Source organism: Rhodamnia argentea, chromosome 10 (genome assembly GCF_020921035.1).
Source record: "Rhodamnia argentea isolate NSW1041297 chromosome 10, ASM2092103v1, whole genome shotgun sequence".
Classification (NCBI taxonomy): domain Eukaryota; kingdom Viridiplantae; phylum Streptophyta; class Magnoliopsida; order Myrtales; family Myrtaceae; genus Rhodamnia; species Rhodamnia argentea.
Window position 1 is genome coordinate 16,748,949 of NC_063159.1, and position 138,283 is coordinate 16,887,231.

The following is a 138,283-nucleotide window of genomic DNA, read 5'->3' on the forward strand; positions in this document are numbered from 1 at the left end:
ATAACAGCCATATATTATTAAACCACATACTAAATGATAATTCAGTACAAAGCCACTATAACAATCATACTTTCTGGTAAGTTCTACGAATAAATCAGGTCTTGCTCATCCTCTAAAATTTTGATTTTGCTTTCCCAAAGTACATCAAATCTCCTTTACAAAATTTTCCCCATTTTCCACGCACTTATAGAGCACGCGCTTTTTTCTTTGCTAGCGTTGCATAGAAGGTAACCGTTGACTATTGGCGGCATACATTACAAATACGTGTGTGTGTGTATATATATATATGCATATGGATTGGTTGGTTTATGTCTCTTTACTGATAACGTTAGGCATTTTTGTTGACAAAAAGGTTCTCCACAATGGATCTATTTACTTTTTCTAGATAAGACGGTGCAATAACCTGACCCGTTTCGCGAGGATCGAGCTCTTAAAATGTTGCTATCAGCAACAATACAAGGCGGTGACCATTTGAGGGTGGATGTTGACTTATAAACCTCTCTCGATTGATATGAACTTGGGATGTCGCAAATAGACCGATCAGAGATTTTGCATTAAGGGCGTTAACTTATAATTCCAAATCTGCAAAGATGTATTCAAACAAAATCATGCAGTCAAAATTTTTCTAATACCAAACGTCAGCCGTCTACTTTCTTGTGTGACCAAAGAATTAATTTAGCCGCCAGTTAACAGGCCATTGATTAGGCATCATAATTAAAGATTCATGCGGTTTGTGAAGCCTACATACATATAATCAATCGACTGATGAAGGCGATCAATTAATTTCCACGTCAACGAAGCATGATTATAAGAAGAGCATATAGCAATAACGCGGTCAATGAGATGATTAGTGCGGGAATAGCTTCATATGAAATGCGAGCTTCATTTGTGACCTTAAATTTTTCTATAAATTGTCTGAAACTATCCGTGTAAGGCTAATCTCTAACAACTTATTTGTTACTCAACGTTAATGCTGTTTATCCACAGCATTTTATCATATATATGCTTGTATATATCGAGTCAATAGTTATCTAGCCATCGGCAAATTTTCCGCCTGCTTTCACCCGAGTATGATTAGTGGGGCCTCAACATATTAAGGCATGATTAAGTGAAAAAACATATCTTATGAGTTGGATGATAGATGAAATAATCATTTCTTTCATATGACAGAGTACCCGGAAAAGCTATGTATGTCAATGGTAAAGAGAAGGCAGCCAATATATGCATGACAAAGATAATTCAAGAACAAGAAACGTCCGCCGCCTTCTTTCCCTCCTTTGGAAGAGAAGATACGACATTCCGCTTTGATCTCTACACCATCAGAAGCTGGTTTTTCACCATATCAAACACAGTTCAAGAACATATAACAATGGACTGCTTTACATAGGAATAATACGGGCACATTAGTATGTCAATAATATTGCAATACAATTACGAAGCAACATGAGATTAGGAGTCCTCAAATGTGGTCTCTTTGCGACTATGCGCTCCCAGCTCGCTACGAAAGAATATAGATTCTCAAGGAAGTCGGAATTGGAGTTCAGGGTCCAAGTTTTGGTAGATTTTGGACATCGGGTCTTCTTGGGGATTGTTTTCCATTTGGAGTAGCTGAGCCAATAACTCTTGCTGAAAGTAAGGTGGCTCCATTAGACATGTTGATCGCAAATTTGGAGGCATTAACATTCCGGCAAAGTTACTGGCCCGAAGAGTCGCGGGGCTATGATGAGTATGTTGGCCTTCGTATGTTGTGACCACAATCGTGGGGTCTTGGAATGATCTTTCGACTCGCTTCTTGACTGTGCATCCTTGGCTAGTGCACCGGTAGTAACTTCTGCAATTGTTGAAGAACTCAAAGAGATTATTGGGGGTCTCGATGAATCATGAAATCTATTGTAATAACTCATTCTAATCATATCCCAACAAACGATATAGTTTTAGGTTGTCTTGTGCTTAAGTACCTAGCTAGGTTACCTTAGTTCTCGTATAGTTTTTAGATTTAATTTCAATGAACGAGTCAATACAAAAGAGTACCAACAAAGAGACTCGTGCCGTCTCATATGTCGATGATTGATGATCAATCTTTAGGTTCCCTCACAAAAAAAATTATCGTTACTTCCAATCATAAAGCATTGGTTTCAATCAAAATAAAAGTTAGGTAATATCCAGTCAATAATCAGTTCGAATACTCCTCAATGACTTCAAAATGGCGATCAAGCATTGATCCAAAGAAAGCACTCATTATACAGATTACAGCTTTTTGAAAGAACGCGAGATGAAACAATGTAAACAAGACGTACACTAAGATATGATTTAATTAGCTTCGAGATCCCTACTCCTGAATGCCAAATTGAGGTCATGAATTGCCTAAAAAATGTTAGTAGATAGCTACATCCAAAAGATGGTTGTCGACCAAGAGACACGGAAGTAGCAAATTTATTAGAGATTACTAACTTGTCAAACCAATATCAGTTTTTGAAACTTAATTGCACTTCCCAGAAACTAAGTACTAAAGGAACGGTCGACTATGTACTGAAGGCAAAGAAGTCGGCTCCTTTTTTCCAAGAATAATGTTGGAGATACGAGTGTTCACGAAGATTTGTGTATAAATGTTTATCTAGAAATGTAACATTTATCATCTCCGCATAATGAAAGACGGCTAATGAACTGGACGGGAAATCATACCTTGGGTAAGGGCTATTTTTAACTGCTTTTTGTCCATATTTTCTCCACCTATATCCATCTTCAAGATTATCGATCTCGCTCTTTGTCAAGAAAGCAAACCGAGGCTGCCTCGGGCGCTTCTCTTTCTTCTTTAATTTGTCCCTGCAGAGTTAATCAAGCAAACTAGAAATGATCAGATCTACCAAGGGTTGCCCCTTGCTGAGTTCTATTGACCAAGTTATGAATTTCTCTTGATGGATCCTCATTTGAGTTTTCACAGTCATGAAACAGCAGCTTTAGCATACAAGCTAGGGTTTCTATTACGTCCATCCTTCTCCACCTTGAGATCCGCAGAAATTGATGGAGAGTCCGTACATTGGATTGATTCTTTCATTTTTTTTTAAGGAAATAGTCAATAAACAGATAAGACCAAGATCAGCCTTCAGCTTCGTTTCATTTGGATGTTGTGAACATGTATTACCGACCAAAACCAGTTGAAAGCACAAAAACGAAGAAAAAAAAATGAGTGGACAGCTAGTCTGACCCTGACAGAAGAATAAGGGATTTCTTGCTTTGAAAAATTGTGCAACTTCTCTCACACCCAGAATCAAATTTGGACTAGATCTGCTAAAGATGAACTAGTTTGAGATGGACCAGACTCGAAACTTACCCTTTTTTAGACTTCTCTTCTTGGTCATGATCTCCGTGACATCCTGTTGATTGCTCATCTTGGATGATCTTGCCCTTGTCTTTGTCTTCCGATCCAACCGCCGCCATCTCTTCAGACGATGAAGACAGGGCCGATGAGGAATTATTAGGGGTTGACTGGTTGTTACTCTCGCTCAAGATCGATGCACCCTTTCTCGAACCTTCGGTGCTGATTACTTCAGAGGATGAGCAACAAGACATGTCAAAGTCTCTCTCGAGAGTGCTGTAATCCATGGAACCATCTAAGAAGGCTCGGAATGTGGAGTTCGAGGGAGCTGATGGACGATCCTGTGTAGCTTGTAGCGGGTGTTGTTGCTGAGGATGATTATTGTGGAAGAAGGGATAGTTACTATCATTAGGGGTAAGGAAGGGGGAGAAACTGTAGTTGAAAGGATCAAAACTGTTGTAAGGATTGCTCTTGCCTTCAGACATGGCGGAAAGACAGGAGCTGCTGATTATGAGCTGAATTAGAAGAAAGAGTTAGAGGGAGAGAGGTGTGTGTCGAAGCTCCAATAGTGTTGAAAGAAGTTTCAGATGGGAGCTTTTGCTGAGGTTGCCTTCCTTCTAGCGAAAAGGATAGCACTGTGAGAGAGAGAGAGAGAGAGAGAGGTGGTGGGGAGTGCAAATAATTGGTCCAAAGCAAGTGATCGCTTGAATTATGTTGGAGAATTTCAAATTGATTGAAATAGTGATGAGCCCGACCATTATCAATGGTATGAATACAGCCCGCTTTTTTTGAATACACGACAATATTTCGTCACATGAAATTTTATAAGTTATTCCTCTATATAAACTTTTGTATTTCTAGCATTACCTTAGCGGCTCGAGCAAAAGGCGATGTAAAAGTAAATTTCTAACGGGTCATATGTCTCGATCACCCCCGGTCGGAGGAAACTTTTAGCCTTTGATCAGTAAGTATGCCAACTACATGCGAACCTAACTAGTACAAATATGGACGATACTCATATTTTTATAACCCAGCAATCAGAACACTGTCTAGAGAAACCTTTCACCATACCTAAGAGTCGTAATTTTAGCATTATTCCTGCGGTCCAAGCAAAAGAGCAACAAACACGTGCATTTTGCAATTTAGCATAGCCTTTTTAGGCAGCTCATGCAAGTATCTTTTTAAGCCTTGGAATCATGTACGAGGGTGCATTTACACGGGTTAGGGTTTCGTGGTTAATACAACAGTCAGAAAGATAAGGTCGCACGTTACCACCGGAGAGAGCGGAGCAAAGGGGGCCAAGTGGGATTCCAAGATTGCGGCTGGCGATAGCGACGGTCGGGTAGGCACCGTCATTTTGACCGCCCCAGTCACTCACGTGGCTCCGTCCCTGTTTCTCTCTCACGCCTTGTTCTTCGGCGCCCACATCGCCCCACCATGAATGAATCATGATCGATTCGGATCCGTGGGGAAGAGATGATTGATGATGCGTTTGTGCGATCAATCACCCCCCCACGGATACTCAGAGATTCTCGTGCCCCGTTCGAAGTGAGCAGAGGATCGCCGGTCGAAGCTACATGCAAATCCCTACCTTCTATTGTTTATCGTTAAAAGGTCCAACTTGAAGACTTAAAAGATAGCAATTTTGGCTTGAATACTGCTGTGATAGAATGTTCAATCCAAGGATTTAAACGGATAAGCGGAGAGAGAGAGAGAGAGGGTAGCATGTACATAAAATGCATATAAGTGAAAAGCATTAAAAAAAAAATACTAAACATATTACATTAGTGCTAATTCAGTCATGAACATTTGATCGTAAACCTTTTGAATTTGTGCCAATTGAATTTATCTGTTCAATTTTGACCAGAAATCGCCGACGTAAATGCCGATCGTCTTAAGTGATACGACCAACGTTAACAATACTTTTTTTTTTATAACGCCATCGCCTCGAGTTGAATGAGGCCACGATGCCCGGATCTGGCAAGGGCGCGTGGCCGATCGCCGATCGTCAACCCCCAATAAAAAATTTATTGAAAAGAATAAGGAAAGAAAAGGGAAAAAACTAAAAGGACTATTAAAAAATATTCACGTCGGTGCTGATTGCGTCGGGTAGTATAGTTGGGGTTCGCGTTAATGATTTCGAAATCAAAATTAGCTGGATGAATTCAATTGATATAAATATGAAATATTTAAAATTAAATTGATATAATTATAAAGTTCAAAATTGAAATGACGTCAATGTAATAAATTTGAAACTTTTTTGTTTTGATACTTTCGCCGTTTTGTAATCAATTCGTGCGAGTTAAAGCCATCCAAAGAGTACGGAGCAAATTTGTTTTGTGAGTATAGCCATCCTTGGACTGAGCCTGAGAAAAGACATGTATGTTGTCAAATCGGTCTGACGATTTTGAGGGGGAGTAATCATCGCTTGCATGACTTCGGTGTTATAACCTTTGACAAAAGAGACAAGGGCCAAACCGCATAACCACATGTATGTATGTATGTGATGTATGTAGGTACTTGTTCGTGGCTGTCGAACGTGGAAATGAATCTCCTAATATTATTAATTTAATTTTAGGAGTGACACCGATCAAATCGGATCTTCTAAATCAAAATGAACGATTTGATTTAATCCATGTCACCTCTTAAAAAGAGAGGAAAATTTTAGATGAGAATTTTTAAAAAATTTTAAAAGGTGAGATGGATCAAATCAAACCATCCATTTTGATTTGAATGGCCTCATTTTATCAATGTCACCCCCGATAATGTTAGGAGGTCCGGATCTGTCGGACGTTATAGCGGACTTGAGTGAAACTAAATCGTGAGTTGTGCTGACATCCTCGTCAATCAAATCCACTTTGTAATGACACAAAGTCAAATGGATTGCATCTTATTTTTCATGATTCAAGTGAACGATCGAAATTACATCCAATTTTATTACTTTGGCTACATATTATGAAACCATCTTGTGGGAAAAGGATCTTGAAGACAAAATCTTCCCGAAGAATGCATCCGTATATGCATATGTTCTGGCATTAATTATGTATTTTTTTTTCTCGTAATTAAGCAGTTCAATGCTTCACTCAACTTCTGACCTGCCTAACGTCCGAAAGTTAAGGTTAGGTCTTGGGACTCGAGTAGTATTCTTGAACTTATTCCTCAACACTACTACACTCGGGATAACTCAAGAATGACAGGAAGGAAGTGCACGTAACCGCTTGGGGCCCGACTGATTGAGGATTTTGGTTCCATGCATGAATGGTGCCAAAAGGGTTGTTGCAACTGGCAAAGTACTAGGTTTAACCTAATAACCTTGAAAAAAACGTGCGCCAAAAGTACAAACCTAGGTCCAATGTGCCGTACGATGTTTCTGCGAAGAGACGAAAGGATCGATACATTTGTTCGCTGGAAGAGATTAGGCTCTATAAACCATTCACGTCTCTTATCCTCCTTTTAATCTCAGAAAGGATTGAGTTTGCGATTGTCGTTGCGACGGTGCAGTTTAATGGCAACTTACAAATCAGATTCGTTATAACTTGGATGGACGTTTTACTGTTTTTGTTAAAGAATAATGATGTGTTTTTCGTTTCACGCCGATAGATTTTTGATAGAACCGACAAGAGTAAAAAAAGGAAAGAACCTATCAGTAGTACTCCAATTTGAGTTAGGAATTAGCAGAGCTTCTTTATAGATTGACCATAAGATTTCGCACATAGTATCATACGTTCGAATAGAAAGCAATAACTATTGTCGGCGTTGGTGGAGCCCTTCGGAATCGAGCCTCTTAACATACATTTGTCGGAGATGTTAGTCAAACATGACCCACTTTTAGTAGGAACTTTCTCACAAGTCCCATTTCGATTCCGAACCTGCAGTCACGGTGAACATCTGAGAGCTCGCGCCATAATTTCATCCACTAAGCTAATCGCCTCCCCCGGTTATAAGGAGGAATATCACTTTCCCTTGAAAAGTCTCTTGTAAGGAGTTATCTCTTCCCTCTGAAGCCTCACCAAGTCTTGAGCTAATACACGATCTTGACTAAAGTTCGCTTTTCCAAAAGAGATTGTTAGTGGCAATTCTAGACAAAAAGATCATTTTGATGGACGACTCCACTGGTTCTGTTGGAAAAAACAGATTTTTTTTTGTCCATTTTATTAGATTTGTAAAAGAGTTGGGTGAGTGTGAGAAAAACTGTTGGTAGCACTGCAACACATCTAAGGATTTGAGACATAGAGATTTGCCTCCGAAGCTTATAGACCTGGGAAAATTATTTAAAAAATTCTAAATTTATTGTAATTATGCCGATTTAATCTTAAACCTTTTTTTTTGTCAATTTAATCATAAACTTTTTACATTTGTGTCAATTCGGTTCGTTTGGCTGACTGACGCTAAGGTGACATAAATATTGTCAAAACACCGGTGAGTGCTTTTGGAATGGTCGATCCCCTTATGACACATGGGCAAGATGTTAGTCAAGCACTTCCAAACTCGAGGTCACAGGTGAATAACAAGGGGGTCAAGCCTTTCCCAGTCGGAAACTAATACGCGAGTTTCCCACACACCGCATGTTGTGTATTTTACAGTTAAACTGAAGAAACAACGAAAGATTGAAGTGTGAGTAAACGAAGTCCCGCATCGGATGGTCGGCTGGCCTTCGTCCAGCTAGTATGTTCGCCTGTATAGGCGCTCCGGTCATAAAAGGTGGAAGGAACTTCTCCTGTTTCTCTTATTTTGGGTTTGTTGGGCGGATCAATGATGGGGTTCTCCTAAAGATATTAGCTGCATTTCCAAGAGAAAAATCTCAACTTGCGAACCAAAACAAAGCAGAGGAAGATGATGCTGCAGTGGCCCATGGTCGTTGCCCGGAGGCCTTCATTGAGACCCATGTGTTTCGCTTCCACCCACGCCACTGACGCAGAACAACTACGCGCTCAGCTCAATCAGCTTCACGCAGAGGCAGAAACCACCAGAGCCAAAGGTATCTTTCTCTCTTCTCTCTCTCTCTCTCTCTCAGGAGCAAAAGGTGTCTGTAATGCCCGATTTCGACTGCGGACGGCTCTTAATTCGTCTTCATTGATTCCCTTGGAGTACATCTTTTCGGGGTTGCAATCGTGGTAGAATATAGAGTTCGTTTGATAGGAGTTTCTCCTCGATGTTGCGCCGTTCGCTGATAGCGATCGTGTTTGCTGGAAAAGTTCCACCTTTTTTTTTTTTTTGTGTATTGCTAATGGGGATAATTTAGGTAAGTACACTTAGTATGCTGTGGGGAATTAGGCGAAGGAGTTCGCTTATAGGCTGTTTCAAATTCTTCCTCGAGGAAATTTTGTTGCCCATCATGCGAAATTGGGTTCTTTTCTATTTCTTTCCAATGTCTTTGGCCAAATTGACGGTAAGAATTTGGTATGAGGGAAGCTTGATCGTCCAGGAGAGATGGTTCTCAGGTTGCTGTTGTTGTTTTTTGCCTTGTCAGTAGTCAGTGGACCAGAAGAATAATTGGAGGAACGTACTGAAATAATCCGCCAAAAGTGAAATGTAATGACGCACTTTAGGACAGAGTACGGCAAGGGTGTTTAGGCTCAACAATAGGGCATTGATAGTCCATTGAACATGCATATTGCCTTGTAGATCTAATCTGTCTGTTTTGCCATTGTAATATTTTACTTTTGGATTGAAGTGTTCGATGGAGTAGTAGGATGTGCTCCTACGTCATTCACTTTCTTGTCTTTCTATTTCCTTTCTTGTGACATCAACAGATGATCTCCATTCGTTGCTAAAATCATCTATACAATGTTTTAGTACTTTGGACGTCTTGAGTGATTTTGGCTTTTAATTCAGCAAATAATGCAAGATTGCGGCTGTTGCGGTTATCCGAGGCTGCAGAGAAGCTTCGGCGACAGGCATCCATCAACATCCAAACAGGGAAGGAAAATGATGCGAGGGAACTGCTGTTTCAGAAGAAGAAAATAATGCAGGCTCTGGAGAAGTCAAATAGCCGGATTCAGTTGCTGGATGATCTCTCTGCTAAGCTAAATGAGGTATGTTACTCTTATGCATACATAAGTCTGATCCTTATTTTTTACTAGAGCAGTCGCACTTTCTCTCATGGTACACTGCTCTTTGCACCTAATTTCTCGGTCTCTTGGTGTGTTCTCTTTGGAGTTGATATCAGACTCCGACACTCTTATACGTTGGTTTTTCTGGTTCATGACTTTTTAAAGTCATTGTTCCTTCATTTATGTTTTCCTTTTTCCTCAATTGGGTTAGTTGGTACATATTCTGGTACTTAACGCAAATCCTGTCTTGTGAATCGTGATTGTAAAACTGATTTTTTTCCAGGCAATATCTATTAAAGAGTCTCAGCTTATCGGAAATGTAGCTACAGATCTTGAAGTTGGCAGTGATAATATGTCCAATCCAGTTCATATAGTGTCTCCAAAGCGGGACATTTTGGAAGTTGTACACGAGAAAGAAAGTTCAGATCCTGACGATTCCGAAAATGGTGAAAGGACAGACTTGGGTGCTTCTCTTAGTCCTGAAGGAAATCTTTCTTTTGACAGTAATGCAGATCATTTCAAGGAGACTATCAGTGGCAGTAGAAATATTGAGAATCACGTGGTTGATAGTTTGAATAGATTTTCTTCTTTTGATGATTTTCTGGAGGGGCTTGATGAGCAACTAAAGAAGATCGAAGAAGAACTCGCGACCATCTCAAAGGTCTCTACTTTCATATTGGATATCAAGGAGAATCGACAAAATATTAGGATGCAACAAATAATTGAACTTGTTGAGAGCGTCAGGGAGATCAGGGAGAGGTACTTTCTACTATGCATGAAGCTATATCAATTAAATTTATCTAGTGTGTTCTCCTCTTCTTACTGCTTGTAGGTTATTGATCCCAGAGAGTATCTTATGTCTCGCTCTTTTTGGTCAACAGGATCTCATGTATGATACAGAAGGTGGGGACTACATAGTTTGCAAAATATTGTGTTTGATTATCTTCTAGCTGGGGGTAAGTGATTGTGTATTAGATATGTAAGTGTTAGTTATCTAGTCAGAGTTATTGACACATTATCATGTAGATTATCGACGGGAAGTAGTGAAGTAAATTAAGAGAGGGATGATGAAGCACAAGCTATGTTACTGTTTTGTAAATAGGGATGATGATGCCCCAATTCGGATTCTTGCTTTATGAAATTTATGCTACAGTTATTTTGGCATGAAATTGACTAGAAAATAGAATGGGATGATGAAGCACAAGTTATGTAACTGTTTTGAATAGGGATGATGATGCCCCAGTTCGGATTCTTGCTTTATGAAATTTATGCTACAGTTATTTTGGCATGAAATTGACTAGAAGATAGAATTCTTTATCCATGTTTTGCCGCCACTTTGCACCTCCTATCCAATAATCTTTTATGTTTCAAGCAATATGAAGTTGTAATCAGGATAGAGCTTTTTTCATGAAGTAGTGCCTTTTGTCATGCTAGACCGGATTCCATTGATCACTTGTTCTTTGGTTGTCCTACTACCGCTGCTTTAGTGCTTTTTTGGGCCACCAAATGCAATTTATCATGGCAAAATAGGCCGTGGCAAGATATGATGCAGTGGGCTATGCAAAAGTTTGGTGGTCGATCCTTTCCTCATTGCTTAGCTCGGTTTTCTTTGGGTGCCTTGTGCCATTTGATTTGGACGACGATAAATGATATCCTTTTCAGAAACAAGCCTCTATTTGTACCAGCCTTGATCAAGCATCTTGTCAAAGTGGTCCAGGATAAAGGGCTCACTTACCATCGCATTGAAGATAACCATCGGAATAGGAGGGTGCAACGTAATTGGGGCATCTCCGAGGACATTTTTGCAGAAAGTCTGGGCGCCCTTTAGGGTCTGGTTCTAGTTCTTTTGTTGCTCTTGGTTCGGAGCTGTTTTTCTAAATTTTGGCCGGTGTTTGGCCTTGTTGGTGCAAGTCCGGTTTAGTCATGTACCTAGTGCTGCTTCTTTCCTTTGTATTTTGTGTTGGCCTTACACCTTCATACCCCTGAGGACACGCCCATGTGTCCCCTTGGATTCAAGGTTTTTGTATTTGGCCTCTTCCTTTGTAACTAGCGCTTTGAAAAGTTTATATATACTTACTTTACCAAAAAAAAAAAAAGTAGTAATCAGGATAAATCAAATGGTGTTCAGACTACTCCCAAGAGAATGGGCAAGAATACATAATTCTGTGTTGCAGAAGAAAAAATGTTACTGCTAATTATTTTCACTTAATCTGGCCATATATGAGTTCTTTGTAGCTTCTGCTGGTATGCCTTGGGAATTGTTAAAAAATGGATCATGTATTCATCTTCTTGTTTCTTGCTTCTTCATGTAATTTCAAAGGTTGATGTCTAGTTAGATTATACGGCAACTTAAGGATCATTTATTAGAACCCTCCGTCTTGGTTACCATTGGGGGTGCTTTGAGGAACATATGACAGGCCTACTATTCATGGAAATCTGCCTTAAGACTGACAACTTCGATCTCATTTTTCTCTCAACGTTTCAGTTTGCAAGGCGTACCTCTGGGACTTAGCCTTCAGGAAATGTGAGTACGAAGATTGTTCATGAGTTTCGATCTCATATCTTTCAAAATGCAGTGACTAATAAATGATAAAGCACTTATTTAGGTAAAGCTATCCAACTATGCGCATATCTTGGAATTCTGAGAGGAGTGCACGGAACTTTTATTCTTACAACAATCCATGTCAGCGGATCATACTTATAGTAAACTTTGTAGAGTGACAAAGAGATGATAGGAATTCCATATTTACTTTGTTTCCATGTAATTAAAGTGAAGATCTTGTCCTCACTTAGTCCAACAGCAACGTGGAGATCTTACTGCAGTATAAGGAAAAATCATGTCTCTGCATTGTACTTCTCTGCTGCATCTAGTGAAGTGCTTCATGATTCTCAAGTGGAACTGGTGTTTCCTCTACGTGACACATCCTGGAGAGAGGGAGATAATCGTGTATTATATAGCACAAATCTCTTCAAAATCATTTCCCTCATAGTTCTGTTCTTTAAAAGTGACTAAAGGATTTATGAGTGGGTAACATGTCTTTGTACGCAGGACAGTTTCTCCTACATATCTGTCAAAACTGCACGTGCAGCTGATACTTCAGTGAGCATCGCATGAGAATCAAAATAGCAGTGATATTCTAGAATAGATCTTGTGTGTTTCCTTGTGTGAAAGAATAGCTAACAGTAGACATTGCTTCTGTGGTCTATTAATAGATCAGGTACTACGTTGTCTAAACTGATTGCATATACAACTAATTAACAATGAATTCAGTGTTCATCCTCCTCTATAGACTATCTACGCTGATCTTGAATCTGGTCCGGGAGCTGAGAGCTGACGCCATTGGAACAATCATCGAATAGCTAGGTCTCTGCTCATCTTTGTCTGAGAATGCGGGGAATATCTCCAATCATAATCCTCATCCAACTTCATCTGGTGTAGGACTTGATGTATAAAGTTCACCCAACCTTCAGTTCCATGCACTCTGGTTGACTGCTTTTGAGGACCGCGAAGGTAGAATTGCTATGGTGATTGTTAGTCAATGTGGGGTTCATTCACTTTCCATGAGATCGGCAAGTGTAATTTTGCCGCAATTGCTGTTGTCTATAATGTCAAATTGGTTGCAGATCGGGACGATGTCCTTTTCAGCTATTTTACCCATCTCTTTAAGCTTGTATACGACGTACTCAGCTTTGCTGCAGGAATCAAAGTCAACATAAGAATTTCTTCCTGGAAGCTGTTCTAGTTAGTGGTAGAAAAACTCAAAGAAGAAATCAAGGAATGTATTTCAACTCAGTGTATCATATGAAAATAATCCCAGTTTTGAAGACAAGCTACAAAATAAGCCTCTACTGTCCCTATGGTTGAGATATCCATTCTGCAGTTATCATATATTAGGATGAAATATGTACTTCAAGTTCCTGTTAGTTCAACTTTCCCATTCTGTCTTCTTCATTTCCCAAATTGGTTGGTGATCCATTTGAACCCATGATGCTGATCTGGTCTCCCAAGATTTTATGTCATGTTCCTCTTGCAAGAGCAGAAGTTGGAATTTAGACATCATAGTTCTCGACTTCGAGATAACCAGAATCAACTTTGTGCGAGCTCCTCTGGAACTCATGCTTTAAGCCATAAATGAGGACTATCAAAGACATGGTATCTACCTGAACTAGCAAGTGAAAGAACGATCCAGGAAGCTATCTTAGAATAAAATTTGCTGATGATAGTATATCCAAGCTAAACGGAGGCATATATTTTTATTTAGCTGTTAACATTCCCAAGGGAAAGACCTTGATTAGGTGAAACTTCCGGTTCTTCTTATGCCGATGGGTGAGGCAATTCATTTTGCTTATTTATGGACTTTACGTTCAAGATGATTGAGCAATCTGTACTAACAAATGAACTACGTAGGACGAAGCCACTTACGCTACTTCAGAAGGGCATTAGCGTCTGAATAGTGTACACTAGCGTACAGAGGAGGGACAGACATGAAGATATGTGCTCGAGGTCTTCCTTGGTATGTTAGTAATACGAACAGACAGGATCGCTTTCAGTCTTCCATAGTACTTGACGATGTACTGGTACTATTCCAACTAGGAATGAGAAATCTTGTGATCCAGCTATGACCGAACATTTTAGGCAGTTCGATTCCAATGCCTCACTTGTTGATAAATAATGCTTGATTTCAATAATAGCATCCGAGGTGGCATTTTTATTCTTAAGAGTTGAGAGGCCACAGGTTTGATCGCACCATTAATGTTGACTCTGTTTCTTAAAGTACTCTGTCTAATGTGATCTTAAAAGTGGCTCGATGTGTTGTCGGTCGTCTCCCTCTGCTATGCTTTGCCGGCTTTAACTTGGTGTTCTTGAGCATGTTTCCGTCAATTATCGGATTCCATTCTCTGATTTACTTTACATCTGCACTGGAAGTACCACAGGATTTCTTTCAGGCATTCATTACCCAGATTACGTTCTTTCTTTCATCTTTTTTCCCTTTCCAGCCACAATGCAACCATCTTTTTATGAGCATCAAGATTATCCGTCTCTATTTACAGTGCTTATTTCTCTGTGCTAAATATACAGCTCAAGTTATCTGTCATTTCCTATCCCTGAATCTAAGTGCTAGATTAACCGTACAGGCTATTTTGGATTCACTCCTAACAGGCTACCAGCTCTACTCCAACACATTCCATTCCTAAGATTATATGTTGATTCACAATTATAGTTCTTGACACTGCTTACTAGCAGTATTTGAAGTACATTGCTTCTGGCCTTCGAAGTCAGACACTAGTATGTCCTCATTCGATCGATGACAACGTCAAAATATATACTTGAACATCCATTAACCCAGAAACTTGCATTCTTCGGCCGAACAGAGCATCCTGAGCATGAACACCTATCAGATGATAACAGTGCATGCTTCCTTAACTTTAACAGGGCCAGGGACTTATCTTCCAAAATCTTTGGAAAGTTTCAACTCGTCAAGCTGATCAGAGTCCCCTCCTAAGGCATCAGTTCTGAAGTTTTTTAGTCTTTTTAATTGCAGATTAGGATGGTTTGGTTCCAGTGATGTCTACTGTTCTAAAGTTTATCCAAATAACGTAGTTGTCTAGATAATAACAGGAGTTCATAGTCAACTCAGCAAAGTTTTAGGGAGAAAAATTGAAATTGCACGAGACTAGCAGAAACTCACAGACCGAGCAAAAACAATTACCTGATAGATCCGTCGTTATCAAGGTCTGCAGCAACTAGATCCCCAAGGGTCATCTTCCTCTGCAGAACCCATTTCGCCATTCTGCGATTCCTCTTGTCGATCCTCAGCTCGGTCAGGTATAAAAATGCCCTGGCCACCGCCAATGTGCTTATCAGTAGCCAGATTATGGCGAAACATCTTCCTGCCAAAGTCGTGAATGCGTAGTCCCCATAACCGACCGTCGTGACCGACGTAACAGACAGATAAAAACTATCCACCCAGCTCAAATCCTCTATGAAATGCACGACGATGGTCCCTATAGCTATGCAACTAATCACAACCGCCAAAGCCACGCACACTTTCATCCTTATTCTCATCCTTCCCTTCTCTCTGTCGATCATGTAAGTCCTGACCATTGCATTGAACTGGTTTTGATCCACAGTGCTCAGCAAAACCGCCTCTTGCCGATCGCAGATGTAGGTGACCATGCCATGGAGCAGGATGTCGACAAATCCAAAGCCCACCAGTATGAAAGCACAAGTGAATAGCTTGGTGAATGTCGTGTCTGGGACGATATCGCCATAGCCAATCGTGCAAAGAGTGACCACGGTGAAGTACAGAGCGTCCACCGGCTTGAACGTGGTTGTGCCTTTGAAACTCCCGCTCGTCAAGTACACCACAATGCCGGCTATCACGTACAAGACGAAGCCAATGAAGGCTTGCCGAACAATCAGAGGGGCCGACCTAGGGGGCGGCCGGGGGTCCTCCCCGTCGATGATGGTCTCCTTGTGAAAGGTGAACACGGAAGGAGCCGAGTGCGAGCGGTGGGCGAGTTGTCTCTTCTTGGTCAAGTTGGCGATGAGATTCACAAAGGAAGAAGAGTGGGGCGTCGTGATTATAGGGATGATGGCATCGTTCGTTATGAGGTGCGTGGTGGATTGCCGCCTCGGCGTGCTGAGACTGCCGAGGTTGAGGTCGAGAAAACCCGAAGGGTAATCTCTCCGGACCGCCGGTCTGCTCGATGTCTCTGCAGGTCCCGGTGTGGAGAGGAGGGGTTCATCATCCATGGCGAATCTGCATCATAAAACTCCCATAATCTGTAGGAATTTTTAGAGGATTTTCTTGCTCCTCTCTTGGACCAAAAAAAACGATGATGAAAAAGCCAACCACAAGTCAATTTATATGCAGGGGAGAAGCATGGTTTTGAGAGGTAGTTGGGCCGAGAGTCAAATCCGGGGACTCCACAGAACGGATCACGCTTCGAACTTCCACACCTGTCACGTTGTCTTCTAGACATCTCCTGAAAGTTGCAGTTTTTCAACAGTAACCTCTTCAAGGAAAACAAAGAGTCAAAATGGGCAACCTCTGTTTTGGATGCAGATATGGACGATTCTACTACTGATTGACAAGGATGGTTCTTTGAGCCTTGGCAATTGTTTAGCAAATTCAGCGAGCCAATTGATGCATGAATGAGGGTGAGAAGTTCAGAACCAAAGTGTGCAAGTTGAAGCTGGTGGACATTGGACATGGGTCGATAGCGTATCATGTTTTTTCTCGTATCAAGAGTAGTAAGTTGGTTCGCATCATTGGTTCGCAGGTCGCGATTTGATAGGTAGAGCGATCGAGAGCGTGGAGTCGAAATTGTACAGAATGGATCTACATGTAAAGAAGGCTTGACCCAATTGGAAAAATCTTGGACAAACTACAGATACAGAAGCATGCAAATCTGGGGTTGGGTCCAAGTCTTCCTACTCATCTGTTGAAATGTTTTTCAGGAAAAAGCCAAAGAGCAAGCAAGGGAAAGGAAAGAGGGGCAAAAGGCTCAGACGCTTTCGTTTGACCAGCGGGAACTGTCAACGTTAAAGGTCCATTGTTGTTGGAGGACTCCGGCATCAACACTCAACCGTCTACACCGCTATTCCACCGTTTCGCGTGTTGCAAATTGCATGTCCAGCCTGATTTTTCAGCTCCATTGCTTCGTTTTCTTCCATAATGAGCAGCTTCCAAGTGACCACCTGCTGCTGCTTGACTGAATTAAACTTTATTTACTCTTCTTTTTTACATTTTTATTCCCCAAGTAACCAAGCTAAGTGAGACCCAACTACCAGTTTTCTTTTGGGATGATTGCCAAATTAGTCTTAGATCTTCCATAGAAATGTCAATTCCAAACTTTTCAATTTAGCCAATGTAGTCTTAAGCCTTTTCGTGAAATTACAATGTAGTCCTTCCGATCAATTGATACCGAAAATCGTTGACATGGTGGCATCTAAATGTCAATCATTTCTAGCGGCAATTGGGTGAAAGCACACTAAAATTTTCCCATAAAAATTTAGGATTGCATTGACAAAATTGAAAAGTTCATGATTGAATTGGTAATTACACCTTTTTATTTGGTTTTTTTTTTTCCAACGGGACCAGGTCCCAATTTAATGCTTGCTACCTCGAATTTGGACATTGGAGTGGAGAAGTGGAATGAGTTCATACTTAAGGATTGGACAATACGTGATCTTTTCCATATGCGCAGCGCAGCCCTGTTTGATGCCTAAAGTCCAGGCCATTTTATAGGAGATTTTATAGGAGGTTCCACATGTCAGCACGTGATCATAAACCAGTCAAACCAACGTAATTTACACGCTGGGATCATCCCCCCAAATCTCACTCCAATAGATTATTAATCCGAGATCCAACATCGTCCGTTTCATGTAATGACGACCGGTCGGGACACAGGAAGGAATAGTGCCGAGTGAGTTCGACGAGGTCCCAATTGATTGGCAAAGAAGTCATTTTCCTTGATGAATTTATATAGCTCGTCTATGTCGTGCGTGATAGATTGAGGTCCAAAGTGCGGTATGATACAAGGATGATTTCATCAAAATGTGTAAAGCTTTCGTACCCAAAAATGAAAAATTGTAAAAAGATTAAACGCTTTAGGCTTTAATCATAGTCTGCAATCGGCATCGTGCCAGCTTCGTTGATCTTAAGTCCGTGTATGATTGGAGGCTACAACCTTATTTCGTTATCGAGAAGTCATGGAAAGAATCCTGTCTGAGACAGTTGGATCACATTAAGAAATTGCCTGTCTTTTCACAAAACCAACACCGCCAAAAAGCGGCCACCACCAACCAGCTTGCTGTCGAGTTCTACATCGCCTCCGTCGATACAAGATATAGCCACCGCGACCATCCATTGTCAATGATTGATCCTCTCCACAATCAAATTCAGCTTCAAACTTTCTTATCAGAACCTATTAACAAGTATCTATAAGCATTGGCTAAACAGTATCAAATAAGGGAAACAAGATTCAATGCGATGTTAATAATAAGCGAGAATTTATTTAAAGGAAACTTCATTTAATTTGCTCAGCAAGTGCCTCAAAAGATTCATTGCCGGTTTATTATGATCCTATAGCATCAAATTTACCGTGGCCCTATACTGGAAATCGGATCACATACAGGAAAATCACCCCCATGTAGGCCACTTTGGCGGAAATGTTTTGGAGTTGAAAACCCCCACGGGGAAAAATTTATTAAAAAAAAACTTAACATCCTAAAGAGTCATAAGGCGGCGTAAGTTCAAGACACTTTCACTAGCTAGCCACAGATAATAGAAAACGCAACCTAATTCTGACAAATTTTTGTGATAAGAACCTTCACCTTAATAGATGGTTCATCAACGTAAGCCAAACCTTTGTTTTTTTTTTGGGTCGGGAAGCCGGGCCCTTGTTCAGTTGGCCCTTTCCTCGCAAACTTTTAGATCTAAGTTCATAAATCATAGTGACATATCATTCCTACACACAAACTTCCCTTTTGTTTCGCTTTCTTCAAGTGCTTTCTAACAGCTATAAAAACAAGACAATACCTCAAAGAGATAAAAAGCCGGATAAATTTCCAGACTCCTTCATAATCAGCATAATACCGGACCTTCGAAACAGTCTCGTACATAATTTGGTTATGGCTTGCTACCACTCTCTCCTGTCTACTCCTCTTGAAACGCTAAGTTGATGGGCAATTTCACAGAGGAAAATCGACTCTGAATGAAGGGAGGAGAATTGCAGGTTTTCAAGTAATGGCACTGGGAAAGACTACACTAAGAAGGTTAAAAATAGAACTCATGGCAATGACTTCCTTAATCCTTCTCAAGGTAATGCATCTGGGGTTTAGGCTAAAAGCTTCAGATAGAGAAGAGTTACCAGTAATAGGTCATGAATCTAAGATATATCTATGGCATATTTGTCCATTTGTGGGCGGTATCTTATCACGATACCTGCATAATAGAATAAGTCGAAGTTAAACTGTGAAGCAAAAACCTCTTCGTATAAAAACAGATGAAAATATGGTGAGCGGAAGGTGAAATATTATTGGAAGGGAATGATCAATTTGGAGTAAAATCATCGGATTCTTCGTAAGCTGTTTTAAAAGCTGGTTTGCTTAGCACCACAAGCAAGATGATGAAGCCATGGTGCACCAGACATCTATATTTCACTTGGAAGTGTCAAGAATGATCACTTTGTAAAAAATTTCTGCGCAACCAAGGAAATGGTCGTAACAGCATAGAGAAAGTTCACAGGTTCAATTGCTGGGATTGAAGAATTGTACTGTAACATACTCCTAACAGTTTAACCCTGCAATCCTGCATTGGATTCTGACTTAAGGAGTATAAGTCAGTATGTGCAGAAGAATAGATTGATCCTCCTCATAAAAACAAACTTTATGCACCTAAGAATGCTAGAGGCCACAGAGCTAATGCTGATTTCGTATAAGCAAAAGTGACCTTTGACATGTGATGATCATGTTCAACTGAGAACAAACTTCAGAGCAGAGATTTAGTTGATTGCTAAAAATTAGCACTATTAATTGTATGAATATATTTGGCAACTGATAGATCAGCAATAGATTATCGGTATATTGGGCATACTTTGGTGTTGTGTTTTCAGCTGAGGAGAGTATAACCCGCAACATTTGGGAGCAGATCTGCACCAGTAGGAGGTACATTCTTTCTGGTAATATTTGTGCGAACTTGGGCATGAGATTCTGCTTCATGCTGAAACATTCGAACTAGCTCCTGAAGCTCCAACTTTCTAACCTCAACATCCTCTTCAACAATGGGCTTCTTTAAGCCAAGGTAAAGGAGACCGATTGCAATCAGTGCAGCTCCCAGAAAGAGAAGGAAGCAAGAAAATAGACCAAATGCATAAGGCGACTCATCTGATCCTGGAATTCCATCTACATTGATTCCAAAAAGTCCAGTGATGATAGATAGGACAAGGCCACAACCTCCAAAAACTCCTAAATTGTGTGTGACAGTGAGGCTCTTATCCTAGAAATAAATATAGGAACATGTGAGCAAACGCCTGACATATAAGAATTGAGAACAAGGAACATATCACACTTTCACAACACTTCCACAGCAGTAAGCAACATATAATTGGTTTCATATAAAGGTACACCAATGGCATGATAATGCTAGTCAACATGAAGGATTCTAGAAGAGTCAGTCAGGACTCTAAGTTTGTTGTTGCAATTTCAAATGTCACTACTACCAATTGTACTCACAGATCTACTACAAAACTAATGCTAACTTGTAAATAACCAGAAACAGAGACCTTATCAGCGGCATAGCACATTATATGCTCGACACCTGCATGTAATAGCTCATAAAATTGAGAAAAAGCTAAAAGAATACTGCAACTGTGGGAATACCTGTAACCATGCACGAACTGTACTCTGCATGACATCCTGAATAGTAAATAGCCGACCACGGACTGCTTCTTGTTCTTCAATCATTTCCCTCGTGCTCTTTCGTATGCTTTCTAGCAAGGCCATTGCAGCATTCCCTCTCAAGTGTAGAAGAAGCTCAAATACTATTTCCTCTCTCGCATGAAGTGACCATTTCACTCTAATAACCTAAAAGGGCAACAAGCAAAGCACACTTATAGATAATGATCATTCAGCTGGGAATTGTTCCACTAGAAGAATAGAAGTGTACCTGGGTTGATAACCTTTGGATCTCTTGATTTAAAATTATGGTAAATAAATGCATGTCTTCAAGGGTTCTCCTATCCATGAGGAGAAAAGGGAATGTTTAGTGTATGTCTCATGCATATAACATGCATTAAATTACTTTTGCTTCTAACAATAGATGGTAGCATAAGGAGCACCTGTTCATAAACATCAATTCCATTTCATCAGCTGCACCGAAGATGTTTTTGCGGAATAATCTAGAAAAGCAACCGGAAAAATGAATCAGTGAAAAACCAAGAAAATGACAACAAATGCAATGTAATAAGTTTTCTATTAACTAAAGTAAAGCCGTGTGAAAGTATAAGAATTTAATTCAATTACAGTGCTGCCTGACACCCATTTAACATATGCTAATTCCAACATTAAAAGGGTAAAATATCAAATAGGAATGAAATCATCAGGTGCAAAACTCAATGTATCTCAAGTTTTGGGACTCGAAAATAAATAATAGGAGGATCTGCAGAACTATAACCAGCACCTATGGAACCAAAAAACTGTGTGCTCTGTTGTATGAATAGCCAAAGCAGAAAGGTCATGCATACACTGCATGCTCGATTTAACTCTCTTCCCTTTTTATGAGGAAGTTCCCAGTATCAATGAGAAGCCACATCGTACATTCATTTTTAAAGAATAGAGATGAACTTGGTACTCCCAATACATAAAATGTTTGAAGTTTGACTTCAAACATCACAAGTAACATCGAGTGTCACCCATGCCCACAAGCTAAAAGTCAATGGCCACATTCTTTTCAAGGTAGATGGAGATCACACCTTCTTAAGGCGGGCATCAAGATTCGCCTTATTTGTTCACAGCAAACACTGCTGTCAGTCAATAGGGCATTTGCAAGTTTAGATCAGACAGAAAGTGTACACACCTGTCATCCCACCGTGCTAGGCGACAGGCAAGATGTGCCACAACCTCGTGGATGCTATGTGGAATGTTAGAACCTCCAGCAGCAAGCAGTTCCTACATAAAGATTGACAAGAAAATGAGTGGTGCATTTGGAAATAGGAAATCGCATAAAGGGAGATATATTCGAAGGGAAAACCAGAAACCGTAAATCTGACAGACAAACCTGAACCTCCGAAATACCCAAGATGTTAATAATGGAGGCAGACCCTTTGATGTGCAGTGACGTAATTAAAAAATTTTGAGCCTGCCATGATCGCAAAACAATGGGAATGTCATCTTCATCAGTGCATGGATCACCAGCCGACTGCCCCAACAGCTCAAATAGAAGGCCACCAGCAACTCTAACTGGAACCTGCTAGGAAATGAAGTCAAAATTGCATTACATACATTTGAGGCTTAACAAATTATGCAGCAGAGAGGGGGAAAGAAACAGCAAGTCTGTATATAATTATCCCCATGACGCTATAGTCTTTGTGATCTATCGTTTACTACCTCGTCAATCTTGAACCCTGACCTATTATTCTTTAAATCTTTAGTGATACATGAATCTCATTGAGAATTTGACTACCCCACCTGGACTGTACTCTAGCTTGATTAGGTCAGAATTTCCAGTCTCTTGCGGCTGTGATATAAGGTTTGCCTTAACATGTTTGAATGTTCACATTACCAAGGCAAGACTGACCCAGATTGTAATCCTGGCAGCCTAACTACCAAACTTCTGCTACATTATACCAAGACAGGGCTGAAAATTCAGTAACACCCCCAATTTTTTTGTACTTGCTTATTCTGCAAGGGTCTAATAGAAATGAAAAAAATAGGGATACAAACCTCTTGTGGCATTGTATTGTCTCTTTAGTTACTATAGTACACTGGCATCTACTGAGCTATGATTTTGCTGCCTATACTCACAGCAGTGTAAGCAGCAAACTTAGCACCTCAAAAACATACTAAGACAAAGAAAAGAATGCTTGAACAGAAAAGAAAGTTTACTGGCTCAGAAGTTTAGTCACGAGTGTATCACAGACCTAAGAAAGATGTCCATGCAGTCACTGTTTGTCAAGCAGTTAAAAGGCAGCAAAACCAAGAGTATGAAAGCCATTGAACCAAGTCAAATACAAGCAAATGACATCTTAAATAAATCTAATATGAAACACAAATGTAAATCAGACATCTAAGTACAAGGAAATGACATCTTAAATCAATCTAATATGAGACACAAATGTAAATCAGACATCTAAGTATCTCCGCATTTTCACACAGAAAAATAATCTCTTATACGACATTTAAAGAACTGGCCAAGAAAGGGTATGTCAACCATTAACACTTCCTTGTTTACCTCATAGAGAAGGTGCCTCATTCGTTCACTTATCAGCCTACTTTCATCGGGCAGAGCAGTACTTATGGCGGGATGTAGCCACTGCGCATTGCTCAACCATGATTTGACGAATGGGTGGTCTGCGACTACATGGCACCACCAGGTGGGGCCCACCGGCCTCTCCCAGTATGGGGTTGCCATGTCCGCAACCGTGACATCATCTTCGTTATCCCCAAAGTCAAGGGGCTGTGATACCCAGCCAGAATCAGCTTGCACGGTCTGGACGAGTTCATGTATTCTAACCCAGCCAATCGGCACCCAATGACTCCCTCGAAATTCTTCTAAAGCATGGCAATGGCCCGATTCAAGGTCACTTAGCATATCATTTCTGCTCACCGGAAAGGACCTGGCATTATTGCCGTCATCCTGGCCGCGGAATGCAACAACATCCGGTCGACATCTAGACTCGCGCTTCTCTGCCATCTGCCTCCCGGCTTGCGACGCCGTCTGCAACTTCGAACTGGATGGGAAATGGCTCATTCTCCTTCTGCCCCGTATAAACTCGAAAGCACAGATGAGTCCATCAGTCCAAAGATCCTCACCCAGCATGCTGCCTTTACTAGCACAAATTCGCACCGGGGCGATCCCTCAACTCGACGCTTGAACATCAGTTCTCACCAGCCACATCGAGCGCCTTGTTGATTTCTCCGCGTGTCGCCTAAAAGAAAAGAAAAAGATCATCTAAAATCACGACAAGTTCAACTTGAACTAGACAAGAATTTAACTTCCGTATGCAGACTAATCTCAATTTCCTTAATATGGGCACATCGGAACAGTTTCTACTCTACTGCGATAGACACGACGCAACCTTCCGCGAGCGAACAGACTATCTTGCAGGCGTCCGAGAAAGGCGTTCGCGCCAGACTGGGTTTCCTAGAGTTCATAGCGCATTCCTTCCAAATCAAGGTAAAGTAGAACCAGAAATCACAACAATGTTGCGGCCAAAGGGAAGTCCAAGCTTCGCTGCTCGAGCCAAGCAGAGGTCGATACCGACATGGTGGAAAAATACGAAAGTAAAAAAGGCGCCATGTGAAATCTCCGGCATCCGTCAATGTCAGCAAGGTCGAGTTCATGGAGAATCTTACGACGAGAGGATCGGAGAATTACCTGTAGAGAGGGAGAGGGAGGGAGAGCGAGGGGACAGAGTGAAGCCGAGGGGAGAGTGGGAGGCCATGAAGAAGAAAGAGAGTCGCCTCACGTAGCAACACGGTGCCGTTTGGGAGTAGCATCGTGGAGGGAGAGAACGGATCGGTTCGGTTCGGGTCGGCTTGGCGCGGGCGATGACGTGGAGGATCGGTGGGCTGTGCGCGTGGACACCACCGCTCCCCATTTGAAGTGCCTGAATTGAATTTTTTAGGCGCCTTCTCGTGCCGGCGAGTCGAGCCCTTTTGCCTACCGCGAAACGCCCTTCCGGAATGGCGACCGGTTATTTCGACTTTCTTTCCATTTGGTGGGGACTCGATTTGCTGATCCATTCGTCGCAGTTTAACTTGGATTAAGAAGAATGCAAAGAATCGAGGATTTTGTCCTTAGCGATTCATTGATTCAGGGACTTGAGCGTGGATTGTGGGTTTGGCAGCCCGCCAAGCCTAAACCCGAAGATGCAATTGGCGGCCCTAGGCAAGCCGTTTCTCTCTTGAGCCCAACCCCCAATCCCTTATAAGCCGAATCAAAGATGTAAAGAAAATGGAAAAATAGCACAAATAATCCCCGAACTTTAGTCAGATATGTAATATGGCCTCCTAAACTCTTAACTCATCCAGTGTGGTCATTGAATTGTGGCCCAACATGCAATATCGTTCCTAAACTTCTAATTTCTAAACACTTGTGAGAATGTTCAATATAGTCCCTAGACTATTTAAAAATATTGAAAATTTTGTGAACCATATTGAACATTGGGCCTAAGTTCATAATTTAAAAATTTAGAAACGATATTGTACATTGGACAAAAAATCATGAATCATTATGAATATTGGACCAAAGTTCATAGACCATATTAAACAAATTAAAGGTTTAGGGAACGACATTATACATTGGACCAAAATTTTATGGATTATATTGAACATTGGACCAAAAAAAAGTTCATGAACTACATTGAACAAATTAAAAATTCATGGACGACATTGTATATTGACCAAAATTCATAGATCATTTATGTTATTTTCTCTAAAGAAAACCGAGAATCCCTTTGTTTGAAAAAAAAAAACACACACTTCCAATAATTTATTTTCAGACCTTTCGAAATTTGGATAACAGAAAACTAAATGATTTAGAGAAAATGTTTTGCCAACTAAAAAAAAATAAACTTGGATTGGGGAAAAATGATTTCCCTAGAAAGAAATCACTTCTCCTAAATCACCAAACAAATAAAAATTAATCTTTTTTACTTAAATGATTTTCATTAAAAATATGTTACTTTATCACGGTGCGTAAAAATGTAATAGTCACTGCGTTGGCCACAAAGCTTTTACCACCACAAATTTTGTGTCCAGTTGTCTGGGTCCATGATTCTACTTTTCTTGTTCCTAGAATCACTGTCACTGGTTTTGCTACATTGTTGACTTCCGAATTTATTAGCTGCCCACCACACAGGTGAAGATCTAAAGAAGACCCTCTCAGAATCCTAGGCAGCTTAAGGCAGTCATTAGCAAAAATAGCAATTCCTTGCTGTTATCCATTCTTTAGAGTTGTGGAGCACGCCGAAAGCAACTCTGTTTAGGCATTGTCGCAGGCTGATCTTCTATGAACTACCGCATCTATGCCCAGAGATCAGTCTCCTTGGCAAGCATATCACAATTTCATGGTGACTGACAAGGGATCACCACATATGTATCCACGTCTTTAAACCGGTCCATATTAAGCAAGGTCAGGTCACAGCATCAGGGACTTCAATCATGTACACTGCAAGTCTGCAATTAAAATGGGAGAAATTTATGACTAACACAGAGATTGCAGCAGGAGCAGGTTGAAAAGACTTTCTCTCTCCATAAAGAATCTGATCACAGTCAAAAAATGGCCAAGACCTGTATCTCCTCTAGGGGAATTATCTGTAGAAGACCAAAGGTGCCTGTTTGAGTACATTGAAGGGCACTCTTCAATGTGTAGCTGAGCTGCTGAGGTCTCCTAGTGAGCTTCCGCTCACAATTTGTAACCCTACAAAATTTTTGCGAACGGCGTCTCCTCTGCTTGGTTGCATTGTCGCGATTTCTAGATCTGTTGCTATAACTGAATAGTAAAGTAGTTCCAGCTTATGACATTAATCATGTAAAATTCGATCCATGACATTGATGCTGTCCACTTCTTCTAGATCAGGACTGAGGAATCCTGCTTATGCTCAACATATATAAACATCTTCCTCTTCATGATGTCTACATGCCATAACTTCCCTGAGAACCTCTTAAAACATTATGCCGATTAATTTTGGAATCATCCAACATCTTGCAATATCTGCCTTAATTCAGCTAACAAGCAGTATATCTCTTCAACTCTTGGATGTAGTCTTCCTCCGGCTACAAATTCATGAACTTCCCCATCAACCTCAATCATACTAGCTCCTGGTTCTTTCTCTATCTTCCTCGTCTTCATAGAAAACCTTGGTTCCAGTGCTTCTTCATACTGATTTGAGCCAGCTAGAACATTGGACATGAGTACATAAGCACAGCTCTCACTGGAGTCCAGCTCGATCATATTTTTCGCTGCCCGCTCGGCCACATCAGCCCTTCCATGATTCACACTGCCTGATAACAAAGACCCCCATATAATAGCATCCGGGTCCATAGGCATGCTTCTTATCAGCTCTTCTGCTTCTTCAAGGAAACCAGCACGTCCCAGCAGATCAACCATGCAACTATAATGTTTTATTGATGGTTTAACTTCAGGTCTTTCCTTCATAAGCAGGAAATACTTTGTGGCTTCATCAATAAAGCCAGCGTGATTACAAGCTGTCAGAACACCAAGGAAAGTGACTTCATCCGGCTTAAAATTGGACGACCCCAGCTGAGAGAACAAGCTAATTGCTTCTTCTGCATAACCATTCCTGGCGAGGCCTAGGATCATGGAGTTCCAACATGATAGCCCTTTCTTTCGTGCTACCTGAAACACTTGATATGCCTTCCCAATGCTCCCACACCTGCAATACATGTCTATTATTGCGGTGGTAACAATCGCATTTAGCTGAGTCCCACTTTTCTTTATGTACTCGTGAACCCACTGCCCTTGTTTCAGAGCCCCTAAGCGGGCAGAAGCATTCAACAGACTAACCAAAGTAAATTCGTTCGGCTCAATTCCACTGTCCTGCATTTCCTCGAACAGATTCATTGCATCCACAAACTTCCCATTTCTAACATATCCAGTAGCCATCGAACTCCAAGTGATCGCATTCCTCTTCGGTGCCTTGTCAAACAACCTCCGAGACTTATCGATTTCCCCACACTTGGCAAGGCCCATGATCATAGAATTCCAAGCAACCACATCACAATCCGTACTTTCGTCAAACACCAGGCGAGCTTCCTCCAAGAACCCACAATTGGCATACATGTGAATGACGGTGTTTCGTATAAACGGGTCATCTTGCAGACCCAGCTTCATAATCCTCCCGTGCAGCTGAGATCCGAAGCGAGCTAACCCCAGCTGGGAATAAGCCTTAAAAACCGAAGGATAAGTCAGTCTCTGCGGCTCGATTGGCGAACATACGAGCATGTCGATGAACAAAATGATGGCATCTTGCGGAGTCGAGCTCTGGGAAAGTCCTCTGATCATGGTGTTCCAAATGAAAAGATTGGGTCTCCGGATTCGGCTGAAGAGCCTCCAAGCGTAGTCGATGTCGCCGGACGGGGAGGCGCAGAAGGCCAGCGCGCGGCTCGCGGGGAGCGTGCGGCTCGAGAGGCCGGTCTTGATGAGCTGAGCGTGGAGGATTTGGAGGTCCTTCATGGTGGTGCAGTGCTTCTCCAGCAGAGTGAGGAAGTGGTGCGGGTCTGGGACTAGAGCAGGCATGGAGGGTGAAGCGAAGTGACAGGTCTTGCATAGTGTCATTTGGATTTGCTCTTTGGTTCTGGTTCTGTGTGGCGTCACAGTCTGTGATCCTCCATGGATGAGGAGAGCCGCGACGTGGAAGAGAAGACTCGATGACTCGACGGTTTACCGGTATTTCTTCTCCGGAAGTCTGGGAACCACCGGCCTGCGCGGTTTCATTTTCGGGTCGAACCAGCGATTTCTGAGTCTCTGACGAGTGACGGTCGAACTGGGCCGGCCCCTCATTTGGAACCGAACCAGACCGGAACAGGTCTGGAACCGGTCGAGTAAGGCCGACTCCGTCCGATAATCGCCCCTCGCTCTTAACGAGGGAAAAAAAAATTCCCCATTTATAGTAAAGATAAAAATGGTTAATTACAATTTTGAACCTCTAAATTTTATTGTCCGTACAATTTTGTATTTCATTATTCTCTTTTCTTTTCTCCATTGGCTATCAAATCAATTAACGTGAAACAGAGTACAAATTTCTAAGGAGATCTTTCCCCTTTAATTAGCTTAAGCAAGCTAAGGTGCCGCTTACTTTCGGATTAATTAAGGCACTAACTTCGTGCTTCACCATATAATTTCTTTTCTCGACATCCTCAAAGCTAGGCTTTGTCGTTATGTAATTTGCCTCTTCGGACATCAAATGGCCCAAGATAACATAAACAACTCCTGTTTCGCTCTACCAACACGTGAAGATAAGGACCCATCATAGATTTCGGTACATCAGATCCAATATATCCTCCAAAAGAGAAAGTGAAAAAAAAAAAAAAAAACAGTACAATCCAATTATTGTCATAGGATACCCTCTTCTCGAAATACAATACTCGGTCACCATCAATAAATCCCTTTAGCCTGAAAAAAAAAAATACAAAAAATGGAAAATGTGAGCAACAATTAAGCAGGGCCTTTAGCTAAAGCTACAAAAGAGGGTCTAGGGGGAATATTAAAATACACGTAGGTATATTTTTCTTGTCCTGTTGGTCAAAAGCTAAAGCTTCAATTGGGATTAGGGTTTCGGACCGTCCGCTTTAAGGACCATATGTCCACTAATCCGTTTCTTTATGTCTGACCACATGCTTGTCGTATTTATAACGGTGATTCATAATTTATATAAGCATGCTAATGCTTCGCTAATGATGGCTTTTCTTGACTTGCACCCCCATCCCTCGTCAGCAAGGTCCTAGCAGTTCGAGTACATGTTTTCGATTTGTGGCACTATTGAGTTTGCAATTATTGCGGTCGATCGGTATTCCGATGTCACCTCGTACTAATTTTCAAGCTAATTGCATTCTCGGACTTATACAAATATGTACAAAAAAAAAGAGTAAATGAAATGATCGACGGATGAACGATTATAAACGACCACATTGTGCTTTTAATATACGGTCTCACCGTGCAAATTGCTCTATATGGGTTTGAGACCAACGGCCCCTAACCTTCTAACGACAAAACGTGTAATGTGTGAATTGATTCTTGAAAAGTATAATTCACTTACTGTTTCACGGCAAGTTTAGTTCTTCTCGTTCATATTTTGTCAAGTTTAGCCTGAAATGCGGAGATTGGCATGTAATGTTACATGGCGGTATAGATCGGGGTGTTGGAGATCTAGTTTAGGAAGAGGGGAGCAGGACGATCCGTGACCGTGCTTAGGTCTGTCTCCCAGTCAACCGGGCGACACAATTAGCGGGACTTGGTCTCGACCCTCGTGGCCGGGACAGAGCAATCTCTGCATACATCAAATCAAGTCGCAGTGTCCCTTGTGGAAAAAAAGGTGGAAAAAGACCCCGGGAGACTGTGGATCTTTGCAAAGCGCAAAGCAAAAGAAAAGGGCGGAGAGGAGGAGGGCGATGGCCGATGGGGTCTGGAGCCAAAGAAGGAAAAAGCCTGATGCAACTCTCCTATGAAGCGTTGCTTGATTAACACCAGGACAAAGGCTTTGAGAGAAAAAGCCATTTCAGGCGCACATGATGGGTGCCCCAAGATTGGAATATCATTGAAGTGACCGAGGCCGGTTGGAACAGTTGCTCTGGTAGGCATCACTCCGTATCTCCCCGGTATGGTCGCACGTTCTCTTGAATATATAAAGCCGCACGATCTCAGGCTTTAGTTACCTCAGAATAGGTCTCGATACTTATTAACTCCCCTGGAGACTTGGCATTGGCGAGTGTGGTGAGAAGTCGAATCGGGGAAGCGATGATCGTGGCAATGGCGGCGAAGCGAGGTGGCGTGATGACGCGGAAGGTGCCGGCGGCAACCGAATACATCTCAGCACAGAAAATGCGAGTCTTGATCTAGCCGAAATAACAAAATATCAAACCTTTTAAAAGAAAAAATCAGAAATGAAAGAAAAATGAAAAGTGGTGGGGGGGGCGCGATGAACGCAAAACAAACATCATCACCATCATTACAATCAGCCACTCCCATCCCCGCACCCAAACACAAGACTTAAATCCATCTCCCTATTTCCTTCCCCTTTTTTTCAACTCCCCCCTCTTCCTTCCCACACCTTTTTTCCCTCCTTTTTGCACCTTCGTCCCCTTCCCTCCCCCCGAGTCCCCCCCTCTCTCTCTCTCTCTCCTGATGTCTCTCTTCTCCTGCTTTGTCTCTCACCCTCCTTCTCTTCAAGTTGTCGTCTTTACGCCAAAGGGTATAAAACCCCCCATTCCCTTTCGACCCGGACCGCCCGCCGATTCTCCCGTCTGAGGTTTTGTGAAGCTTTTGTCCCCCTTTTGCACAAGAAGAAGAAGGAGGAGGAGGAGGAGGGAGGCTGGCGAGATTGGAAGACCATATATGGGTGGAAAGCGTGTTCGCTTCGCGATAATCCTGCTATGCCTTCTCTTCCTGCGTTCAGGTAAAAACACTTCCGCATCTCTCTCATGCTTAAGATTTTGATCTGAGTTAACACCGCAAGTGCTCGAACCGGTTCGTACCGTAGTTCCCACTGTCCCAGCTCCGTGCGTTTCGCTGGTTGTCTTTCCTTACCGGGTAAATTGAGCGGTTCGATTTTTAGGCTTTCTGGGACCAAATAGATCGAGCTGTGGAATGGAATTGTGGGCTTGGGAGGTCTGATTGTTTCATCGGTTCAGTTCAGGGTGGTCTCCCGTGCATTTTGGGATATGCGAAAACAGTTTGATGCTCATAGAAATCTGGAATTTCTGCGCTGATGGTTCCCTGCACACCCTTTTGTAGGCTGGAAAAAGAAATATTTTTTTTCCCTGCGCCGTTTGATTGTTTGACCTTTTAGCCCAATCGCAGCAGTATTCAATTCATGGACCCTCCTTTATTTTTTCCTTTGTCCCCACTTTACCCACTTCTAAGTGACTGTTGATCATGTTCCTACTAGAACAGTAATTCCATAGTTGGGTGTAACCCCGTCATTCCCTGTGGGAAAATTTAGGAGATATACCAGAGGATCAATTGAAGATTTTACAGACAGAAAAAGGGTGTGTGTGAGAAAAGGAAAAAGAGGGATTTGGCTGGGGGTGTGCTTCAGGATTCAGTTACAGTACCTAATCTTCAGTAGGTGCAGTAGAAGACAAGTATTGCTTTCTTTCTTGCTGTTAAAGAATGGTTATGTATAAAAGAGAAATAAAGTATAGAGCCCTGCTTTAACTTTTGTTGACCGCTTCAGGTTCGGGGTCGATTGTGATAAGGAAGGAAGCAGTTGGATACGCCAATGAAGTAGCCCAGGTAAAGAAGTACCAACCCTCCTCGCCTTCTGGCCAAAAGGACATCACAAATCCGGTCACGACTGTCCCCACTATAATTCCAGCCCCTTTCGCTTCTGCCGAGCCGGTAGTTAACCCAACGTCAAACCCCGAATCGGCCCCACCGACCGTGATGACCCCCACCGCATACCCGCCCACCATGACTTCGCCCCCATCTTTGAGCTCCAGCTGGTGCATTGCAAGCCAGAGTGTGTCGCAGACTGCCCTGCAAGTCGCTCTGGACTATGCCTGCGGGTACGGCGGGGCCGACTGCTCGGCAATTCAGCCCGGTGGGAGCTGTTATAACCCAAACACGGTGCGCGACCATGCCTCTTACGCGTTCAATAAGTATTATCAGAAGAATCCTGTTCCCACAAGCTGCAGCTTCGGAGGAACAGCTGTTGTTACCAGCACTGACCCAAGTGAGCCCTTACTTCTACTTTTTACCCTTGCATACGTAATTCTGTATCTCAGGCAATGTTGATTTGTTCATACGGAGTGTGATTTAATAACTAGTCTTGGTGAGAAAAGGTTCAAGCCCTCCTAGAGTTTCACATTACATTACTCCTCGTTGTCCTCTAGGAGGGGCCTTATCGCTTATCATGTTTAGCCTGGGCCTGCCTATCCGTCAACAGTTTTAGCCCTCTCTTGCCCCATCAGCAAAAGTAGAGCAGATGATTTAGCCTTAGGCCCAAGCCCAAAAGATGCTGCTTGGGCTGCCAACTTCAGCATTAAGCATTGACCTTCTTGCCTGATAAAGATACCCATTTCCTTCTAAGGAAAAAAGTTTTGGCAGTTGGGTACAGAGCCAATCTGAATTAGATAGTTGCCTGCCAACCAACTGATGAAATGTAATAACAGCAACAATTCATGCATTCTTTAAAGAAACACAGCCTGTTGTCTTGTTTACCGAAAAGAAAAATAGCATGTTGCTCTGGCACTGGCAACAATTCTCCCAGACAGGAAAGAAAATGGAAGTGATGACAACTCTGTGATAGTGAAAACTAGGTGGATTGAGGAAAAACCATCAGACAAATCTGTGGGAGCATAAAACATTTCGTATGAACCATAAGTTTTCCATTTGATCTTCTTAATCCATTTGAAATCTCACCTTTGCTGATTTTTCTCTGTTCATCCTCATGATTCCAGGTACTTCTACATGTCAATATCAATCCATCAGGTGAATTTTCCCAACGTTATTGTCTGAACTTCCTTTGTATGATTTTATCACAAAAAATTGAGGGGATCTTTCCTATCAATAATATGTCACGTATATGTATGAAATCTGCAGCACAGCTTCATCAATCTTGAACACCACAAACTCTAGTGGGGCCACGGTTTTCGGCGCCGTGCCTTCAGGCCCTTCCACTTCGTCAGCTTCCCAATTGACTCGCATCACCTCTATTGTCATGGCGCTGAGTTGGCTGAGTTTTGCTTCCAGAATCCATTAACCAAGCCACACATGTACAGCAATGAGCTTGCAGATTTCTACAAGATATATACATGATGATCTTGCGGGCGTGCCTGACATTATACTTCTCACGACTTGTACTGTTTCCGTGACTACTGAATCCCTGATCAGAACAGGGGATTATGTAGGGTGAGATGAGATGATGATCGGATTTGTTATCAGCTGTAGAAGCTTCAGATTGTTCCTGGTGCGAGGAAAGAAAAATAAGTTTGTCAATATCGGGAATGACTCTAAGACGAGGTTATTACTGGAGAGCGGAATTAGCACATGCGATTCACCTCGATATTTCTTCTAGTTCACATTATCATGTATTGATTTTTGTCTAGCAGTTTGGAGAACACTCTATTCGCCGATACATATTTGTTAAGAGACTTGCATGGTTATAGACTGATCTCTGTGAAATGTTTGACTTAAAGGGTTGAAGCCAACTTGTATGATCTCGTCATGGACTTAGATTAGTTCCGTAGGCACCTCTCTGTGAAATGTTCTTGATATGTCCTTTTTCACCATGGAATGCGATGGTGGCTAGGGTTGCTCCTCATCACGGGTTTCGGAATGGGTATTAGTGGTGGGACACAATAGAGGATATGCTCGCGATCATTTTTCTGTCCAAATGATTATGCACATGCACACCAATGAATTTTAATGAAAAGTACAAAAACAGTTTTAAATTTATTACATTAGAACTGATTCAATTCTAAATCTTTTAATTGGACCAATTCAGTCCTAAAGCATTTTTGCATTTATTCCAATTGAATCCATTCGATTAACTTTTCTTGAAAATCACCGACAATGACATTTTTAATAATATTTTATTAATTTTTTGAAAATATCTTATGATTTTTTGGTTGTCTTGTCTTTTCTATGCTTTATTTCTTTCTCTCTTTTTTGTTGTGGGTCGGCAAGGGCAGCCGATTGACCCTTGCCCACCACAGGCAAAGGCCACAAAACCCTTGCCCTCGATATGGACATCGCGACCTCACCCTGGGCTAGCGGCCAACAAAAAAGGAAAAGGAAGAAAAAGAAGTAAAGCACAGAAAAGAAAAAATGAAGAAAGAACCAAAACAATTATTAGAATATGTATTAAAAATGTCCACGTCATCATCGGCCATGTCATGTAGGACGGCAAGCATCTTGTTAGCAATTTCTAGCCAAAATTGGCGGGAATGACTCAATTGGTACTCATGCAAAAAGATTTAGATTGAATTGGCTCAATTAAAATGTTTAAAATTAAATCGGCATCAATGTAATAAGTTTAGGACTTTTTTTATACTTTTCCCATGTATTTTGTGGTGCACACAATTGAATATCAATAGAGACAAAAAAAAAAAAAAGGAAAATTACACAAATAATCCTAGCTTTTGGTCCAATGTGCAAATATCATTCTTGAACTTTTACTTAGTTCAATGTAGTCATTGAAGTGTTTCCAAATGTTCATTCTAATCCCTAAACTATCAATTTGTTCAATCTAGTCCCTCAACTTTTCATAACAATATCAAATCAGTCATTCGATTAAGTTCACAAGTTTTCAAATGCTATCTTTTTAATACTTTTTTTTTTTTACGTTTTGTGTCTATATAAATACTATAGTTCCATTAAGTGTATCTTAACTATAGTTCCATTACGGTTTGTGTCATTATGATACTACATATATGACCTCATTTAGCTATATCAAATTCATAATTTTTTAACTTATACATAAGCGTTTGGAAAATTTTCAAAAAGGGCGTGAAATGCCATTATTTTCTCAAATAGAGGTCTGAAGTGCTCAAATTATTTCAAAGAAGGGTCTAGCCAAAGGGCATTTTTGTCCTTTACATTGTTATTTTTTTCTTTTTCTATTTTATTTTTTTTATTTTTATCTTTTCTTTTCTTTTCTTCCCCCTCCCTAAGCCATTCCCGGCCTTGGCGACCCTTGCCTAAGCCGGCGTTGGGCTTAGACATGGCCATGGGTCGGTTTGGGCTTGGAACCGGCCCGTGGAATAACCGAAACCGGCCCATTGATCGGGAACCTGCGGTTCCAAACCGCCCAAAAAAATAATAATAATGGGGAAGAGCCAATGCAATGGCCATTATTATAGCCATTGCAATTATCCCCCCCCCCCTTTTTTTTCCTTCTTAAATTGTCTATAAATACCATTTCTCCCATTTCATTTTTTCTCACAATTTGTCTCAAATTCTCTCAATTCTCAATTTTCTCAAATTCTCTTAAGCCACTCAATCCCGGCTCAATTCTGTCAATTTTCTGAATCGACTTTCCACTCAATTTTCTAACAAAAATAGCAAGTGGAAGCGAGCTGGTGCTAGGGGAAAAAGCCCGATGCCGATGGAAGATGGGGAAATCCGATTATCCTCAACCTCATAATCAATATGATTTCTCGTGAGTTTACATGTTGGGTAGACAATGATGATAATATCAACTATGTTCCCAACATCGAGCACGTCCCAACACAAGAAATTTTTCATCCTCCTACTAGCGTCGAAGAAACGTCGACAGCAAAGAAGCCGGAACGGTAGGCTCGGGAGAGTACATCCAACTTATGGCAACACTTCAACAAGATATATGTAAGCGGAGACAAGTACAAGATAAATTGTAAATATTGTACGAAATCATACAATTTTAATAAAAGAGATGGCTATGGAAACATACCGTCGGCATCTTACGCAAAAACATACAACACAAGTGAGGATCGACACCAGACAACAACAAATTTCTAGATACGTCAATCCTAACACTTATCCTTTATTTTGTTATAGTGATGAACTTTATAAAGAAATATTAGCTCAATATATTGTCATTGAACATTTACCTTTTACTATTGGTGAAAATTTTGATTTGAATTTTTTATCAACACTGCATGTATTCCTCATGCAAAATTTGTTCCAAGAACTACTCTTAAAAGCGAACTTTTTAGAGTTTATAAAATAAAAAAAAGGGCTTTGCAAAACTATTTTACGAATTTCAATGGACGTGTGCATATAGGTAGCAATATTTAGAGTGATCTTTAACAAATTCATTATTATATAGGTATCACATGTCATTGGAACGGTGACGATTAGAACATTCAAAAAAGAGTACTTGCATTTCGAGTGTTTGATGAAAGGCATACGGCCAATAATATTTATAGAATAATTATGCAAGTTTTAAGAAGAATATAATTTGATTAATAAATTTTTTTCATTTGGTTTTGATAATGCCGCATCAAATACCGCATCCATTCCCGATTTAGAAAATATTTGTAAACCCTCTTTTAGCGGACAATTTTTTCACATTAGATGTGCTTGCCATGTTTTAAATTTATGTGTACAAGATGATTTACGAACTCTTGAGACTTTTCTCAACCCAATAAAGAGAGCAATTAAATTTTTATGGAGTCATCCCCAAGTTATGAAAGAATGGGACAGATTTTGTAAATCACATGCACAAAAACCAAAATGATTTTTAAAAGATATTCAAACTCGTTGGAATTTAACCTACGAGTTGCTTCATCAATCTTTTACTTATAAAGATTTATTATCTACGTTTATTTCAAATAATATTTCCGAAATTAGTTTACTTCCGCAAGATTAGGTTGTTTGCAAAAAAAAAATTAGATTTTTTGAAACTTTTTAATTATGCAACTTATACTTTATGTGATATTTATTATCCTCCTACGCATTTTTTTTTAATAGAGTGTGTTAATATTGCTGGTTTTTTTTTTGTGAATATGAAAAAGATACTCAATTAGCTTCGACTATTATAGCAATGAAAGCAAAATGGCTACATTATAATGCCTGCATTTCTCTTATTTATTCGGTTCCTATTTTTTGGATTCCGTACTTATTTAGATGGTTTGTATGTTATCTGAATGATTTTATTTGATTTTTACATTTCAATAACCACGAGATATTAAAACTATAGATGGTTTGTATGATTATACGAATGATTATTATTATGATTGTTTACATTTGAATGAAATAGTAGATATTAAAACTATACAAGTAGAAGTTAAAGACGTTATAGTAGCATTATATAATGAATTTTGTAGTAGATATGGTTTGGGTGATATTAGATCTTCTTAACCTAGTGTCTCACAAAGGGAGGAGAGTGGTAAACTTAGTAGAGGGTACAATCTGCTCATTAGTAGGCAAAAAAGACAAAAGAGAGTAACAAGTAATATTTCCGAATTAGAAAATTATTTAATCTTTGTTTTTGAGTTTCATGATTCCGAACACAACACAGATTTCAAAATTCTAGAGTGGTGAAAGACTCATTCAACCCAATTCACAATCCTCGCTCTCATCGCAAGATAGATGTTAGCAAACCCTTTCTTCAACAATTGTAGTTGAACAAGCATTTAGCGCCGAATGATTAATTTTGGACGATCATTATTCAAGATTAAATTCGGATGCTATGGAGGCTCAAACTTATGTCCATGATTGGACAAAGGCTAAATTTCAACAACAAGAGCTGGATCGAGACGACAAATTCTTCAATGATGATAGTGGAGATACCTCCACCACCGGTACTACAATAGATAGCAACGATTAACGATGAGGTAAGTTGGGGTTATCAAAGGTAAAAGAACTATATGATCTTTGATTCTTCTATCCTCAAGAAGATATGTAGATGCTTAATGATAATTCATTAAGTTCAAAGCCCCTTCCCTCTCCCTTTTTTTTCCCTAAATTTGATTACAATATATAATTTGATTATAATTTATAATTAATAATTTTTTATTTTTTATTTCATAATTTATTATTTAAAATTTAAATTTTAATTTTAGAACCGAAATCGGCCCTTGAACTGCCGAACCAAGATCACCCCTTCAAGTGCCGGTTCGGTTCCGGTTCAATCATGGCAACGAACCGGAACCGACGGTTCATAGCCCGTGGTCATGTCTAGTTGGGCTACCCTCGCCGGCTTCGAGTGAGAGCAGCCCTGGCGTTGCCTGGGGGGGCTAGGATAACCCTCGCGGGCGTGAGGGCAGCCCTCGCCCGCTCAAGCGAGGTAGCCTCTCCCGATGCCGACCCAAGCAAGGGTAGCTTGACGCCGCGTGAACGAGGGTGGCATGAGGCCAACATTGGCCTAGGGAGGGGAGAAAAAGAAAAGAAAGGAAAAAAAAAGAAATAGAAAAAAGAAAAAAAAAATCCAAAATATAAAGGACGAAAATGTCTTTCACCTAGGCCCTTCTTGGAAGTAATTTGAGCACGTCATGCCATTATTTAAAACAAAGTTCACTTTATGCCCTTATTTGAGAAAATGATGGCACTTCGAGCCATTATTTGAAAATTTTCCCTAAGTGTTTTCATAAATATACATTATAATGACACTAATTTATATATATTCTTTGTACTTTTCTTAATCTAAATCTTGTTCCTAATTTTTAAGATAAATAATTTTCAAGTTTTTGCATTTCGTGTTTTCTTTAATTAAATTTAGTTAAATCTATTAGTTAGGAAAACATAATAGCAATAATATTGATCCGATACAATTCTAAATGAGGTTTTATTTTTACTATTATGAAGATCATAAGCTGAAATATACATAAATGGAACAAACATAAAATTTATAAAAATCAAAAATGTAAAAAAGTGATAAAAGGATAGACATACTTTTTGTTGAGATAGGAAATATATTGGTCTGAAAAATATTTTTAAAATCCGGATAATAATGTCATTATGAAAACTTTTGACCTTGTTGATGGACTCAACCGAACAAATTGAAAGTTCAAGAACCAGATTGAACAGTTCGGAATAATTCAAAGATCACATAGAATAAATTAAGAGTTCAAGAATGGACACTACACATGAAATCAAAGTTCAAGGACATACTATGTCATTTTTTCGAAAAGAAGATGACACCCACCATAAGAAGTCAAAATAATCTCTCTATAACTCCATACTCTGTCGACTTCATCTCATCAATTTCATGAAATTGGTGGAGATAGCTTCTGGATTCAAGCATAATAATAATAATAATAAAAAACACAACCGGAAAGAGAAGAGAGAATTGTTCCGGAGCCATTACTTGAGAAATGAAGAAGAAACTAGGGACAAAGCCATTGAATTATGTGGTTGCAAGCACCTGTCTTCTTTCTCCTTCTACTTTATTAATTTTTTTTTTTTTTTGGCAGGTAAAACATCACATTTTCCCATCGAAGGGCTGGTGTCGAGATTTTGATCTGCCTGAATTGCTAATATCCATTAAATTCCATCATGAGAACCACTGGCATTTATCGTATCATTCATTGCCATTGCCCCGGAAGACTCGACACTGCCAGTCTGCCACACCAACCACCCGATCGATTCCCACATTTGCATGCACGCATCTCAATTTGGTATAGGAACTTGGGAGCCTCCGAAGACTTAAATATTAACCGCCACCAAAACCTTAATAAAACATAGAGAAAAGTCAAAGCTTGCGATTCTGTGGATGAAAGGAGATTGATGGTGTTGGGAAATATCGATTGGAATAAGATGAAATCAAATCAAATTTTGAGGCATAGTAACACTCTCTTTAAAATTTTATTTGTCCCATAATGTTGTTAATGATTTCCAGCAAATATCCTCCAAGATACAATGAAGTCTCTATGAAAATAGCATATAGCTATTATGATATTTCTCTAAAATGTCTCAAGAGAAACAAGTGAAAACAATGGCTATGTATCTTTAGAAAAAAATGAAAAATAAAAGTTAAGATTCCGAAAATCAGCACAGTCAGTCAATTTATATTAGTTGAAAGAAAACAACTATTCATGTCTCAAAAGAGTCATTCAATCATAACTATTCGTGTTCAAAGAATAGTTAATTTCGAACACACCACTTTGTGTCCGAAGAATAGTTAATTCAAACACAACTCTTCGTTGTCCGAAACACAACTCTTAATTGTCTTAAAACTATCTCGTTTGAAAAATTGCAACTCTCAAGTAGAACCAATTAATTAAAATTCGAAAGATAAATTTAATAAAATAATTGCAACTCCTATGTGAACAGTCTTTCATTAGAAGTCAACAATTTATTTTTACTATAATTTCAAAAAATAAAAAATGAAAAGTAAATATCATTGGTTAGTGCCAATAATTATCCACGACCATCTAATAATTGTGCAATCACATGCGGGTATGGTGGGGTCTAGCCCACTTGTCTATTTTTCTTATTTTAGAATACTGTAATAGCATTCTAATTTATAAACCGACTTGCATTCTCCCATCTCTCCTATGTGGGCCACAATAGGAGGCACTTATGTTTGTTTTTCAAACAAGCTTCAACAAATGGTCCCCGTGAATGATCATGGGAAGAGAAGTTTCTTCATGTTACTATCAGGGATAAGTTTTTTTTTTTTTTTTTTGGGTTGAATATCGGGGATAAGTTAAAGTTCTCAAATTATGGTTTGCACACGCAACTATGGATGGTTATTGTCATGTTTATTATGATGCATGGTCATCGCATCGAGTCATTGCGGATGAAGTTTTCTACTACCAACTCGGGTGACATTAAGTTCGCGCCGAAACAACTCGATTCGATCCAATGGATTGGCCAAAGTATACATTGTTGTTCAGTTGCATGCAACTTTTCAATCTAGGATGCCATGTGATTTTATCTGTGCAGAACATGTGGGGGTTGAACGTTGATCTCTCCTTGACTGCGCATAATAAATGTTGGCAAACTAGATTGCGGCCTTTTAAAGTTAGTCAACCTAACAAACCCTCCATCCTAGGCAAAGAAAAATATGAATTCCCAACGCACCCCTTCGACTTTCAACTAGAGACAAAAAAAAAGTTGACTTCGAAAAGCAAACGTCAAAGGCAAAAATGCAGAGAAAATGGATCGCCCACTGCATGCGAAAGCTAGCAGAACTGGGGACTGATGATGGGAACGACCCGACAGACAATCAATTAATACATGGAACGATGACGATGACGATGCCACGGTCCACAATTCTAACGCCACGTAAATGAATATATCTTCACGTCCAAAGTACTTACCGTGATATCAAAACCCACATATAATGGTAGTTACTACAAAGAAAGAGAGGAGGGTTAAAAAAAAAAAAAAAAATCAAGTAACCATTAATAATCTCGAGCTGACTAGAATGTCCTCTTCTTCTTCTTCTCCTTGACGATCCCTTCATTGCCTGCGAGCATCATGTACTTGTCCCTCCGGGTGAGGCTAGTGCACTCGAACCCCAGAGCGTGGGCGAGTTGCTTCTGGATGTTGTTAGCGACCTCGTGGCTCGACAGACCGCCGGCGCACGTGAGCTCTGGGGGAACTTTCTCCAGGACCCGGACGTGATAACAAGGCCTAGGGTTCATGAGGAAGAAGATGGGGTCCAGGCACTTGAGCCCGCTCGCGGTCGTCCCGTAGAACATGCTCACATGCGCATCCATCGCCACCGGGACGATCTCATCCGCCAGCTCGGCGAACAGCGAGCTGAACCTGAGCAAGTACGGCTCTCTGCAAGTAGTTCCCTCGGGACACACCACCAAGTCGCCTTCACTCAGCAGCTTCTGCATGGTCTCTCCATCTTTGGCTCGGTCTCGGGTCAGCCGCACCGTCCTTATCGGGGCTATGATCTCGGACATCTTGCTGAGGCTGTAGGTGACTGCGGTCAGAGGTTGTCCGAGGGATGTGCTGAGGAAGACCGGGTCAAGGAGGGTCCGGTGGGTGCACACGTAGAGGACCCCCTTCCTCGGGCCTGACCTCGCGGGTCTCGACCCGCTGATGTTGAACTTCACGCCACTCAGCGTTCCTAAGAAGATGGCCAGCTTGTAAGGGAGATAGATGCCCACCAAGAGCCTGAAGATGGCCAGGACGATTCCGAGCGGAAGCCACAGGAACATGGAGAGGGTAGCGAGCGGGGTGGGCAAGAACGCAAGCCTCCCATCGTGGAACACCAGCGGCTTCGGGTACTTGCTCCTGGGCAAGACCGCCGAGCCTGTGCTGCCCTTGGCCTCTTCCTGGGTCACCAAATAACCCTCCTGTCAATTTGCAAACGGTTAAGGAATAAGGACATGCACAACAAATGTAGCAGCTACAGAGCAGCAAATGTGCTTTCCCTGAGGAATGAATATGGTACATTCTGGTGCATCGGATTTTCCTTGAAGAGGAAGAAGGTACAACTGTCATGCACTTTCAGACTTCCCCAAAATGACACGCAAATTGTTGGTAGAATGCATTGAAGACCAAGGAAAAGTCTGTACCTTGCAGAGGGAGATGAAGAGATGGTCATGGAAGCTCGGACCTCCGAGCCCAATCTCGGGCTTCCTCTCTCCAAAGTAGGCCTTCAGTGCCCTGTGCTTCACCAGCAGACCCGACCCGGAAACGAGCCCGGTGAAGTAACCCCCGAGCGTCTGCAACTCAGTCCCCACCACATCGTCAACACTCAAGTACTCCCTCAGGAAGCCCTCGACCATGACCCTAGGGACGCTGGTGAACACCACCTTGCGACCAGCCGAGGCCAGGACCTCGTAGGCGTGAGCGTTTAGTCCCTCAAGGTAGAACTTGGGCAGCACAGCCCTGCTCACGCTCTCCATGTCCCTGACCCTGAGCCCACAGAAGGAGATGAAGATCATGGCCCTGAGCTTGAGCTCATGGTCCAGGACCCACAAGACGGGACACGACAGCAGCAAGAGCAACGCCCTGAAAATGCTACCCCCTTCGAAAGCCACAAGCATGAAGTAAGGGAAGAAGGACTGGGGTCTCAGGAGGGCGCCATGGATGTCGCAGACCAAGGCCTCGGACTCTCTGCCTTGCAAGGAGCACTTGGTCACAGGAGGGAAGGGACTTTGCGGGGGTTGTTGTTGGGCTTGTGACGATGGCGATGATCGGTGGGATGGGTTCTTGGTGTTGGTGATGAGGAAGCCGCAGTTCTTCATTCTCATGGCGGCTCTGTAGCATGAGTCGGCCAGAAGCTGGCACAGGAGCCACTCTGCTAGCTTGAGGAGCACCGTTGGGAACACCATGGCCTATTGACTTCCTTGAGCTTCAATATGAAAGAGAAAGAGAGAGAGAGAGAGAGAGAGTTGATGGAGAAGGGGCATATATGGAGAAGTGGGAGACATGAAGATGGTATTTATAGTGAGAAGCCATTAAATTGGGGTCGAGTGGGGAGGTTGACCAGAGCAAAATTTGGTTAGCCACACCGCTAGCATTTAATTCCTTATCCTAATTTTTTTTTTTTTAAAATGAAGCATGCATTGGGGCAAATTTTATCGAACCGCTTTATCCGCCTTTGATTCGAGAACGACTTTGCTTGGGTGACAATACCGCCACTCAATGGTGTAACTTGAACCGATTAAATATTGACTTTTGGCTGACAAGCATATCATGCCGCATGATATGTGATGCACGTGAATCCATTACGTACTCTTACAGATTGTCATCTTAGCTTTTCTCATTTGACAATTGCTGAATTGCATTTACTAATTCGTTTGGATTGACCGTGAAGTGTTCACACTGTTATCTGCCTTGAATAACAAGCTCTCTCCCCTCACCGCTTTCCCTTCCGCGGATATATGTCAAAGAGAGATAGTAGGTCGGCTTGTTGGTGACCACCTTTGCAAGTTCTATGTCATGTTTGAATCTCTCTCCCCCCCTTTCCCTCCCTCCCGAAGTTCGCAACATGCTCAATGATCAACAGGAACGTGTGGAGACTTTTAAAGAAACTATTGGAACATGAAAACGGTTGACCGATAATGCCATATCCCATTTTCGATTGCAAAAAAGACTAATGCCTCGATGTCCAATTGCAACAACAGTATGAAAGGAATATGTTCATCTTGTTGCAAATGCACTCGGTAATTTATGTGAGAAAAGCTACTCGATTTTTACCGAATGATGTGTCGGGATGCGTGATGACATACGATCAGTCGTTCAAAAGAACTAGAAGTCAGGATAAACCGAATGGTTTTGATCTTTATTTTTACCAATGATGCTAAAGGTGGTATCCGAAGACTCGGTACTAAAGGGTAGCAAGGAATATCGAAGTGTCTCTTACGTTGTTCTTCATTTAATTCGCCGATAATTGCACGCCCTCGTGCATCTGTACCATTTCTCGCGATGATTATGTGTACGAAAACCATAGATATATGCATCTTTGCTCCATGTTTGTGATTTCAAGCGTGAGTTTGGTTGTTGAGATCTCAACTGCATTTCACCAAAAAAGCACGAGACCTCTATACAAATCTCTTCTTGGATTTTTTTTCCAATCGACCCAACTGTGATAGTCGGGTAGGTGAAGGCAACAGCGAAATTGTTTGCGGATTTCATGTTCATTACCAGACCTGGAGAGAAAATCCGATTGGACTTCTTTTTCTTCCCAACTTTTTCTTAGACTCTCTTAGGATTGGTTTCGTTAAGCTTATGATTCCTCCCTCGCTTGTTTTGATGAGGTTTTCAATCATTCGCCGAGCATGTTATCTTGGCCATGCATATCTCCGTCTTGACTTCAGCGGATTTGAAAGATTTTATGCAATCACCCTCAACTTAAGTCATATGATGATGGCGCGGTTATGATATTTAAATATTCCAACATTCCCCCTTACTCGTAAGTTGGGTTTTGACTTAAATCTAAGCGTAAAAATATATAGAATGAGAGGCAAATAAAGGGTCTCAAATGATTTGAGCAACTTCCTACTCGATACCATATGGGAGCATTGTCAATTAATCTGAAAGTTTAAGTCGAATGCGTGATTTGATGTCGATATATTGTTACCTTTTTTTTTTTTTTTCCTTAGCAGATCTGGAAACAAAATTTGATTGGACATTTGTACCCTCAACACTTTTTTAATCTCTCCTTTGTAGCGGGCAGTTAAGCTCATGCTTCCTTGGTTACCTGTTTTGGTAAAGGTTCTCAATCATTCCAGAAGTATGCTATCCTCATCATCCATGCCTTCTTCTTCTCGTTGACGTTAGAATCATTCATTGATTGGACATCGTTGCAGATTTCATGCTCATTAGCTCATCTATCTAGACAGAAAAAATTTGTTTGGACCCTTTTTTTCTTCCCTAACACTTCTTAAACTCTCTTTCGAATAGGGGCAACTAAGCTCATGCTTTTCTTTCATCGGCTTGTTCTGGTGAGGCTTATACCAATCATTCGCCAAGTATGTCGTTCTTCATCACGCGTGTTTTCTCCTTTTGCCAACGTTCGGTTCAACTCGAAATTCTTAACCCCGGGCACCCGATTCGCGTTCCTTTGACTTTTCAAAGGCGCGAGAGCGAAAGAGAAAGAAAAGAGAATGACAGTCATGCGGTAAGGAACTGTTCATGCAAATGGGGATCCATGGGGGATAGGAGACTAAATATATACTTCGTTCACGGCTTCCCCATGCGTAACGCAGGCTTGGTTTTCCACCAATAGCCAGAGTTCTTTCGAGGTGTGTGACAAATGCGGTGCATGTGATTAGGGTTTCTTATTCTTTCTTGCCGCCCTTTGTTGTTGAACTTACCGTTTGATGAGCATCGTGGTTGTAACGCACGTCACGCAACATTGCATATCTTTCTTGATTTTCTTCTGATATGGCATGAACTCTCCTCATCCATTTGAAGCCTACTAGTTTCTTCCTCCATGTATCGCAGCGTCCGTTTAAAGCTTGAGAAGAGTTACCAAAAAAAGAAAGGTTCTAAAACGTATTGTACGAATATTAATTCAATATCATAAATTTTTTAATCTGATTAATTTAATTATAAGCCATTCAATGATTTGTCTATGTAGTTCTTCTGGCCAATTTTAACTGGAAATTATTAATGTATATGCCGGCCGTTTTACATGACACGATCCGAGCCAGTATGGACAATTTTTGCAATTTTTTAATGATTAATAGGAATTTTCTAATTTTTTCCCTTCTTTCCTTTCCTTTTTTTTTTTTTTCTCTTATTTTTCTTCACCCGTCCATGGCCTCAGTAGTGGTCGGCGGATCGCTGGCTATGCACCCTTGTGCCGAGCCCAAATTTGGTGAGGGCATCGTAACCCTCGCCCAGGGATCGACAAGGGTCTAGCAAAGGTCGCTGGCCACAATTATAAAAAAAAAACAAACAAAAATGAAAAAACTTCAAAAACTCATTGAAAATTTATAAAAATAGTCAATGTACGTGCGGTCGTGTCACATAAGATGGTCGACGTCTATGCCGGTGATTTTCAACTAAAATTTGACTGAAGTACTACGTTGACAAATCATTAAAAAGTTTTACGATTGAATTGATCAAATTAAAAGGTTTACTAAATAGACATACATATAATAAATTTAGGTCTTTTTTTGGTAATTATTCCTTTTAGCCTATGCACCCACATTATGTAGATTCTACACTCCTGCATGCACAATGCTTTGCATATAACTTGTAGCGATTTATTAATGACATGTGAAGTGTCATTCCCACTAATTTTTGTTTAAAATCACTAACGTAGACATCGGTTTTCCTATATGACATGATCAATGCTTATATGGATAATTTTTTCATAATTTTTTTGAATTTTTATATTTATATTTTGTTTTGTTTTAATTTTTTCGTTACTTTCATTTTCCCATTGTGGCCAGCGAGGCCCCGAGGAACTTACCCGGCCACTAGGTGAGGGCTCGAAGCCCTCATCAGCCATGGGGGAGGCCGCCCAAGCCTCGTCGACCACAATGGGGGAAAATAGAGAAAAATAAATATATAAAAATTGTCACGTTAACACTAGTCATGTCACATTGGATGGCTAGCATACATGTCGGCGTTCCTCATATAGTTGTTCCATAGAATACTTAGGCGAATAGCTTTTCCATATTGGATCATACCACGCCCGGTTTAGCTCGGGCATCCATCATATCAAGCAAGACGAGTGGAACACTTTAGGCACAACAACTGGTTTTGGCAGCCCATGGCCTCATCGGGGAATAGCATCGGCTCCCGACTAGTTTGTACACGGAAGGCCAACCCCGCCTTCAAAGCTCCTAAGGGTATGTTCTATTTAACCTAGAACTCATAGTACAAACCGTCCTGACACCACCACTAGGGACCCAGTTGTCTCTTCCCCTCTATAACGCTTACTCGCCATGATGATACCACAAGCTCCACCCACAAAAGGACACGAGTACGGAAGAACTTACCCACCTGGGATACGGAACAACCGGCCCCGTGTCACACACATGAGACTAAGCTTATGGGACTGGTGGTATTATTTAAGACCATTCACAGTGGGCTTTTGGCCCATATCCAGAGAAATTGTTGTTGAACCTGCTGCAGTGGCACTACTTCTATCAGATAGACGGGAATGACAATTTTGAAATATATCGCGTGTTGGAAGGTTTCAAAATGGTAGTAAAAATTGAAAACAAAAAATTGTCTTTTTGGCTAACATAATATTACAATTTGCACTTTGCAGGGCCACTCTTTTCATGTGGATGGGCATCATTGATCGCAATGGGACAAAGACCCCGCATAAGAAACCGTCCATCTTCATTCCCAAAACATCATGAGTCCCGGTGCCACCAACGTGCACCACCCTTTACTCTTGTTAAATTTATGGCTTATTCTGAAACCTGCCATTGACTTTCTCCATACCTTTTTGTTTTTTTTTCACCCTTACTTTTAGGCTTTGTCTGTTTAGTAAAAAACATGGCTACGTTTGGTAATATTTATGTTCCCGGAACAACTTTTGGAACAAAAATACTTTTTTTTATTTATGTTTCCAGACAATAATTTTTTAGAATAGAAACACATTTGGTAATTACAAAAAAATTTATGTTTCTTGAAAAAAAAAAAGAACATAAATGCATTTGGTACCTAAATAAAGTTTATGTTCCTGGAACACAAAAAAAAAAAGAAAGAAAAGAACTGTGTTTGATAACCGCAAAAAAATTATTCCTAATTTTTTCATTTAATTAAGGGGACTATATATATTAAAATTAAGGTGTTTTTATCTTTTTAACTTACTAAATCAAATTAAATCTCATTTGTTCAATTTACTAAATCAAATTAGACCAATATATGTACAAGTAATTTGTGCATGATTTATCAAATTACAATATGGACGAGATCAACTATAGAAAAAAAAACGAAAGAGAAGACGAATTGGAATTGGACAACGAGAACATCAAATATGTTTTCTATAGATAGAAAAATTTACAATTATGAGTCACACATAAATATTTTCAACTAGTTAAAAATATGAGTACCTTTAAATGGGGACCCTTAAAAAATATTAATTGCACTTTGAGTGAAACCAGAGACTAAAATAAAAAAATATTTATGCATTTAGGTCCTTTTAGTCCAATTGACCAATTTTTCCAAACATGAGGACTGAAATGAGATGCAGGGTATCAAAGTCTCATGTTATGACTCTAAAAGTAAAAAATTTTGGCTAAAATGATTTAAAATGAAATTTTTTAGTCAATATAGGGTTATGTTCAATGAATAGGCATGTGGTCCCAAACTGAATTTTTAAAACTTTAAGAGGCCAAAATGAAAAGAGAGTTAAAATAAAAATATGGACTATTTTTGTGCATTTTTCTAACCACGAATAATATTTTTCCTTATTTTTGGCTATTTTTATAATTAAAATAAATCCGAAAAATGTCAAAAATTATGAAAAATGTTTTTGCTCAAAATTGGTTCCTAAGGCTAGGCCAAAGTTTCCAAGGTTGATTTTGTAATTTTATGAATTATTTTCATATTTTTTTAATTAATTTTCCAAAATAAAATGATAAAAAAAAATAAGGTATCAACATCGTACATGAACAAAAAAGAAGAGAGTGTATTTGAAAACAAAATTGTTCTCAATTGTTTCTAAAAAATGTTCCAAATGTATTTCTAAAAATATTCTAGAAACACAAAAGCAAGTTTTTTTTTTTTGTTTCTTATTTCTGCTCCAAAAGTATTTTTGTTTCTCAAAAGTGTTCCCGGAACCTTTGGGAACACTTTTTTACCATACCCCGTTTTTGGAAAGTTACCATACATAGCCTACTTTCCAGGAAAAAAATTCAAATTTTTTGGATGTTCGATTCACAAAAAAAAAAAAAACTAGTCAAAGAAAATATTTTTTACTCATGAAAATACACCTTCGAAAGTGAGGAACATAATTCTTTTTTTCTTTTTCCTTATCTTTCTTCCCTGCACTCCTTTACCTTCCCTTTTTTTAAATTTCTTTTAATTTTTATTTTTATTTAATTTTTTAATTTAAATTTAAATTTTTTTATATTTTGTCTTTTCTTTCTTCCTTTGCCGATCGCTAGCCACAAGCTAGCTAGTAAGCTTGAGCCTCACTAGCCTCGGGCAGGCTCATCCACGGCAACCGACGGAAGGAAAAGAAAGAAGAGAAAAAAATAAAAAATTATTAAATTTTTGGATTTTATTTTAAATTACAAGAAATTGTCCACATTAGCGTTAATTTTGCCACGAGGACTCCAAGTCCTCGTCAGCAATTTTCAACCAAATGGCTACATAGAAAATCGAATGAGACTATCATTATCAAACAACGGAAAATATTTTTCAGTTCATTTTCGGGTCTCGGCTAAGCACCGAAAAATGTTGGAAGAAAATTACTTTCCAAAAACGTCTCATTTTTCGCAAAACAAACGGAACCCTAAAGTCCTAGGGTCTTCCCAATTAGAGTTCTTTCTCGATTGTTAAACAGGGTTGCTGAATTTGGAATTAAATTGAAACATCATCCTTTGTGTTCCAAAATTAAGTTGACCCATCTTTGCTTTGCTTTGCTGAATGACATATTAATCTTTACAGATGTATCTGTTTGGAGCATTGTAGGGAAGTCTTGTATATCTTCAGCAGTTCTACCGTATGTCTGGTTTAAAGCGAAATCCCTTAGAGACCGTAATGTACTTCTGCTGCTGTCTGTAATACTCATCTTCAAGAATGGTGCAGCTTAGTGGATTTAAGAAGATTGGTTCTTCTAAATTGGCTCCCCACTGAAGTTTTATAAGCTGGTTAGCTGTTCCTGGTCAGCCCTGGAATCGGCTCCAAATCGACGAGTGAATGTATCAATATAGAATCTTGAAAGTAAGTTCCACTCTCGCTCAAGTGGTACCCTGTGAGACATGGTACGTCTTCCGAGAGTTTTAAGAGCTCAATCCGCTAAGCGCGGGTTGGATCTTTCGTTTAGCGACTACAAAAATCGGTTTTCAGGTCGAATTAGGACCAATTCTCACCCCTACCGCTACTCATGTGATGATTCGCGACGTACTAACCATGCTCAATTTGATCAGTTTGACAAAACCGGGATAAAACTCAACGCTCATCTTGATCTCCTATGTTGGGTTTCATGTTTAAACCGTGAAGAAGCCGATGATAGATTAGGCATTCTTTCCTATACCACGACCATAGAGTACTCTTTTCCTAGTATATAACTTACGGAATGATTTCTACTTTCACTTTTTTAAGTTTTTGGAAGAACAATTAAACGAAAAAATTCGCAGACATTTGGAATCACTTTTGCAATAATTTGTTGTCCTAAGCAATCTTTTCCATTGTCTCTTTATTCGTCGTCTTAAAACTCTCTTCGACTCTCTACTTTTCTTTTCCTCCTTCCATTGTCTGTCAACTTGCAAAAGCCTAGACAACATTAGCACTCACGCCTCTTGCTTGTCCAGGAAAGTCGTCGTACAATTATGCAAAGGAGACGACGCTTACTCACATTCTGTTCATACCCTCCTTTTGATTAGGCAAAACCTAATACCAGAGAGATGAAAATAGAAGTGGATGTGACCGAGTTTGTTTGGGGGTGGGGTGTAAGGGATAGAGATCTAACCACAATCCAAAAAACGCGATTATCCGACTTGAACCTCATCTTGATTGGTGAGATCCTAGAAATCCAAAAAATGTCGTTCTCGTCCTACTTCCTTACCATTGCCCGACTGATCGAGCTCGAGCCCACTCGGGGTCCATATCCTCGCTCGCCTCTTTATTTCCAAGTCTGTGCCCGCCCTCTGTAACTCCATCCACTCTATCCGCTCAATGTTCGCGAAGTTGGAGCTTGTCACCGTGTGTCGAGCTCTAGGTCATCCACGGCATGTCAGCGCAAGAGTCAAAGCGTGTTGGAGAAAGAAGAAACGAGAAATTATAGGGCATTTGGGTCATTGCCTAATATAGTGAATGTTCTTTAGCTAGATTGGGGGGTAGAAAAATTGCAAAGAGCCTAACCCCTTTTTATTTTATAAACTAACACTACTTTTTAACGAATATTTTCTCTATATAGTCACTAATAAAATCCTAAAGGAAAACCTCAAAAGAATTCTTAAAGAAAAGCAAAACCATTAAAACGAAAGCAGCCAGAAAAGCGCCGCGTACTCTCTTTCTCTCTCTCTCTAGCTCTCTCTGCCCTCCTGTGCGTTCCCAGAGTCCAGAGGACCAGAGCAGAGCAAAAGTCTTCTCTCTCTCTCTCTCTCTGCGCGCTGGTGGGTGTGTTTGGAATGGAGAAGAAGGAGGAGACAGGGAAGAAACAAGTGCTGCTCTTCCACTGCGTGGAGTCCGAAGAGCTCGCCCGCAAAGTCGCCGCTCACTCCGGCCTCATCCAGCTCCAGTCCATCAAATGGAGGTCTCTCTCTCTCTCTCTCTCTCGCGCGCGCGCGCACACACGTGTTCTCGAGCTACATACAGTTTTGTGAAACCTGAAACGGGCTAATATGTACGCGGTCGATTACTCCAAAGAGCTCCATTGTTTGTCAAAGCGGGAGACTTGCGCTCTATCTGGTGTGCGCGGTTGTGTGGATGGATCCATGTTTCGTGCTTTTGATATGATCTTTGCCCTGCCGTACTTAGTACGACGCAGTGCTTTATACTCTTTCATGTTCTGTTCTGTTTGCTGTTGTGTTTCCACCCTAAGGAACTGAAATTCCTCGTCATGTGATCTAAAGGCGAGCAAGTCTTCATTTTTCGTGACATGGGCGAGCTTTGAATTTGATATGCTGGCACTTATTTTAGAGCAAGATTGGGAGAAATTCACTGTTCTTTCTCTTAGGGGATGTGTCTTCGGATGACGGCAATCAGTTGGACTATGAAATTATCAGCTAGGAATCAAAAGTTGCAACCTTTAATCCTCAAAAGGAGACCAAGTTGCAACTTTTTTATTAGCTTCTCATGAACTATCGAGTCTCATCCCTAGTCGTGGCTCATACATGATATGAAGGGAATTAGCATTGCAATATTCAATTTTTAAAAGGAGAGAACATCGATAAATATCTGCAGTAAGTTAGATCCCCTGGTGATTTTATTGACTCTGCAATAAATCGATTTAGGATTGTTTGGAAAGCAACTGGAGAAGTGAGTCTGCACCCTCTTCTCTGATCCATATATGGAAATCTTGTCCAGTCTCAACTTCTCGTTTGTTTTCAGCATTTGGGCACAGTGCACGATGTAATTTGCGGTAGATACAGTTAGACTGCGGACTTGCTAAACATGTTTCCACAATATATTCTTTGTTTAAGTGCTAGAAATGACAAATTTGACGTACATGCAGGAGTTTTGATGATGGGTTCCCGAACCTTTTCATAAACAATGCACAAGAAATTCGTGGTCAACATGTGGCTTTTCTTGCATCCTTCAGTTCTCCATCAGTAATCTTTGAGCAGCTTTCAGTCATTTATGCACTGCCACGGCTTTTTGTTGCTTCCTTTACACTGGTGTTGGCATATTTCCCTACTGGCTCCTTTGAACGAATGGAAGAGGAAGGAGATGTGGCTACAGCGTTCACCATGGCAAGAATTTTGTCAAACATTCCCATCTCAAGAGGGGGCCCAACAAGCTTAGTTATCTATGACATACATGCTTTGCAGGTATGGTTCATGGGCACCAATTGAACTCAATATATATCTTGAATTCTTGTTATAGTAAAAAGGTTTTGGCTTATTCCTTTACAATTCTGCCGTAATTTCTAAAAAAACAGCATGAGATTGATATGGAAAAGATGTCAATAGTAGTTTCTCCCTTTGGCACTTACGATCCTGCTATATTATTGTTTTGCGAGAGTGACACCATGAGAACATGATCCATGCTGGTACTGACAAAATGTATTGATTGACCTCCCTGTGATCATTGGTTAAATGTACTCGCTTTTCTGTGTTGGGAAGTTTACTAGTGTGTAGAAACACAACTGATGCACTGGAACTCTGCATATCGCACTTGTCATATCCGTGCCTACGGTGGTCCAAAGTGACAAAGGCATCATCAGATAGGATGCGTCTTAGAAAAGAAATATTACTGTCATCTCTTTTAAGAGGTTGATTCATGTGTCGAAAGGACTAAGAGTAGTTGATAACAGAGACATTATACATCTTATAACAATCTATGTTTTTAGGCCCTTACTAGAGTGCTTCCAATCAAAAGTATTTGTCACTTTGGCTTTGCTTGTGTGGCAAACTGTAGATGTGTGCCAGTTTGGTTTAGGCCCACTGTAATTGTATGATTGAAGAAACAAACAAGTTCCATTTTGAGCCAGCAACTTATCTAGTTGGTATATCTGCAAATTATTGATGAGTAAGTTTGTCATTGAGAATGCTGTTCCATCTTTTCTTTTTGCTTTATTTATTTAGGGGCGAGTTCCATCTCTCCTGTTTTTTTTTTTTTTTTTGCCATATTGCTCACTTTTATAGTGAAAGCATGGCTTATTGCATGTCTGCAAGTGCAATTTTTCAGTAGCTTTGTTGTATTAATTGGACCCTAAGGCTTTTCTCTTACCACAGGAAAGGTTTTATTTTGGGGACCATGTTTTGCCTTTATTTGAGACAGGGATTCCTCTGTTAAAGAGGCGCCTTTGCGAGCTTCCTGAGTCTGAGAAAGTAAGTAGATAGCCCTGGTTCCATTTTTGTAAGATCTGTTAATTGTCATTTGTGAGTGTTGTTGCTATCCCCTGTTGATGATCTGTGTTGCAGACCTCTTTTAAATCTCCTGTTAATTTTCAGATTGTTGTTGCATTTCCTGATGATGGAGCCTGGAAGAGATTTCACAAGCTCCTGGATAATTTTCCTGCGGTCAGTCCTGGTCTTACAGTTTAATCTAGTTACGGGAATTTTTACCACATTGGGTACTTAATATCTTTGTACAACAGGTGGTGTGCACAAAGGTTCGTGAAGGTGACAAGAGGATAGTGCGGATTAAGGAGGGAAATCCTTCTGGCTGTCATGTAGTTATTGTTGATGATCTAGTGCAGTCTGGGGGAACCCTAATTGAGTGCCAGGTACTTTCGCAACTCATCTTTCCCATGTTCCAAATACAGATTTCTCATATACATGACACCATATGCTTCAGAATTCCAGAACTCCAACAATGATGGAGCTCGTTTTGTCATATCTTTTAGCTGATGCTAGTCAACCATCATAAACCGTGCAGTTCGTAATTTCACATTGTCGACTACTGTCTATTAAAGTCATTTATTTCGATCCTTGAGTCATATGCCATAACTCTACATATTGATGGTTGAGGAACAAAAGTTTCTTATCTATAAGAAATGCTTGTCTGTTGATATTAAGACATATTATCTGATGAGAGATGCACAGGAATGGGAGAACTTCAACACAAGGTTAGTAAAAAAAAGAGCAGTAGTAGAAGGCCTATCTATATATGCATGCTTGGGGTCCGTTACACTAAACCATTAAAATTATAGTGCAGACAGATGATAAAAAGAGGCTGCATATGGCTCGATTGAGTTTTCATCTAGTAAAGGTGTCCCCTATAAGTCTCGCAACTTATGATTGATACGAATGTATCTCACTAAATCATGTGGTGCCATAGTAATAGTTTTCCCCCATATCATTGCTAGACGAAGATACAAGTATCTTGCAATCAATTAGCAACTAGCATTTTAGTTTACTGGAGAAAAATGTCAAAATGCCTCTGTAAGCCATTGTTTTCAATATCTGTTTTGTTATGCGAGTGCTGGATGTCCCTGTCTTGGTCCGATGGTTGAATCTGGGGCAATCTAGCCCCAGTATATTGTATATCAAATGTAAACTGCAATTATCATATATGCTGGACCTTATATCTATCTCCTTTACTCTGCCAGAAAGTTTTGGCAGCTCACGGTGCCGCCAAGGTGAGCGCATACGTTACTCACGCGGTATTTCCGAAACGATCTTGGGAGAGGTTCACTTGCAATAATGGCGGTATGCTACTTAAATTCCGTGCTTTCAAAACGTTAAAATTATCAAATTCACCTTGAGCATCTTACAGTTATTTTCACATCATTTTTAGAAGGCTCCGACAAGGGATTCGCCTACTTCTGGATAACTGATTCTTGCCCACACACGGTTAAAGCCATAGGAAATCAAGCTCCTTTCGAAGTTTTGAGTCTTGCTGGATCCATTGCCGACGCCTTACAGATTTAAGTAAGCTTCTTAAAGGAACCAAATCGTCAGAGTTCTGAAGTGCAGGGAATGAATTACACTATTTCTGCAAGGCCTACTCCAATGAGGCCTCAGGTTGTAGTTTCGGAATAATTCAGTTCAGAAACCTTGGTTTATTTGTGTTTGGAACCGGGGGGGTTCATGTGACACCCCACTACATAAGGTTGTACTACTCAATTTATGGAAACTAAGGCATTCCCAATTTTAGCAATCACTTACGATGATTCTTCTTGGCATTGAAGTTCCATTGAAATAGGATCCACGCAAGGAAGATACACTTGCCAATTCGATGACGTTTGTGAAACTATTATCTAGTTCTTTTGGGAATACAATACAAAGGTTACAACTTTTTGTTGCTTCTATTTCATGAGGTTGAAAAATTTTAAAATTTTGCTTGGGCAGTCCACTTGAACATTTGACCAAATTGTTGACTCAATATGGTTCACAGAGATTAATGCAGTGTCTTCTCTACCTTGGAACTTTTCTTAACTGCACGAATGGAGAAACCAGAGCGGCATGCACGAGTCCACGCTCACACCCCTCGAAAAACATGTCACAACTGGTATTTGGAAGAATCCCATGCAATATCTCATCTTATGACATAATATGAGCCAGTTTCATTATAGTTAGATTTCAAAACTGAAGCTTTACTCATCATTCATTGCCTCCGCAAGTGCCACAAGACACTCATCAATGTCGCCATGCATTAACATCGTATCAGTTTGCTAACCGAGATGGAGTAAACCGGATGATAATATTAATAAGTTTTGCTCGATGAACATCTTTCTATTCATCTACTGGGGTCTGGAAACAAGGGGTTTGGCTGAAAACTAACAAGTCATGACAATAGACATGGATGCTCTTCAAGACTTCTTCACTGGATTCTGCAGATGCATCATGCATCAGAAAGCTACACTTTGTGCACAACGAAATACGAAAAAGCATTTGATCATCCAAAGATGGAATACACATTTTTTCCAAGTGCATGCCAATGACAGAAGACAAATAGATAGTACAGAGGGCATGTTCTCTCTTCTGTACATTTGCTAAAACAGTACCGCTCGCTCATCCTACGAGTATGTACCAACAAGAGCAGGTAATCATCCTCAAAAAATGGCTGAAGATGATAAATAGATTAGAAAAGAGAACCAGAAGAAGAGACAAATTAGCATGGTGGTAACAATAGCATTTCCCCATTCGGTGGCAAATACACTCTTCAAGCAGCATGCTTCACTATGCCTTTGAATAGTGATTATGCCGCTCTCCACTTCGTATCTAACGAAGTCCCTCATAGATAGTTACAAGCATCAAGCGACACCTGAAACTCCGGGTCATGTCATATATACAGTTATGTTACCTTGTCCCTTTTCTGCTCCGATTTTGTACAGTTATGTACCTATACAGGAGTTAGCTTTCAAGCCACTGTTTACCATAGCTAAAGGAGGGAGCGCACTGCTAAATCCTGTCGGGCTTCTCATCTAGACTGCCCTTTGGACTCTCCAGTAAATCCCCAGCATAAGAACCATCCGCTTGACGAATATACACATTCAAATTTCCTGTGAGTAAAGATTCCTGGAGGAATGACAAGTGCAGAAGGCAAAGTCAGTCCTAACATTTAGCAGGGTTTCTGATTTAAGGAAGGAAAAGCTATAATATCAGAAGAAACCACTAATATCTAGACCAGTGCTCCATTTATTTAGAAAATGTGAGGACTAGCTAGTCAACTGACGTGTATAACCATAGGTACAGCTCCAACCTAACACAAATAGTAACTGAAATAATAAGGCAAAGCTAAGGAACTTTCAACAACTCCCCTCGCTTGACTTGGTGTTTTACAGTTTAATAATAACGAAGCAGCATATTCTAACTTTACAAAAGAAACAAATTAGTTATACTTATGCCAAGACAGTTCCAAAGAAAGAAAATTCTAAATCCTACCTGATCCTCAGTCTCTTGACCCTCTGAGTGAAAGAGAATTGGACGGCACCGCTTATCTTCGTTCATCAAACTAGAATTCTGAAAGTGAGAGACAAGTGCAACCTTGCCCTGGATTCGTGCATATGCCAGTGAAGCAACCTTCTCGCTGTTAAACTTTTCCCACTTCTTCCCATTAAATGTCTGCACAAAAATTCAAAAATCTTAGCGCCAAAGCAATAACTCTACAACTACTCACAGTAACATGACAAACAGTCAGAAGTCCCATTCCAAATGGAACATGCATAGTACATCTCTCAACCAATAGATCATGCATGAAAAGGAAAAACAATTTAGCCATGAGGAGTTCCAGATAAGTAAGGAATCAAAATAGACCTTAAAGAAAGGAATAATGTGTGAGGGCGAAACCATATTAATGAAGGCGTAACCCACATTGCATTTATTCTGCAGAGAGAGAACCTCAGCATCAGCAGCAAATCAGCAGACTTACAGTACCTACCGCTTCTTTTTGGATTCCAGAGTACAGTTACCTTGAAATCAATAGGCAAGTACAGGAAATCATATGTCCCTTTGTGATTTTCATCAATCGCGGCAAGCAGCATTTTTGAAGTGTACCTGCAAAGTAGATAAGCAGTAGACACATCGAGAAATTTCACACGTCAATGATTTTGCAAAGATCACGCAAGCTTATGCATTCTCCTTACTTGTTAGGGATGTTCTTGATCATCAATGTAGTTCTAATGTCTTCGCCATTCATAATTTTTTCTAGATCCAGTTGATACTGCTTCTTGTTGTCCATCTGGTTTACACCAGTCTGCCGACTACGACTGCGTTCAGCTAATACTTCAATGCTGGTTTCTCCTAGCCCAGGATAGGAACCATTTCCATAGAACGAAGGAGCATGCCTAGGCAATGGCACCATTCCAAAATTAGGAGAACCATTTTCAGTTATGTTTCCAGGAAGGCCTATACCAGCATTTATATTGCCATGAGAACCCATATTCATCATGTAATTTCCATTTGCTCGGCCCAGCCTTCCAAAGGCTACTGAGCTCATGAATGATGATTCTGGTGAATCAGAGAAGAATCCAAAATGCCTGTCCATAGGTGCACCAGTTGGAGCGGATCCCACATGATGTAAATGTTGGGTACTCGGGAATGCATTATTGAGACTGGCATATGAAAATCCCTGTCCCTGTCCCTGTCCCTGTCTGCTGGCGACGAATGAACGCCCCACTGAAGATGTGGGCCAGGCAGATGAATTGGATCTCTCGGTATATGGAGTGGGAGAACCCCAGAGAAACTGAGGACCAGATAAAGTTCCAACAGAAGATGTATTTGGACTTGACTCACCCAGAGGAAAAACAGGTCCAGGACTTGTACTGAGACTATGCTCAGGAAAAGAATTAGAATGAGGGAAGGCCATTCCTTTTGTAGAATCAGCGTTTGTATAAATCGGGTTGACATGATTAATTCTTCCTTGATCCTTTCCAATGGCTGCAAAATTTGGGGAAGTAGATGAGTGAGATGGGAGAATTGAAGCTAACCCAGGCAGATGGTTGCTCTGTAGAGAATTAGGAGATCCCACTCCGGGGGATTTACTGAAAGTATGCAAAGGACTCTGCTCAATCGGACTCGCAAACTGTATCCAGTTACCTATAAAGGGGTTTCACATGTTTTAATTGATTAAGAAGCAAATTCTAGCAACGTAATGAGAGTAGCTGACTTTTGGAATACTAACCAGGAGGAGAGCTGGCAATCGGCGAACCTACTTGGTGCCGGAAAGCTCGAGATTCATCCTGCTCCAGCTCTAGGCTTAGTTGCTGCATCAAGCTAGACAAGAGAGGTAGAGCCAAAACTTAACTAGAAGAAGAGAAATCACAGTCTGACAAGATATTCAGCATCCAGAAAAATTGCATCAACATCTCTGGATGCTGACGGGTCTAAGGAATATCACTAATATGTGAATTGGTTAAATACCCTCCAGTATGTCTATTTCCGCTAATTGGAGGTTGGAGCCAGTTTCATGCAAGGTTGCTACATAACAATGCTTAATGAAAAGAGCCTAAGATGGAACTCCATTAACTGTTTCTCGGTGTCTTCCGCATGACAGTTTTATTTTCATGATAAGTATAGCAAAATCTCATAAGGTTGGCACGTTAGGAAGTCAAAATATAAATTTACGGAGCAAACTGAGTATCCTATCAACCACAATCTAAATGACACCAATTAGATAAAAACCCACTTAACAAACTAAAATCACTGGAATTATTCTCCCAATTCTTATTCCACAAAACTACACTAGGTTTAAAGTTTGTCTGAAAACACTTCATCAAAGATGACAGTAAAAGAATAGACCTAATCGCAATAAAAATCCTCACTTTTGCTCCACTTTTCAATTTTATCCGCACCTTTTAGGTTACCAAAACAAATTCTCATCATTTGAACTCAAATCAAATCTATCCCAAGATTGGATTCCCTATAGAAATTATAGTAGCCTTCACCGTTTTTGCATTATGTATTTACAGGATCTCCATTAAGGACATATTTCCTTCAAGGAAACCGAGTTTTTCATAGTATAGTAAATGAAAAATAGGATATGCAGCTATATAAATATTATCCAATTTCAACGATAAAGATGAACGGTAAGGGGTGGGAGGATATCAAAGAAGAAACCAAACATAAAAATCGAGGCAAAATTGGAACGTGAGACTTAATCTAACAGAATATTCCCTCTCAGCTTCGGTGTTAAAGGATCTCAGAAACAGTTGAAACAGATTTGAAAGGTTGGGTATTTTTCTGATAGGATTAAAAGGTTGGGATAAGATTCAAAACCTTTCAAAAGGTTGGGGATTTTTTTGTCAATTGGACAAAAGAATATTCCAACAGCTCTATTTACTTTAAGGAAGTTCAGCGGCTACACCCATGTTTTTATGCAAGGCTGTCTCAAGAGCAAAATGGAACAACAAACAAAACAAAAAGGCCTCTCCTGATATTCCATGCCTGTACCTCATGCTTCTGTACGAGACATATAGCATTTGAAATCAAAGTCACAGGTACCTAGAATCGAACTTTCACAAGTATGTATTAAGATAACGCAAATAATACTTACTTCCGACGTGCACCACCGGGTCTGCTAGGTTCGAGTTTTATGCGTTTCCCAGCAATTTCACTCCTGTTTAATGCTCTAAGAGCTGCCTCTGCAGCTCTCACATCGTAAAATTCTACAAACTTATGATGTCTCTTGTGTGGAGTTTCCCTGATCTGTATTTGTGGACAATGAAATCCAAATTCAAATTTCAGAATGAGGTGCAGAAGAAAGTATACTACTCCTTACAAATTGAGAGTAAAACAATGACCTCTTTGACTTCCCCATAAGCACCAAATATTTGATGAAGCTCATCATTTGATACAGAAGCATCCAAATTGAAAACTACAAGAGTTCCTTGATTTATATCCTTCTCTGACGGATTATCCTATATGCACAGGAGTATAGTGAATAATCAACAGCAGTCTACTCAACAGTTCAATTAGAAGCTAGAAATTAATGGTACCTTGGGTATGGAGAAATGAATATCAAGTTTTCTTCGTCTCAAGGGTTTATTTTGCAATGCACGCATTGCAGTGCGAGCAGATCGAATGTCATAGTATGAAATCATCACAAATCCACGATGCTTACATGCAGTATATAGGGTTCTTATATCTCCATATTGCTACCAGAAAAGGGAAAAAGTAAGAAAATTAGTGATCAGCAAATGATAAGTAGTAGGCATTTCCATATAATTGAAACCCACATAAAAAGACTTAAGATGAAAGGGTAAATCGAACCTTCTATAAATAGATTAATGTTACAAAAAAAAAAAAAAACAAGTGACTAAGAAAGAACAGATTAGCACGAGTTACAGTACTACTGTTTCACTTTTTGGTGAAAACAGATTTCCCTTGAAAACCTATCACCCGACCACCTAAGACCATAGAAAAAAGACTGCATTGATATATCCATCTTCAGTGAAAATAGCTCATGCTGAAACTTATTATACCACAGAAATGAAAGAAAAACAAGCAAACTTTTGCTACTAATAATCCGATGACAAAAAGGAACAGTATGACTTAAAACTGAGTGGCATGGCTATGCAATTACCTCAAACAGAGATCTCAATTCAGAGTCTTCAATATTGCTATTGATATTCCGAACAAACAGTGTCCTCGAAGGATGCTCACCATATGGATGTTCCCCAGCCACTGTCCCAGAACCATTTGTGAGAGCATAGTGACCAAACCCATTTGTAAAGCCATCAGATATGCTTATCTTTGACATGCCAATAGTTGAATTCTCCTGAGGATCATAGTCCATTTCCATTCCTCCTCCACAACTAAAAAAATCATATTCTTCTGTATCATCCAGCTGAATGGGCAATCCGCCTAAGTCAAGACTATCCATTATGCCGGCTAGAAGCTCATCTTCATCGTCAGGAAGCAAATTTCCAATTGCAATTTTTTCAAGATCTTCAAGTGGATCAGTCTCTTCAAGTTGCTGGCTCAGCTTACTTAGCTTCGGGAAGTTATCGTCAACAGAATGGCCAAAATTCCCGGACTCAGGGAAATTCCCGGACTCAGGGAAGTTCACTGCACATACAAGGTAACATCCTCATGAAGCGCTCTATAGGAATAGTGTCTTGTTTAATTGCAAGGGTGCATACTCACATTTTTCATGAGGAAGGACAGGTAATGAGCTAGAAAACAAGCTAGTATCATTTGAGGCATGTGGATCACGCGGCATCCCCCATGCACCAAATCCTACTTTTCTTGGAATGTTTGCTGAAGGAACCTTGGAGGGACCTACAAAGAAAGCACCTAGTCTTATGAATAGGACAGATTAGGTCATGTAGTATTAAAGAGGTATTCTTTGCTGGATAAAAGTCCTGAGACAATAATTGGAACACGCAAATACCACAAACATGCCTAGAAAAGCTAGTACGTTCCGTTGTTCTGGAAGGAATTATGAAAAGTTGATATTAAGATTCTATATGTAAATATTGATATATTTGAAAGGTTTTAGGTGTTTCGCATTGTACAAAAGTCGAATTTTGAGAACCGCCAAATATTTTCTATAAAAATGAAAAATATAAAAATAAAGATCGCTTCAAACAAACCATGCATCATCAGTTTGGAGACATTTTCAGGCAAATGACCAACAAAAAAAGGTCCTTCTAGAAGAGAGATGAGTTGGATTTGAATTAGCAAAAAGCTAGAGGAGACATTGAGGTTTCAAATGTTAGCTAAAAAGTAACTTGTCATGTTTGCATCTAAAGGGAGTCAAAATGTGAATCCCTTGACTGATAATTTCAGAACATGAGGAAAGGTTCACAATGTCTGATCCTACCAGTCAGGTCAGAAATAGAAAAACTATCTCCTTTTTGCTTCATAAGTGACTGTTCCTATTCATGATGCAGGCAAGTCGCCTACAGTAGCCAGACATAAGAGGGCCATCCTCAAAAGGGTCTAACCAAAACAATGTTTGCATATGTATATAACCCGTATCATGTGCTTCAATACAGAAGAGCTCCTAATAATATCCATTATGTCATTTCCTTTCTTCCGGAAAGAGAATGACATTGGTCCACATAATACATGACTTGCAATGAGATAAATACCGAGAGAAGATTATGCATAGTTTAGATTTAGTACATACCCTTCTAAAGAAACATTCAACCTCTTTTTCATGATTCACCATTTAATCAATCCACGGCTGCCCAAGGAGGAGAGAGAACCCCAAAACAAGAATCAAGTTTGGATCCATACCCACTTAACTTTGAATCAAAGGATCAGTCTACCATGAGTTAGCAGCATTTATTGCTTCTACACTCTCACAAAAATTACCAGGAAAGAAAAGAGGAGAATAAAAATTCCGCATCAATATAAGTGGAAACACACTCGATGGAACCGAAATTGAAGTTCTCATGCAATGTTCAATTTAACCCAATAATCACACCTTCAAAATTTCCAGAAGACAAATCCTTCGAGTTCCACTCCATTTAGCCACTGGCTGCTGTCATGAAACAATTATATGAGACTTGAACATAGTATGTTGACTAGCACGATGCAGCCTAAACTCAATTGACATTTAATCAAAGAAAAGAAGCACAGAACCGAAGACAAACAAACTATTCAAACTATACGAAAACAGAAGTGGGAAAGCAATGGAACAAACTGCTGTTAAGAAACTTTTCAAAGACAATTAAACTGCTTCCACTCATGACGGTCAACAAGAACATTCTCACAGGTGATGGAGTGCCTACGCACTAAAAGATATCGACCTAGTTTCTAACTCTGTATCCTTTCTCTACTTTCAACAGTCATATCATCGACACCTGAAGCAAGCAACTAAAACCTACAATAGCACTCAGAGCTAAGCCTTTCCCCTTTTCACTACTACGCTACTTTCAAGAGCATGAGACTTCAGGTTTCAGTATGATCAATGAGTTAGATACAGCAAAAAAAAATTTAAAAATAAAATAAAATTGACCTACTGCAGATTTCAGGGTCAACATGAAACTCAAAAAAAAGAGGGGGGGAGGGAAATAGAATTAACTCTACGATTTTCCAGGGTTAAAGAGCCCCCGCTTAGTTTGAAATAAAAACAGATAGGAACATAGTTACAGTAAAAGGAACCGAGAAGCCATATTCGTCTCCGAGCCGATTTTTGCTAATGTCTAGAATGAATTCGATCAAACGATACAAAAACAAAGGAGACGGCTTGAGAGTAGTGGAGAGACGAAACGTTTCCAAGTTCGCAAGATTTCACAACCAAGACCAAAACAAGTTCAATTATCGCAATAAACGCAGACAGTCTCCTTATCACGACCGACCGACCTCCAAAGTCGTGAACTTTCGGACCAGCGATCGAAACCACAAATCAGCATTACAATGGAAATTTCGCATGCCTGCTTCAGCTCAATCCGAACGCAATCGCCAGGATCGCAAACGAAAATCACGCAAAATCAAAACTTTGCACCCAAAAAAGTGGGGCAAAGAAAGAGAAAAAGCGAACCCACCTCGAATTATTCAAGCGGATAATTACGCGGGAGAGATTAACCTAATGAAGACACCATCAAAATACACCTCACTCGAGCCCCGACAAGCAGCAGTTATAATAGAGCCCTTCGGCGATTGAACGAAGAACCGTCCCGGATCAAAACACTGACTGAGGCGAGAGAGAGAGAGAGAGAGAGTTCCGTGCAAGCCCAGATGATTTCTGTATTCAAACACTTCCCAGCTGCCGCTCTCTCTGGCTCTGGCGAAGAAGAATTCACTGAAGAAGCGAGCTCTTGGAGAGAGAGAGAGAGAGAGAGACGGAGAGGAAGGACGGAAAATTTTTAGAGAGAGAAAATGGGGGAACCGAGACGAGTATATGATTGGAGGGAAGCAGCCCCAGCACCCAAAATCATCCCAAGGAGAATTTGCGCAAATGCAACGGCAGCACAATAAAGATTTCCGGATATGTTCTTTTTTAATTTTTTATTTATTTTTTATTTTTCCTCAGCACGTTAGGATTTTTGTGGAACCTATATATGATTTTCGAACAAGAATATTCCGCCCCCCTTTCCCTTCGGTTATGGTAATAAAACATAGCGATGCAGTCGTATTATCCATCTAAGATAATGTACAGTCATATTATCCGTTTAAGATAAAGGTGGCTATCTATGGAAAATGTACTTTTAGGACATGTCAATTGCCCACAAAAAAAAAAGATCTGCTTGTGCAAATTTTGGATAGGTCTATTTATGGAATTGGCGGAAAGAAAACGGGGCGGCGCATCCTTTGGTTATGATAATTAAAAGTACGGGGTTTTAAATTTACAAACGTGTGATAAGGTGTTTTATGATTTTATCTATTGAAACCGTGATTTTGCAGCCATGTAAATTTATTCCGTGCAAATCTCGAATCGACATGGTCGGTCGACTAATGGAATTGGCTCAAGCCTCAATCATTTGTCCAGTTGTCGGGATTCCGAAAGAAATGGGTTTCAGAGTTCGGTCGTGACGAGACGTATTCGTTTCTTTGCTTCAAACAAAGTATTTATCATAGTGGCGTCGACCGTCTTTCTTTCAAGACAAATTGGGCAGACAAACTCAAGAAATATGAAACGGCACTTTGCTTCCGATACCGGAGGTTAAAGTCCTAAATTCATCTCCTAATCATACTTCAAGTAAAAAGGCTTACCTTTTTTCAACAGCATACTTGGAGTAAAACTTTGTTTGGTTTTTTTTTTTGCTTGCTGAAGAAGCCACACTTAAGACACTGAAATCAATCCAAATACATGTGAATTTGGCGTAATTACAGCTCTATTTTCAATTAAGAGTGTAGTACATGCACTTTGACAAATACGTGCAACGAAATTATAAATCATCGATACCGGGTGAAACAACTTCTTGAAAGCAATGAATGTCGTAATATCAAAACATCGGCATTTTTTAAAGGGCAAAAGTACCCGTGTCATCTACAGAATTTGCAATCGCGCAAAAATGACGTAAAAATGTATTTTTTTTCCTTCTCCAACTAAGAAATAAAAAAAAATTGAAAAATATAAAAGCTGGAGCCTTTTCGGCCACGGTGTAATTATTTTCCCCTTGAAAAAAAAAATCCATAAAGTGGGAATTTTTATTTTTTTTTTTTGGTTACTCCAAAAAACCGAAAAGAAAAGGCAAAAGGAGAAGGAACATTCCGCTGTATTTGAATCCACCTTTGGCGTCCGTTGACGCCAAACCCACGCTCCCGAGTGCCGAAAAGACTAAAATACCTTCAATCGGGGATATTATCAAATTCCCAAAATGCCATTGAAATTGTCCCGAAATTACCATCTCTCGGCCAATCGGCGATGACGTGTACGACAACTCCGTGGGGTCGAACGCAGGCCATCGTCTTCTCTTCGCCGGGGTGCCGGTGGGACTCCGTGACGTGGCTTCGCGTCAGCACGGGCTAAGTTTGAAGTTAGTCTCCCATTAATGAGATGCGGCATACCCACATAATTCCAACCAACCAATCAAATGCCGCCAAGTTAGCAGGAGAGACCATTACTCACTTGTCGGCACATGCCAAAAATTGTTGGGTTGAACATGGCCCTAAAAACCGACAGCTAAAAAACTTCATAAAACCAACGTAACATAGATCATTCGAAGTGCTAATCAATGAGAAGAATTATTAAATCAATGTGAAAAAAAAAAATCATGCACGGAAAAAGAGATTCACGACATTTTGGAATTAATATACGCGAAAAGTAAAATAAACTTAGGTTTATTAGAATTTTCTTAACAAATGTTTCTGTTCGTTCCACTCCCTACCTTCTTATTCATCAAATCTACCATTATTTGAGGATTATTCCGATCGAAAGTCATTTATCCTCGTAAATATTAATGTTCTTTCCATCGCCCACCAACCATCTAACCTCAGGGCAAATCACTCCTCCCACTAATCAGGCTTCGCCAACCCACGAAGGATGAGACTCGTTACTTGCATCTGGAAAATCTCCTTTAGAGTAGTAAATGCTTTTAAATAGCTAATTCTATAAAGCCATCGTGATAGTCTCCGTGCTTGTTTACTCGACATAACTACATATATTAAAGGTAGCGAGGCCTCCGGAACCAAGTCCTCCACAATCTTTCCGTACGAGCTTTCTTCTCGACGAGCAATGATTATCGGCCGAGATTAACTTAATCCCCACTACTTGATGGCACTGCCTCGTCACCCTCGGGTCAATGAGAATGATTATTCCCCCCTCTGTTCATAAAAAGGGAAAGTGTCCTGCCCTGTCTTATGTGCGCAAACGAGGGTAAATCGGATTCTTACAAGAATTGATCATTTTCCGGCGAGTGCTCAATTCGTTCCCGTGGTGCGTTTTTACAGTCAAAACAATGGAAAGTGGGGGTCGATGCGGACCATGGTGGGGGACATAATTAAGGACAGTCCACGGGGTGTTTGGACAAAATCTCTCAACCGACGGACGTGGACGAATTGATTTGGTTTCGTACCGTTTTACGTTCCTTTCATGAGCAGGAACCTTCCCCATAATGGGTCCGAAGAATTATTGTAAAATTTGGCAAATGATTGGAGCTCTGTGGGACGATGATAATGTCATGAATAAATCAATTTTTTATACGGTGGATGCTCGTAAAAAGTGGACTCGATGATGAGACCCGTGTAGAAAGTGAGGCGCTTTGATCCACGGTTCTCGCGCGCCGGTCAAAGCGGCCATGGTAAAACTTCGTTAACGCACGTCAACGATATTGAACACATTAACGTAACTGAATTTGAATAGCTCAATAGCGTTTACCGAATTTAATCCCATGTATTTAAAAAGTACAGACACCGATAAGCATTCGGAAATTTAAAAGATGGGTACGAGGCTCGAGGTAGGTACTTAAATTGAAGTCCCGATAGAAAGGATGTCGATAGAGAGTTTAACCTATTTTATATGCGAAGATTCTCCATTTCAGAAAGGATTCAATCGAGCAAGCCGTTGAGGATTCTAAAGGGTATCAAATTTCTGGTCAAACCCAAATGGAAGTCAACCGTCGCCCTTAATTTGTTGTTTACTCGACAAAATTAAATAAAGGTGAGAGATTATTAAGCACGATACCGGCGACCCAAGACTCGGTAGGTGAAGCAATTGCCTGAGTTCGACGGTGCCGTGCCCGTACGGTTAGGCGTGTGGCGGATCGAGCCTCGCTGGATTCTTTGATAACACGGCAGATGCCTCTATTGACTTAACGTGTTGGGCCAGTGATTTGGGCCCAGGCCCAATTGACAACCCTGAGTTCTAATCGCTCTGCCTGGGGACTCTCTTATTCGATCAATGCAAAAACGACACTTTAAAGTTTTTTTTTTTTTGTCAAAAACACTTTAAAGTTGAAAAAAGTAAAAAAAAAAAAAAAAAAACCCCCTACTACTTCCTATAATAAGGTTTTCCGAATTTTACGGCGATGAGATCAGTCTTAATTTTGGCGGATTTTCGATAGCAAAGAGACAAAATAAATCATTTTTCTCGTCTTTTATGGGTATAGCTAGATCTCGCATATATAACTTGTTATTATCTCGTCGAAGGTTAATGGGAACACACATCGTTTACCAAGATTGAGAAATTGGAATTTCGTAACCTGTTCCTAATCGGGACACGAAAGTGGTACCTAAGTGTCGTAAACGACGTGGAGAAAGACGGGAGTTTCCACGTGCATTTTCTAAATCGCATATTTCGCTCGACCTTCCTTACTCGTCGATTTTTTTTTTAATGTGGTGATTACGTGGCGCGTGCTCAGAGGCCCAAGCGGTGAAGTGGATAAGAAAAGAAACCAGCGTGAAGGTTACGTACGATGATTAAAATCCAACTAATCATACTGTTGCGATGACGACATGTCGTGTTTTACGTGAAAGCTTTCTCTTGTTTCTAGTTTCTACATGTGCACGATTTCGTACAGAGCCAGGCACGGTCATTCTCATATTTAAATTCTGCTATGCATTGCACATATTAAGTCACGTGCCGCTCCTGTCGAATTAAATAAATATCGTTTATGGTTAGATTTCGGATTCGTAGCTACCCGCGTCGCTCGTACCGACCCAATTAGATCCCTTAGGTCCTTTGCATTCTCTCAAAAAAATGTGCAGCGAAACATGCGAATCCAAATCAATTGAAATTCACATTGGGGTTGACCCACTGGCCATCCTTCTCACTTGGGAAATGGGAAGGTGGGGAGTTCGATTCCCCACGTTCTCGAAGGGCTGGGGGTGGACACGTTTGAGTAAAGGAGCACGGTTTCGTAACTTGCGTATAGCATGTAGCACACATAATATAGAACTAGAGGAGAAAAAAAAAGAAGAGATCGATGGAAGTTGTACGTCACTAATTTTGAGCAAAAGAACATGAAGGGGCCTCTCAAATGTGGCCATTTAAATTAAATCCATATGTTGATCGTCAAAATATTTAGAACTAAATCGGCAAGTTTTCGAAAGATTTATGACTAAATTTGCATAATTGAAAGGTTTCATATTAAATTTGTAAAATCGTCAAAAGATTTAAGATTTAAGATTTAAGATCGAATTGGCTTCTGTACAGCAAATTTATGAGTTTTGGATAATTTTCCTCGTGCTCATCAAACTCATGCCATTTAATTCCATTGTAAGGTAGGGTTAGGAGCGACCGACTGCTTATTAATTTTTTAGCATATAGTTTTATTTAATTTGGTGGGGCGGACCACGTCGGACACGTACCGTAGCGCGAGGTTGGACCCCTCTCCGTTGGAAGTGGGGGGACACTGGCTGGCTAAGCTGGGGATGACTTCACGTGGTCATCACATGGAGGGAAGAGTTTCGGACCGTAGAGATGCTGGCGATGCTTGGTCGAGCAGATTCTTATTCTCTCCCAATTTCGGTACTTTCGATCAGTGGACATTATTGTGCACCCTTCACCTCGTGGGGCACGCATCATCGGTACTAGATGCGTACGATGCCCCGTGCGGAGTCATTCGGCGGAGCTGGCGAACGAGCGGGGGTCGGCCCTTCGGGCAACATCCCCGATGCAAAAATGAGGGCGGACGGTTGCCACCAGCCCCGACTCCGGCCCGTTAGCCTCGGGTCACAGATTGCAGATGCGAGAGAGGTCGGATCCTATGGATTCGCTTGTACTTCCGCTCGATGAATTTTGCTTTTTTTTTTTTTGTTTTTCGGGAGGGTGGATGGCATGGAATAAGCGGGTTCGAATGCCGAATTCCGATAGGATTTAGGCGTCCGAGCACGACCGGCCCGTTCGTTGGAATGCCGATTTCCTGTCAATTAGGGTCGCTCGGTATTTTCATGGTTGCGGATGGATCTTAGTACATCTGGTATTACTCTTTCCGTCGAAGCTCGACTTGAAGGTGGGAATAGATTTTTGCACGTGATGTGACCAGACCAATGTGCGATTCGTGGTTGGAGTGAAGCCTTTGATCATAGCCCCCACCAATTATAGAGGGCTTGGGTCCGGCTGAACTTCATTTCGAGGGGCACCCCACTTGAAAGACTATAGCTTTTATAACCAATAGATTGTATAATGCACTTTATATTTATTTATATTTTTCTCCTTTTATGAGACTATAATTGCTGAGAAGACTATGCAAAATTTTAAGACTCGATTGCGAGCTAAGCGAGACATTGTATTTTGATGTACAAAATTATAGCTCTCTTCTTTTTTTTTTTCTTCTTTTCGGATACGTCCTTTTGATATAATTAGAAAATTCTCCATATCTCCTTTAATCACGCATGTTTCTCAATCGATCGTGCTTATCCTTGATTGATCGTGATTGATGGTAATTGATATTACATTATCTTGTTACCTATATAATCATTTGTTAAAACCCCATAAGTATCGCATGTGTCATTTGTTATGAAATAAATTGAAATTATGCAATTCTCTTGTCTTCGTAAGGGATAATTAGGGGATTCTTCGTAATCGATTACAATCAATTAAGGATACGCGGGGTAAGTTGTGATAGTGAAGTCTCATATCGTATAATTAATGTGGGTGTGGAGCGGTTAATATATTCTAATTGCTCATAACTCATTGGCTTACGCTTTTAAGTGAAGGTGAATCAAATTGGATATGTTGATGGAGTCGAGATTCGGATTTGAGCTCTCTTTTTACTTTCTTTTCAAGTGAAAGTATCAAATTCCTATATACGCCCCTCTTGACTTATCTTTGATCTCCGAGCGATGAGGAGGGAACATGTGAGCCTAGCATCAACGGAAGGGGTTGTAATAAAGCTAATTATACGTGGATACACATATATGGCAGCACGGGCGGAGCGTGCAGTTTCGACGCCTGTCCTTTCGCGGTAATCGAAATAAAAGGAACCGAGAAATGATTGAATGATAGGGACAAAGGAGCTCTGCCCTTTTTATTCTGCGCTAAAGCTATGGTGGGGTTTTGGCTCTCTTGCGACTGGAGTGTGATTTGAAATTTGAAAGGGACGTCCTTTTTTGCTTAATCGTTTGATAAAGCACTAATCCCTCTCTCTTTTAATCACGACCCCAAGCTAAAATATCAATCTAAATTACTAATTAACTATTTTAACTCTGGCTTCCACAAAGCACTTTACAGGTTTTTTTGGCATCGTGTGGTGGTGAATGGGGAAAAAAGACATTATTCGGCTGAAATCGACGGAGCCCACTCTCGCAAAATTGATCGCTGACCACATTCCCCCGCATGTCGATCGCTCTTGAATTGCCTGATATCGAGTTTTGCGTGTGGTTGAAAACAAGTTTCGAGCACGATGTTGTCGGTGTCGGTGAAACTTGTTTTTACCCTAACGCTGAAGGAGCTAAGAAAAAAAGATACGCGGAGGCTAAGGAGCCACATAAGTACGTGTTACAATTGAAAGTTAGTCATCTAGATTCACACTTGATGATGCCCAAAAATACTCGTAACTTAAATCATAGATATCTCTCTCTTTCTATGTGATGCCTGCGAGCCTACTTGATCTCTTTGTGCCTCTCGTCGATCGTACCCATCGTGGAGAGGTCGACTTTGTATCGGAACAAGTTCAGCCGGCTCATACCCGTCCCTTCCGAACTCGTTTTGACCGGATCTCCAAAGTTCGAGTTTTTATCATTTGCTTGAATTGCACGCAACACGAAACATGCGACGATACAGTACATTCCACATCCTAATACCTCGGTGATTATGCATACGAGGGAAAAGATGGAAGTGAAATCCATGCATAATTCAACATGCCGTAGGAAAGTTTAGACGACTCTCACAAACTATATGGTACTCCTTTCATGAGGGCAGTGATAACTACAGCATTTCCTTAGAGAGGATCTTCGAAAATAAATCAACACATTTTCATATATATCACGAAATATCTTAATCTACTTTTTGACTTTCTGTTTTTTATGAGAATAAATTCTCTCCTATCAATCTTTTATGGTAGATTGCATACTTAAAAGTAACCTTAAAAGTAACCGAGGTGTAACTTCCAAATGTAAAACACGTAAACAAAAGAAAAGAAAAATCAACACTAATCCCGGCACAGATTTTCCCTCTTTCTCTGCTGTTTCTTTCCTTCTCCCCTTTCACTACTTCTAAACAAAGACAATCGCGCCGCCGCCGTTCCATGGCCATTCAACCATAAAAGCCGGCGGTCGGTCCCTTCGCCGCCTATTGCCATCGGATCATTATCCACCACCACTCCACCATCTCCCCGGATATCTCTCTCTCTCTCTCCCATGTGTGCTATGCCTTGCATTAAATTGAAAGATGAGGTCATCGGACATCCGCGGCCTCATATCGACCTCGATGTGATGTCACGGTCTCCTAGTGAAACACACGACGACACGAGAGTGGCGCTAGGAAGTTTATATTACACTTGCGTAGAAGCTAATGATAACAAAGTTCATTACTTATGCTTGCAATCAGGACTACTTGATTGATCCCAAGATATCTTTATCTCTCTCTCTACTCGATCTATACTCGAACCGCATAATGCGTGTCTGGGTAGTGCATTTTTCCTATTGAACTTAGAAAAAAATTCAACGTCGATTAGATACTAAACAAAGCAAATTAAGGATCTGTTCGAAAAGGATTTGCTTCGCATAAGGAAAACGAGATAGAGCGATTCTTTCTTCTGACTTTGAAAGATGGAGAGAGCCATTTCAAGACACGTGAAAATCAGATGGGTCCACGACTTAACCCTTGTTCATGTTTTCCATATTTTTGTTCCCTTTTTGCCCCGCCAATGGACAGTGGAGAGTCTTAACAACAAGCAACCGCTAGCAACACAAGAGGCTAAGGCGAGATCTGGTTTTATGCACGTGCTTTTTTTTTTTCAGGTCGCGCCTTTGCAATTATATAGTAATTAGCAAAGTTAACTCTGAGGTGGGTGATATGTCCCCCAAGTGTTTGGTGAGATGTGTTGGGTCCGCCTAATTCTATTTCTAGTGTGTTATATCTAATCTATAATGGAGATGTTTCTCCTTCTCTTAGGGAGGGGTTGGGTTTGGCTTGCAGTCTCTTGCAGCTAATAATCTTAATTTAATCGACGCCACTTGAGATTCTGTCCAGTTACGTTAATGCCCGTTTCATTTCGAGCTGTATGGGTACTTGGTCTGTTGGTCAACTGGTTTTATTGCGAAGTTGACCCCACATCCACTTTTGGCCATGTGCACCACGTGTTGCACTTCGGTTTTTTTTTTTTTTTTAAGGGAGCTAATAATGACTATTCTGTTTCTCTCTCTCTCTTTCGAAAATAGGTTTGGAAAAAAAATCTATTTTCGGGACAAATTTTTAGCCAAAAAATAGGTGTGGAACAGAAACAAGAATTACAAATTTTCTACTTTTCTATTTTCGGAACAAAATCAGATATAAGAATTATTCTCATCCCTCGCTCCGTCTTTCTCGTGTGCAACTCGGGAACCGATGAAAATTTTATACTGTTAGTTTCGAGAATTGAAATTTTGTATCGTTACTAGATATGTTTCTCTGCTCAGAAACTCATTCGGATAATAGAAACTATATTTCTGGGAACTTGATGATTACCATTCATGCCATTAGATTAAGGAAAACGAAAACCGTAAAGACAAAGAGGAAAAAGGATGATAACATATATAAATCCCAATTGAACAAGCCTTTGCTACTTGCTTGCACGGGGTTTGATTAAGTTGTCCGTAGTTACATATTGTCAAACACACTTGATGGCATTGAGTGGTGAAGTCATTTGATTTTTTAGCGTTTAACGGGGTTCATAGACACCTGTAAAGATTGGCAACATTGTCCATTTTCTTGACTTTTACTTAGTGCGTGGTGTCAGTGTCTACATACCTATGATCTTCGACGAAAGAGTACTTGTACTAGAAATTGGCATAGATGTGTAGGTAGAGAATACTTGAGGGTGCATGACAAAACTCAGCAAATTATCCCCGTAATTTCAGGAGAATGGGTGCCTCCTCACAAATGAGGTCACAAGTGACCAAGTTTGGGCAAGGATAGACCGTTGAAGTGAGAGATCAACCTACGTTAAATGGAGTCTCTGTTGCCCTGCTTCGCTTCGTGTGTAGCACCAAGCATCATAGGCTTCATTGGAGCTGTGATCGAATCGAGACAATCAAATAATTCATGCACATCGATCACATTAGCCAATGACATATTAATCCATGAGAATAATTAGCTCGTAGCTCGATGATTTCGCTCGTCTAACCAAATCTCAGTTGCAACTTTAAACGGTACTCTAAAGCGAAAGAGGCCGTGACTCGAATAAACCTTCCTATTGCTGCATGTCCAGTGGGGTGACAAATTCTAAGCATTGCCAACTTTTTTCTTCTTTTTCGTATCGATAATCACTGGAAATCGCAAACCGTTCTCAAGGACAATGATCATCCGAACCGAGTCATCTTCGTTGCATCAATCCATTAACCCTATTCCTCGTTGTTTTCTTCACCTGCCCGAGTGATAAGCAGGCAGAGAAGAGAACGAATGAAAGTTGGGGCCGCGGACATTCTGTACCAGCAAAGGAAACAATTGCGGAAGCCGTGTGCCTGGGACAACATTGGGAACACAAACGTAATACGGTCGTTGAACCAGCTACATCCCCCGCCTTGTTACTGCCCAACCGTCTCGTACAACGACATCCAATCCAATCGGCACGTGCCGCCCATCTTTCTTCCGCTCCCGTCTTTTTCTTTTTCTTCTCCTTTTCCCCACTGCCCGTACCCCTTCCCAAGGGTTCCAGACATCAGTGATCTAGCTGAACAAAGTAACTAGGTGAAAGAGGTGACATATGGTACCAGTGATGCTTCATATGTCGTCGTAGTCTTGAATTTGAAAAATAGGTGTCGCCTAATGGAATGCGGAAGATAAATTTTTGTCATTTTGTCCCCTCCCGTGGAAAGAGAAATTTGGTGATTGCATTTAATGGTGCGTTCGAATTCATTTCAACCCGTTCGACCAGACCAACTCTACGTGTAGATTTGATGTGATCGATGGACATGCTCGAGCCGAACGCAACCGGACGGAGTCGAGCTTTACACTAAAGCGGCCTTATCCAAGCTTTTGCCTTAGATTGGCCTTCAGGCCATTGTGCTCTGGCCAGGGCCATCAGGGTTATTAGGCACATGATCATGTCTAATCACAGTGGCACATGAGAGTCAGTTAAAAGAAATGAGGAGTTGGTTGAAATGACGTCAATCGTACGCTTGATGCATTGCCCTTCAAAAGCGAGCTTTGTTGACAAATGTATTTGATGCATGTCCTAATAACTGTATACACAAGAATTTTCGGGAGCTTTACTCTTATTAACCTCAAATCTAGTCAGTAACATTTAACCACATTCGTTGATCATGCAGGTTTTACATGGACCCAATACCCCAAAAAAAAAAAATATCCAACTTTAGCCTTCATCCCAATTATATTCAAAACTTTTTTTTTGTTTCATAAAAAACCTCAAACTTTAGCATTTGTCCCAATTTTACTAGTGTAATACAAAAAAAAAAACTTCAACTTTAGCATTTGTCTTGATTATATCCAAAAATTTTTTTACCTCATAATAAACCCTAAACTTGTACTTTTGTCCCAATTTTACCACAGTTAGCCTTCCTTCCATAATTATAATTAGTTAATCATACATGACATTTCCAAGTCATCAATGAATTATACCTCAATAAAATTGATATGAAAAAATTCATAACTTCTCTTTTGTCGTCTGTTTTCCCTACATATTATCAAGAGATATAAAATCACTCAAGAAGGTGTGTTTCGGATTCTCCCCGGCACTTAACAGCTCAAAGAATAGCTAGACATGAAGATTTTATTATTTGGATGAATGATCTCAAATCCCGTCGTCCACGACTAGATATGGAGATCCGATTATTTTGAGGAATGATCTTAGAACTTATCGTCCATGAAACTTATTATTTTCGAATTTCGAAGATTCATTGATAAGTTCGGTGAGAAAATTCGAGCCATGTGGGATTAACTAACGATGATTATGAACAAAATATTGATGGTGGTAGAATTGAGACAATAATAAAAGTTATGAGTTTTTTTTATGAGATAAATTTTTTTTATATAGTTGGGACATAAGCTAAAGTGGGGAGTTTTCGGATATTATGCCGGTAGAATTGGAATAAAAGTAAAAATTTGAAATTTTTACGAGATAAAAAAGAATTTTAGAAATAATTGAGATAAAAGCTAAAGTTGAACGTTTTTTTGCAATACTAGGGCGTTTTACGGGGACCAAGCCGTGCCCGGCCAAGGTTGCCGTCCGCTAGGGGCAGTAATTTTCCCGAAGACTCCTCCTCCACTTGCGGGGCCCGCCATCGGCCGCTTCCACCACCAGAACCGCACACGTAAAGCGGTGAGTTGTCCACAACACCTTTCCATGATACGGATGCCAACGGCACAGCTGTACCTAACTCGGGAGCGCACGGAGTGGGGCAGTAATTCTAGAAACGGAATCACGAAAGCGGAGCTGCCGCGGCCGGAGCCACCAGAGGCAGCGACCCACCTCCCCGAGACACCCCTCCATTTCCCGCATAATTACGATCCGGTCACCACTTCAGCGTATCCGGATTCGTATCCGTATACAGTGAAAGTGCGTCATTCATGCCCGAGGGCCAAGACCTCTCATTTATATGCTTTCGTCCCTCTTAGCTGATAAATTTCTCACTCTCTCTCTCTCTCTCTACCCCCCCTCGCCCAGCCTGTCTTTTGTCGGTGTTGTTTCAGATCTTTCTTGCTGTTTCTACACACTTGCTCAAGCCTCTTTTGGTCACCACCCCTTTTCGTCATTCGCCATATATAAGCAGCAAGATATATTACTGGGAAAAAGATCGAACCTTGTGTTTCAAGGCTTGGATCAGAGGAAAAGAGAGAAAGGGAAAAGTTGGTTGATGCATCAAGTTCCGTGGGCAGAAAAAACGGGGCGGTGGTGTTTGGGGGTTCTTTCTGTAGTGGCGATCGGCTCGGGATTTTGGATCCGGTAGCTATGCGAGAGCTGGTGCTGTTGTTGCTTGGTCGTAATCGGAGAAATATATGATAGCCAGAAAAGGGGTGTTCTGTTGGGTGGTTGAGGCTTTTTTGGAGAGGGAGTGCATGAGGGACTGTTCAGGGAGGAGAATAAGGTGGGACTCTGGTCTTGTGATTCGGAGCAGAGGCAGATGGGGCAAATGCGGCTGACGGTGGATTTGTCTTGTCTCTGTGTGCTCGTTTTGAGCTTGTGAAGAGGGTAAAAGACATCTGGGTTTTGCTTGTTTTGGTCTCGAGTTTCCGAATTCTTGGTTGTTTTGGGGAGCTAAAGGTCAAGGCTTTGTTTTTTTAGGGAATTGGAAAAAAGATGCAGCAGGATCAGAGGAAGAAGGTGATTATTGCTTTGGACGGTCTCTTGATTTTGTGCTCAATTCTTTTTTCTTTTGAGAGTTCATTTCTTGGTTTTTGATGAATTATTATTATAATGAAGCTGGTGAGTTTCGCTGATTGAATGCATCTAATTGTGTTAAGATGAGAGAGGAAGAGGCTTTATTTGCAATGTGGTTTGACATGGTAATCATGATGCCTTTGGAGCTTTGGAGTTTGATTTCGCGGTGCACGTTCATGTGCTTCTCCGTTTCTGGATAAAGTTTGACTTTTTTTTTTTTTGGGCGCAAATTTAGTGATAGGTCAACTTATTTGGCAGTTCGGTGGGGATATTTCGGGGGCTCATACCAGGATAATAATACTGGCTTTTTAATTTTATTTTTGCTTTTGGTTTCTCTCCCTCATTTTAAGCGGGTGGTTCTCGTCATAATACATTGATGAAGTGCTTTGCCTCTTTAATTATGGGGTTTCTGTTACATTCTCACTTTGAAACAGCATAAATAAACGGGAGTTAGTTTTGATGGTGGTGGTGGGTTTCATTCTTATTCTGATATCGATATTACAGATTGAAACATGTGCTTACATCTCTTTCTGATCTCACTTGATTCCATTTATTTGTTCCATCTGTCATTGGAATCTATTCTTAGTCTCAAGTTCTTTCTCTTTTTGCACGCTCCACCTCTTCCATCTCGAATCCGAGTTCTTTTTTTCGGATCGCCGTGATCTTGGATGTTTCTTAGCTGGAAATAGGACATAGTAAGTTGGATTTCAGCTGTTGGATATCTGTCTACTTTTCTGTAACTAAAAAATACTGCAGGGATGCTATGTTAATTCTTTGCATGTTTTTAGTCTATGAACTACCCTGTAATCTGTCATCAAATCTAGATATAAGATTGTTTCATTATGCATTTTTGGTCTTTGGGGAGCTTGGGAGCTATCCGATTTAGAAAAATTTTGCACGGGCGAAGCCCTGGGCATCATATGTTGATTGCCTTTGCTTTTACATTGCAAGGTACCTGTTTTTGCATATGTTGCTTAAAGTGTAAATAAACTGTTCTGACTGTATAGAATTGTTGACACTTTTATCTGCCTTTGCTTGCGTCATTTGTTATTCTGCGGTTTGGAGATAAGCCTGTAGGCCCTGTACATGAATGAAAATTTTTCATACTCTATAGTCTAGACTTGTCTGTACAGGAGCTTCCTTTTCCTTATAACTTGGGCTGACAAATTTTTTTTTGAGCCACTTGAAATATATGATCAAACGGTATGAGGAGTTGGAAACTTTTGACTCGAATTTCACGTAAGTGAAGGATTCTCTTGAAATCTTAAAAGGCTTTGTTTGGCATCTTACAACTGCAGGATTATGTTTTTGTTAATTATTCAAAGTCAAAAGGAGTAGCAGAAGCATCATTGGTGATCCTTTTGTTGTTGTTGTTGTGGACAAGTCATTTGAGATATTTGATTGACATCTTTTGAGCATATAGAGCATTTCATTGCTTAGGGCATCTATCTCATCATCAGAGTCTTACTAATTCTCGGCATTGCCTGCTGAGGAGTGCTGGGCACCATTTCTTCTGCATTTTTATATCCTTAATGATCAATTTAAGATTCCCTGTTGTTTTGCATTGGGAATTTCTGTCCTGCTGTGTGCGATTCTGCATTCGCAGGTCTAACTTTGGTGCTCTCTCATTCTCATGTTTTTGAAATTTTGAACTTTTTTTTCGAGTTATCTATACCACGAACATTTTTGTAGTGTTTCCATGCTGAAAGAAATCTCTATGCCTCAGAGTTCTGCAGAAATGGACTTCTTCTCTGAATATGGAGATGCGAATCGATATAAAATTCAAGAAGTCATTGGGAAAGGGAGTTATGGGGTTGTCTGCTCAGCAATTGACACTCACACTGGTGAAAAAGTCGCAATAAAGAAGATACATGATATATTTGAGCACATATCTGATGCGGCTAGAATACTTCGTGAAATTAAGTTGTTGAGGCTTCTACGGCATCCTGACATTGTTGAAATAAAGCACATAATGTTGCCACCTTCCAGAAGAGATTTTAAAGATATTTATGTTGTTTTCGAGCTGATGGAGTCAGATCTTCACCAAGTCATCAAAGCTAATGATGACTTAACAAAGGAGCATTACCAGTTTTTTCTCTACCAGCTACTTCGTGCGTTGAAGTATATTCATACGGGTATACCTCACTCTTAGCTTTGTCGTCACTTCATTCACTGTAGGTAACCAAATCGTTTTTCTTTTGCACCTACTAATTATGACATTTAAAACACCCTGTTCATCATAAATGTATTTTAATCAGGCTTTTTCTGACGCTTCTTATGTCCATCGTGGATGCTCACTTCTGTAAAAGAGTAAACTATATCTTTCATGGCTCTGATCCGCTGATTATCTATAACGTTAGAGCATGATAATCTTTTGGTGATGAATACTCTTCTTTTCAAGTGGATACAGACTGTTTCTGATATTGATGTACATGATTGCAGCAAATGTCTACCATCGAGATTTGAAACCAAAGAACATTTTGGCAAATGCAAATTGTAAGCTCAAAATCTGTGATTTTGGTTTAGCAAGGGTTGCGTTCAATGATACACCTTCCACTGTATTCTGGACTGTATGTATCTTCTTACTTTGCCGTTAACTTTTAATTCTTTCACATTGGTCGAAAATGGTCACTAAATGCTCCGCCCTTTACTTGATATAGGATTATGTTGCTACAAGATGGTATAGAGCTCCAGAACTGTGTGGATCATTTTTCTCCAAGGTAATGGTGGTCATGCATCCTATTTCTCCTGTTAGAACCGTTAACAGCATAAGCTCATCATCATGCGTTTGAAGTTCAGAGACTTCTGTTGTGTCTTGTACCTATTTGCACCAACTTAGCTATAGCTCCTTTTGCGAGGCTTGTTAAAGCATTTCCTTTAAATTAAAGCTGGGACATTCCGTTTGTTGTTTTTATTTGGTGGTTTATTATGGGTATTGCTTTCATTATGAGCAGAACATTTTAAACAACTGGTTTTGTTTGCTTACTTTGCTTCCGCACTTCATATGTTGAAAATTCGAGGCTTGATTTACTTTAGTATCTCCTATTTGACTATTTTACAGAGCAAGATGAACCTATTACATTGTTCTGTTTTCTCTTTATATCTTTATGAAGTTCTCAAGTTCTTAGATATTTTTCTCTGTGGGGGATGTGGAGCTCCATGTAGAATACCAGAGTCAGTCTGGTTATATGGTTTCAAATAGAGCATGACTTAAGTCATTTGCTTGAAGTCTGGATGAGAGATGAGACTGCTTTGGTAAATTAAGCATTCCGTGGCTGTGGGAACATACAAAAGTTCCCAGCGTCGTGGAACCTTTCTTTTTTTTTTAATGAGCTTAACTTAGTCATAAAGGAAAATTCTGCGATTCTAGGAACTTTTGTATGTCCTGAAATTTGTCGAGCTAGAAGTTGAGGAGTTTTTCTAAAGGCGGTGATCACCTTAATCATCACATTTCCATTTCTTGGAGAGGAGGGATAAATCAGTTGTAACAACATTAATATGGGAATTTGACTTGATACAATCATGCATGCGGGGAGAAATCTGTGATAATTGGCTTGGTGATTCTTTTGTTGGGTGAGATATGCAGCTATAAAATCTTGTAAGCATCAGGAGATATACTTTGTTTGTTTCTTTGGGATAGAATTAGTAATGTGAGATATGCAGCTATAAAATCTTGTAAGCATCAGGAGATATACTTTTTTGTTTCTCTGGGATAGAATTAGTAAACAGGCAAGTAAGTAATTGCTTGGATATTAATGAGAGATTGTTCCAATTTTGATGGAGAGCTTATGTTGAAGGAAACTGAAAGATATTGGAACCATTAAATAACATGTCGGAAGGGCCATGACTAAGATGACACTAGCAAATAGGCTACTTGAATCCGAAATAGCTAAGTGGCTTTAATGCTTTCATAGAGATGCTGAGCTATAGGATGTGCTTCGCACTTTTATTACCTTCTGTTTCTCAAGTAGAGATATCAGAGTTGGATGTTTTCTGAATGTAAGAAAGTACATCAGCAACTTAAAATGTACCTCAAATTCTCTTTGATATTGAGCTTTTTCTGTCAAACTTACAATCTTATGTTATTGCAACGCAGTATACTCCTGCAATTGACATATGGAGTATAGGCTGCATCTTTGCTGAAGTACTGACTGGGAAGCCACTGTTTCCTGGAAAAAATGTTGTCCATCAGCTGGATCTAATGACCGATCTCCTTGGAACGCCTTCACTAGATACCATTACAAGGGTATGAAATTGTTTGTTTATGAAGCTCCTGATAAGTACGTGGAAAGCAGATCCTTATATTTTGTTGACACGTGCAGGTCCGAAATGACAAGGCAAGAAGATACTTAACTTGCATGAGGAAAAAGCAGCCTATGCCATTTGAGCTGAAATTCCCAAATGCAGACCCTTTAGCGCTGCGGCTATTGGAAAGGCTTCTTGCCTTTGATCCAAAAGATCGCCCTACTGCTGAAGAGGTTGAGATCGTATCTGTCTTCATTTTATCTGATCATTCTAGTATGCTTCTCCTTTAGGATAGAGATACTAGATGGCTATTATCTTTCAGTATTTTCCTTGGTTTTTGTGTAGTCATGTACTAAAGAGTATGACTTTTATGTAGGCATTAGCTGATCCATATTTCAAAGGACTAGCCAAAATTGAAAGGGAACCTTCATGCCAGCCCATTACAAAGATGGAATTCGAGTTTGAGAGACGAAGGGTAACCAAGGAGGATATACGGGAGCTAATTTTCCGAGAAATCCTTGAATATCACCCTCAACTGCTTAAGGACTACATGAATGGAACTGAGAGGACTAATTTTCTATATCCGAGGTTGGTACCAATTTTATTGAGTGTAGTCAACCCGTCTCTTAGTTCTCTCTGTTGCTCGAAGAACATCGTCAACACCAATACTGATTGCTCCAACTTTATCTGTCTGTTGTTTCTTCAATTGACTCATCAGTTGCTCCACCTTGATCTTCCCTTTGTCTATGTTGTGTACAGTGCCGTTGATCAATTTAGGAAGCAGTTTGCGCAGCTGGAGGAAAATGGTGGTAAAAGTGGTGCTTCAGCCCCTCCAGAAAGAAAGCACGTGTCTTTGCCAAGGTACGTATGTGTTTCGTGCCACACCTTTTTGCCCGCTTTTCAATTTTCAGTTGTATGTCTCGTGTTTGTAGCTGAGTTTTGAACCATTTTTAGTGGATGACATTGCGTGCCTTGCACAATTACAGGTCGACCATAGTACATTCGAATTCAGTTCTGCCAAAGGAGCAACCAAAAATAAACAGCTATAAGGATCAGCCTACTCAGGCTGAGGAAGCTTCCATAAACCCATCCAGGAACTTCCAAGCAACCCAGAGACTTCCAATCGGTAGATAAACTTCTTCCACGCTTGTTTGCTTTTATCAGTGAATGGTAACTCTCGTGCTGATATTGTCGCTGCTCAGCCAAACCAGGAAGAGTTGTGGGCCCAGTCGTTCCATATGAGAACAGGAACATTGCCAAAGATGTGTATGATCCTCGAACAATGATCCGAGGTACCGTCTTCCCCTCACCGGCAGTGCCCCCTGCATATTGCTACAATAAAGCGAGCATGGGAAAGCAAGAACGGCATGGGACTGAAGCCGAGAGAGAAATGGCTGCTGCGCATGCCAAGCAGATTCCGCACTGTGGGATTGCAGCGAAGTTAGCGCCAGACGTTGCCATAAACATAGACACGAATCCGTTCTTTATGACTAGGATAGGAGGGGGCAAAATGGATAACAGCGAGGAGCGGGCTGCAATAGATGCCAACTTTTTAGCGGCAAAGACGCAGTACGGCAGCATTGGCACTGCAGCAGCAGCTGCTGCCAATGCGGCTGCTCACCGGAAGGTTGGGTCTGTACAGTTTGGCATGACAAGAATGTATTAAAGAAAGGGTGTTAGCATAGTGTTGGCTTGTCTGAATACAGTGACCCGTGACTGGCTCTTCTTTCGGTACAGAGATGACCCATATTCCGCACGTTGGGTTCGCTGCCTAAAAATGATCGCAGGTGTCGTGCACATCTCGCAGAGGAGGCAGCTTCGTGGTGGGCACTCGGCAAGTACAATTGTTCGAAAACTATACTGTTCGCAAAATACTGCTGATTCGATACCCTCTCTCCCTCCCTCTCTCTCTCTGAGTTGAAGCCTTTGTACGTGTTCTGGAGAAATGGTATGTAGAATAAATAAACCAATCTCCGAAGACGCAATTAATCACGAGTTGGATCATATCCTCCGAAATGATCTTAGTGAAAGGAGTGATCGTTACATTTGCCATGGTGGCGGTACCCATGGCCGCTGCTATTACTCGAACAACGAACTCTGCTTTTAAGAAAGCCAGAAGAAGAACAATTGCAACAGAAAGTACGCAGCTTTTTACTATTCCCGACACGAGACACGTTGGATAACCAAAGGGGCAAACAAGGGGCGGAGTTCTGTGAGACTGCTTCCTATCATGGTATACGAGGCTTCGATGTTCCTCACTTGTCAAATACCTGCCATTGGGATCGATCCTGTGAATTGAATTATGGGTGAGTGGATGGATGGGCATCAAGGTGAGGGAAGAACAGAGAGGCTCTGTTTCCCGCCATTTTTCCCAAGCTGCCAAAGGTTTAAGAAGATTCACGTAAATTATCGTTACCCGCCCCTCGTGTTCGTACTTTAGCTCAGGAACCAACCAACCCCGCCTGGCCAAAAAAAAAAAGTCAAACGTCAACACTCATCGTCTTCGAAAAGTCGCTCTCGGAATCTTCCAATCCTTCGATTCTAGCTTTGCTGACTTCTTGCCCACCTCCACACCCCCGACGTATGAAAACAAAGAGAAAAAAGATAAAGATGATTTCATCAGCGATCTATGGCGGATTACTAGATCGTTTCTCGTTGTCACATGTGGTCTTTCGGATTTTCTTAGTTCAAAGATAATATAGGCGACGACCCTTATTTCTTGCCTTCTTGGTCGTTGCTTCTTTTTGGGTTCCAGCTTGCGCAGAGGACTGATCGGTCCAGAAGATGGTTTTCAAGTTCGTGACCTTTGTTCCCAACGATGACCTTCTCAATGTTTATCCAGGCTCGCCGGTGTGCCTCACTGCTTTGTCTTCTGCCTCGTCATCTCCTCGAGCCTGCAGCAATTGCCTTGGCTGGATCGGTTCCTCCGTCCATTGGTCAAATGCACCTGCTGCTCCGCGAGCAGACGAGTCACGACAGACTGAGGATCGTGCTAGGTTTTTTCTTGAACTTATGTCAGGAGCTCACTGGAAATTATGTTGGGGTTGCTGGCTTCCTATAGTTAGGTTTGGATGTTGGAGCTCAAGCTGAATTCTGACTGCTGTTTCATCTGTTTCAGAGTTGGAGCGACGGAGGCAAGTAGTGGCCAGGATTCAGGTGAGAAGACACATTTCGAAGGAACAGGAAGTGGGTCTGCGGACATTCAGGTCAGGATTGTAAGTGAATCCGGCGCTGATTAAGACACAGAAAACCAAAATATTTCCAGTTTCAAGAGCATTCGTGTTCGGTTTATGCATTTATGAGTGTTGATTTAAAACCGAAGAGGAGAAAAGAAAATAGGGGCCGATTGAGCTTCTGTTTACTAAGGATCACCATGCCATTTTAAGTTGACGATCATATCTGTTGAGAGTTCGAGCTAGGTTGTGTGTATCTAAAAGTTGAAGCCCTCACAAATACCAAATGGATTAATTGGAAACTGTTGACTGGTACTTCGCGTAAGTGAAGGATTCTCTTGAAATCTTAAAATGCTTTCTTTGGAGTCTCACAAGTAAGGGGTTCTGTCTTTGTTGATTAGCCAAAGTCGAAAGGTGAAGCAGAAGCACCATGGGGAATCTTTTCGTCACCGCCGCCGTTGTAGACAAGCCATTTGAGATATTTAATTGACAGCTTTTGAGCATATCGAGCATTTCATTGACTAGGGATCTATATCATCATCAGAGAGTCTTATCTTGGCACTGCCTGCTCGAGAGGTTTTTTTTTTTTTTGGTCGGTGCCTGCTTGGGAGTTTTGGACACCATTTGTTGTGCATTTTCAAATCTGAAATGATCAATTCAAGATTTCCTCTTGTTTTGCATTGAGAATTCCTGTCCTGTTGGTGCGTGATTTTGCATTCAGTGGAACTTTGGTGCTTCCTCCTTGTCATTGTTTTGAAACTTTGAACTTTTCTAGAAACTATACCATGGACATTTTATAGTGTGTTATGTTGAGAAAAATCTCTATGCCTCAGGATTCTGCAGAAATGGACTTCTTCTCTGACTATGGAGATGTGAGTCGCTATAAAATTGCAGAAGTCATTGGGAAAGGGGGTCATGGGGTTATCTGCTCAGCAATCGACACAAATACTGGTGAAAAAGTAGCAATAAAGAAGATACCCAATATATTTGAGAATGAATCTGATGCAGCTAGAGTCCTTCCTGAGATTATGCTGTTGAGGCTTCTACAGCATCCTGACATTGTTGAAACAAAGCACATAAATGTTGCCACTTTCCAGAAGAGATTTTAACGATGTTTATGTTGTTTTTAAGCTGATGGAGTCGGATCTTCACCAAGTCATTAAAGCAAATGATGACTTAACAAAGGAGCATCACCAGTTTTTCCTTTACCAGCTACTTCGCGCTTTGAAGTATATTCATATGGGTATCCGCTCATTCTTAGCTTTCTCGTCACTTCATTCACTGTAGGTAATGTTAATCTCTTTTCTTTTGCCCCTATCTACTAATTATAACATGTAAAACAGTGTGTTAATCTTATATGTACTTTAGTCAGTCTTTTTTTTTTACGCTTCACTTTGGATGTCACTTCGTAAGAATAAACTACTTTGGTCTGTATTTTTGAAAATTCACCTCCGGTTAATTTTTGTCATCTTCACCGAGGCATTAAAGCTAAGGACGACTTTAAGAATCATTACCAGTTTTTTTTTTTTTAACAGCTACTTTGCGCTTTGAACTATATTCATTCGGGTATCCCTCACTCTTAGCTTTCTCGTCACTTCATTTGCTATAGGTAATGTTTAATCTTATGTCGTTTGCACCTATCTACTAATTGTCACATCTAAACCGGTGTTCATCATATATATGCTTTAATCTGTCCATTTTCTACGCGTCATTTGTCCATTGTGGATGATGCTCACTTCTGCCGGAAAAAAAAGAAGCTATATCTTTCATGGCTTCGATCCGCTGATTATCTTTCTTGTTAGAGTATGATAGTCTTCTGGTGGTGAATTATCTTCTTTTCAAGTGGATACAGATCGTTTCTGATATTTATGCGTGTGATTGCAGCAAATGTCTTCCACCGAGATTTGAAACCAAAGAACATATTGGCAAATGAAGATTGTAAGCTCAAAATCTGTGGTTTTTGTTTAACAAGGGTTGTGTTCAATGACACACCTCTCGACGTATTCTGGGCTGTATGTAACTTCTTAACCAGTCGTTAACATTCAAGTCTCTGACATCGGTGGAAGATGGTCCCTAACGCTCCACCCTTTACTTCATACGGGATTACTTTGCTGCAAGACGGTATAGAGCTCCAGAACTGTGCGGATCATTTTTCTCCAAGGCAATGGTGGTCAAGCATCTTATCTCTCCTGTTAGAATCTTTAACGGCATGAGTTTGTCATCATGCATTTTAAGAACCGAGACTCCTAATGTTTCTTGGTACCTATCTGCACCAACGTAGCTACATCTCCTTTTGCAAGGCTTGTCAAAGCATTTCCTTTGAGTTCAAGCTATCACATTTTGTGACGTCCTGAAATTTCGACTTCTATAAGGAAATTATAAATTCCAACATGGAAAATAAATTTGGATTTTGAGGATTTCAGAGACGATGAGTGTTCAACGTCCGTCAAAGTCAGTTTGAATAGTCAACTTTGATTCGTAATACCACGCTGTCGCGCAAATTCAATTATTTGAACCCTAAATGCCAAATTATCATTTTTGGCCTTGGAAGTTATGTGCTTAAGACAAGTTTATTACAAGTGATTTGAATTTTAGCCCCATTCTCTTAAATCAGTCGAATTTTTCCTTCACCCATGATTTCGGCCGCCCAACCTCGTCATCCCCATGCTGACGACGTCCTTGTTAACATCACCATCTTTTGCCCCAAGTTTTCCTTTCCTGCACGTTTTTCTCTCTCTTCTTTCTGCTGCTTCTTCTTTACTTTCTTCTTATTTTTAGTGTCAGCAACAGCCCCTTGTCCCAGTTTTAGCCATGTTTCTCTCTCACTTTTGACTTGTTGACCGCGACGTCTTCCTTTTCCCTCTTCTTCTTTTTGCTGCATCTTCTTCTTCTTTCTCTTGATTGTGGCCGCAACTCCCTCGGCTCCCAGCTTCCTCATCTTCACCCGACAACCAACTCAGTTGCTCAAGCTGCTTCATCCGTCACCCGCGTGTCGCCAAGCCCGACAAGCCGAGAAGTCGCTGGTCGCGCGCGACTTGAGCTCGCCAGCCACGACCCTCGCAACCGCGACCTACAGCCTCGAGACCCACGAACCTCCACCCACGAGCCGAGCTCTAGTCGTCGCCTTCGCCGCTCAGCGCAGCGCCAGCTTCCACTCCAACGACGTCGCGCCATCTTGGACCGCGGGATCTCAGGGACTGAGAGCCAACGCGGCTCGCGCCGCCGTGCTCCATCCCAATCACTTCTCGACGCCGTTGTCCCGAGTTTCCCAAACGCCAGCCCACTGCCTCGAGTCCTCGACGTCCGTCCGATCACTCCCCAGCTGCTGTTCAGTCCCGATGACGAACCACTTAGCCACCCGAAGCTCCTTGGGGACGTGAACAGTACTAAATGAGCCCCTGTTAGAACCCGAGAACCTCAGGTTTGGAGCTCGTAAGACCCGACACGGTCGTTCGTTGTCTCGACGCCATCACAACCCTCCGAAGCCGCTGTTTGGCTGTTGGACAGCCGGCCCGACGCCCATGCAGCCATGAACAGTAACCACGAGACCCGAACCGAGGTCGACCCGGACCGACGATCGAACCCATAACGCTGCGCCAACTTGGGTATCCGACGTACGAGTTCCCTTGGTTGCCGTGAACTTGAATGTGGATTTAAATTCGAACTCGCATCGCCTCGTGCTTGACCCGACATCAAACGCAAGAGTTGTGAGTTAACCTCTAAACTCTGAATAGGGAATTAACTGCGTTTAAGGATAGATTTAAAATTATTAACTGCTAAATAGATTATTTAGCTGGGGTCGGATTAATTAAAAGTGATCGAGATAATTAATTACGTTAATTAACTATTATTGTACGATTATTATTGCTATTATTGTACGATTATTATTATTATTGGGTGATTGTATAATGATTGCTACTTGTCTGGATTGATGCGAGTGATCACCCTGTTTATGGTTGCAAAATCTTGTGGATGATTTGTATATCTATATGTGGCAACGTGTGGACTGAATTTTGAGCATAAAAATGGCATTGAGCTAAGTTTTGAGCACGACTGCTTGTGATTGCATTGAATTAAATGCAAAAATAAGAACTCACTTGATTGGCCGGTGTGCTTGTGTCGTCATATGATGAGATTATACCGTTCGTACGGTTTCTGTAAGTTCGTCGGATAACATGCTTTTAGGCCTTGTGAAGGCGAGCCTGTCGTGCGATCTTCGGACTTCGCGCCGTCAAGTAGGGCGCCTAGTCTGTGACACGCCGGTCGTGTGTTAAGCCACACCGGTCGTGTCTGGCTGCGGCCTCTAATACTGGACACGTGTGATACATTTGTATGAGATTGTGATGGGTGTTGGTTGGTGCCTTGGTTTATATGTTGTTGTGTTATGATATGATGTTTGTTGTTGGCCCATGTGGGGTAAGTTTGCTGTATTGAAGATTACTTTTTACTTGGTCTGGGGCCCTATTGATCGTTATCATATTATCCCTGCTTAGATGTCTTGTGTCTGTCCTACTGACTTGGCGTTGACTCACGATTTTATATCTCATCCTTGTTGTTAACATTTTTCTGCCTTAACTATGGGGTGAGCGGCTTTTTTGAGTGCATAGTTTTAAACGCCGTTTTTAGGTGGAAGTGGCCCCGAGGCTTTTGTCTACTTCCGATTAACGATAATTAAATAAAGTATTTTTGGTTAGTATTGATTGATTTGACTTCCTATTGTTCTATCCCTACTTTTAATTTATTTGTTTGGGGAAATTACACTTGCTGCATGCGTTATTATTAAGATAAAAATAATGGGTCTCGCACTCCCATTTTCAGGTTTGGGTGTTCTCAATCCACATCCTGTCTATTCATTTTATTGAGTTGTTTTATTCTGGGTATTGCTTTCATTATGAGCAGACTATGGTGAATGGCTGGTTTCGTTTGCTTCACTTTGCTTCTCACTTTGTATGTTCAATATCCGAGGCTTGGCCTACTATTTGACCACTCTACTGACTAATGTGAACCTGTACATTATTGTCTTTTTTTTTTTTTTAATCTAATATTTTCTTTGTGGGGGATGTGGAGCTCTCTGTTGATATACTAGAGCGAGTCTGGTTTATATTGTTTCACATAGAGCATGACTTGAGTAATTTGCTTGTTAGAAGTATAGACCAGACGCGAATGCTTTATATCAAACATTCCGCGACTCTGGGAACATACAAAAGTTCCCAGAGTCGCAGAATTTTTTTCTTTTTTATTGAGCTTTTTATGAGCTTGACTTGCTCATTAGAAGAAAAAAAGTTCTGTGATTCTAGGAACTTTTGTATGTCCTGAAACTATTTTGCTGAACCTACGAGTCAGAAGTCGTGGACATTTTCTTAAGGTGGTGAACACTTTAATCATCACATTGCCATTTCTGGGAGAGAAGAGGCATAAAACACTTGTCACAAGATTAATGTGGGAATTTGATTTGATAGAACAAAGCATGGGAGCAGAGATGAATGACTTAGTGATTCTTTTGTTGGGAGAGATATGCAGCTATAGAATCTTGTGTAAGCGGTAGGGGATAGACTCTTCTGTTTTTTTCAAGATGAATATATTTATGCTGGCAACTAAGTAGTTGCATTAATGTTAAGGAGACTCCGGTCCAATTTTGACGAAGAGTTCTTGTTGAAAGAAACTGAAAGAGACTAAAACCATGAAAAACACGTTGTGGAAGGGCCATGATTATGTTAGAGATGACAATACCGTAACTTGAACCCGACATAGCTAAGTGGCTTTAATGCTTTTACAGAGATGCTGAGCTATAGGATATGGTTTGCAGTTTTGATATTTTGTGTTTCTCAAATAGAGATATCAAAGTTGGATGTTTTCGGTAAGCAAGTGTATTGGCAACTTCAAAGTTAAGATGTACCTATTCCCTTCCTTATTGAACTTTTTGTGTGTCGAACTTACAATGGTATGCAATCACAATGCAGTACACTCCTGCCATTGACCCATGGAGTATAGGCTGCATCTTTGCCGGATTACTGACCAGGAAGCTACTGTTTCCTGGAAAAAATGTTGCCCATCAGCTGGATCGAATGACCAATCTCCTTGGAACGCCTCCACTAGATACTAGTGCAAGGGCATCAAATTATATCTCCTAGATAAATACAAGGAAGGCGGAGGCTTATAAATTGTCAACACGTGCAGATCCGAAATGAAAAGGCAAGAAGGTACTTAACTTGCATTTGGAAAAAGCAGCCCATGCCATTTGAGCTCAAATTCCCAAATGCAGACCCTTTAGTGCCGCGGCTAATGGAAAGACTTCTTGCCTTTGATCCAAAAGATCGCCCTGAAGAGCTTGAGATCATATCCGTCTTCGATTTATCTGACAATTTTAGTATGCTTCTTCTTTAAGTTAGAAATAGGACATTAATTGTTCTTGTGATATGTTTATCTCTTTATTTTTTAGACATCTCTCTCAATCGGGTATACCCCAGCAGGACACATGGAGCATAGGCTGCATCTTTGGGTGATTTACTTGCTAGGAAGCCATTGTTGGAGGGAAAAGTGCGGTTCATCCGCTAGATTCAGTAACAGATCTGCTCGGAACCCCATCATTAGATATCATCTCACAGGTGAGTACTGAATATTTATCTACTCAACAGTGTGCAGTGTGCACATGCATAGTTTTCTGGGTTTTAATATAACCTTTTACTGCTTCTCTCTCAAGTTAGAAATGAGGAGGCAAGCATATACTTGACTAGTATCAGGAAGAAGCGAACCAATTCAGACCCTGTAACACTGCAGCTATTTTAGAGGCTTCTCGCCCTTAATCCAAAGGATCGCCCTAGCGCTGAAGAGGTTTCGATACAAATGTTTGCACTTGCACTCGTTCACTGAATTTGACAATCATGCATATATATAAATCGAGTGTGCTCCAGAGTTAATTTGATTGTCGCAATCTGATCCGACATGAATGTGAAATCTTGTTTTTGGTTTTCTGTAGGCATTGGCCGATCCATACTTCAAAGACCCAGCACAAATAGATAGAGAACCAGCAAGTAAGCTGATTCCACCAGCGGAGTTTTGAGTTTGCGAGATGAGGCTAATGAAAGAGGATTTGCAGGATCTGATCTACCGTGAAGTACTGGAATATTTCGACCAAAAAGAAAAGAAAGTACTGGAATATCATCCGCAACTTTCGAAGGCGACCTCAGCTCAGGTTCTTGATCAGATAGAACATATAGGTACAGGGATGGCATGGCGGTGTCAGTCAATCCAAATAGTCAACTCTCATAGCAAAATGACTTGCTAGCTAATGGTACTTCCAAAATCTGAACAAGCTGTAGAAATGATGAATATGTCGTTAAACAATCACACTGGAGCTATTGGTCATAGCTTCATGCGCCAATTTCAGCTTATCGAGCGTCTGTGATTCGACATCGCCCTCTTGCGTCCATTGTTGCTCTATCAGATAAGCTCGGGGCGACTTGAATTCGTATTACAGTGGTCCCCGATTGAGCCAAAATCCGAGCGAGTAATAGCATACCGGCGACAAAATATATAAGACCTATTCCACAATTATCAGATCCAGAAAGGCTGATGTTGTTGCTCCTCCACCAAACCAGGAAGAGTTGTTGGCTCAGTCGTTCCATACGAGAACGGGAACATTGCCAAGTCTTCCCACAGCAGGCAGCGCCTGCTGCGTATTGCCACAAGAAATCGTGCATGGGAATGAAGCCGAGAGAGAATTGGCCGCCATGCATGCCAGGTAGATTCCGCACTGTGGGATGGCAGCGAAGTTAGCGCCCGACGTTGCCATTAACATAGACATGAATCCGCTCTTTATGACGAGGTTAGGAGGCTGTAGTCGACGCAAACAACGGCAGGATTGGTGCTGCAGCCGCAGCACAGCCAACGCGGCAGGGCAGCTCACCAGAAGGTCGGGTCTGTACGGTTTGGTATAACAAGAACGTATTGAAGAAAGGGTTTTAGCGGAGTGTTGGCTTGTGTGAATAGAGTGACCCGGGACTGACTCAGGATGCCCCTGCTGCTCCGCGAGTAGACGAGACACGACGGACTCAGGATCGTGTTAGGTTTTTACTGAACTTACGTCCGGGGCTTACTGGCAATTAGGTCGGGATTGCTGACTTCCTATTATTAGGTTTCGACGACTAGCTGTTTCATCTGTTTCAGGGTTGGGAGTGACGGAAGCAAGGAGTGGCCAGGATTCAGGCAAAAGGAGAGATTCCGAACGAACAGGAAATCAAGTTGGGACTCTTAGGGCATGCATGGTAACACTTCTCTCCGAGAAATCAACTTCTCTACTTCTCCTCAAAAGTAGAAGTTGATGTTTCTACTTCTGCTCCAAATTGACTTTTGATCAGAAAAATTCGTTTGGTAATGGTTGAAAATTTTAACTTTTGAAACATTATTAACAAAATTTTCGATGGCAATGGTCGATGGCAGCGGTGGTAGTAGTTGGCGGCGGCGGTGGTCGGTGGCGAAGGTGGCGGTGGGCGGTGGTTGGTGGCCTTGGTGGCGGTGGACGGCGGTAGTTGGCGGCCGCGGCGGTGGCCGGTGGTCGCAACAAGGGCGTGGTCGGCGGAGGCGGGTGTGGTCCAAGTGTTGGCCGAGTCGGTGGCCGGTGGTCGCAACAACGATGGTCGGCGGAGGCGGGTGTGGTCCAAGAAGTGATTACGGAGTCGAGAAGTTAAAATTTTTTATACTTCTCAAAATTAGCCAAAAATCCTATCATAAGTGAAAAATCTTACCATAAGTGAAAAATCCTACCATAAGTCAATTTTTTTACCAAACGGATTTTTACTTCGATCGGATTTTTATCAAACACGTTTATTTGCCATATGGGCTTCTAGCAGAGAAATGAAATTTCGGAAATGATTTCATGCGGGCCCTTAGTGAATTCGGTGTTGGTTGAGACATAGAAAACCAAAATATTTCCAGTTTCAAGAGTAATCGCGCCTTTGGTCGATGCGATGACATGCGTATTTATTTAGAAGCAGAGAGGAGAAGAGAAAACAGTGGCAGAGTGAATTTCGGGTTGTCAAGGATCACCCCGCCATTTGAAAGATTGATAATCACATCTGTTAAGAGTTTGGGCCAGTGTATGCATCTCTAAAAATTGAAAGCCTAACAAACACCGAGTCGATTAGACGTCTTGCCTGGTAACATGTTTGGTCGGGTTACAGTAGGACCGCCCCGGCCCTTTTGTAGAGTTTGTCTAGGTGGACGAAACCAGACACGGAAGGCAGGAAATGAATCTGCTGATTATCAGATTATGCATTTTGGGGAAGTTTCTATTTTGCTCTAAATCATCTCAAATTCGTCCAATCCAATGGTCCTTAATGTCAATCAGACCCAGTGATTCTTGCAGACAAAGCCATATTATTTATGGTTGCCCTAATGTTCTGTGAAGGGAATCGTTCCGCTTTGCGTGGAACTGTTTAGCATCGTTTGGTCGTTTGTTCATAATTGTCACCTTGTGATGTCATGATGTAACATGGCGGGTTACTTAGTTTTGAGCTGATGAAACCATGGACATGCACTATATCGATCGATGATTTTCTCACCTTGGCGAGAATGGTTCTTCTTCACCCTATGGAAGGTTTCTGGAGCCATAACTCTAATGCCGCTTAATGTTACTCTTCCCGCAACTCCATAGGAGTATTTCCGTTGCTAGACCAAAATATCAAAGGGAAAAAAAGAAAAAAGAGTACGTGTAGGATCATTTCGTGGAAGAAGATATTAATCAGAATGAAGAAACCGAATGCGATGCTAGAAAGCGACAATCGATAAGCAAACATGAGAATTTCTTTTCTGAAACAAATTATTATGCCGCAGAATGAAGTGGAGAATAGAGAATTTCTCTTAAACACAACCCCGATGCGATCCGCTGCTGAGGCATCCCGACATCCCCGAACTTTAAGGCACATACATAATATTGCCATCTTCTAAGAGAGATCTCACAGAAATCTGTCTTGTGTTTGAGCTCATGGAGTCGCGGTTTGCGCCGAGTCATCAAAGCTAACGACGTGATGTTTTTGCCAAAGGATGGCATGATTGTTGCTCCGATCCATAACTTTTGAAAGGCAACCTCCCTCGAGCTTTAGATCCTGTTTGGTTCAGTATTTGGCCAAGGGACTTTGAGAAAATGCAAATACTTTTATTAAAGGCCTTTTCAAAATGTAAGTAGTGTTTGGTAAAGTGTATTTTTAAAAAAAATTTAAAAAAAAAATTTAAAAAAAAATTTTTTTTGGAAAAAAAAAATCGTAAATATTTGTTCTTTTTGAAAAAAAAGAAGGAGGGGAGGGGGGGAAAAGGGGGAGGGGGGGAAAAAAAAAAAAAAAAAAAAAAAAAAAAAAAAAAAAAAAATAAAAAAATAAAAAAAAAAAAAGTCTGAGTACTTGTACTATTTGAGATGAATTGTATTTTGAAATGAGTCAAAAAATGCAAAACATTTGTATTTTGTAGAACTTTAGCAATATTCATTTGCAATATTGAACCAAACAGGGCCTTAGCTTCTTCGAGCAGAGTTTACAAGTCAACCCCCACAGTCAACTCTCGTTGCCCAAATGTTCCAAAAATCTCAAAACGAGCTGTAGAAAAACGATGCGCATGCCGTCGAAAAGTTATATAGACACTCGCCCCAGATGGAGACTCAAAAACTGGCGGCCAATCAATCGGTTCTCTCAGCTGTCCCTTTCTGATGCAAAGCAGCCCTACGAGCCCTGTCGGTTCAGAATTCGAGAATTTCAAAGCCCTTCGATCACGTTAAGATTCTAACGTTCTTGTAAAAGTCAAGAGATTCGATTAACGCGACACGAGGAGAAACTTTGTCACGTTCCCCGATTCCTGGTTCCTGGTTTTCTTTTCTGTTCAATCGCCGAGCCTGAGTCCGGCCCAGGACGTCGCAGTGGGGGCAAGAATCGAAACGAAACAAGGTGGCTATAGAGAGAGAGAGAGAGAGAGAGAGAGACGTGCGACAAGGTCTGACTTGTCTTGTCTCCTGAAATGGCGTCGATCCCATCCGATGCTGAGCGCCATGATGCATCCTGCTTTTGCCTATCATTTTTTTGCTGGTTGCATCGCCCTGGTACGACCTTTTCTGTCTTTGCCGCATGTGTCCCCATGTTTGTCCCACCCTCGCCATGCTCTGTTTTTACTTTTTGCCGGCCTCGATCGGTTCGCGATCATCGTAGTGCGTGCAACCGATCCACGTCGCATCAATTGTCAGAGCACGCCGATTATCGTTTGTTAACAATATCACCCGTGAAAATAACGCGAAAATAAAAACTTCAAAATCGATAGAAACGGATGTATCGGACAGGACTGTACAGTGCTTTTATCGGAAGAGAATGCTACGTCCGCCAAAATGATCTCACTCTATACTTAAGTAGACAATTTAGAAAAAGTGTAGCTCGGATGATGATGTCTTGATCTCTCTATTTTCTCTTCGAATCTTTGTGCTTCTTATGCACTGCTCGTCACCCAAGTTACCCGCTGGATAGAACCGCATCTTCAAACTAGACATTGATAGATTATTGGATAAAACATCATGTAGCCATTGAGATTGGATACATTAAAGATTTGAGAGGATTTATTCGCCCATATAATCAAATCCTTGAACCCATAAATCAAGCTTTTAGTCAAGGAAATTATCTATGGTGATTACTAATCAATCAAGATTCCTCATATAAAAAGTCACAAAAATATCTTTTACGTAGGAATGAAGTACCAAACCAAATTATTGACCATTAGTGGGGGATATTTAACCAAACAAATAATTAAAGATAAGTTTATAACAACAACGGGGATCGATTAAAGATTAAAATATATCTCGACATAAGTATCCCGTATGAGTCCAACTCTATCCATGAAACATGTTTTTATCAGAATAAAACATTTGACTGATTAAATATAAAAAGGCGTCTTTTTATAATGCAGCAATTTTATTTCCTTCAAAATCTAATACAATTTCTCAACACCAATCGTAGCCTCGTGTGCCGATTTCCTATTACTGGGGCATCGAGTGATTGAGCGCACCTTTGATTCGACTTGGCCCTCTTGCATCCATGGTTGCCCTATTAGGTAAGCTCGGGCGGGGACTCGAACAAGTGCGACATTTTTATTAAAAGCCGAGCAGCCACGAATGAGCCGAAATCGGATCGGAGAACAGCCCACCGGCGCCGGTGGCGGAATATGACACCAGTCTGCCTATGCCGCGATTCTCAGATCCAAAGAGGCTTAAGTCCAGAGAGAGGTATAGAGTGGGAAGTGGGTCCAAATCATGTTGTAATTTAATTAGTCGGAGGGTAAGCATAAGGACGGGAATTTTTCAATCAAGAGTTTCACGTGAACGATGCTTTAGACAACTAGTCACTTTTACCTAATCGAGCATCAGACAGATAAACAAAAGTACAGCTATAAATGCATGCACACATGACAAGATCTTTTAACTCAGTTCTTTTTTTTATTATTTATAAAGTCTGGTTTTGTGGGTAAATGCGGGTGGCGGTGGGTGGTGCGAAGTAATGTACCTGAATTAAGTACGGAAACGGCAGGACTGATGGAATTCATGTGGAAAATCCTGCAATTTTGAGAAAATTAAAAATTTGTAAAAGGACAATCCGAAAAGATAAAAAAAATTATATCTTGATCCCAGAAAGTTTGTCCGATGACGAGGACAAGGTGGGGAGCTGCAGTGCGTAAGAGGAACAGGGAATCGGGTGGTTCTGATCGCATGGAGCCCCATATGCCCAACACAAATCTCTCTCCCCCCTCTCTCTCTCACCGCCACAATCCAGGGTGGGACCCTCCTGCAGCTCGCCAACTGGTTTCCTCCTCAGAAACACTGCCGCCGCCTCCGCCTCCGCCTCCGCCTCTGCCTCCGCGGCTCTCCACTACCGGACAAGTGATGTCTATGAATTGACTCGGACCTCGTATTCTCGTCGGGAGTAGTATTTTGTACATTGATCAAGAAATTTATTGAGAGAGTGTTTGTGCTCGAGACACTGATGTATCCGTAAAAGCCAAATCGAATACTAATGATCTATAATGTAATTATTGCATCTTAGAATGTGCTTTATAAGTGATTTTAGAGCGGTTATAATCATATCTCTCTTGTGAAGTGATGACGATCCGAATACAAAAAAATAAAAGCACGGTGCTTTGCTCATTTTCAACATCTCGAAAAGGTTAGTTTACCATATTTAGCTTTCTTGAATTAAAATCAGGTGGATTGGGCTTCTTCGTTTATTGGTGGTTGCCGCCTCTTGAGCTAGTAAAAATCTCTTGAAATTGTCTAGTGCGTATTCTTTTTATCTTCCATCGTTTTATTCATTAGGGCAAGACATCCTTACTTTGCCGCATAAAATTGGCATTACTATTGAAATAGACAGGGCGCTTCATAGAACACATTTCTCTTCTTAGTAAGTGAGGTTAAGTTGCTCCAAGACATAAGTTTCAGAACAATTTCGAGCAAATACAAGTAAATCAATGGACATGATATTTTTGGACCCACAAAAAAAGACATGCACATGATGTCCTAATGGCCCCATTAATTTAAAAATGCCAAAGGGAAAAACAAAATAAAAAAAGGAAAAAAGCTTTGAGGGGCTCCAGGTGGGCCTCACCCCCCACCAAAAAGGGCACGCCACGTGGCACCGAGGCCCAAGGTGGTGGGGGCGAGGGTGGGGCCTACCTGTGCTGTAACTTGCCTTGTCAGGTTCTAGAAAATCATGTGATCACATGTGCCCCTTCCCTCCCAAGTCCCACCACCACCGAAACTTCCTCCTCCTTCCAAGCCCGCCGAAACTCTGGCTGATCCCCAGCGACGTCGCGCCCCCATCTGAGACACCAAAAAGATGACGCGACTGCTCAAAAAGAGACAGCTTTGCAACGTGCGGCGCAGAGCCTCAACCCCCCGGTCACATCCCATCGCTCGCTCGCTCGCTCGCTCGCAGAGATAAGCACGTGCCCGGCGAGACAGGTGTCTCGTCTCGAGCCGCAGCGTGGGTATTGGCAGAGAATGGGGGTCTCCGCTTCGTGACAAAAAAATGGCGCAGGCTCGTCGGGCTCGTGTTACCTGGATGGAGTCCCACGAGCCCGATGATTATCTTTGATCGCTAGGGGACAGAGACAGATCTCAGGACAAGGCTAGTAGTGGTCACATGCCCCGAAAGTTTCATGGGGCTGCTGCTGCTGCTGCTCTGCTACTGGGGAAAGCTACTCCCTCTCTTTCCACTGTGGCTATCTTTTATTCTTTCCTGTGTTGCAACCCTCGGAAACATGTGAGGTGTTGGTGGTGGACATTCAATGCGTAGTCACATGAAGAGCCATCATGCATTAAGAATTTAAGATAAAAGGGAAACGGGAAGCAGAAAAGTGAATCTGTGGCTGAGAAGTTGATTGAGACGGGGATTAAACCAATCATCGTTTACACGTTGATGGTTGAGATATCATAACCTGTATGAGTCGACGTACTTTTTCGAAATGATTTTTTTTTTCTTATTTAAGTGGGGGGAAAGGAGGAGGAGGGAGAAAAATTAAAGAGAGGGCACATGGGAGCAGCAAGAGGCTCGCCATGTCCAGGCACTTTAATTGGAGAGCAGCATGACACCTCCACTCCAGTCCAAACAAAAGAAGGGGAAAACAGAGTTCAAGTGACCACCCCCACTGCCACCCCCCCCCGACCCTACCACCCACCCCGGCAAGAAAAACAAAAAAACTATGGTGGGCCCAGCTTCGTTGGCATTGACATTTCCGGAACTCTAACAATAATTTAACCCACCTCCTCTCCTTCATTCACAGATTCACACCTCGCAGTCTCAGCCCTCTCTCTCAAAGTCCAACCCCTCTGTTTCCCCTCTCCCTCCCTCCCTCTCCGTTCTTTATCCATGGAGACAGCTCAGCACAGCACGGCCACATCCTCTAATCAAGAGCCCGAGATGGGTGCTCCAAAAAACCAGTCTTTGAGCAGCGGCGAGCGTGGCAGGAGGCTGGGGTCCCTCGGGAGGGCCAAGTCCAGAAAGCAGAGGGACTCGAAGACGTTGCAGCCGAAGCGGAAGAAGAATGCGGCCGTTGTGAATGGGAGCGATGGCGGGGAGCCCGAGGAAGATGAGAATAAGGCCGAAATGGAGGGGAAGATCGCGGCGTTGCAGAGGATTGTGCCTGGCGGGGTGGAATTAGGGGTGGACAAGCTGTTTGAAGAGACTGCCGGGTACATCTTGAACTTACAGGGCCAGGTCAAAGCCATGAGAGCCCTCGCCAACTTCTTTGAAGTGCTGGAGAAGGAGAAATGGAAGCTTGGAGGATGATGGAGATGATGGAGGATTGGAAAAAAAAAGAAGCAAAAAAAAGAATTGGAGGACTACTATTTCTAGTCAGACTTTATTCTCCATTGATGTCAATTTATTTTGTTCTTTGCAATATTGAAGAAAGATAGATATCTCTCTCTGTTTTTTCCCTTTTCCTCCTTTTGCTTACTGACCCTTTTGTTGCCTTATCAGTTGCTTGGTTCTTGCCTTGGTAGTGGAATGAATAGGAGAGAGAGAGAGAGAGAGAGAGAGAGATCAGTTGGTGCTTAGAAGAGATGTTGTAAGAATCGTTTTTGCTTTGATGATTGAAAGAGACTGTTCAGAATCAGATGGCCAGAAAGGAAGAAAAAGATAAAAAAAAAAGTGAAGGGGGGGGGCCCTTTGTTTTTTTTACCACTGGTGAGCTTTGTAGCAAGGAGGGCCTAGTCCCATAAAGCCGATATGGCTTTGAATGCCGTGACCATAGAGGGTGATTGTAATCCAGAAGAGCAGATGCAGTGACTGTGACACTAATCATTTTTGGCATTCTTTGGATTTAATATGTTAATGACATGTTAGCACATCTTTTCCTGCATGTGCTGTTGTACTGAATTTTTTTGGAGGATGGATCCTAAAGTTTCAGTTGATATACAGACCTTGTAACTTGGTTTTACACCGGTCACTACCGTCACCGTCGATAAAATTTGCAACCATTTTTTTTTTTTTTTTGGATCTAAAGTCGGAAGTTTTTTTACGAGATGAAAGGTAAAATCGAAACAAGAGCTAAAGTTTGAGATTTTTTAGATTATTGGGCCATTTTAAAAGGTGCCATAATTTGTCACCTGGACAATTGGATTACCCAGGTCAGCTCATCAAACAATAAGCTAAAAAAAAAAAATTGATATCTTATCCGCCCATTCCGGAGGACTTTCATTTCCTGGGACATGGTAAAAAGGAACCTTTTGTCCACAAGACTAGTATGTGGAATAGCCCACCTTAGCTCGGCCCAGGAAAAGAATAGCCCATCTTGATTGGATTAAAATGAAATTTATCAAACGGCCATTCTAAACCATTTTTTTTTTTAGGGATGATGATACAAATGATCCTTGAACTTTAACAAAATATATAATGTAGTCCCTGAATTTTTAATTTGACTTATATGGTCCCTGAACTTTAGCCCAATATATAATGTGGTCTCTGAATTTATAATATGACAAATATGATACTCATGATATCTTTTTTTTTTTTTTTGTGGATTTGATTATGTACCTTTTGCGCTCATCTTACAACTGTCTTTGCAATACTGATTATCAACTTCAAAGAAGGGAGAGAGCTAACTCATGGAATTTCCAGAGAGAGAGAGAGAGAGAGAGAACTTACAGGGTATGGGGAAAATTCAAACAAAGCTATTCCTTCGCTTTTTGTCTGAAAAACGGAAGGAGTTGTGCGCGAGCTCTAGTAACCAAAGCGCCATGTTTGGAACCAAATCCTCGTAATCTATGCTGATCCTAATTCTGCAAATAACTAATTACTAGAAAAGATAATGATAGCCACTGGTGATTTAGAAATAAATCTCGTTGCTTATGGTTATGGCAATTGAAGTTGAAATCTCAACCGTCGGATTTTCGTCAATTGTACAAATCCAAGTGTGGCCTACGCTTTTGCCTTTGGTTTTGCATGCAATTATTTGGCTAATGAGGCGAAATTTTTCATGAAGATTTCACGTGTTGATGTTCTGGTCTTTGCTCGATGAACGAGATCAACGAGACAGCCGATCGCACATCCCGGCGCGATCACGTCAACGCAAGACCGGGTGCTCTCGCCACGTGGAAGATGCCGGCCGAGGGACGAAACCAACGGCAAAGATCATGGGGGGACGAAGAGAGGGTGGCCCCCGTTGACCTTTGCCCCTAGTCGGACCATCCACGAGCGTACAGTTCAGATGTATGAACCCCCACTATCCTGCTCCCGTTACAGCGGAATATTCTACCAGCCAAAAACCCTTTCTCACTTCTCTCTCTTCTCCGGCTCCAAAAAGAGAAGTGGTGGGCGTAGCGCCTCTGTTGTCCCCTCCCTCCTCTTCCTCCTCTCCTTCCTTCTCGTGAGAACGCAGATATCTCAAAAAGGGTAGGGGGAAAGTTCCCATCTTTCGGTCGTCTTCTTCGCTCGGTGGCCGCTGTGTAAGGTCCAGTTGTCTTCCTTCGCCAGCTTGATGCCTTAAAAGGCTTCGAGGCTTCCTTTTTCGATCGATTCCTTCGCTTTTTTGCTGATCCCCTTGTTTGCGTCTCTGATTTTCTCTCTCCTCCCGTCAGATTGGACCTCCCCGTTTTCTGGGTCCTCTGATTTCGTTTGCCACGGGCTGTGTTTTGCAGGATTCCATGGCGGACGAGGCGATTGTCAATGGCGTGAGCGATCCGGAGGTGGAGGATCCACACCCTGCGGATCAGCGTGGGGTCGCTTCCGAGGTAAATGACCTGCCCCTGAAACTGAAGTTGTTGGAGCTTGAGAAATTCAATCTGTTGCGCGAGAATGATGAGACCAAGGAGAGGGTTGGGCAGCTGATGGCGGAGATCGAGAAGCTGAGGAGCGGCGAGGGTGAGGTGAGGGCGATGCTCGAGAAAATGAAGAGGGAAGTTGAGTTAGCCGAGGATGGGAAGAGGGCGATGGAGTCCATTGTCAAGAGGGCCGCCGATTTGGAAATTGAGGTATCTAGGTTACGGCATGAACTGAATGACGCGGATGGGACCAGCGAGGGGAGCGTCGTGGAAGAGAAAAACCAGAGAATCGAGGGCTTGGAGAGAGAGGTGGAGGGTTTTAAGAATGGCAGGGCAGAGAGCGATATTAAAGTGAGGGAGTTGGAGAGGAAGATTGCAGCATTGGAAGTGAGGGAGAGCGAGGTGGGGAGTGAGAAAGTGAGGGCTGAGATGGAATTGAGAGGCAAGGTTGAGGAGAAAGAGAGGGAGATTAGTGGGTTGAAGGAGGAGATTGCAATGCTCATGTCCGAGCTGCAAAGTTCAAAGGATGAGAAGAAGGCTGCGGAGGATGCATCGAAGAAATCTAAGGAGAAGGCAAAGGAGATGGAGTCGAAACTGGTTGGATTGCGGAGGGAGTTAGAACAGGGACAGAAGGTGATTAGTGGATTGAAAGACAAGACAGCTGAGACCATCAACGAGGGGTGCGAGATCGTCTCGATTGAAGACAAAGGGTCGAAATTGCAATGGCCGGTGGTGGCAGCAGGGTCCACTGGAGCTATTGTTGTGGCAGCCGCCGTGGCCTATGTTTGCTACGGTAGGCGCCAAAGCTAGGATTCGATGAAATAACGAGCAAGCACGGAGGAGACGGAAGGGAGAAAAACAAAGAGCCTCAGAGTTTTTTAACTACTCTCTATGTTTCAATTTTGTTAGATGCTACAGTTTTTTCCTTGGCTGTGCTTTTTAGCCTACGAATTGACTCTATTCTGGTTTTTCGGGTGTCTCGCCGTTTGTGTGATATCGTATGTGGTCTGTCCAGAAGCTGAATCGCAATTACAAGCTGGTGAGTGAAAGTAAAGTTTCCTCTGACTTCCATATACTTCAGTGATTGCTTATATGTTCCTTGCTCATTGATGTTGCCTTGAACTAGGATTGAGAATTTAGCGAGTTCTAACGTTTTGGTTCTGATACCCCGCATCTTTCGTCGCTGGCTGGCTGTTTTTTTTCATTGGCATTGTTGCTGCAATTTCTAGATATGTCAGTTCGATGCTCTACTTAAGCACGACGAGAGCACTGGGTCTGAGCTCTTCAAGTAATCGTGCCTCAAAAGAGGTCGAGAAATTGGGGTCGAGAAATTAAGTTATATCTTGACGCAGGGTCTAGGAACCTCAATTTTTTGTCATAGAACAGCCATAGTCAGCTCATCTCCCAGCCAGGACCTTGGTTTGGGATCAATCTTCTTAAGTTGGTAAAGACAAGGTAGTGATTCCACTTCACCATCATCGCTCATTTGCGGAAACACGCCTTCCTCATCAAGCAATTCAATGGGAAGTTCATTCAGGTTGTTGTAATTGATTGATGAACCTGCTGGATGTGTCGCTCCTGGTGCGCATTTCCCATTGCTCTCACCATCACTGGGAGTCTGCATCTTTTGCGAGGACGCTCCTCCTCAAGCTCAGAGTAGCGGAACCACATCGAATTCCGTGGTGTTCTTCGTTGGGAGCTCACCCCGACAGCTGCATTTCCCGTTTGTGTTAAAACCATCTGGACTCAAATCTTCCATTACATTCAGATACCAGATATCTGAAAAGGGACGGTACTAAATTTTGCAGGGACAAAGAATGCAGGAATATTCAATACACTGTGTTGCAAGCTCCTTGATTCGTACAGACAAGACAACAACTCTAGAGAGCATTCAAAACAAACAAGAAGAAGAAAACCACAACCGCCAACATCTTTAGCAGCTTCAACCTGGCTGTCCGTATTTCCTAGGACTCATCAAATAGCACATCCTCACGAGCCGCCGTCGCGAATCTGTGCCGATCGGATTCCCACCGAATCCTTTGTAACAACAAATGAAAGAGCACGCCTCGACTCGTCCGAGGCGTTGTGTGAAAGCCACGGTGTAAACAACACACGATCCATTTGGTCGACCCCAAAGGCCCCCAAATTGTCAAAAAGAAGAAAAGTAAAACAGAAGATCGATAGCACTCCGCTCTTCTTCTCTCCAATTCTGCAACATAAAAGATAGAGAAGGAAAATGGGTTATAGTTATTCTAGGATTCTAATGCTGTATAACGACACCGTTCTTTCTTGTAGCTATTGATATCCCGAGTAACTCTAGCATATATCGGCAGCATTGAAATTTTTTCTAGATAAGTAATATCATACACCAACACCATCGTTTTGAGACAGCAAATAGTTACAATTTGCAAATCAATGGTGGATGAGGATTTTTTGTAATGTTATTTAACTCATCAGTCCTATTGGATGGGTTTTACTTTACATAATTTATAATCCATCGTTCTTGATAACTTCTCTAACCAAATCCATAACACGACGAATCATAGACGCTTATGAATGAATACAACAATATAGTCATCTTCTCGATAACACATATGCGGAGGAGGTAACAAGAATCACAAATTTGATTTTGTAATCGGAGTGACTTCCTAACACTGATTACGGAATATCGCAATCCTTGACCAATCGGAATAAATCACACAATTCTTAGGTCTCTTACGGCTCTCCCATAAGAGAGCTAGGCATTCACAAGGTCTAGAGAGGCTAAGAAAAACCACAATTTGGACACTACTGTTAGGTAGGTTGGTTGCAAAACGACATTCGAAAATCCCGTTTCAGAATAATGTTACGAGTAGCACCTAAAAGAAGAAATCGTTAGCCTAGAAATTAACAAAGTTGGCACGAACGTGCCGCCGTGTTTCTCTTAATTTGTTCGTTATATTAATGTTCCACCTTCACATATAACTTCCTTTGATGTCAAACCTAATCACAGGGATTATTATTGCCTTTAAATCTCCCGTTACTCCTTAACGTGGAATGAATAAACATTAGAGAAATTTCGTTACCTTGGAATAATCACCTATCTGAGCGCCGCAAGACCTCAAACAATCCGCAGCAACTCCTCCAAGAAGTTGGTGGTGCGGTGCGTCGACTCACCGATATTATCGGCTGAAAATAAATAAAAAAAAACAACATGATTAAATTCTAACCATGCTCATATTACAAAAGTTGTCTTCTCATTACCATGTTGATCTTTCGTATGGTTTAAGAAAATTCTAAAATCGATTTCTAATGCCCAGATGGATATTTCCTTCGTTTGAAAATAACTAAGAATTCATCTCGAAAGATAGGTTGGGCACTCACCGGGCTTCCGGCGCTTTCGGGGACAGCTCCGTTGTCGACCCCGTGCTCCGTCCCGATACCGCCCTCGGAGATGGGCGGAGCATCGGCCGGCGGCTGAGCCAGCCAGGAATCCCCACCACTTTCCTTAGGCGCCACGTCATCGACGGCCGGAGCCAACACAGGCTCCTCTGTCGCCGTCTCTTCTACTGCCGCCGCCGCCTCCACCGCCGGAAACACCACATCGCTCTCATCCACGGCTGCCGGCGCCGTCAGCAGGACTCCGTTAGCAGTCTCAGCAGACGGAATCTCCACTTCCGTTTCCTCCTCCTGTTCCACGGCAGCAGCGTCGACCTTCTCGGAATCCTCGGTCGCTGCTTCCTCCGCGACGACATGCTCGACGGAAACAGCGCCGCTCTGAGCAACAGTCTCTTCCTCCTCCGCCAAAGGAACGATCTTTTCCTCTTTCCTGTCTTTCTCATCGTCTTCTTCTTCTTTCGCTTCCTTCTCGCGCTGAGCCTCCGTCGCTTTCCCCGAATTCCCATCGACGATCGACACTCCACTCGCTGGCTGGACCTCGACTTTGTAGTTGTACTCGCCATCTTCCTCAAAAGCTCCCTCCTTTTTCTCGTCCCCTGTTTCTGCAACCTCCTTCAGGGTCGTCTCCTCCACTTTCCCGTTAGAAGCCTCCTCCATCAGAGCACACTAAAAGCTTCACTCTCTCCCCCTCTCTCTCCCTCTCTAGGAGCTTCTGGCAGCTTCAAGCCAATACAGAGGATCAATTCTGAGATCTAAGAAAAACCAGCTCGACCCAACGAAAATCACTCGCTGTCTTCTCAAGCGATTCCAGATCACGAACCTCCTGCAACGCATAACAATAATCGAGTGGGTGAGTATGAGATCGTGAGGACCAAAAAGGCGCGATAATTAATAATTGAAAAATGCCCATAACGAAAGAATTGAAGTGATGTGGACGATATAGATATTAAATTCTTACAGGGGAGACAGAGAGGAGAGAGAGGGAGTGGAGTGTGATGCAGGCGATGAGGGGAAAGAAAGAAAGAAAGAAAGACCGCACCTTTGAAGGGTAGTTGATGATGCTTGTCTGATGAAGTCCACAAGCAGAGGAGAAAGAAGATATTACTAACCGGAACCGGATGAGAAAGCTGGGAAAGGTTTATGATACCATTCGCCCAATCTCCGAAGCAGCTCGATTGCCCAGTTTAATGGGGGAAGGATAGATAGATAAGGAAAAGAAAAGGAGGAACAAGAGGGATTGACTGTTGGTTGTGAAAACTTCGGAAGGAAAAAAAGAACGGTAGATGGGATCGAAACGACGGTTCTAAAAGGTTTGCTTTTTAGCACTCTAAGAAGAAGTCGGCAGCCAAAACGGCACAGAACGAGACTCTGTCTCCCCCTTAATTTTTGCTGATTTCACGTTCCCCACCTTCTTCTTCTTCTTCTTCTCGTCAAAGCGACTTGTCCGGCGTTGGGTTTTCAATTTGAGTTTTCGTGTGTAACGGGTTGTCGAGGGCTGAGCTGGCGAATCTATGTTGTCTGGCCTGCGCCCTGAAGACTCCAAACTATATCGCCTCGCTCCCACGGACGACGAATGTCGTTGGCTTTCTCAAAGATGTTTTGAAGTTTTGAAGCCACGCATAGACCGAGTCCCTTGACCTCCTCGTTCTCTCTTTGCAATCTAACCGCCCATCCCCACCGTTAAGCCGCGCCATGGTTGCTGTCGCAGCCCCCAGCGAAACAATCGCTTGAGCGCCGGGCGAGACAATCGTCAATAAAAGCTGTGTTCGGTCGTGATGAGATAGACAGAACAGGATACTTTCGAATATAGTTAGGATAAAAAAAAATCCCACAGAAGGGGTGGGGGCAACCGTTAAGTGTGGCCACCTCTTCGACGATGCCATGGTGTCTCCAGCTGCAAAGTTGGGTATCTTCACGACTTTATTTCTTAATCGATTGTTTGGCGTGATATGAGGTCACGTCATTTATTCTTTAACCGAACATTTTTAACGTTCGAAAGGGGTCTCGATCTAGAGATTGATTATCGACATTCGAAATGGTTGACTTGCATGAATGCATCTTCAACTTGCGAAAAGAGGCTGAATAACTAGATTGGTCAGTATTTTTTTACTCACTTGACGAGATAACGAGCAAGGCCACCGAGTCATTCTCAAATGATTCAATTCCAAATCAAGACCCTTGAGTTTACAGTTTGCTCCGTGATGTTATGCCCGAATTCAAATAACACAAATCTCTGCTCAATAATAACTCACTCATCATAATTCATCATTGAATAATTTCTAAAGCATACTGATGTTTCAGCAAAATAGAATCGAATTTGTATAGCACCTCGCCTCTACTTATCCGACTTCAAATCCGTAGTTCATCAAACAATAGATAGAATATGACAAAATTCTTGAATTTCTTATTTTATCCTATCCAGTTCTATTCTATTCGAAATCCGGACGAGCCAAAGAGGATTCAAACTCATGATATTTGGTTTGACATTAGGCCGTCATGAGTTTGAATCCTTCAAATCGTGCTCGAAAGACAAAACAAGAAAGAACTAAAAGTTTTTTATGATTTCATTGTGATTAGAAGTTGGATTCCGTTTCTTAAAAATCAAGACGATTCTAGATACATTTTCTGATCTAAATTCAAATCGTAAATTTCATATACATTTGCCCTCAAGTGGCGCAAGACACTTGCCATGTATAGAAAATGGAAGGAAGCCGTATCAAACATGACTTCGAGGAAAACAAATTAAAGAAGCGACATAGTCCGAAGATACTGTGAATTCGCAAATCATCGAACCTGTCATAAGGAGATGCAAAAGTAAACGATCTTGACGAGGAACGGGATGATCTGAACACAGATCTGAACGAAATGAAACTCTGCCAAAAACTATTTATTGCCCTTCTCGCTTGCTGGTGCTCATTCATTTGGGCCAGATCATTACGGACCATGGAAATTTGACTTTCTTCCTCCTCTTTTCTCCCCTGTTCTCGTAATGAAGTGGGTCTCAGGTGAAAAAGAAGGAAGAATAGGGCCACTAGTTGAAAGGTAAAAATGGCGGGCATGTGGCCTGATCATTCACAAACGGTGGGTGCTGCAGAGGCAAAAAGCTGATGGGAGTCTGATTAGTCTGGGGTATTTTGGTGCAGATTTCTGGTACTTTGACGAAGGGGTAAGAAACCCAGCCCAGCTTTTAATGTTGGGAATCAGACGTGAAGCTAAGGCACTGGTTCATGATGGTCCTGTCCTGAATTTCACATGCAACGTCTTGTAGCTTTCGACTCGCTTGCAAAAATCCCTTTTTTTGTACCTGCGTCAGCGAGTTGTAAGTTGCTTTTCTGTAACTCGCTTGATCATGCTTTTCAACTTTACCGAGAAATATTTAGCTCATGAAGATTGATTTGCCCAAAGCGGGGCAGTGTCCAATGCTTGCGAGATAGCACCATCTGGCTATACTTCTTGCGATGATCGATGTCATCTCAGGTCGGGACCTCCATCGAGGCTGAACTTTACCTTACCTGTGATCGGACTCGGAAGAATTTGCTTTTCATAATGTATAACTCACTATGATTTCGAGTATTCGCCGGGGCAATATGTCGAGTAGAAAAACGAGGGCGTCGGAGTTTCACGAAACCTTTTTATGGAGACATTATCGCGAGAGGATGGAAAACCTCGAGTGTGATTATAGAGTGGGAAGGGGTGAGTCAAGAGAATGGAGAAGAATTCTCTTCCGCAAGTTGAGGCTTGCCTATAATTACACAAAAGATCCTTGAACTTTTTCCTTGTCCTACTTGAACCTGAGCTCAACGTGCAATGTTGTTAGCTCTAATTTGTTCAATGTGGTTCTCGAACTTTTTTGTATCCGTTCAATCTAGTCATTGGATTATATGAGAATGTTCAATATTATCAAACATTGAACATTTTCATGTAAACCAAAGATTGAATTGAACACGTATGAAAAGTTTAAGAACCACATTGGACAAACCAGAAGTTAAGAGACGACATTGCACATTAAACTTAAAGTTCATGGACCATGCTGAACAAATTTAAAACTCGAGGGAGATATTACTCATTACATCAAAATTTAGTTATCATTTGTGTCACTTTTTCATTTCTTTTTTGTTCTACCACGAGCCTTGTTTTGTTAACAAATATCTATGGAGACATTGTCTAAGAATGTTGTTGTTGGAGTCCAGGATCCCAAAACAAGAATCATAGTTTATCCCACTCAAAATAATCACGAAAGTCATACATCACTTTTAGATGGAGTTTTACTCGAGACACGTGGATAAAATGATTTTTGTTTGTATATGTATATGTAAAGATTATTCAGGCGCAATACAGCTTAAAGGAAAAAAGAACAAATGAGATTTGTTTATCTTAATTAGAATGTTGGCCAACACCATTGCCAACTCTACAATCATGATCATCACGACAGATTTGGTCATTGTCACCACCACCACCACCACCACCACCACCACCACCACTTGACTTTGAGACGCTACGAAAATCTTGATATGAGGAGACTGCGATCATGATTAACTGGAAACCTCACGATCATAAATCGAAGTGGCGCTGCTACTAATGGTGATTAAAACTATTAGGATACATTGTGAGTTGAGTTATATAAGTCCAACATTGGAGAATTGATGTGGTGTTGAGCAGATTCTATATCCTAATTGGCCCATAATTTATGGTTTATATTCTCTATAAAGGACCAGAAATACCTTGCTTATGTATCATTAGAAAATGCATTAATATAAACACAGAAGTAAGAAGAGGTAAAATAAAAGTGTGTAAACTATAAAAAGTGTGGATTGTCCTCATGCACTTCGTATTTATAAAGGAGATCCTATTATAGGAAAAGCTTTTTGAAAACATTTTTATTTTTAAACCCTAAAAAAAAAAATTTTTTTAAAAGGAATTTGATCCGGGTTTACGTGCGGGATCATCATTAGGACCATCATACTTGCCGGCCATCGATGAACCGATCGAAATAACCAATCAAAGTTAGCTTCGGTCATTATGTATTGAACGGAAGCAAAAACCTCGATTCTCGTTAGACGTTAGTAAAAAGTCATAGCAAATCCCGTAGTTACTTGTACTAAAAAATAACCGAGCGTAATTCTTCATTGGCTTAAGCTTTTGAATGAAGATGGACCCAATTAAATAGGTTGACAAGCTCGGACTCGGGCTCCCTCTTGGCAATCTCATCCGATGAATGTATCAAAATTTGAGAGAGAGAGAGAGAGAGAGAGAGAGAGAGAGAGAGAGAGAGAGAGAGGTTGTGTTGTGTGGAGGGTTGAGTTAGAGGGTACATGCTTATCGAACTGGCAACACCGATACCTAAGTTCGGGAGGTTCGTCAACATATCTAGACATATTTAGTTGAACCGACTTTACTAATGAGTCATGAGCCAACTATATTTTAACTGTTTCACACCACAATACTTATCTAATGCGAGATTTTTCTAATACAACTCAGATGCACATCTTAATAAATGGTCACGTCATTTTTCATGAAATCACAAGTTTTTGAGCCATGTCGTGAGAAAATCTCATAGCCAACTTGTGCTTTGGTATTTGCTATCTCATATAGAGAGACTTTTTCGACTTTTGGCACGTCAATGGGCCAACGATGACGGGCTCGTACACTCACAAGTCGATAGACTAGTTATGGCTCAAATGGAATGGTAAGTGCGAGACTCTTACGATAAAATTAGTGGATCGTTAAAGTCACTCACCCTCCCACCAGCGTGCTTCACGTAACAAGAACAGCATGGTGAATCACCTTTTTTGAAAGTCCAACGGCTATTAACAAAGACATTTGCAGGATTTGCATTGAGCAATCAATACACGAGGGGGTTAAATGTAATTGCACGAGAAAAGATTTAGTCTAATCTAATCAAAGTGAAAAAAACAAAGAGGAGTCTGTCGGGAAGAGGGAGAGTCGAGCAATGCAAAAGCCTTAACCTCGGGATTCGTGAGGCGTTCTGAAAACCCTCTTCCTTAAACCCCTCCAACGCACGAACAGAGAGCGTATTACCCTGCGGAAAGTGGCCTCACAAAACCCATCCGTTGGCTTTGCTTTGACTCTTTCTCTCTCTCTCTCTCTCGCCCTCGTCCTCCTCTCAGTACTCCCTCTGCACTCTGCAGACTGCGCAGAGGGGGAGAGAGAGAGAGAGAGAGAGAGAGAGAGACTGAGAGACTCTCGTCGTCTTCTAAGTACTCCCTCTGCACTGTGCAGCCTGCGCGCAGGGAGAGAGAGAGAGAGAGAGAGCGTGTGGGTCTCTCCTTGTGGGTCAAAGTGAAAAAGATCAGTGTGAAATCTCTGTCGTTCCGGGGGAATAAACCTAGGGCTCATACATGTCTCCTGGAACTCCATTTATTAAACCTCGCGGCCATGGCCTCTGTTCGTTTCCATGCAAGATGATGACTTTCTGGGAGAATCCCTTCTCTTCTCCGAGGTACATCTTTTTTTCTCGAATTTTCTTGGGATTACTTCTCTTGAGCTCCTTCCCTTCGGAACAGAGACGCATTTTCCCTTTGCTTTCTTTTGCTTTTGCTCGTCTTCCTCTTGGGCGCATGTGATTTCGGTGAAGAAAATCCCAGGCCTGATGATGTAAAATCTGGGCTTTTACCCAGTTTGTGGAGCCTCATTGCGGTGTTAAGCTTAGTTCTTGTTGTGTCGAGGACCCGCTCATTTCTCTTTTCTCGTATTTTAACAAAAGGGTCATTTTCACTTTGCTTTCGACCCCTATTTGTTTGTGAAAGCAGAAAAAGGTCTTAACTTTGGCACTTGCGTTGGCCAATCTGAAAATTCTTGGTATGGATTGATGTTGGATACCTGATACTTCCGTAGCGCTACGATTTATCCATGGAATATCTGAGAATTGGGGCCGGATTGGGACATGCCCTTTGAAAAGCCTAGGGGCTATTAGGTTTGAGATGTTATTTGAGCTCTGAAACTAGATTTACCAAGCTCTAATGCCATGTCACAAGCTATTTCATTTAATGGTCGAGAGAGTTTGAAATGCCTGAAACTGTTATCTTGCTGGTGCCAGGACAAGATTACAGAGAATGAGATTGCTGTGCAGAGAAGGTATTTTGTTGAAAGCAATCAACAATTTTAATGAAGGATTGACGTCTCGTGGTTAACTGGATGAGAGCGATGGAAAATAGAGATCGAATTTGAGTCTTTGATTGCTCATGCTCGTTTAGTTTAGTTAGCTTTTACGCTTTAGTAAAATCCTATGTAGACAGCAGTAATCTGGTCAAATGAAGGAATGTCTTCTTCTGGGATTGTAAATTGTCCCTGAATTAGTGGTTTTTGAGTGATATTCGTCATCAATTTTTGAGAATTTTGTGTAGTAGAAATTGACTCAAGCATTGAGCTCATGCTGGGCCTCTGCTGAGAAATCTGGGATGAATGAAGTAGGTTGACGGTATGTAGGCGTGACGTCTATTTGGTGAAGTAGGAAACTGGAGCTTTTCGTTATTAGGTTCCAAACTCAATTAGGTGGTTTGGTTAAAAGAAGTTTTTATCAGAGAACCCATTGAGGAGCTCATTGGGTGTTCGTTTGTCCAATCTTGTACAGACATTCTGGCTTTCTTGACTTGACTTTGATTTGTGAAGTGCGTCAGAGCTGTGATAATGTTTTCTTAAGGACAATATAAGCAATTCATACTGGAGTCATGAGGTTCTGGAAGAAAAATGGAAGATGTGAACTGACTGTTGAATCTTTGATAGAGCTCATGGGATGTTAATTAGGGCTGCATTTCTTGATTAATGCTGTGGAGAAAGAAGACCTGGCTTTGGTAGTGAATTGTTCAGTTGTCAAAAAATATGAGAAATGCACTTGTGTAAGTCAATTTAGTTGAGTGTATGAGTATCAAAGTCCTTTTTATGGGGTTCACTGCCTCTTCGAACCATGAAAAACTGGTTGAGTCGCAGTTTCCCAAGCTGCAAGATTTCCAGTGTTAGTGAAGTAGTTGTCCTATTCTTGTTTGAGTGGTTTCTTCAGCAGCATTTAGTGAGTTTGTCATTTCCTCTTACTAATTCCACGCGTGTTCCGGACTCTCTGCCTTCCAACAGTCATTTATCCAAGGGATGATGTTATTGTCCATGTAAATTTTTATTAGGATCTTTCTTTCCACTTGCCTTTGGCTTCAGAAGCATCTTGCACGCTGATTCTTCTAACCTCTATGATACTTGCTTTTTTTCCATTGTGTGACAGGTTCCGAGATGGCAGTAGCCTCTGCTTTCGAGTGGTTCAACCGGCGTATGTGACCATATTTCTCATCCTCTATAGTGCTCCTGGAGTATGTTCTAGATAAGTATGTAGTGTAGGTAGTAGGGAATGAAGCCGTTGGTCCGCTGAGCATTTTATTCACCCTATCATGTTGACAATTCCTCCGAGGGATTCACAACCCTTGAGATAGGTCTGAATGTGTGTGCTGAATTGAAATGCCGAGAGCTTTGTGGGGTTATCATTTTTGTGTGACTCTATCAGTTATACTCGACAGTTTTGTATAGGTTTCGATTTTGAATGATGCATTACTCTCCTTTGCTACCATGGCTGAAGGTCATGCAGTGCAAGTTATTGAGTCTATGGTTCTTTTCAATTCAGAAATGATGCTTGAAACAGATGCTTGTCATGGAGCTTTTGCTGTCCGAACCTTCCTTTATCTTTTATTTTTAGCTTAACTGTAAGAGACTGGGAGCTAGATTGGTTTACCAGGTAATATTGTCATTTGATTGCTCTACTTCACACAACATTCATCGTGTTCAGAGGATATTGATTATTGAGGCCATCAAGGAGATCATGGATACTACAATAGTGGGGAAATCGCCTTTTGTTGATGTCACTCGTCGTTACATGAAAGAATAATGAATGAATTTTGCTCACTATTTTATATAACATCTTGCGCAAAAGAATCAATAAACTGTGGTAGAAGAAGTGGATGCAGCTTCGAGCTTCAGAGGAACCTCGATCTCTTGCACTCTGGCGGTAGACCTTGAGGGAACCGTTCGGAGTCGCTGCAGTAGTTATAGACCATGTACTTCTGCTGCACCCATCGGAGCCTGTTTCTGCCGGATGCGTCGAGGGATTGCTCCTGCCACGTGCTCGTCTGTAAGCTGTTGGTGGATTTTGAGGCACAGGACGAAGACCCGGACGAGACCACACAAGCATCGGTGTTGAAGTTCCTGAAAGACGCGATGAAAGGAGCTTTTGTCCAGTCAGCCTTGACGCGGCCGCCCATTGTCGCCCAGTCATCGGCGTTCCAGAGGCTAGAGTAAAGCCTCATGGGCTGGTCGCGTGGGAAAGGCACGCCGATGGACTCCAAGTTGTTGAACACTCTTATGGGACTGTTGTCCACCAGGAAGCTGAAATAGGTAAATTAGCGGGTTAGTCAGCAACCGGAGCGTATTCAATTTTGTATAGAGAGGAAAAACGTCGTCGTAATGAGCTTTTGGGGACATTACATGATGCGTCGAGCGTTCCAGACAATCGAATAGGTGTGAAATGCCTTGGTGGGATCGAACCAGAGGTGGAATTGCTGTTCTCTGTTTCCTTTCCCCTGCGAGAACACATTGGTGTGGAGCGTGTAGGGGTTCCCAGACAGGTTGCCAAGGAACTCGAAGTCGATCTCGTCGTGGGTCGGGCCTTGAGAGGACAACTGCCCGAATTTTAAAAGAGAAACATAAGATTTTAAGCACAATTACCACGCATGGCGAAGAGCAGAGGGTTCATGAAATTTTTTTTTTTAACAAAAAGGGCTTACGTAGTATGCGGTGACTGTCCCGGCCGAGTTGCCTTCAACGAGCTTGATCTGCATGTCGATCCGTCCGAAGAGGTACTCGTTCTTGGACTTGAAACCGGACCCGGAAACCTTGTCGAGAGAGAGCGTGAGTCCCTGGCCGCCGTTGAGTATCTGGGCACGGCGGTCGCCCCAGGTGATGTCGAAGTCCTTGTAGAAGTTGCCCGCTGAGGTGAGGGTGGAGAGGGCGGCCAGGTGGAGCAAACAAATGCAGAGCACCCTCATCGAGGGCGGCGACATCATCATCATCTCGCGTCTTGACTTTAAAATTGGAAGAGACTAAGAAGAGCACAGCGGCGAGCACCTTTGGGGAGGAGGAAGAGGAGGGAGTTCGGGTCAAGTTATTATGAGGATTGGTGTTGTGGGATGAGGGTGTTTTAAAGGTGAAGAAGGGTAGGAGCTGTAAAGGTAGGGCGGGAGAGCTGGCAAATGCAAGCTAGACAAGCAAGTTGGTGTGTATGCGTGGGTAGTGAAGCTGGCAAGACTTTTGAATGTCTTTTTCGTGAAAGGAGTGTTGGAATAGAGAGAGAGAGAGGGAGAGGGGGAGAGAGAGAGGGAGAGAGAGAGGAAGGTACGTAGGAATGCAACAAAAGGTGGTGTTGGAGGTGATGCGGTTCAGGTCAGGACCACACCCAGCCAGCCCAGCCCAGCCCAGTTCAAGCCAAGCTGGCATCTCTTTTGGCTAGGACAGGACACAGGGGAATACGCGTTTGGCTTGCGGCGGCGGTGGATGTTTGGGTGTCGTGGGTCGGCGGTGACCCGCGGGGCTAACACGAACCCGTGACTCGCATCAATAGAAAAAGTGTATTTGTTTGGTGTAGATCTAAATATATTTCACTTTTGCTAGTTCATTCATAACCTTTCATTTTTGCTAATTGAGTCCCTAAATATTTTTGTACTTTGCCAGTTGAGTCCATCTAGCAAATTTTGACAGAAAATTATTTACGTGGACGCCGATCATTTTAAGTGGTATAGTCGATATTAGAGCGGACAATTTATAATACATTTTAAATTTATTCATGATTATTTTTTTATATTTTTTTTCCTTTCTTCTTACTTTTGACGGTGGCTAGCCACTAGCCATAAACGATGGCTAGGTGGGCTAACATTGCACGGGCAAAGGCCGCCCTCGCACGCCACAGGCGAGGCTCGGCCGGGTGAGGGGCAAGGGCAACGTCTCTTGATCTTGCAATGGAAGCCCTCGTAGGGGCTCGTCCTCCCCCTACCGAGCCTTGCTTGTGGCGTTGGCGAAGGCCACCCGAGCCTAGGTGAGGCTAGTTCGCCGGCCATGGCCGGTGGCCAGCCGGCAAAAAAAGGAAGAAAGAAAAAAGAACATCAGAAAAGTAATAAAAAAATCGAAAACTATTAAAATATTATTAAATGTTGTTCATGTCATTATTGGTCGTGCCACGTAAGATGATCAATGTCCACGGCAGTAATTTTCAGCCAAAATTGACGGGAGGTAGTTAATTTTCAACAAGTCCGACTGCATCCTTCATTATTGCACTTCTTCCCCGTTCATTTGGTGGTGGCCGCTCTAGACTCCTTGGCTCGTTGAACTCGGTACTTCAAGGTAAGCTGGCATGGGTTAGAAATAGCGGATACGCAAAAGAGGATGATGCCCACTGAGTATAAGGGCTCTTGGATAGTCAAACATCAACAACGCGAGTCTTCTGAAAATAAAAATGTAATGCTCGTTTCACGAGAAAGCTCCGTAATTATCTGTGTAAGGGAAATCGCTTACGTGACGTCCCCAAGGGCGATGCCCGGACGTCACGTCGGCAATTTCCTGCAACGATAGATCAGAAGGATTAGAATACTGCGCAAAGATTTAGGACTAGATTCCCAACACAATAACTGGCTGTTTGTTCATAGAAGTATGCAGACCGGTTCCAAGGTCGGAATCATAGCTTAATTAGTTCGAACCTAGTTTTGAGTTGTTGGAACCGGGGACGAATTGGTTCCCGTCGGAATTCAATCGATGACGACACCAGTTTCAAGATCAAACTTGGCCGGACGCCCCTCTCTAGTAACTACCCGCAGAACTGGTGTACCTATTAGGGGGGGAAAGAAATGAAGTCAAGGCTAGGTAGCTATCCAACAACGATTTGTTTTTCATTATTCCTTGCACCTCAATTTCGTAGAAAGAACAAAAGAATTTGGCAATATGTACTCGCTTGTTAATCATAACACATGTGAAAAAAGATCTCTTAGGTTGTCTCAAATTTCAGCTCTTAGTTCTTCCATTCGGGAGGGAGGCCCTGAGGGAAGCGCTTCAAGTCGGTGCAGTAGTCATAGATCATGAACTTCTTCTGCACCCACTTGGAGCCTCTGCCTTCCGTTGGCGCTCCAGCGCCTGAGTCTGCCACGTGTCCCAGCCGGAAGCGGTCGAGCTGGTGGTGGTCATGGAAGCGCAGGACGACTTCCCAGCTAACCATGCACAGGCATTGGCGTTGAAGTTGCTGTAGGAAGCGGTGAAAGGAGCTCGAGTCCAGTCGGTCTTGACGTGCCTGCCCATGGTGGCCTAGTCGTCTGCGTTCCACAGGCTTGATTAAATCCTCGTGGCCTGTTTGTTCGGGAACCGGACGTCCTTCGATTCTTGGTTGACAAATTCTCTTATAGGCACATTGTCCACCAAGAAACTGATAGAAACCAATGAAAGCAGCGTGTTAGTGTGAGTTCAGGTTTAGCTAGAGAAAATTGTTACTTTGATGAAAACATTAGAATGATACGTGAAAATACAGGATGAGTTTGAGGGTTCCGGAGGATGGAGTAGGTGTGGCAGGCCTTGGTTGGGTCGAACCAGAGATAAAACTGTTGCTCGAGGTTGCCTTTGCCCTGAGTGAATACGTTGGTGTGCACAGTGTAGGGGTTGCCGGACAGATTCCCCAGGAACTCCAAGTCGATCTCGTCGGGCGACGGCCCTTGAGAAGACAACTGCATATACAGTGCCGTAAAAGGATGTTCTCAATCTAATGTTCCTTGTCGATGCTAATTAAGATAGGAGAGAGACTAGTATTATTAGAACGCGAGCATATGTAATGAATGAAGACACATAAATAGTAGGTGGTGACGGTGACGGCAGAATTGCCGGGGACGAGCTTGAGTTGCATGTCGATACGGCCGAAGAGGTACTCATTCTTGGACTGAAACCCGGAGCCAGATAACTTGTTGAGAGAGAGGGTGAGAAGCTGACCACCTTGGGATATCTGGGGCTCGCTGGTCGCCCCAGATGAGGTCGAAGTCCCGGTAGACATCACCGGCTCGAGCCCCCATCGTCATGAGAGAGCTCATGACCACATTGACCAGACAGGCCACTACTGAAACCACCTTCATCATTCAAAACTCCACAACGGTAAGGAGGAGGAGAAGCTGGAAACCGAGGGCTCTTGCGCGCCTGGTTAACTTCTACACGAGGCGGCTCTGCGTCTCTTATGAGATAGAGCTCATTTTGGTGTCGTTTGCACTCGCCGGGAAGCTGTCCTGACGAGCTTAGCTTAATAAACTTATATCGGATCACTCAATTGCCCGATGTTTTTGCACTCGCGCCTTGAAAAGTTAGGGTCCATCTCTTGAAAATATGGAAGTCAAATGGCTACCAACGTTAGGAAAGGCTGGTTTAACTTTTAATGGGTTTTCAACAATTCCGACGGCATCCTCATCATTGCAGCTCCCCATTCATCTGGTGGTGGCCGCTCTGGCGGCTGGTTGAACTCGTCACGGGGAGCTGGCTTCGGGTTGGAAATAGCAGATACGTTTAAGAGGATGCACTGAGGATAAGGGCTCTTGGATATTCCAACATCAACACTGCACAAGGGGGATGACCGGACACCATGCCGGCAATTTCCCCCGACAATTAATCAGAAGGATTACATCAGAATACGGCGCAAAGGTTTTGGACTAAATTGACTAAATTGACAACATTGAAAAGTTTAGCACTTGAATGCTAGTAAGATTTGAGATTTTCTCGAAAGCAACGTGCAATGTGCTATCATAGAATATAAACGGAGAGATTAAGGGATAGAGAAATTACACAGAGGGTTTATAGTAGTTCGGCTTTAGTTTAAGCCTACATCCACTTCTTCATGTTGGTAGCCAGTCGTGGATTTCACTAGTGAATATTTCAGATGTTACAACTCACTAAGGCTCTGTTTGACGGTGATTCTGATCGTCCCCTTCTGTTCCCATAAACAAAAAAGGATTAGAAACATGTTTGGTGATGAAAAAAAAAATGATTTTGATTCTAGTTCCGGGAACACTTTTGGACCACTTTTCAAAAGAAAAAAAAAAGATGATTATGGTGTTTTGGAACATTTTTGGGGATCACTTTTTTGCACGATATACTTATGACTTATCCCTCATACTTATAATTAAAATTTTAATATAAAATGGTATTATTTAAAAAAAAGTCCATGTGGATTTTCAACTTTACATAAATTAAAATAAATTAAAATAAAATTTTAAAAATTGCTAAAAACTAATTTTCTTAAATTAAAAATTTTATTTAAGGTAAATTTAATAAAAAATTTAAAAATTTAAGAAATGGGGGACATAAAAAATATTTATATTTTTAATTTAATAATTTAAAAATAATTAAAACAATTAAGATTGAAAAAAGCTAAAATTTTGAAAAAAAATTCTTGTCACCAGATTCTTCCCCTCCGTTTTTTTTAAATTAGTTTTTTTTTAAATTTTAAGCCTATATTTAAATTCAATTTATATTTATATTTAAAAAATTAGTGTTTAGAAAATTTTTAAATCTAATTTATTTTTTTTTATATTAAGAGACCTCTAATACGCATGTTTTTTTCTTTCAAATTTTTATCTATTTTATTCTTTATTCTAATTAAGTTTGTATTTTTTTTTCCTATTATGTTTTTTCAACTTTTATCTTTTTTTTTTATATTAAAGACTAGACCCAACCCTTCCCGTCGCGAACTAAATCTCCATTTTTCTCCATTTGTCGAGCCGCACAAAAAATTTGTCGAGTCAGGTGGGAAAAAATCAATGTAGTTGAATTGCAGGTCTTGTAAACTTGTATGGTGTGCAATTACAAAAGTGCAAAACTATAGGCGGTTGCACAATGAGGAGCTTTTCTTTCATTTTTTTTTTGTTTTGGGTAATCAATCTAAAAGTCACAAGAAATAATAACAAACAAATGATTTAGACAAATTTTGTAAATGTAATACGAATTACTTTTCAAACAATATAAACGACTACATACTCATGACAAATCGACCAATGAATTGGGAACGAAAATTTTGTTGCTTTTTTTTTTTTGCTCCATAATCACTATTTGATTATTTTCCCTATTCTTTGCCATCAAATGGGATTATATAACTATTTAATTTAAATGACAAATTGGAAACGGAAATTTTGTGCAGCTACCAAACACGTTTCTGTTTTAGGAACAAAAATTTTAAACAGTTACCAAATGCGTTCTGATTCTCAAAAAATCATCCAATGAACCGAATAAAAAAAAAGTGATTTTAATCAAAATCATTTTTTGGGAACAAAATCAGTGCCAAACACAGCCTAAGTAGACTTCATGTCTAACACTTTTACACTCAAATTTTCTCCTTTAAGTATTATAATATTTGGATCAAGCGTATGTAAAGAATGTGAAACTCCCTTAATCTAGGAATTTAGAATTCCGCTCTCTTGTTCTATGTTCTTCAGCCTTGAGGTCTTCTTTTATACTTTTCCATTTGCAAATTCCCGTTGGAAGATCTCTAGAGGTTCGCTATTCAAATTTCCCGTTTGAAAGAGATTGTATAGAAAGAATCCCTTATTAGATCAAATTGTCCATACAATCGGTTTTCATATATAGAGTTTTTCATTAGTCGAGTCATCCTCATCTCCCTTAATCCGCATTCTTGATTGATCTTCAAGATTGAGAATCTCCAAGAACGATCCAACTTGATTTGCTAGCTGTTTTGATGATGTAATCATCTTCAATGTATCTCTTGATAATTTGATCGTTGCACATGAAATAATCTCTTACAGCTCGAGCTTCAATCCAACGTCCGAGCTTCTTGTTCAATGTGCAACATCTGAGCTACCCGCGCAACGTCTAAGCTCCATACAATGTCCGAGTCCCTCAAAACATCGTCTAAGTCTTTCTTGTCAAATTCAATCCCGTGTTCTTCGTTCTGACAATCTGCAAAACACCATTTCATTACATCAACTCGGATATCATATATCATGGATTGTTTTGTCAACTTCAAAATTAATTATGAGTTTTTCTCAACATCAACTCTCGATAAGGATGTATACGGATTTATGAATATAAGAAGAATCTTAGAGTGAGGAAGCTAGAGAAGGGTTAGAGAGCAATTAGGCTGCAGATATTACCTACCCTAGTTCCTCATTGTGCACCGACCTCCTTTTCTTTCCTCACGAGTTTTCCTTGGAGAGAGACGCGTGTGTGAGATAGGCTGACAGATTAAAGCTATGCTTCACTTCGGTCTACGCAGCTGCCAGATCGGGCAACCCGCACGTGCTTTGAGTTGCATATGCTCCTGCCAAGGGAGACAAAAACGAAAGAATCTCTCTCTGTTTAAAAAAATTCAGGTGTTGTTTTGGATGAAGGTGTCGCGTCTCAACAAGTACGTGCACGCATATTGAGTAGTGGTTACTTGCATGGGTTTTGCGAAGCTTTGTTTCCAAAGGTGGAAGTCTTTATATATCTTTCCAATGCGTGTATGGACCTGGCCAGATGCACATATATCAAACCTCACTTAAAAACTACCTCGACCTTTTAGATTAACTAATAGGGTGTTAGCTGGCATTCGGTTATTCCTTTGGAGGATTATCTTGTCAAGGAGCCTTCGGAAACCACGGATGCCTATGTTGCTTTTTACCTCCATTTAGTCCTGAACTTTTTTTATCGGAACTAATTCAGTCCATTTAGCTAATTTAGGCCGAAAATCGTTGACGTAGACGTCGGCTGTCCTACTTGACACCGCCGCGATGACATGGGCATTTTTATATTTTTATATTTTATTTTTTTTTCTCTTTATTTTTTTTTCTTTTCCATTTCCTTTTGCCATGACAAGTGAGGGTCAACCTCGCCGAGCCATGCTTGGGTGAGCGTCGCCGAGGCCCCCCCGACTAGATCTTGCGAGGCCGACCCTCGCCCAAGCTAGGGCGGCCTCGCCGGCGAGCCGCGCATCAAGGAGGCCGACCCTCGCTCAAGCGGGGCTCACTGGGACTTGCCCTAGCCCAAGCGAGGCTCAACGAGGGGGGCCGGCTAGGGAAAGGCTTGACGAGGGGGGCCTCACTAGCGCTTGCCCGAGAGCGGCTCGACGAGGATGACCCACACTCGACCACAAGTAAAAAGAAAAGGAAAAGGAAAAAAAAAAAGAAAGAGAAAAAAGTGAAAAATAAAAAATATATTAAAAATGTCCACGTCAGCATATCCGGTGGTGCCACCTACAACGATCGACTTCCACGTCAAGGGTTTTCGGCCCAAATTGGCTGGATTGATTGAATTGGTACCAATACAAAAAGGTATAGGATTAGATTGATCAAATTAAAATGTTTAACACTAAAATAGTACCAATGTAAATATGTTTAACAATTTTTTGTGACTTTCCTCCATCGATGTCTATATCATATGAACTTTGACGCCATACAAGAGTGATATGTCCTAAGTGATGTAACTGGCTATTTATTAGGTGCTCTTCAACATGACCAACTTTTTTAAATGTACAATAACACGTCGCATGTTACTACTTTTCCTAACCCATTTTAACTATTTCGTTGAGGACTGTTTTAAGCTGTTTTTGTTTTTTTAAACATTAATGTTATGTTTCATCCTCCAAATAAAAAAGGAAAAACGAAAAAGAAGGAAAACCTGTAACCAAACTTTTTTTTTTTCTGACCCAAAAAAAAAAAAAAAAACTAAAGGGATTATCTCCTGACAAATCTATATTTAATCAAGTTTTACCTGTGGTTGCTCAGTCAAGTCAAACATTGGATGCTATATACTTATGTATTATGATACTACCCTTCTCAGCCTTCTGTGTTGTATTATCGTTATTTTTTCGTAAATCGTGTGTCAAGTATGGCAACATCCAAGCTCGGTTTTGTCTGAATCTTCGTGGAAGAATAAGAAGAGGTTCACCAGCTACTGCATCCAGGGATCCAACCAAACCATTAAACAAGGCAGCCGACCAGCATTATAATGATTTATTTTATTTTATTTTTTTTTTTTTTTTTTCCTTCTCCATCCCTCTTCTTCCTCCATCCGGTCGCCGAACCTCAGCGACCAGCTAGAGGGACGGTCGGCAAGGCTCGACCTCGCCAGATTTGGGCTGGCGAGGTCGGTCACTAAGGTCCCGCAACCGGCCTGGAGGAAGAAGAGGGATGGGGAAGACGAAAAAAAAAAAAGGAAAAGAAAATAAAAAAATTTAAAAAAATATTGAAATATTATGTTATCCGTTGGATGACTAAATTGGAACAATTGCAATAAATTTAATACTTATTTGGTTTAGCAGAGATAAAATCAAATACATTTTTACATTCGTAAATAATGATATAATAAATGTAGTTGACTCTCACAGAATAACCTTTGCACAAGAGGGTCTTAGTGGCTTATATAAGTGTAATTGTCCCGGGCAATGAATCTCACGGCAGGATTATGAATGTCGTATGCATAAGGGATGTGCCCTAACGTATGATATTAAATTGGTATGATGTATACGTTTTTTTTTCCATAGAGCGATTGACTAAGATTTTACGCGAGATTTTAAGTTTATTCTACGACACACAAACCCTAGCCGAACTTTTGGGACTCTATAGCAATGGCGACGAGTGTGTCGCCGACCATCTTGTTACATCTTGAACGGGTCGGGCTTCGAGAAAAACATTGGGCAGGGGTTGATGTGTCTTGAGCCATAACCTTATGAATAGGAATGTGAGACCGGTCCGAACCGAATGAATCGATTCAGAATGGGCCATTGGCCTAAGCCTGTTCCCTCATGGCAATTGTACGTTTCTTTCAGATTAAAGCGTGGGTTGGTTGTACATAAGATCAGGATCACCGTCGCGTGATGAGCCGAGTTTGGATGAAAGGGATGTTAAGGAATGTACAACGATGGAGCTTAGCAGTAGCTCAAGAGTATACCCGAGAATGAAAGGGAACATTGGTCCGAGGAAAATGTCTACAAACCAATTGTTCATGTAGATAAAGTGAAAACTTTATTTACATCATAGAACATTATTTAACGAGGAAATAAAAGTTTGGATCCCAATGAAAAGGGCATCCTATCTTCGTTACTTGAGCTTTGCTACTTTTTCTTTCGACCTGCAATGACAACACGAGCACCATAAACAGCATTAGGGTTTCAGCCTAAAATCATTTATCATTTAGAGAGTTGAGGGTATTGCATGGACTCAATTGAAAAAAACAAGAAAGGACAAAAGAAAACCAAATGTGATAAAAGAGATCCATGGAAAGGTTAAAATGGGCAGGCCTAGGCATTACTGTCGAGAAAGATTCGATCGACCTCGCATTGTTTGGTGGGGCTGAGATTCAACTGGTGTCACCACACGGACCGGGCCTAGGAAAGAATCATTCCGCCAGAGTAAGAGAGAGACCCTCACCTAGGGAGAGCCAACTGGAGCCAGAGCCAGATGCAAGCGGCCGCCGCCGCCATGAAGGAGTTGAATAGGTGGATGTTGATGGAGTACTTCCTCGTCGACCTCCTCTATTTGATTTGTATTAGGGTTGTAGAGGAGCCCCGATTTCGACTTGGTTTTAGATTTGGGTTGAGACGAAGAATGAGAAGAAGCTGCACCCATTTCTCTGATCTTCACGGTCTTGGGGGGATTCTCGGGGAAAAAGAAGTCGAAAAACTTCACTTTCTTCATCTTTGAGGTTCCCTCCATCTTTCTTTTTTCTCCAGTTCAATTATAATTTCACCAATTGGGACGTCAGACACACACACATATTTATAGACACACACACGTCGTGCTTATCCCTGGACTGAGAATCAACTGTATATGTGACTGATCCCATAATTGGAAATGTTAAATGGAATTAATCGAAATCCCAAATTGATGGATGGAAAATCGATAATCAAATCAAGCCGCGATAACATACGATACTGTAGAACGATATCCTTCTTAAGTATTCCACAAAATGTCAATATATACATATGTACAGGATTTGCAGATTCCGCGATTTTTAATGCACTTGAAGATTCAACATTTTATGAAATTGCTTGAGGAGATACACATAGTTTGCATCTTGAATCGAGTCAAATGGTGAAGATACTAATCGAGAATCTTAAGATATTATCAATAAATACGATTGATCCCATTTCAATTGGGGTGTAGAACGGTAAGAGTACATTTCCTTTCTTTTCTCCGATTTGAACAATTAAGGTAAGGATCATAGGACGTTTATTTTGTTCAAGTAAATGGGATTTTCAATTTCAGCGTGTACAATTGGTGATCCTCGTTCGACGATACGAGAATTAAATTAAGGTGGAAGGGTACCGTAGTCCATGTTCGCCAGAAATCTAAAACCCTTCATGTATTTTTTGTTTTTGTTTTTTAAGTTAATAACATTCTTCCTATCAATTAGGGTGTATTCATTTTGCGGAAAATGAATGATTTGAAAAATATTTTTCAAAAAATGATCATTAATATTATCTAAAAAAATAAATGTAAGGAAAAAATTTTCATCGTCTACGAGAATAGTGATGCATAGATTGTTGTCAATGGTGAAAATATTTTCTGTTGATTAGTTTTTCTAATAGATATAAGTAATTATTTTTTGGAAAATATTCTCATAATCACTCATTTTTCGCGAAACGAACGCACCATTCAAACCCTAAATTTTTTCCGGACTGATTATTGTTTACATGGACCATCGGAGAAGCTGAACCGTGAAAGTTGATGAGAGCAACAAAGATTTTTAAAAGGGCCAAAACAAAATAAAAGAAAATTTAAATTAAAAACAACCCTAGCCTTGCCAACAATGACGCCGCCGTTGGCCACTGCCTCGTGATGCCGCCTCGAGCTCATCATCCACGGCTGTGAGACATCAAAGCTTGAGCAGGCCATGGCCACAAGCTCTAGATATTGTGTCCATGGTCGCGGCTAGATATTGTGTCCATGGTCGCGGCTAGACCCGCTAAATGGGTGGATTGAGTCAAATTTATATCGGGTCATAAATGATTCATTGACTCAATCATTGACTCATTTTAACTCATTTATTATAATGTAAATTTTTCGATCCATACCCAACTCAACCCATATTATAAAACACTTTCATATTTAATCCAAATTAGCAAAAATTATAAAATATCAAGAAAATATTTGATGAAATATTGTAGATAAATTCATAATTTTAAAAAAATAAGAAATAAAAAATTTTACGTTTTTTTATTTTTATTTCTTCCGTTTGCCTTTTTTATTTTCCCTTTCATTTTTTTCTTTTCCTTTTTTTTTTCAAAGTCTGACGAGGGCTGAGCATCTTTTCTCTCCTTTCGAATTTTCCTTCTTTGGAGATGCGCATGCGTGTGACAGGCTGACAGATTAAAGTTATACATCGCTTGGGTCCATAGAATAACGCCACTTTTCCCATGCTTTTGAGCTGCATCTGCTCTTGCCAGGGGAGACAAAAACGAAAGCCACAACAAAGAACACGTAGGAATATTCTCTCTCTCTCTCTCTCTCTCTCTCTCTCTAAAAAAAATTAGGTCTTGTTTTGGATGAGGGTGTCTCAACAACAACACGTACGTGCACACAGATTAAGTTAGTGGTTGCTTGCATGCGTGAGTTCTGCTTCTGCTTTGTTTCCAATGGGAGTATGGACCTGCCCAGATGCATATACCATGAAATTTATTTTATAGGGTATTGAAATGTTGCCAGCTGGCATTTGGTTTTTCTGTGGAGGTTTATCTTGTCATGGAGTATTGAATGATGCGTATCTCAATAAGGTTTTTGATGACGCACACCTCGAAATTGCAACACCTTTTAATAACCGTTGGCAATAGCTTCGACAGCTTTTAGAAAGCGCGCTCTGTTCGGTTTCAGTGTAGTGTATGTTTAGAAAAACGTGCTTTACCAAGTGTCTAATTACTTACAACACTTCCCCAGCATAGTTTCTAGGCACATAGCACAATCATGATACAGCAATGTCTATATCGTATGAACTTTAATACCGAACAAAAATGGTATGTACTAACTGATGTAACTGGCTGTTTATTAGGTGCTATTCAACATGACCAACTTTCTTAAACTCTCAATTACACATCGCATCACTCGATTAAGTTACTACTTGTTCTAATCCATTTCAACTATTTCGTTGAGGCCAGTTACTTTTTTCCTGCTTTATATATGACTAAAATATCAAAATGCGGTTTAACTTTGTATGTGCCTGATTATCTTAACTTTTGATTCAACAAGACACAAGAAACCATCTCATTGTATTCGAAGCGTGCAGCAGAAGTCCTATACTTTCACCTAGGGAGATTGCCAAGAGGGAGCCCAACACCACATCAATTCTCTAGTCCCATGACTTTTTCTAACACAGCTTACATGTGCATATCAGTAATCTCACCCTTATGTACAAGCTTGGTATTAGGTATGTTCTCCTTTTAATTCAACCATCTTTCACATGATGCCCTTTTGGATGATACCAAAGTGGCAGTAAGTCAAATCCAAATGCAAGTAATTAACCGAACTAAAACATAGAAAGAACTTCACCTATCATAATTTTATTAGCTCTCGATGAAATTTCAAGAGACTAAGATTTTGGACTAAGGCCAAATGGGAGGAATCTTTAAGAATTAAATCTTCGTAAAGAAAGCCTATGAAAAAACTCTGTTTGTTCTCAGAAGTATGTAGACCGGTTCCAAGGTCGGAATCATAGCTTAATTAGTCCGATCCTAGTTTTGAGTTGTTGGAACCGGGGCCGAATTGGTTCCTGTCGGAATTAAATCGACGACGACACCAGTTTCAAGATCAAACTTGGCCGGACGCTCCTCTCTAGTAACTACCCACCGAACTGGGGTACCTATTAAGGGGGGAAAGAAATGAAGTCAAGGCTAGCTAGCAATCCAATAACGATTTGTTTTTCATTATTCCTTGTAGCTCAAATTTTGCAGAAAGAACAAAAGAATTTGGCAATATGTACACGCTTGTTAATCAGAACACGGGTGAAAGAAGATCTCTTAGGTTCTCTCATCAAATTTCAGCTCTCAGTTCTTGCATTCGGGAGGGAGGCCCTGAGGGAAGCGCTTCAAGTCGGAGCAGTAGTCATAGATCATGAACTTCTTCTGCACCCACTTGAGTCTCTGCCTTCCGTTGGCGTCCAGCGCCTGAGTCTGCCACGTGTCACCGCCGGAAGCGGTCGAGGTGGTGGTGGTCATGGAAGCGCAGGAGGACTTCCCGGCCGACCATGCACAGGCATTGGTGTTGAAGTTGCGGTAGGAAGCGGTGAAAGGAGCTTGAGTCCAGTCGGTCTTGACGCGCCCGCCCATGGTGGCCCAGCCGTCTGCGTTCCACAGGCTAGAGTAAATCCTCATGGCCTGTTTGTTCGGGAATGGGACGCCCTTCGATTCTTGGTTGATGAATTCTCTTATAGGCACATTGTCCACCAAGAAACTGATAGAAATCAAAGAAACCAGCGTGTTAGTGTGTGTTCAGGTTTAGCTAGAGAAGATTGTTACTTTGATGAAAACATTAGAAGGATTCATGAACATACAGGATGAGTTGAGGGTTCCAGAGGATGGAGTAGGTGTGGAAGGCCTTGGTTGGGTCGAACCAGAGATAAAACTGCTGCTCGCGGTTGCCTTTGCCCTGAGTGAATACGTTGGTGTGCACAGTGTAGGGGTTGCCCGACAGATTCCCCAGGAACTCGAAATCGATCTCGTCGTGTGCCGGCCCTTGAGAAGATAACTGCGTATATTGTGTAGCAAATTTTGTCAATTCTTAGCTGGAACTGTTGCTCTTTGTCGATATTAATTAAGAAGAAGAGAGATTAGTATTGTTAGCAAGGGGCGCAAATGGAATGAATGAAGACACGTACATAGTAGGTGGTGACGGTGCCGGCGGAATTGCCCGGGACCAGCTTGAGTTGAATGTCTACGCGGCCAAAGAGGTACTCGTTCTTGGACTGAAACCCCGAGCCGGAGTACTTGTCGAGAGAGAGGGTGAGAAGCTGACCACCTTGGGATATCTTGGCTCGCTGGTCGCCCCAAGTGAGGTCGACGTCCCTGTACAAGTTACCGGCTTGAGCCCCCACCATCACGAGCGAGCTCAGGACCAGACCGACCACTGCTAGAACCACCTTCATCCTTCAACACTCTCTCCAAGAAGAAGGAAGAGAAGAAGCTCGGAACGGAGGGCTTTTGTCGAGTGATGGATATGATGGATGCTATGGGAAGGAGGCATTTATACATGTTTAAAGAGAGGTTTGACTCTAGAGAGAGAGAGAGAGAGAGAGAGAACTTCTTCTTCTAGCTGTAGACAGAAAGGATATGAATGTCAATCAAAATGTCTGCGGTGTTATTTGGATAGTACGCGTCTGGTTAAGTGCTACACGAGGCGGCTCTGTGTGACTTGTGGCTGGGATCGAGCCAGCCAGGACAGGTTATTCTGTCATCTGCACTCGCTGGGAAGGTCCGTGGAGAGAGCATAGCTTTATAAATTACATCAAAATCACGCAATGCTTTTGTATTTTCGCCTTTTGAGTTGTCTGTCGGTCGGAGATGCGTGTGGAACAGGCTGAAGGATTAAAGTTATGCTTCGCTTCGGCCTACGTGGCTGCCAGATCATGCAAGGCCCGCACGTGCCGTAGAACAATGTCAACGTTCCCCATGCTTTGAGCCGCATCTGCTCCTGCCAGGGGAGACAAAAACGAAAGCCACAGGAAAGAACACGTAGGAATCTCTCTCTCTCTCTAAAAAATTTAGGTCTTGTTTTTCAATGAGGATTGCAGTGGTTGCTTGCATGGGTTTTGCTTCTGCTTTTTTTTCCAAAGGTGGAGATCTTATCTATCTTTCCAATGCGTGTATGGACCTGGCCAGAAACTGCCTTGACCCATGCAATTTATTCAACAGGGTGTTCAAATATTGCCAGCCGGCATTTTGGTCATTGCTTTGGAGTACTATCTTGTCATGGAGCCTTCGAGGAACCAGGCATGCCCCTGTTGCTACGTACCTTATTTTTCCTGGTCAGAGATTTTCCCAAAGCGTCTTAAAAAAAAAAAACTATTGAGTACTGTCGCGACCTAAAAAAAAAAAAAACGAGTTAATTTTCGGGCTAATGGACTACCGGATTAATTAATTAGATTAATTAACCTAGTTCGAGCTCTCCCAAGCTCTACCAAATCGCAACTTATGATTCTTGTGATTATCTTGCAAATATTTTTTGAGGCACTAATATTTTGGAGGTTGATTAGAAACAAATAAAATAGCGGGAGAACTATTTTATTCGAGATTTTGAATTGGGGATTTGTGGTACTTTGACCATTTTCATGAAAATATTTGATTTGGATTTTGATGGATTTTACTTGAAATTAAGATGCGTTTTTGGTTTTTTTTTTTTATGGGGATGTAAACATTGAACTTTGTACGATATAACCATTGGTGATTTAGAAGAAAGAAAACGGCCTGATTTATAAAAATAAATTAACATGTAATAATGTAAATTTGGAACACGAGCATGTTAAAATAAACAAAAAATGTTCAACCAACGATTACATTTATGTAGATCGGGATGGGAGGATTACCTTCTATTACAAATCTACTCACATACACGTTATAGTCCCTTCAAGATCTCGAGGGAAGAACACGCTGTCGTGAAATGGAAGAATGGCGTTGTTGGGTGGCGAGAGGCGAAATATGTGCGGGACTCGTCGAAGATGATGCCGATTAAAACTTTTTCTTTAATTTTCTTCTAATTTTTTCAGAACTCTTTTTCCTTCTAAAATTCATCAAAACTTAAATCTAATTTTCACTTCCCCTTCTAGAGCCTCTAAATTTCTATACCCCAAATTCCCTTCAATCCAGAACTCTCCTTTATAGCCAATTTCACCATCCCTTTCACCATTCCCTTCTCCATTCTTCTTATTCCCATCTTCCTTCATTTCCTTCATCATCTTCCTCTTCTCTTTCTATACCTTCCTTCATCATCTCCTTCATTATCTCCTTTTCATCTTTTGGTATTTGCGAATTTAGTATTTGATAGTCAGTTTTAGTATTTGCAATATAGGAGTTTAATTTTGTGTATTTTTCCATCCCATGCCTAGTCTGACGCATGCTAAATTACGTGTTGTTGCCCAATTATATGATGCAATGTACGCTAAAATAAAGATGTGAGATGATTTTTATTTAGAACTAAATTAGTTCTATTTTTATGAAAAATAGATTAGTAAATTTAGGCGATGCCCTCTTTGAGTGGAGGTGGAGGTTGCTCAAGACATGAATCCTAAATTTTGACGAATTATGGATGAACTTTTGGGGGAGTTTTAATCTCATTTTTTATGTAATGAGTGATGCATGATATGAAGATCGAATAACATGTGTCTAATTTCCTTTTTCATGTTAGAGAAATGACATGGATCGCATACAGAATCGTTTACCAAATTCTAAGTATGGTTCTTTAATTTAGTTTTGGGATGAAGGATTTTAAGGTTCGGTGTTATCCGTTATCGAGACTTCTCCCTAATGCAAGACAGCGAAGATATGTGTGTCGTTTGAGATCACAAGAGTCGTTGTGAGTCGAAAGAAGTGAAATCAAGTTCACAGAGCTACGGTGGGTTGATTAAATGTCAATCGGGATATGTCTTCATTAAAGGGAATCAAAATCATAAGAGCTACGTCATATGATTTGGTTTGGATCAAACCATGGGTGCTTATGTCTTCTGATTTGATAAAGGAGCGAAAATCATAAGAGCTATGTCATTATGAGGACTAAGGTCAGATCAGGTGCATACGTCTTCGTGATCGAGACCGAAATCATAGAGCTACGTCGTATGATTTGATAATATGTCAGATCGCGGGCATATGTCTTCACAACTGAGAGGCATATTGCGAATTGAACAATATTTGATAGGGGCACCATCGAATGGAATCGATAGTATGAAGGGGCATATTGCTGATTGAATCATAACAACTATCATGAAGAGTTGTTAATTTGAAAAGGAGTTGAAACTTACCTGGGTTCTCCAACGATTGATCAGGACGAAACATTGTCATATCGTACGGTAGGCATTTGCCAAAACTTGTCATTCAATAATCCTTGGATGAATTTCGAGACCTTGGGAGGGAACTCGAACATCGGGAATGTATTGCCTATCATAGATGTGGGTAAACACACAAACATATTCAACAATGGTATAATGCAATCACTATATTATGGTTCATGATAACTCGTCAGTTTGCATTACATTTTGTGGAGGTTCTCTCATTACGAATACTTAATGTGTGAATGAGGGACTTGCAAGGGCTTTCTCACTCTCGAGAAAGCTATTTATCCCCGCGGATTCAAGTGAAATCACTCAATCTTTCCATCATCGCATTGTAAGGATCCAAGTAATCATTGTGGCCGAGGTCTTGATTAGGCCGTAATGAGGGCTGGTCAAGGTTTCAAGGGGACTCTAATTGAGTAGGTAAATGAATTTCTTCATCTCGCCTGGATTTAGTCAAGAACGCAAAATGAGAGAAATAATCTTGCCGAACTTCTTGAGAATGTTTAAAATCATTTAACTCTACGTTAACTCAGTGCCCTAATAGAGACTTTGAGAGTTGTAACGTAGGCTAGGATTGGGACCGAGGAACAAAAGGCTCATTTTGGTCGAACTATATGAGGGGTTGCGTGGGATCATGCGACTAGTCACGTCTTGGTCTCGGAAATGTCTTGAAGAATACCATCATTGAATGAGGGATGGTAATTTTCTCGAAATTGCACTTTGCAACACTTCTTGGGGGTTTTTCACAACAAGTGTCGGGATTCGCAAGAGACACAATGCAAACATGTATATGGGATTTACAACTTAACATGCAAAATGTACATTCAAATTCGAAATACTTTACAAATGAATGTGATTGGCCTTTTTTGGTAGGCACTTTGTTTTCCTATGCTTGAAATTTTTGTGGTTTTTTTTTCCCACTCTCATTTTTTTTTTTTTTTTTTTAGAAGAGATTTCTTTTCCTTTTCTTTGAGAGCTCTTCGACATCTCTTTATTTTGCTTTTTTTTTTTTGGTTTTTTTTTTTTTTTTTGAGGCGGGCCCTTCTCCTTTGTGAGTTTGCCTCTCCTTTTTTTACAATCCCATGATTTTGAACCAACATTTACAAGAAAATTATGTAACGTAAAAATCTAGCATACAAGAAATGAATCATTCGGGAATTCTTTCCGACCATCTCCAATTCTAACCTTGGGAAAATGCTATCTTCGTCTTTGGAATGAGCAAATGATCACCAACGGGGTTTAAGAAATGAATTTGCGAGTGGGCTATGCAAAGAATGAAGTGTATAGGATAGAGAAATGAATGCTCTTCATCATCCTAAGGCACTTGAATTAAAATTGAGTATAAATGCAAAGAAACACCCGAAGATTAATGTTAGTCGAGCAAGAAAATTTCTAACCATTTACCTCGTGTTCGCTAGAATTAACCCGTCTGGACTCCGATGTGGGGTGGTTCTTGACGGGGTAAAGAAATGAACCGCTCAAGGGGTAATCAATGGATCACCTGTAGTGTTTGGGATAGAGAACTGAATGCCTCCGTCATTTCGTATCGTACCTTTTGGAGAAAACCTTTACCTTGTGAATGTGGAACTTAGCCACCGTTCAACTCTCCCGAAAAATGGGACGTGTTTGGGAAAGGATTGCCTTTCATTTTGCCCATTCCATACATTCGATGTATTTATGTAGTTCATGTTCCTTATTGAGTTGGTAAATTAAACATGGGAATATGCGCAACTATGCAATGTATGAGTGTTTTTGAGCATATAAAATGCAGCAACTTTTATCTTGGTGGGACGGAATTGCAAGCACATAAGAAACTTTTAGGGGCGTGGATTGGGGTTGTCTCATGCAAATGAGTTGCAAACTTCATTATTTGGTTCGAGACATGGTTGTAAAGGCTCCAGGAATTTCTTATTTATTAATTTTTCGGGAGAATGGATATTCCCTGTTGAAAGGCGGCGTAAAATCAAAGGGAAGCGATGTCGTTCTCTGTTCTAAACGAGTTGAAACGATACCACTTTCCTTGTGCGATTTCTGTGACTTTGAATTGAAAGATCAACTCATCTGGATCGGATTGTTGTCGGATGTTATCTCTCCAGGTCGTAACCATCCGGGCCAAAACTTCAACGGCTGCGCCAAGCAAAAAAAATTTTATTAGTTTTTGTACATTGATGCCAAATCCGAGATCGACTCGGGCACTTCTCCCCCAACCACTAGGTGGTGATGTTGCCCACGGTTGGTTTTTGTATATTGTTCTCAAACGTTGGCAATCCGTCAGAATAAAATAAGCATATTTAGAGTTTGGAATGACTGAGTCGATTGGGACGATACGGGTTACCCATCTTTGAGCGTTGGCCTTTTACTCGTATTCTCCCAGTAAGCTTTCGAATCTCTCTTTGGCGTTCGAGCGTCGTCCACAAATTGATTTGTACGGCCTAGCTTAACAAGGAACTCACATTTGATAAGGGAGGGAAAATTGCCCTTTAACTCTAGGCAAATTCTAGAGGCTAGAAAGTAAAAATATCCCCGGGGAACTATACATGGATTAAAGGAGTATTCATGCAAGATTGGTTCCCCTTTTGTGGCCATTCCATGATCGATGATTTTGTCTTGGATCATACCCACGATCTTGTTTGAGGATCCATAATCACTGCTGATACCTCGAGGTCCTCTCGGTCAGGTGGTGAGCTCATCATCAAGTTTTCTTTTTCGAGCATTGATACTTTGGGCGGTTACTTGCTAACATCGCTTTCCACTTTGTTTTCGCCGTGGCGTTTGCCTTGGCTTGAGCTTCGTTGCTCGGAACTTTTAGGGATGATCCTGTTTTAGAACCACCGAGGTTGGTTGGCTTGTTTCTTGTTGGGGAGTGGGTCTTTGCTCGGTAGGTTTTCCGGATTGATCTTCCACTTTGGTGTCGCCTTGGTCGAGGCTCGTGCTCTCGCACCCTAAACCTTTGAAGGTGATTCGTGACACTTTGCATGGTGGTCCGTCTATATTCATTATTTTGAGTCATTGGGTATTGATTCACCGTCCGCCTCATGAATATAGATGGCTCGTGGAAGGGGCCTTTTTTTACAAAATCCGTTGGCCTAGTTTTTGTTCAAGTATTGCTTCCTTATCGCCAAGTGTTTTGGAGCACTACGTTTTCTAGGATGTTCGAGCACCATGCGTTGGCTCTCTTATGATCGATCATCACTGTGTACATGACTTGTACATTCACTGATCATGATCTTTAAGAGCTAAGACCGTCCATGTCTCCCTACCTGGCGGCGCGATGTCAAAATCATATTTGTGCTCACTTGTAAGGCTTTGCTTTCGCATAGCTGAAACCTTGTCATGCCTTTTTCGCATAGACGGGATTGAGAGGGAAACGAGGTTGCCCAATAGATGTCCGGATCGAGTTTCGTCGCCTAAGTGCAATGGCAACCTCTCTGCATCGTATTTTCGGTCTTCGCTAAGATTTTTTGATGTTCTTTTGGCGGCTTCTGCCATTTGGGCGCTTGGCCGTATCCCATTCACCGGGGCCACAAGGCTGACTTGAGGGATTGGGACTACGGGCGGCGGCCAGCTCACCGTGAAGATCACATCTTCTAGTGGCTTTCGATGGGGGGGCTCGGAGTTGTCGTAGGAGGATTGGCGGGAATGGCTAGCGGGTGGAGGCGGATGATTGAAGTTTGCGGTAGGCGGCCATCATTTTTCCATCTTTCGGACATCATCTTTTCAAAGCGCTCGGTCAGGAGCCAGTTTCTGCTAGGGCGTGGTAGCGTTGATGTCGGCCTTCTCTTCATCATCGGTAATATGTGGAGGATCCGTGATAAATTACCGTTAACAAACCCAAATGAGTACGGGGCAGAATAGCGAGCGGCCTGGCATCCCTCTAGACTCAATGAACAAAGTGATTTGACCAAAGGATTGAACTGTATTTTCAGTTTGTCCGCTTTTAAAAATTCGTATTAATTGTACGTTGATCAAACATGTCCAAATTTTACGAGCTTGTAGTTGGAAGTGATGAACAACTTTTTGTTGGCCAATCGGACTAGAAATGCGCGGATCAAATCAGTTTAATGTGTCTTTCAAAAATCATGTTCAAAAACTGTTATAACCGCATGTTGTTGAAAACGAAGGGCCATCTTAAATTATGAATTTAATTCTGAAATTTTGCAGATATTAGTTGAAACATAGGTCTACACTTTTGTGTTTGGCACTTACTCAAGCTCGATCGTAGAATTTAGTAAAATCGCCAACAGGAACAAGCCAATCAATTGATGAATTGTAAAAGCTACGGGCAAGTGCAAATTGGAAATAAGACAATGAAACTTCTAAACAATCAACCTAAACCATGGACCGGCCCAAAATAAAAATGAGATAACAGGTACAGGACAGAAATTACCTCTCTACAGAAAATGTCATCACAAGACTGTGCTGAATCGTAGTTTAAATCTTATTC

General features: G+C 41.3%; 14 protein-coding genes, 3 long non-coding RNA genes and 2 pseudogenes across 40 annotated transcripts; 9 read left to right on the forward strand and 10 right to left on the reverse strand.

The window, feature by feature from the left end:
* Positions 1-1,303: 1,303 nt before the first annotated feature.
* On the reverse strand, positions 1,304-3,968 carry LOC115733214 (WRKY transcription factor 71-like). Its single transcript, XM_030663892.2, has 3 exons — positions 3,332-3,968; positions 2,683-2,823; positions 1,304-1,831 (listed from the first exon to the last, which is right to left on the reverse strand). The coding sequence occupies exons 1-3, from the start codon at positions 3,799-3,801 to the stop codon at positions 1,519-1,521; spliced, it is 924 nt and encodes a 307-aa protein (XP_030519752.1). The 5' UTR covers positions 3,802-3,968; the 3' UTR covers positions 1,304-1,518.
* Positions 3,969-8,017: 4,049 nt separating this feature from the next.
* On the forward strand, positions 8,018-12,260 carry LOC115733230. 4 transcript variants are annotated; one of them, XR_007196684.1, is made up of 6 exons: positions 8,018-8,294; positions 9,152-9,351; positions 9,653-10,128; positions 10,251-10,325; positions 11,863-11,893; positions 11,976-12,260. XR_007196684.1 is itself a non-coding variant. In XM_048271271.1 (5 exons), the coding sequence occupies exons 1-4, from the start codon at positions 8,150-8,152 to the stop codon at positions 10,285-10,287; spliced, it is 858 nt and encodes a 285-aa protein (XP_048127228.1). In that variant the 5' UTR covers positions 8,018-8,149; the 3' UTR covers positions 10,288-10,325; positions 11,863-12,260. The 4 variants fall into 4 exon arrangements, 3 of the variants coding, with proteins under 3 accessions (XP_048127228.1, XP_048127227.1, XP_030519760.1); XM_048271271.1 differs by having other exon boundaries at positions 11,863-12,260; XM_048271270.1 differs by lacking the exons at positions 11,863-11,893; positions 11,976-12,260 and adding an exon at positions 10,396-10,550.
* Positions 12,261-12,481: 221 nt separating this feature from the next.
* Positions 12,482-16,301, reverse strand: LOC115733180 (two pore potassium channel c-like). 2 transcript variants are annotated; one of them, XM_030663852.2, is made up of 2 exons: positions 15,081-16,285; positions 12,482-13,062 (listed from the first exon to the last, which is right to left on the reverse strand). In XM_030663852.2, exons 1-2 carry the CDS (start codon positions 16,124-16,126, stop codon positions 12,918-12,920), a joined length of 1,191 nt encoding a protein of 396 aa, XP_030519712.2. In that variant the 5' UTR covers positions 16,127-16,285; the 3' UTR covers positions 12,482-12,917. The 2 variants fall into 2 exon arrangements, with proteins under 2 accessions (XP_030519712.2, XP_048127226.1); XM_048271269.1 differs by lacking the exon at positions 12,482-13,062 and adding an exon at positions 13,113-13,396 and having other exon boundaries at positions 15,081-16,301.
* On the reverse strand, positions 14,411-15,073 carry LOC125312627. Its single transcript, XR_007196685.1, has 2 exons — positions 14,796-15,073; positions 14,411-14,523 (listed from the first exon to the last, which is right to left on the reverse strand). It is a non-coding gene; the product is annotated as an uncharacterized LOC125312627 (long non-coding RNA).
* Positions 16,302-18,138: 1,837 nt separating the features above from the next.
* LOC115733149 lies at positions 18,139-24,607 on the reverse strand. 6 transcript variants are annotated; one of them, XR_007196758.1, is made up of 11 exons: positions 24,474-24,607; positions 24,119-24,329; positions 23,328-24,024; positions 22,155-22,343; positions 21,954-22,045; positions 21,217-21,276; positions 21,045-21,114; positions 20,759-20,962; positions 19,974-20,375; positions 19,278-19,322; positions 18,139-18,303 (listed from the first exon to the last, which is right to left on the reverse strand). XR_007196758.1 is itself a non-coding variant. In XM_048271594.1 (10 exons), the coding sequence occupies exons 3-9, from the start codon at positions 23,913-23,915 to the stop codon at positions 19,989-19,991; spliced, it is 1,590 nt and encodes a 529-aa protein (XP_048127551.1). In that variant the 5' UTR covers positions 23,916-24,024; positions 24,175-24,329; positions 24,474-24,606; the 3' UTR covers positions 18,928-19,322; positions 19,974-19,988. The 6 variants fall into 6 exon arrangements, 5 of the variants coding, with proteins under 5 accessions (XP_048127551.1, XP_030519676.2, XP_048127552.1 ...); XM_048271594.1 differs by lacking the exon at positions 18,139-18,303 and having other exon boundaries at positions 18,928-19,322; positions 24,175-24,329; positions 24,474-24,606; XM_030663816.2 differs by lacking the exon at positions 18,139-18,303 and having other exon boundaries at positions 18,928-19,322; positions 24,474-24,606.
* Positions 24,608-25,797: 1,190 nt separating this feature from the next.
* On the reverse strand, positions 25,798-28,522 carry LOC115733141 (pentatricopeptide repeat-containing protein At2g42920, chloroplastic). The gene is made up of 2 exons (XM_048271883.1): positions 26,390-28,522; positions 25,798-26,267 (listed from the first exon to the last, which is right to left on the reverse strand). Exon 1 carries the CDS (start codon positions 28,395-28,397, stop codon positions 26,793-26,795), a length of 1,605 nt encoding a protein of 534 aa, XP_048127840.1. The 5' UTR covers positions 28,398-28,522; the 3' UTR covers positions 25,798-26,267; positions 26,390-26,792.
* Positions 28,523-29,338: 816 nt separating this feature from the next.
* LOC115733131 (glycerol-3-phosphate acyltransferase 1) lies at positions 29,339-43,525 on the reverse strand. 3 transcript variants are annotated; one of them, XR_004014467.2, is made up of 4 exons: positions 42,743-43,525; positions 41,565-42,520; positions 33,403-33,410; positions 29,339-29,350 (listed from the first exon to the last, which is right to left on the reverse strand). XR_004014467.2 is itself a non-coding variant. In XM_030663802.2 (2 exons), exons 1-2 carry the CDS (start codon positions 43,502-43,504, stop codon positions 41,630-41,632), a joined length of 1,653 nt encoding a protein of 550 aa, XP_030519662.2. In that variant the 5' UTR covers positions 43,505-43,525; the 3' UTR covers positions 40,991-41,629. The 3 variants fall into 3 exon arrangements, 1 of the variants encoding a protein (XP_030519662.2); XR_007199822.1 differs by lacking the exons at positions 29,339-29,350; positions 33,403-33,410 and adding an exon at positions 38,856-38,872 and having other exon boundaries at positions 41,445-42,520; XM_030663802.2 differs by lacking the exons at positions 29,339-29,350; positions 33,403-33,410 and having other exon boundaries at positions 40,991-42,520.
* Positions 30,866-33,563, forward strand: LOC115733240 (major pollen allergen Ole e 10-like). 2 transcript variants are annotated; one of them, XM_048285919.1, is made up of 4 exons: positions 30,866-31,232; positions 32,007-32,511; positions 33,239-33,269; positions 33,386-33,551. In XM_048285919.1, the coding sequence occupies exons 1-4, from the start codon at positions 31,173-31,175 to the stop codon at positions 33,414-33,416; spliced, it is 627 nt and encodes a 208-aa protein (XP_048141876.1). In that variant the 5' UTR covers positions 30,866-31,172; the 3' UTR covers positions 33,417-33,551. The 2 variants fall into 2 exon arrangements, with proteins under 2 accessions (XP_048141876.1, XP_030519768.2); XM_030663908.2 differs by having other exon boundaries at positions 30,867-31,233; positions 32,014-32,511; positions 33,381-33,563.
* Positions 43,526-51,898: 8,373 nt separating the features above from the next.
* Positions 51,899-56,101, forward strand: LOC115733187 (ribose-phosphate pyrophosphokinase 4). 3 transcript variants are annotated; one of them, XM_030663861.2, is made up of 7 exons: positions 51,899-52,068; positions 52,990-53,305; positions 54,212-54,307; positions 54,431-54,499; positions 54,577-54,705; positions 55,531-55,630; positions 55,719-56,101. In XM_030663861.2, the coding sequence occupies exons 1-7, from the start codon at positions 51,944-51,946 to the stop codon at positions 55,850-55,852; spliced, it is 969 nt and encodes a 322-aa protein (XP_030519721.1). In that variant the 5' UTR covers positions 51,899-51,943; the 3' UTR covers positions 55,853-56,101. The 3 variants fall into 3 exon arrangements, with proteins under 3 accessions (XP_030519721.1, XP_030519726.1, XP_030519737.1); XM_030663866.2 differs by having other exon boundaries at positions 55,722-56,101; XM_030663877.2 differs by having other exon boundaries at positions 55,731-56,101.
* Positions 56,102-56,799: 698 nt separating this feature from the next.
* LOC115730702 (protein MEI2-like 2) lies at positions 56,800-65,219 on the reverse strand. 6 transcript variants are annotated; one of them, XM_030661329.2, is made up of 13 exons: positions 64,861-65,219; positions 63,798-63,851; positions 62,510-62,644; positions 61,947-62,417; positions 61,360-61,518; positions 61,165-61,281; positions 60,918-61,069; positions 59,547-59,638; positions 58,510-59,461; positions 58,336-58,420; positions 58,181-58,249; positions 57,809-57,988; positions 56,800-57,442 (listed from the first exon to the last, which is right to left on the reverse strand). In XM_030661329.2, exons 3-13 carry the CDS (start codon positions 62,567-62,569, stop codon positions 57,326-57,328), a joined length of 2,454 nt encoding a protein of 817 aa, XP_030517189.2. In that variant the 5' UTR covers positions 62,570-62,644; positions 63,798-63,851; positions 64,861-65,219; the 3' UTR covers positions 56,800-57,325. The 6 variants fall into 6 exon arrangements, with proteins under 6 accessions (XP_030517189.2, XP_030517168.2, XP_048141873.1 ...); XM_030661308.2 differs by having other exon boundaries at positions 61,947-62,431; XM_048285916.1 differs by having other exon boundaries at positions 61,947-62,431; positions 63,798-63,854.
* A 12,239-nt stretch (positions 65,220-77,458) lies between these two features.
* On the forward strand, positions 77,459-84,486 carry LOC115729306 (mitogen-activated protein kinase 20-like). Of its 4 annotated transcripts, none has more exons than XM_030659839.2 (10): positions 77,459-78,180; positions 79,964-80,372; positions 80,680-80,807; positions 80,898-80,957; positions 82,334-82,483; positions 82,560-82,715; positions 82,859-83,070; positions 83,242-83,343; positions 83,469-83,608; positions 83,685-84,486. In XM_030659839.2, the coding sequence occupies exons 1-10, from the start codon at positions 78,157-78,159 to the stop codon at positions 84,146-84,148; spliced, it is 1,845 nt and encodes a 614-aa protein (XP_030515699.1). In that variant the 5' UTR covers positions 77,459-78,156; the 3' UTR covers positions 84,149-84,486. The 4 variants fall into 4 exon arrangements, with proteins under 4 accessions (XP_030515699.1, XP_048127734.1, XP_048127732.1 ...); XM_048271777.1 differs by lacking the exon at positions 77,459-78,180 and adding an exon at positions 78,235-78,528; XM_048271775.1 differs by lacking the exon at positions 77,459-78,180 and having other exon boundaries at positions 79,922-80,372.
* Positions 80,967-82,039, forward strand: LOC125312692. The gene is made up of 2 exons (XR_007196782.1): positions 80,967-81,882; positions 81,954-82,039. It is a non-coding gene; the product is annotated as an uncharacterized LOC125312692 (long non-coding RNA).
* Positions 84,487-85,049: 563 nt separating the features above from the next.
* LOC115729670 lies at positions 85,050-92,715 on the forward strand (annotated as a pseudogene).
* A 7,742-nt stretch (positions 92,716-100,457) lies between these two features.
* Positions 100,458-101,105, forward strand: LOC115729318 (transcription factor PAR1-like). Its single transcript, XM_030659849.2, has one exon. It carries the CDS (start codon positions 100,541-100,543, stop codon positions 100,958-100,960), a length of 420 nt encoding a protein of 139 aa, XP_030515709.1. The 5' UTR covers positions 100,458-100,540; the 3' UTR covers positions 100,961-101,105.
* Positions 101,106-102,963: 1,858 nt separating this feature from the next.
* LOC115731530 (peroxisomal and mitochondrial division factor 1) lies at positions 102,964-104,278 on the forward strand. Of its 2 annotated transcripts, XM_048271778.1 has the most exons (3): positions 102,964-103,119; positions 103,312-104,031; positions 104,155-104,278. In XM_048271778.1, exons 2-3 carry the CDS (start codon positions 103,318-103,320, stop codon positions 104,242-104,244), a joined length of 804 nt encoding a protein of 267 aa, XP_048127735.1. In that variant the 5' UTR covers positions 102,964-103,119; positions 103,312-103,317; the 3' UTR covers positions 104,245-104,278. The 2 variants fall into 2 exon arrangements, with proteins under 2 accessions (XP_048127735.1, XP_030518059.2); XM_030662199.2 differs by having other exon boundaries at positions 103,312-104,278.
* Positions 104,279-112,748: 8,470 nt separating this feature from the next.
* On the forward strand, positions 112,749-115,378 carry LOC115731501. Its single transcript, XR_004014254.2, has 2 exons — positions 112,749-113,272; positions 115,043-115,378. It is a non-coding gene; the product is annotated as an uncharacterized LOC115731501 (long non-coding RNA).
* Positions 115,379-115,646: 268 nt separating this feature from the next.
* LOC115731482 (xyloglucan endotransglucosylase protein 1-like) lies at positions 115,647-116,973 on the reverse strand. The gene is made up of 3 exons (XM_030662152.2): positions 116,592-116,973; positions 116,293-116,486; positions 115,647-116,193 (listed from the first exon to the last, which is right to left on the reverse strand). The coding sequence occupies exons 1-3, from the start codon at positions 116,874-116,876 to the stop codon at positions 115,785-115,787; spliced, it is 888 nt and encodes a 295-aa protein (XP_030518012.2). The 5' UTR covers positions 116,877-116,973; the 3' UTR covers positions 115,647-115,784.
* Positions 116,974-118,735: 1,762 nt separating this feature from the next.
* Positions 118,736-119,966, reverse strand: LOC115733123 (annotated as a pseudogene).
* Positions 119,967-129,693: 9,727 nt separating this feature from the next.
* On the reverse strand, positions 129,694-131,044 carry LOC115731563 (xyloglucan endotransglucosylase protein 7-like). Its single transcript, XM_030662230.2, has 3 exons — positions 130,675-131,044; positions 130,351-130,544; positions 129,694-130,250 (listed from the first exon to the last, which is right to left on the reverse strand). Exons 1-3 carry the CDS (start codon positions 130,939-130,941, stop codon positions 129,845-129,847), a joined length of 867 nt encoding a protein of 288 aa, XP_030518090.2. The 5' UTR covers positions 130,942-131,044; the 3' UTR covers positions 129,694-129,844.
* Positions 131,045-138,283: the final 7,239 nt, after the last annotated feature.

Coding starts and splice junctions, on each gene's coding strand:
- LOC115733149 (XM_048271595.1), bottom strand. CDS start 23,915: ATGCTGGGTGAGGATCTTTGGACTGATGGACTCATCTGTGCTTTCGAG. Junction 20,963..21,044: donor TCCAAAGGTTATCAACCCAG/GTACACTTCTAT, acceptor TTGCCCTTTTAG/GTTATTAGAGTGAAATGGTC. Junction 20,376..20,758: donor CAGTTCGTGCATGGTTACAG/GTATTCCCACAG, acceptor ATTTATTTCTAG/GATAAGAGCCTCACTGTCAC.
- LOC115729318 (XM_030659849.2), top strand. CDS start 100,541: ATGGAGACAGCTCAGCACAGCACGGCCACATCCTCTAATCAAGAGCCC.
- LOC115731530 (XM_030662199.2), top strand. CDS start 103,318: ATGGCGGACGAGGCGATTGTCAATGGCGTGAGCGATCCGGAGGTGGAG.
- LOC115733187 (XM_030663861.2), top strand. CDS start 51,944: ATGGAGAAGAAGGAGGAGACAGGGAAGAAACAAGTGCTGCTCTTCCAC. Junction 53,306..54,211: donor ATGACATACATGCTTTGCAG/GTATGGTTCATG, acceptor CTCTTACCACAG/GAAAGGTTTTATTTTGGGGA. Junction 54,500..54,576: donor TCCTGGATAATTTTCCTGCG/GTCAGTCCTGGT, acceptor TTTGTACAACAG/GTGGTGTGCACAAAGGTTCG.
- LOC115733214 (XM_030663892.2), bottom strand. CDS start 3,801: ATGTCTGAAGGCAAGAGCAATCCTTACAACAGTTTTGATCCTTTCAAC. Junction 2,824..3,331: donor GAAGAGAAGTCTAAAAAAGG/GTAAGTTTCGAG, acceptor TTAACTCTGCAG/GGACAAATTAAAGAAGAAAG. Junction 1,832..2,682: donor AAAAATAGCCCTTACCCAAG/GTATGATTTCCC, acceptor CAACAATTGCAG/AAGTTACTACCGGTGCACTA.
- LOC115733180 (XM_030663852.2), bottom strand. CDS start 16,126: ATGGATGATGAACCCCTCCTCTCCACACCGGGACCTGCAGAGACATCG. Junction 13,063..15,080: donor GATAACGACGGATCTATCAG/GTAATTGTTTTT, acceptor TGATTCCTGCAG/CAAAGCTGAGTACGTCGTAT.
- LOC115733141 (XM_048271883.1), bottom strand. CDS start 28,397: ATGACACTATGCAAGACCTGTCACTTCGCTTCACCCTCCATGCCTGCT.
- LOC115733240 (XM_030663908.2), top strand. CDS start 31,173: ATGGGTGGAAAGCGTGTTCGCTTCGCGATAATCCTGCTATGCCTTCTC. Junction 31,234..32,013: donor CCTTCTCTTCCTGCGTTCAG/GTAAAAACACTT, acceptor TGACCGCTTCAG/GTTCGGGGTCGATTGTGATA. Junction 32,512..33,238: donor TGTTACCAGCACTGACCCAA/GTGAGCCCTTAC, acceptor TCATGATTCCAG/GTACTTCTACATGTCAATAT.
- LOC115731563 (XM_030662230.2), bottom strand. CDS start 130,941: ATGAAGGTGGTTCTAGCAGTGGTCGGTCTGGTCCTGAGCTCGCTCGTG. Junction 130,545..130,674: donor GCACCGTCACCACCTACTAT/GTACGTGTCTTC, acceptor CAATATACGCAG/TTATCTTCTCAAGGGCCGGC. Junction 130,251..130,350: donor TGGAACCCTCAACTCATCCT/GTATGTTCATGA, acceptor GATTTCTATCAG/TTTCTTGGTGGACAATGTGC.
- LOC115733131 (XM_030663802.2), bottom strand. CDS start 43,504: ATGGTGTTCCCAACGGTGCTCCTCAAGCTAGCAGAGTGGCTCCTGTGC. Junction 42,521..42,742: donor TCTTCATCTCCCTCTGCAAG/GTACAGACTTTT, acceptor GCAAATTGACAG/GAGGGTTATTTGGTGACCCA.
- LOC115730702 (XM_030661308.2), bottom strand. CDS start 63,840: ATGGAGTGGAACTCGAAGGATTTGTCTTCTGGAAATTTTGAAG. Junction 59,639..60,917: donor CCCGGTGGTGCACGTCGGAA/GTAAGTATTATT, acceptor TCTCTTGTCTAG/CTTGATGCAGCAACTAAGCC. Junction 58,250..58,335: donor ACTTGCCTATTGATTTCAAG/GTAACTGTACTC, acceptor CTCTCTCTGCAG/AATAAATGCAATGTGGGTTA.
- LOC115729306 (XM_048271775.1), top strand. CDS start 79,937: ATGCTGAAAGAAATCTCTATGCCTCAGAGTTCTGCAGAAATGGACTTC. Junction 80,958..82,333: donor GTGGATCATTTTTCTCCAAG/GTAATGGTGGTC, acceptor ATTGCAACGCAG/TATACTCCTGCAATTGACAT. Junction 83,609..83,684: donor AACCCAGAGACTTCCAATCG/GTAGATAAACTT, acceptor GTCGCTGCTCAG/CCAAACCAGGAAGAGTTGTG.
- LOC115731482 (XM_030662152.2), bottom strand. CDS start 116,876: ATGATGATGATGTCGCCGCCCTCGATGAGGGTGCTCTGCATTTGTTTG. Junction 116,487..116,591: donor GGACAGTCACCGCATACTAC/GTAAGCCCTTTT, acceptor AAATTCGGGCAG/TTGTCCTCTCAAGGCCCGAC. Junction 116,194..116,292: donor TGGAACGCTCGACGCATCAT/GTAATGTCCCCA, acceptor TACCTATTTCAG/CTTCCTGGTGGACAACAGTC.
- LOC115733230 (XM_048271271.1), top strand. CDS start 8,150: ATGATGCTGCAGTGGCCCATGGTCGTTGCCCGGAGGCCTTCATTGAGA. Junction 9,352..9,652: donor TCTCTGCTAAGCTAAATGAG/GTATGTTACTCT, acceptor ATTTTTTTCCAG/GCAATATCTATTAAAGAGTC. Junction 10,129..10,250: donor GTCAGGGAGATCAGGGAGAG/GTACTTTCTACT, acceptor TTTGGTCAACAG/GATCTCATGTATGATACAGA.